The sequence below is a fragment of the Falco punctatus genome, assembly GCF_963210335.1.
Source record: "Falco punctatus genome assembly, chromosome: 3".
Lineage (NCBI taxonomy): Eukaryota > Metazoa > Chordata > Aves > Falconiformes > Falconidae > Falco > Falco punctatus.
In genome coordinates this window covers 109,297,687-109,413,311 of record NC_137582.1, presented here as the reverse complement: position 1 = coordinate 109,413,311, position 115,625 = coordinate 109,297,687, and the positions used below count along the sequence as shown (strand labels likewise).

The following is a 115,625-nucleotide window of genomic DNA, read 5'->3' as shown; positions in this document are numbered from 1 at the left end:
GGGCTAGGTCTTGAATGCTCACTGACAGTGATGGAGGCTCCATGAGGATGCTTGGGTGGGAGTGGAAAGGATCAGATCATGCAGAACAGGGGTGTAGAAGGGATCTGTGTATGCAAAGAAGGGAGCAGAAAGGATCAGAGCATGAGTTGTGGGGAGGAGAAGGGACCTGGACATGTGAGTGGGAATAGAAGAGTTCTGTGCTTGCTCAGGAGGACATGGGTGTCACGTGAAAAGCGGTGTGGGGGGATTCTCTCAGCCCTGGGTGTTTGATCTATCAGCTGAGACCCTTGTGCCCCACCAGTCTGGCAGCGGCCCCGTTCCCGGGCCCCTTCACTGCCCAGTCCCGCTGGATCAGGGGGCGATTCGACTGACTCGTTCAGGGCAATGCACCGACAGCATCAGGGGAGCATCGTGGGGACCCCTGGGCGGCTCTGCCCACTTTGGATGTGTCACCCGCTGCTGGCGCCCACAGAGGGCTCACGCTAACACCTTACAGAATAACGCTCTTTATTATAAAATAGTGACAAGAGTCGTGAGTGCCAGTGAGAGGGACTGTCTGCAAAAACAAGCTTGAAATTATGTACAACCAAACTAGAGACAACCAAAACCTTAATTACTAATGACAGCTAAAATGAGTTAGTTATTTAACGTGCATAAAGTTCTTACCCACCAGGATTCCCGAGGGGGGAGAAGACAGGTTCAGCCCATCGACTGATCCCAGAAGTTACAATGGAGTCTTCCCTAACTTCCCTTCTCATTCATTCACTTGTTATATTTTTCTTGACTCTCAGGACAGAGCTGGAGTGACTCCAGTCGTACATTCCTTCATTGTTATCGGTATAAAATTTTCTGGCTTTCATTTAAAGACATAGTTGGTAAGAACTGGAAAGCGCGTGCTCGGTGAGGGGTGGTCACACTTTGGAGGTGGGTAGCTTTGGGATGGAGGTGTGTGTTAGTATTATAACGATATTATAATGAGCGAGGTTCGTCTAAGGAGAATAATTTGGCCACAGTTGTTGGCCCAGCAGTGGGTACCTGCTCGTGTGTTTTCCAGCCGACAGCTGCTATGCAGCTTATTGGCTGTGTGGTACCACCAAGCTCCCAGTCCTGTGAGGAGCACAGCCTGGCCGTGGGGTCTCCACCCCACTCCCCCCTCCGCTGCTCCTCCAGGCTAGCAGATTGTGCTGCCTAGGGAACCCTGATGGAGTAGATTCCGTACGTGTGAACCGTCCTGGAAGTGGCAACTGTATTTTACCCTAAAAAGGTGGTTATAATCCTATAATTTCTGTTAGGTGCCAGTTTTCTATAATTTCCCGCCTTCAAGTGGTTTTCCCATGCATGGGATGAATAGGAATCGCAGTTTGCAAGACGGGAGCCGAGGAAATCTAAGTGCTTGGAGGAGGAAGGTCCTCCCCCCCCAAAAAAAAAGAGCTGCAACCATGGAGGGCTGCCTCAGGGAAGGGGTGCCAGTCAGAGGGGCCTCAACAGGCTTGAGGGGTGGTCCTGAGTGACCCTCATGGAGTTCAACAAGCAGGTGCAAGGTCCTGCACGTGGGTGAGGGTGATCCCAAGCACAAATCCAGGCTGGGAGCAGATGGAGAGGGACTGGGGGGTGTTGGTGGGTGAGAAGCTCCATGTGTCCCGGCAATGCGCGCCCGCAGCCCAGCCAGCCACCCCTACCCCGGGCTGCACCCCCAGCTGCAGGGCCAGGGAGGGGGTTCTCCCCCTCTGCTCTGCTCTGGTGAGACCCCCCTGCAGCGCTGCCTCCGGCTCCAGGACCCCCAGCGTAAGGAGGACACGGACCTGCTGGAGCGAGTCCAGAGGGGGCCACGGAGCTGCTCCGAGGGCTGGAGCCCCTCTCCCGTGAGGACAGGCTGGGAGCTGGGGCTGGTCAGCCTGGAGAAGAGCTGGTTCCGGGGAGACCCCAGAGACCTGCCAGAGCCTGGAGGGGGTTCTGAGAAAGAGGGGGCACATTTTTTGGCAGGGCCTGTAGTGATAGGGCAGGGGGTGATAGTTTTGGAGTAAGGAAGGGTAGATTTAGCCTAGATGTGAGGAAGAAATGTTTCAGAATGATGATGAAAGGCTGGCACAGGTTGCCAGCAGAGGTGGTGGACGCCCCCAGACCGCACACAAATCTTTGGGAATTTTGGAACAGAAACGATGTGCGGAATTGAACTTTATAATTCAGGATAGGTTATAAAGCAGGTATGTTTAATTCACTGGCAGGCATCAGGGTGGGTAATTCCAAAAACACCTGGTGCCTTGACTTCTTAGTGCACGTGTGATTTAAAGTATACATTCTTACATATTCAAGAGATGCCTGAGAATAGGTTGGGTTAGGATAACTAGTCTACCGAGAAGTCATTAACGTAAGTTTTCTCCCATTTGCGTGCTGTCTCCTGGTGGTGGTCACGGAAGTCGGTGAGGATGAAGGCTTAGGAGTCTCCCTCACTCCGAACTTGTCACCTTTGCTTTTGCGCAGACTCAGTTGTGTCTTGAGTTTCTTCCAGACCATAAAACAGAACAGATCCAGTTTTCAGATCTCAAGGCGCAGACGGTCGATACCGGTGTCTTACCAGCACAGGAGCACCCCAGGCCCACGTTAGCAGTACAACGGGGCCCCAGGACGGGGCCTGATTTGCGAAGTCACGCTGTGAATCTCCTCTTTGTACGTACCATGAGAGTTTTCATTATTCTAAGTTTTCCCTATCCTGTTAATCTAGTGATTTCTAAGCTTTCTATCAGAAACACGCGCTCAGGGGGTCGCTGGTGCACCAGGACCGACCCGTTGGCCGTGCTGAGCCCCCCACGGCGGCCCAGGCCCCCCCAGCTGGGCCTGGACATTCTGGGATGCTCATCGGGATAAGGGATAGCCCCGGACAGCCTAGGGACGCCCCGCCCCGCTCCCCGTGTCGGCCACTTCCGGTTCCGGACCGGCCCCGGGTCCGGGCCGGACAACTTCCTGTTCAGGGGCCGACAACTTCCGGTTCCGGGGTGAGGCGGCCGCAATGGCGGTGCTGGCTTCCAATCCCAACAACCCCGTCGTCTTCTTCGATGTCAGCATCGGCGGGCAGGTGGGCTGGGTGGGGGGGCTGGGCAGGGCCCCTGCCCCCGGGGAGGCGGCGGGGGGGGGGGCGAAGGGGAGCGCCCGGGGTGGGGGCGGCCCTCGCCGTGTTCCCTGGGGGGTGCGGGCATGGGGGGTTCAGGGGGTCGCTGTGGGGCTTGCAGCGCTGCAGGTGGAAGCGCCGGGAGTGGTGCAGCGGGAGTGGGGTGCAGGGGGCGGGGGGGGTTGTGGGGTTATGGGGGGGACTGGGAAGGGCCTGCAGGGAGTGGGGGGGTTGCAGGGAGCAGAGGGGGGGCTGTAGGTTTACGGGGGGCACTGGGAAGGGCCTGCAGGGAGTGGGGGAGGGGGCTGTAGGGTTATGGGGGGGCACTGGGAAGGGCCTGCAGGGAGTGAGGGGGGGCTGTAAGGTTACAGGGTGCATTGGGAAGGGCCTGCAGGGAGCGGTGGGGGGTGTAGGAAGCAGAGGAGGGGTGGTAGGGTTATGGGGGTGCAGTGGGAAGGGCCTGCAGGCAGCAGGGGGGGGCTGTAGGATTACGGTGGGCGCACTGACAAGGGCCTGCAGGGAGCAGTGGGAGGTGCAGGGAGGGGGGGGGGGGGGCTGTAGTGTTATGGGGGGCACTAGGAAGGGCCTGCAGCAGTACAGTGGGGGGTGCAGGGGGTGGTGGTGGGCTGTAGGGTTATAGGGGGTCACTAGGAAGGGCTTGCAGCAGTGCAGCAGGGGGTGCAGGGTGCGTCAGGAGGGGGCTGGTGGGGTGGGGGTGCAGCAGGGGTTGGGTCTGTTGGAGCTTCCCTGCCTGCGGGGGGGAGGGTGGTGTGTGCGAAGCTGACCTGGCCACTGTCTCCCCAGGAGGTTGGGCGTATGAAGATCGAGCTCTTTGCTGACGTTGTCCCCAAAACAGCGGAGAACTTCAGGTAAGGAGCAGCCTGTGCTCCTGCAGCGCCGCCTGGACCCGGCTGCAAAGGCTTTTCTATTCGGGACTGTCTCTGGTGACAGAGGGGCTACCTGTCCCCCCAAACCACGGCAGCTGCTTTGCTCCTTCCTCCGTTCCTGGAGCTGTGTGACCATGCGGTATCCTGACCGCTCAGGGGAGCCCACCTGGTTGGAAGGTGAAGGACCCCAGCCCCTCTCGGAGCTTCTGATACGCTCGCTCCATTTATAAAAGGCAGCACCTCAGTGTCACGGTGGAGGTCTCCTTGGCACCCAGTTCTCTTGCCAGTGCCTGAAGGACGTGCCACTTGGACATCCCACTTCCAGGGGAGAGATGGATGTGCCCTGTTCTCTGTGAAATGTGGTGCTTGCTCCCCATTCACCACCTCTTACCGCCTCGGTGACCTCCTCAGCTGCAGATAGCGCCGAAATCTGTGGTGAAATGGGAGTTGGGAGGAGTTACTGCCGGTTCCAGTCTCGTTGGGGATATCCCAACAGTCAGTACGAGTTTGCTGAACGCAGCCCCCTGTGTCCTCAGGCTTCAGATGTGCCTCACGCTCTGCTCTCTTTTTTTTGTTTTCCAGGCAGTTTTGTACAGGTGAATTCAGGTATGTGGGTTATAGCGTCATTTTAAGTAGCCTGTTCAAAGAAATGGGACTGAGTGAGTAGGAAGAAGGCTCACTTGGAAGTTTCTCTTACTCTGCCAGTAAAAAAGAGTTATGGAAATAAGCTCTGATGAAATTGTGATGGGCTCAGTCAGTCACGGAGGCGGCAGACTTTCCCTTTTAGACATGAATTTGTTTGTGCTTAGGTTGCTTTACAAAGCCCTGTCTGCAAATCCCACCTGTTCACGCTTCAGGTTGCAGTGGCATCTCGTAGACGTGACGGTATGGAAGTTGTAGGAAATCATGTGTCATTTAATGTGCAGAGCCCATTTGAGATTTCCCTTTTCCTCTGTTAGCACTAGCTGAAAGCCAGGCTGCAGTGCTCGGTCGTATAGCCTGACTACTAACATATAGGGCAACCCTTTGGGACTTGGAATTCTGGGAGGGTTTTGTGTTGGCATATCCAGTAAGTTGCCATGATTTTCCTTTCTATTTCCTTCCAGGAAAGATGGTGTCCCTATAGGTTATAAAGGAAGCACTTTCCACAGGTAATTCATGTGCTTTTGCGTTGGCCGTCTGAGCTAGGTGTGGGTTTGAGACCTGCCTCAAGGCATTGTTGGTCTGGGGGGCATTTGTAGGTCATGATCTCATCCTGCTGTGGGTTTGGGGGTGCTGTTAGGTGTGCACGCTGGGGTCACTGGGAGGGATCCCCCATTACTGGTGTGCCAGGTCAGAGGTCGTTTTCTGGCATCTTGTCACCTAATCACTATCCCTGGTCGAAGAGCAATAGGTCCCAAATTACCTAGTAGTTAATATTTATTGTAGATTTTAGACTGTAGCATTCATAGACCCTGATAACTTGTGTGTGCTGTGAGGCACAACTCCTTTTTAGCACATATTGAGCCATTTGTTTACTGAGAACTAAGTATTGTTTTACTTTTTTTAGGGTAATAAAGGATTTCATGATCCAGGGAGGTGACTTTGTAAACGTACGTACTTCTGTATTCCTCTTGTACTTTTCCGTGTGGTATAACGTGCAGCTGTTCCCATGCTGATTTGTGGGATCTGTTGCCTCTCTTCTGGGGTCCCCAGTAGTAGCTGGAGGTTTCCTCATCGCATTGCTGCCATCTTACTGCAAGAGACTAGAACGTACTTGGAAAACAAATCCAGAGTCTTGGGTGAACATACCTTCTTTCCAAAATATTTCCTCTTAAAAAAAAGCATGGCAGTACAGTTAGAGGCTTTTGAAACTTTCAAAGATTTATTTTTTTTTTTAACCCTGTTGTCCTTCCCTGTTCTCCTTTCTCCACAAACAAGAAATCCTGTGAATTTCTATTAGCTTTGTGGAAGGAGAGTCTCTAAGTCTAGAACCAAGTATCTAGTGCAAGAGATAGTTTAAATGAAAACTCACTTTTTGTGAAAAGACTTCATGCCCACAGAGGTGATCGCACTCTGGCTTGGGGATACGCAGAGTGCCGGTGGAAGGCTGGAGGCCCACAGGGTCTCCTCGCTGTCCTAGGACCCAGTAAAATTATTTCACTTCTGGAAATGTTTCAAAATCTCAGGGAGGTGATGAAGCTTTTTTAAATACCGAATTTATAAAAGTTGGTTGCATGAAAGCCACTGAGAGAACTGACCCACACAGCAGGTGGCTCAGCCACACCAGACTTCTAGCTAATTTTTCTAATTTTGTCAATTGTGATGCCACTCAAATGTCCCGGTGGGCTTTATTGCTTCCACTGAAGCTCAACAATCATTACTGATTGCACCAGTATTTGTAATTTATATCTTACGCTTATTAAAAAGCCACTTGAGGAGCAAGAAGGGTCATGCTGACCACTAAGGTAGGGTTTGTGTTCCCGTCTCAGAGACGACAGCTGAAGCAAACCACAGAGAACAGGAGGAAGAGAAGCAAAGGCGAGGCGAGCAGAACAGAAGATGTGGACTTGCATGTGCTGCTGTATTACTGGCATTTATTTTCCTGTTAAATTTAGCCTAATAAAGAATGCATACATTAAGCAGAAAGGCGATAAAGGGAGACAGGTTGCAGCAAGCCAGAACTGCCACAGACAGGGAAAATCCACACAGAACTGGAAATTATGGTCAGAATAGTAAATCTGAAGTGTGCCAGAGGTGCCTGTTTGCATTGCTTCTGCGGCTTTCCCCGAAGGGTTCCTCACTGCAGCGCCTTTAAGGCCACTCTGTCTGTTGAAAGGTCCCTGCTCGGTCCTTTTGGCATCACACAGGAGTGTCTCTGCCGCACTGCACCCGAGGCAGGGTGGCCTTTCATCAGTCCCACAAGTTCACGTGTCCCATGTGAACCGTGTGTCATCCTTCCCCAAAGTTACAAACTTGTGAGCAGTCAGAGCTTGCAACCTGCGGCCGTTACGGGCCATGCGGCTTGAATTTATAATTGTCTTGAGATCGGAGTGCCGGGGCTTGTAGTTAAGTACCAGATGCCTTGACTTGGTAGAAAGTGCAGCAGAGATTGGAAATTCCGTGGTTTAGAAACTGTCCTTGCTGAACAGAGAGATCATTTCCCCGTTTCCCGTAAAGTCACAGAAAATAAGGTGAAATAAGTCAGCATGCCATCAGCTACCAACTTTTTCCACACAATCACTTCTGCTTTCCTTGTCACACCATACCTTTGTGTCCCCTCCCTTTTCTCTGCCAAGTCCAGGTGGGTCCGTACCAAGCCATCTATAGGCTCCATCTCACTCTGGGAGGCTTGGATTAACCCTCAGCATCTCCGTGGGGTTCTGCCAACGTGGGGATGGCAAATGATGTGCGCTGTGGTTAGAAAGCAGTCGCTGTTCCTCTTCAGCAATGAAGTGTTGAATGTGTTTGCTGCCAGGGTATATAAATGGGCAGTTACAGCATCCATTTGGGGCTCTGCTTCGCCCTGTCCTTTTGCCTGGGGATTTTAAATTTAATTTTTAAATTGTTCTGTAGCAGTTGCTCCAGAACAAATGCTGTGGCTTGACTGGGTGCCTCTGTCACGCAGGGAGACGGCACTGGAGTAGCCAGTATATATAGGGGTCCTTTTGCAGATGAAAACTTCAAGCTGAAACACTCTGCTCCAGGGCTGCTTTCTATGGTGAGTAAAAAATACTGACATTGTAAGACTAAAAAAAGCTTTTGGTACTTCCTCTTTGCCCTTTTCCTAAGTGTGTAAATTATTTGCCAGACAACAGAAATCTCCACCCTGGGATACAGGGTCTGATAGACCTGCTTTGTAACAACTACTAGTCAGAAGTCTACTCATGGGTTAATGTGTTGAGTAACACAAAAATCTGGATTCTGCTGCATCCTTTTGGTTTTTACCTGTTGGAGTGCTGGGGCAGGTGGGGTTTTTTATCAGCTTTCGGAACAGCTTGATTCTTCCAGCTTTTGTATAGTGGCGAGTGGTGGTGGTTTCTTCTTCCCTGATACTGTTGTCAAACACTGACCTCGGCAAGGATGAAACAGAGAGATTTGGGAGTTTCAAAGCCGTAGCGGTGTTACCGTGATATCTTTTATAACATATTCCAGTTCAACGTCGTAGGAAAAACTGCAACCCTTGCATGTTGCCTGGTAGGAATGACGCTGACTTTTGCAGGGGAAAGCAAGTGGGGCCAGTGTTTCAGCGTTCCTGTGCACAACTGCTGCTTCCCCAGCTCTTTCAGCTGCCCTGCCCTTAAAACCGCTTGCTTAGGGCGTTCACTGTTTGGATTAGTTATTTATCTGGTTCAAAACACGGCCCAAAAAGAGGTGTCATGACACAGCTAAGCAACCAGTGTGTCGTGGTGTGGGAGAAGGGATCCACGCTGTTATTACCAGCTTTGTTTTAAAGTGGCATGGCTCTGGAGTCATTCTGCTGGGCCAAACCATGGTCCATCCCAGCTGGATGCTTCTGGAACTGGCTAGCAATAAGTAAAAATTCAATGTGACCATGTGCAGTCCTGCAGCTGCAAAACTTGCCCAGTTTGCTTGTCGGCACAGAATCATGCTTTAGTATTGCCTGGTTGTCAGCAGAGCTTTGAAAAATTGAAATGGATTTAAGTGTTGCCGAGATGTTTTCTCAGGAGAGTGTGAATGCTCTGGGTGTTGCGCTCAGGTGTGAATTAAATTCCACATCTGCATCACTCTATTCCCGTGAGCCCTGCGGCCGATACAATCGTTACCTTTCTCATCCTGACATCAGAACAGACACTTTTTTTTCTTTAATTCTGAGGAAACCTTCTGAATAGCAGAAATCAGCTGCTTTTTTTTCCTGCCCTGGTTCCTGGCTTTCCATTTTCCTTTAGGAAATACTGCAGCCAGTAAGTGCGCACCACCAAAAAGTTCAGCCCTTTTTCTGGAGTGTGTTCTAGCACCCAGATTTCAGCACAGCCTTGTGCTGAATGTGCTTTTGTAGAAGTGTAAGAAAAAGTTGGTGATGTGGCTTTTGTGCACACCAGCATGACGAGACGTGGCGTGCTGCGTCCCAGCACAGGGTACTCCCCTCCAGATGTTTATCTTCCTTCCTTCCTTCATGTAGCAATAAATTAAAAATAAGCTAGGGTAGGTCTAGAGCAACAGCTCTTTTCTGACTTCAGTTTTGGGAAGTCTTGAAATTGTACGTTTTTTGTATTTTGCCATTCTTCCCCTGCAGGCAAACAGTGGTCCAAGCACCAACGGCTGTCAGTTCTTCATTACGTGCTCCAAATGCGACTGGTTGGATGGAAAACACGTTGTGTTCGGTGAGTACCTGCCACAGGGGCCGCGGTACCGGCTCACAGACACTAAAATAAACGGCTTGTTCTTCCCCCCACGCCTGTGCTAGCAGAGGTACCTGTGCTGCCAGGCACTGAGAGGGAACGCTATTGAAATGAAACACTTTTATTTTTTCCCTGGTTAGCTTTAATCCAGATCAGTTCCTTGATCGGTGTATTGTGTTCCTACACAAATCCTTGTGCCAGTGCAGAAGACAGATGAGTGCAGGGATGCCTTTCTTCTCCGCTGTTAGAATTTTCAGCAGAATTTTTAGATAGTAACTCTGCGAAACCATGTCTGCTAGCCTTTCAGGCAGTGCCACTTGAGCTGTAGGGTTTCAAAGCCTTTAAGCTGATTCCTGCTTACTGCTTTCTCCAGTTCTTCAGTAACCCTGATGCCATTCGTTGCTGGTTTTGCATCATTACGAGGGTGGTGTTGATAGGTGGGTGTTTGGGCTGTATTTTTGCACAGCTGGCGGCTGTAGGTCTCAAAATCTAGACTTTTACAGGTGCCACCCCTGGGATGGGAAAATGCACTTGATCTGTTCTACACGAGGAAAGTATTTTCAGAGGGATTGTTTTCTTTATTTAGAGATGGGTAACAAACCCTGAAGTGCCCAGTAGCTACATACACTGCCCAAGGCTTTCAGGATGGGCAAAAATGCGTGTACCTGTCATGAGTCGGGAGGAGCAACGGTAAAAACTGGCCGTATTGAAACAGATCAATTTTCTCATTCTAGGTAAAATTGTCGATGGGCTGTTGGTCATGAGAAAAATCGAAGTAAGTGGAATTCTCTTCTTTCTCTCTGAATATCCATGTTGGAAAGTCACGTAGAGGATTAGCAAGGGTTGTTGTGTTCTCTCCCATTGCCTGTTTACAGGAACTGGGGGATACCAGTGTTGATAACTGGTATTATCAGTTCTCATCTTTATAAAGTAGCAGGAAATCTGTTGAGGCAAAGGCTGTCATATAGATTGACTTTCGAATTACTGTGCTCTTGTGGTTGCTGGCTGGTCTTTGAGTGGGGATTGGGTCTTGTGGCTTTATTTGCAACGCTTTGCATTTGTTCAGGAAGCTGAATTAAAAAGCTGTTCCATCAGCAACTCAGACAAGAGCAAAAAGCAGATCCCTTCTGTGCCACTGCCTGGGATTATTCAGTGGATGCTGCATCATCAGTTCTGCTGATCCGTGATCAGCATATGCAGTAAGAAAAATTAAACTGATCTTCTGATGGGCTTCCAGGAGCTGAAGATAAAGACACTCAGGGTGGTAGCTGCCACCAGCTTTGTGCCGGGGTGTCACGGCAGGATCACGAGTAGGTTTAACAAAGAGCGGCGAGTTCTCCAAGGCAGTGGACACAGCTTCACTGCACACGCAGGGGATAATGTGCACGAGGGTTTCTAATCTCAGTCTAGAAAGTGAGGCAAACACAGAGCTGTGAGGTGTGGAGGAAAGGTCACGTGCAAGGAGCTGTAGAGCATGATACAGCCCGTGTTTTGCCAGAAGCACTGATGGAAGGGTTGTGGTGTGCCGGCTTTGTGCATCGCTGCAGGAAGGGGCAAGGTAAAGGAAATAAATAAGAGACTCATGAAAGAGCAGCTGAGTCCAGCAGAACGAGAGGTTCAGGATGAGGGTTGCGTTGTGACTGCCTCGTGCGTAGATTCCCTTTCTGTACAAATACAAGTTGGCTTTGCTTGTTGCAGCTGTAATCAGTAACTTTTAAAGATTTAAGCCAGAGCAGCCTCAAGTGATCTCGTGAGGAGCTCTCCAGTTTTTGCTTTGTTTCTTCCCTCCTGTTCCAAGGATGGGGGGTCGGTCAGTATCCCAAACTGTGCACGGAATCCGGCTGGGTCCATTGCCAAAACGTGTAACGGCGCTTCCATGTTACTCGGAGCTGAGTCTCGATTTCCCTGCTCCTGCTGTACAGGCATCTCTTAGCCAGTCTTCAGGTACTTGTCACTCACTGGTGAGCAGTTTGCTGTGTTTTTATAACGTTTAACGTTATGTTTGTCCTCAGAACGTGCCTACGGGTCCCAATAACAAACCCAAGCTGCCGGTTGTGATCTCTCAGTGTGGGGAAATGTAAAGCAACGGAGCAGAAATGTGGTAAGTCTCATTCATCACAGGCACCCAGTGCAGCTGAACGCCAGGCTGCTCTGCGCCTTGCTTTTCTCTTGACTTATTCCACGTCCATCTGAGCCTGCAGAGAGCTGACTCAGCTCCGTGAGGCACCAGAAGATGCTTCTCTGACAGCGTCAGGGTTTTTTGCCAGCTCAACCGCCTGAACTGGCTTCCCTCTGGGCTACACCAACACCACAGGCAGTGCTGGAGGGGTGAGATTTTGCAGCTGGGATCGAGGGGAAGATGGGGTTGGGCTGCCTCGAAGCCTCGGCTTTAGACACCAGCGGATGAAAGGGAGCTGTGGCAGGAATCCAGCCGGTATTACCCGGGCAGTCGAGTGGGTGCAGGCTTCGTTTTGACCTGCTGGTGGGTGAACCTTCTGATCGCTATAGAAAGTGGAGCAGCCATGTGTGGGGCAGGCAGTGATCAAGGAAAGAAGAGGAGAAAGAGAGGACTTGATCCTCCTCGCTCAGTACAACTCAAAAAAATACCGCTGTCCTCATCTGAAGGGAGATGTTTCCAGCATTTCCTATTATTCAGGCTTCGTTTTGACTAAACCAATAGGCTCAAGACGGAGCTCAGGCTAACGTACGGTATTGTTTCCATTTGTCCGCCCACTTTGCTGTAAAAAACACAAGCATTTAAACAAATCTGTCTCGATTTCAATGTGTCAGGCTGCAGCTTGTAAAAAATCTGCTGTATTAGCCTTTTGGTTGCGGATTTTTCAAATTTCAGCCAGCGGGCAGGCACTGACAAAAGCAGATCCCCACCATTTTTGACCTTCCATTAAATGATGTCTAAAGACATCTGGAATTGCCCATGAAGATGTGTCCCTGCTTCTGTAAAAAAGGTCTTTCAGGTCTGCAGAGCTTCAGACCCTTGGGAGCTCCTCCTGTTTGATGAAGTGCTAACAGGGAATGCAATCATTCTTTCATTTTCCTGGTACTTCTGGTGGTGGTTGTAGGTTTTTGAGGGGACCTCGTTAACGGGCTTTCTTGCAGGTGGGAAGACCCGTGCTGATGGGTCAGGTCCCCTTTAGGGTTGTCCTCAAGCCCAGACTTGTTGGTCATTTCAGTTGGGCATCCACGATCCCTAGGCAACATCCAACTTGAGACTGGGAGGTTTTCATTTCTAGGTACAAGGCTGGTGTCACCACGTGTAGGTCCCAGCCAGGTCTTTGGAAGCGCCTTCCTGTACCCTGCTGCTGCTGTAGACATGGACAGCATTTGTCTTGCCTGGCTTCAGGCAGCTAAAGTGGGTATTTGTCAAGATCCTTTAAAATCAGCCAGGAGAAACGGGCACTGTTGGGTTTTTTTAGGTTCAGAGGTAGCGGGGGATGCCCGGCACAGAGAGCCAGGACCACTCCCAAGTTTTTTAGCTCAGAGTTGGGTTGAAGTGAGTTAGTGCATTCACTTGCAAATCACTGTAGTGGCACCCAGTGTCACTGTGCAGCCTTGTTGTTGTAGGATAATTGGGAATGGCTTGTTGGGAATGAGTTGGTCCAGCATTTCGGACCTGTTTCTTCTTTGTTTCAGTGTTCCTTCGCCTGTGCTGGCTCCATGTAGTTCCAACTCCAACCACTTCCAACTCCAGCCAGTTCCCCCACTGCCCCCGTCCTCTCGATGTTCTCCTGAAATTATTTAATAATTGGCATCACTCTTTTTTTTTTAATGTTTTGCAATGTAAATAAAGAATTTTTGTTAAAATATCTGTACAGTGCACATCAGTTAACGTGCTTGGGAACAGATTCTTCAGGGAAGAAGGGCTGTGGCATCCTCAGCAATGTGCAATATCTCTGGCTGGGTCAGTAGGGAACACGTACCGTGCGTGGGGTTGGGCATTTGCAAAATGGGAACAAAGGGGTGCAAGGAGCACAGCAGAGTTGTGCTACACCAGCTCCTTTACTGGGCAGCTGAGTAAGGCTGCCTGGCAGAGAGGTTCTGGGCATCTGGAGGATCTTCAAGAACCAGCACGGAGAGAGTGCGTGGCACTGTTTTGATCTCATGTATTTTTCTTCCCATGTGACATGTCACTTGGTGGAGTTTGGTTTTGGTGGGGTTTTTTTGGTGTTCTGCTGGTTCTGCATTCCTATTACTGAGGCTGAAGGAATCGGTCCGGCGCAGACATCCATCACCGTGAGTCTGCTGGGCTCTGGGGTGAGTTATGTTGTAAATGAGCGTTGGTAACACCTCCCCTGGCACACAGCGGCACCAGTGTTTCAGGGATTCACCTGGGTGCTGCAGGCGCGTTGGAGCAGGGCTTTGGGCTGGGAAGCAGAGGAGGATTGTGCTGCAGGAGTAGAAACTGGGGCTCCTTATCCTGCACGGATACAAAAAGCGCAGCTGAAGCTGCAGGCTGGTGGAAAAACTTCCCCGCAATTGGGTTGCAAACTGGCCTGCCTGCTGGGGAACAAGGAAGCACCTTTCCTGGTGGCTGGGCTGCAGATTAAAGGTAAAGGAGTTGGGACAAAGTCTGTTGTGTCACGTGTGGGCACTTCATGCCATCCGTATACGGCCCCTTGCTCCTTGGGCAGCGGGAGCGCGTTGTGTGGGGCTGTCTCGGGGTGGTGCAGGTGGTGTGCTTACTAGCACGTTACACGGCGTTGGAGAGCGAGTGCAGATCCTGCAGGTGTGCTTTGGCATGTGCTTTTTTATCTGGTGACTTGTTCAAAGTCCTTGGAGCAGGCTCGGGCTCTCGGGTCTCCATTCCTGGGATTGCACGGCTGCTGAGGACGCTTGTTTCTCTCCAGCCTGAAATGTCTCACCTTCTTACACCTGCAGAACATCAGGCGAGGAAAGAATCACAAACCATGCCATCCCTTTCCAGCCCCAAAAAGACTTTGCAGAGGGCAGGCACTCTCCTGTGGGATGGAGCTTGAAGATTCCCAATAGGAAGGAGAAAACTGGAGCCGGGTGACAGCTGTGAGGTGGAGGTAACCAAAACCAGAAGAATTCGGCTGCTGGTCCTGCTCCAGGAATGGGTCCAGATGGCACTTCCCTGTGGGATTTAGGCAGGAGCTCAGCCCCTCAGTGCTGAGCTTTGCAGTTTGAATTTGGTACCCAAATCCACGGTACTTTTTTCATCAGGAAAAAACAGCTTCTTTCTGGGTCCGGGCTCAGCAGCACTTTCTCAGCCTGATGTATTTATGCCACTGTGATCAGCTGGTCTCACTTCCCACATAGCAAGGGTCACAGAGCTTCCCCAAATTAATTAACAGCGGCAAATCCATTACAGCCTCTTTGAAAGTTGTTCCAGCGGGTAATTATATCCCATTATGTTTCTCTTTGATGCTGAATGTGCAGAGCTTTGGCTTTCCAGCGTCTGTATCTTGCCGTCCCTCATCTGCTGGCTGAAAGTGTTCTCAGACCACATTTGTAGGTCTAATCCCGCCACGATGAAGTTCCCCCACCAGTTATGTAGCAAGTTCTGGAATCTCCTGCTGTAGAGCAGCTGGTGGATCTTCTCCCTCTGAGCTCCAGCATCTCCCTCCAGCTGTGGATGCTGCAACTGGAAATTATGTTTCTGGTTGCCTCTGTGGATCTGGGGAGCGGATTGGCCTCTGGGGACCCCCAGAAGATGTCGTTAACTGTCAGGTGACCCATGTTTTTTTCTGCTGGTGCATGGCTCTGACATCCTCACCAGCTTCATCGCTGAGGTTTGGAGTTTTCTCCCCATTTTTCTCCCTTTAGGGTTTCCCGTGTGGTGGATTCCCTATTTGCCATGATATTTTAAGATGTATTTTTCAGTTGATTTCCCAAGCATCATCCAGCTTTGATATCATTTTAGTTCCTTTATCAAGGTTGTAATCCTGATGCAGATTTCATCATGCAGGCGGGGACTCCGGGTAGGCCAGTGAGAAAAGAGAGCCTGTGGAGTTGTATTCTTTTAAAGTTTTAAAGCTCTTTCCTTTATTAGCTGAGTGGGAGATCTCATGGAAAAGTTACCAAGGCAGCTTGACCTGTGTCCATAAACCCACCATGGTGGTTGGGGGAGGTTGACCTTGACCCCACCTGAGCCTCTCACCTGGCCATGGTGTCATGGGGGAACCAGCATCTATTCTTCACACTGGGATGTGGGAATCGACAGTGATTTGTGTGCGATGCTGGAAAGGCTGATCCCATGGGGATTCCACATCAGTTGCAAAGATGGAGCAATGTGTCAGCTCCCAAAGACCACCTTGGTGGTCGCTGGTGACTTTTTCCCTCCTCTTGTGCGGCAGGAATGACCTAGCCGGGGGCAGGGCTGGGAATCCATGGCCAACAACCGCATTTTTCAGGTGCCCAAGGGAAATAACTTGGTGGACCAGGATGCTGGGTTCACCCTGGCCCTTCCGGGTGGGATCTAGGAGAGGTCTGGGGTCTGTCTGAGCCGCTGTAGGGGGAAGACATAGGGAAGGGTGGCAGAGGGAAGGTGGTGGCTGGAGGGGGCTCCAGCAGGACGAAGAGGGCAGCGGGATGCTTTCTTGGTGGCCTGGGTGGGGAGAAGGCTCGGGGTAGGGTGAGTTTCCCCCCCACTCTGGGAGAGGCACTGGAAAAGGGGGGATTCTTGGGAAAAGGCTGATGAAAGCCAGAACGTTTTTTCTTAGGAGCCCTCTGAGCTGGGGCTGCAGCCTGGCGCTTGCAGGGCTGGGTTAGGGGGTGTCTGGGGGGGGGGTGTGTGACTGCCAGGTCAGAGGAGGTGGGGGAGCGCAGGTGCAGCCCCCCTTCCCCTTGGCGATGCCAGGGATGCTTCCCCTCCGTGTCAGGGGACTTGGCATGGGCTCAGTGCCTCTGCTGGCACCTGGGGGGCTTAGATCAGGACCCCTGCTTCTGGGGGGGGTGGGTTAGATCAGGACCCCTGCTCCTGCGGGTGGGGTTAGACATAGGCTCCTGTTCCGTGGTGGGGGTGGTTAGACCAGGCCCCCGTGCCTGGTGGGTGGTTAGGTCAGGGCCCTGTTCTCGTGGGGGTGGGGTGGGGGGTGTTAGACCAGGACCCCACTGCCCTGTGGGGGGTTAGACCCAGCCCCCTGCTCCTGGGGAGGGGGTTAGACCAGGACCTCTGTTCCCTGGGGGGGAGGGCGCGGGCTAGACCAGGATCCCCTCCTGGGTGGTGGTGATGGTGGGGTAGACCTGGACCCCAGCTCCTGGGGCAGAGGGGTGAGTCCAGCCCCGCCCCGTTCAAGTGCCAGCTGTGGCACTCGGGGCATTTCGCTACCGCCGCGCAACCCCCGCAGCCGTTTCTCGGGCGGTTGGTGCCGGCGCTGGAACTGCATGTAACGGCGTATTTGAAGCAGCTCCGCCATGTCTCCAGATCCGTCATTTCCCACCGGTAATTAACGCTTCCGGGCTCCTTCCCATCGTGATTTTTTTTTTTTTTAACGGAAGCCTGGGCCTCACCCTGGAACGGGGCCGGGTCCCGGTGGTGGTGGGGGGGTGGGGGCTGGCGGTGGCGGCGTCCCCGGGCCGGGAGCGCACGGAGCCGCCGCCGCCACATGGTCGCGCGCGCTTCCCCGGTCGGGCCCGTTGGGGGCGGGAGTGGCGGGAGCAGCCAATCGGAGCGCGGAGGCGGGGACTCCGGGTAGGCCGGTGAGAAAAGAGAGCCTGGCAGCCGCGGCCGGAACAGCCAATGGAAGCGCGCTCCTGAGGAAAGGCGGGTGCGGCTACCAATAGGCTTTCGGCGGGGGGCGGTGACCGGTAGGGGAAGAGCCAACGGGCTGTCTGGGCGCTTGACGGACGGGCCGCGCGGCGAGTAGCGGGCGGCGCGGGCGGGGCGCGCGGGGTGGCTAGCCGGTGCGGGCCGCCATTGTGGCCAGTTCGATCGGTATCGGGAGCGGAGAGCGGAGCTCAGCGAGCCCGGAGCAGGGAGCAGCCCCCCCACGGCCGGCCTCAGTCACCATCACACCGCGGGAGGCGGCGCAAACAGCCAGTCACCACCACCGTCCGCACCGAACAGCCGCCGCCATGAGCAGCGAGGCCGAGACCCAGCCGCCCGCCGCCCCCGTCCCCGCGGCGGCCCCCGCCGCCCCCGCCGACTCTAAGCCTAACGGCGGCACCGGGAACGGGGGCAGCGGCCTGGCCTCGGCGGCGCCTCCCGCCGGCGGGGACAAGAAGGTCATCGGTGAGGGGAGGGGGGGGTTGGGGGTCGGGCGGCCCCGCGTGTCCCCGCGTCCCGCCGCCCGCCATCGCTGAGGGGCGGCGCGCGCCTCCTCCTCCCCCTCCTCCTCCTCCTCCTCTCTCCCACCTCCTCCCGGCGCGCGCGCCCGTGGCGGCCGTTGGGCGCCCTCCTCCTCCTCCTCCTCCTCCTCCTCCTCCTCCTCCCGCGCGCGCCGCCGGGCCCCGCGTGTCGGCGGGTGGGGGCGGGGCGGCTCAAAATGTCCGCCACGCGGGGCCTTTGTGTGCGCCGCCCCGCCACGTGCCGCCCTGACGCCGCCGCCTCCTCTGTGTGTGTGTGTGTGTCACCCCCCCCGCCCCCGCCCCCCTCCCTCAGCAACGAAGGTTTTGGGAACAGTGAAATGGTTCAACGTGAGGAACGGTTACGGCTTCATCAACAGGTGAGGGGGCCCGGGGGGGTGGGGCCTGCGGGGCGCGGTGACACGGGGGGGGGGGGGGCTGTGCTTCTGTCACCCCCTGCCACCCTGCCCGGGGGGCCCCGCTTGGGGGCTTTCCTTAGGGGGTGCTGCCACGCTGCTTGGGGGACATTGCCACCCTGCTGGGGGGGCACTGCCGCCCTACTTGGGGGTCACGCTTGGGGGGCACTGCCACTCTGCTTGGGGACATTGCTGCCCTGCTTGGGGTGCCCTGCCTGGGGGGACATTGCCACCCTGCTTGGGGGGCACTGCAGCCCTACTTGGGGGTCACGCTTGGGGGGCTCCACCACCCTGCCTGGGGGACATTGCCACCCTGCCTGGGAGGCCCTGCTTGGGGGGCACCGCCACCCTGTTTGGGGACACTGCTGCCCTGCTTGGGGACAGCAGGCGAGGCAGGCCCTACCCCTATCCCAGTGTCTCCCACTGGGCTGGCTTTTCCCTGCGCTAATCCCAGCAGGAGCCGTGCTCCCTTAGCGACTCCTGCTGATATTTCTTAATATTAAGATAGATTTTTAATGGGGGGGTTGGGTTTTGGGAGGAGGGGGTCGTTTTCAAGGGTATAAAAGGCTGGTGGCTCTTCACATGCAGGAGATCCTTGTGTAAACCTCTGCATGGAGCTCGCTCACAGCCATGCCAGCAAAAAAATAAGGTTGGAGGGGTTGGTAGTTAAAAATGTGCTCCCATGAGGGAAACCTGAATGTTTAAGGAAATGAGCAAAATCCAGATCTGTCTTAGGCCGCAGGGCTGGGATATGAAGGGGTCTCGAGAAACAAGTGCCTAGAAGGTTCTTTTTGTGACAGTGCTTGGTTTGAAAGAAAAATTTTAACACTTAATGAGTTGTGTAAGTACTTAAAATAGGTGTGTCGGTGTAGCTATCCAGTAGTAGAGGAGTCCTGGAATTGCTCTGCGAATTGAATCTGGAAAAATGGGAAATTGTGGTACCCACCAGCTCTGGAGGGCCTCCCCAGGGGTTATTTTGCAGAGGCCATATTCCAAAGAACTGTTCCCCTTATCCACCTAGTGCTTCAAACCCCAAGTTTTGGCTGAAAACTTGGGAGTCCATCTTTGTTGGAGCTTTTATTGGCCCTTTTGCCTAGGTTCGGTTTAAACTGCCTTTTTAAACTGTCTGTTACCTGATGACTTAGCCTGAAGCATCTGCCAATCTCCTCAATCGGTTCTGCGTCTGCAACTTTAAAAACTTGACTCTGAGTCTGCCCGCTTTGCGTTCCTCAAAAAGTGTTTTAGTGTTACGTGTTCTATATGGTGCTGTAAGCTTTTACGTCTTTGGCTTTTGTAAACGTGTATAAAGTCATAGGCCACAAACTCTACCTCTAGGGAAGGGTTTTTTTCCTGTTTCCCTCAGTAGTGGAAATGCTGAGTGATGTGAGTCAAGCGAGGAAGCAACAGCAGTTAGTTAAGACATCCAAATGGCTTCCCCAGTCATTAATTTGGCAGCTGTTTAATCCCTGAGGTTGCCATTTTTAATGAGAAACCCAGCGTGATCTCGTGTTATCAAGAGATTAGAGCGGCAGCATGGGAACTCAACTGGAGGACATTTCCTCAACTCTGGAATCTCTCTGGTTTGCTGCAAGGGAAACTTCACGGGAGCTCCTGCCCTTGCCTGTCTTTGCTTCGGCTGGGTCTGCTTGCAGCTAACGTGAACTTTGGAAGTAAAATGTTACCTTTGGTGTAGGTGCACGTTGGCTTCGAGTGCTTCCTGCGTTCCTTTTAACCGTCAAAGCGTGCTCCTGTTGTGAAATGCCGGTTTGAATTCTGAGCATCTGTCAATTGTTTCTCACAGTTGTCAAAATAATAAATGGACCTGCAGGCCAGGGGCTTGGTCCTCTTACCATAATTGGAGCTGCACGTTGTATTCAGTGCTCTGCTGGACTCGTGTTTTCTTAATCTGTCTGCTTGTCCAATTTTTTTTTTTTCCCCCCCCCCACTTTCATGGATTAAGAATGTTGGAAGCGGAGTCATTTAGGGCAAAGATAAGCTGAATGGCTTGTTGGGCCTTCAGAATGGGAGTTTCTCTGGTACCATTTCAAGTTTTATTTTGAGAAAGCGATCGCTATTACTATGACACTATCTAGATGTGCTCGCTGGAAAACAGCGTAGGGAATCGTGTGCTGTGTGGCACTGGGCTTTAAAATTGGACAGTCTATTTTTTTTAACTGACTGTTTATACACCTAGAGCTGGGTCTGTGGAACAGTGTCATTTGTTGATCTAAACCTCCAGTGTCTTCTTGAATAGAAACTTTTCAAAAGGACTTCAGATGTCTGGTCTGGTTGCCCAAAACCTAAGCGAGAACGAGAGCATCCGCGCTTGCAGAGCACAGATGATGAGCGCTTCCTACCACCTTTTTTCGGTTGAGAGTGGAGGAAGGTGTTAAGCATTTTTACTGAAAGCCTGTTAGTGGGATCTTCTGAAGGTTTTCAGCTTTTGGAGCATCTGGCAAGAGACCTTGCATGGTGAAGAAGAAAATATTTAGGCTCAGGCTTTGTGAGGGCTGCTGGATGCTGCATCGTGGCACCTCAGAAGTGAGCTGCCTTGTGGTGATCGGTCTGGCTCTGCTTTTTCCAGTAACCTTTGAGGTTTGTAGGCATCAGTTCCATGATTAAGCATGGGGACTTTTTTTTTTTCTAGTGCTGTCTGATGGAGTAACTATAGCTGGGCTTGAGTTTTTGGAAGAGTCTTATCTGTCATCCTCATGTTTTCAAGCCAGTGGTGAGGAACACTTGGCTTTATCTTTTTTAAAAAAAAAAAAAAAAGAAAAAAATTCTTAATTCTGTTACCCGTACCTGTAAGCTCTCCAGTTCTGAGCACATCTTCACGCAAGCTTGCTTTGTAATGTCTTTAACCAGTCATTCTAGGAAATTAAAGCCACTTTGCTATTGAGTCAAACCAATGAAAATCATCCCGTGGTGAGGTTCAGTTGGTGCAACGCGAGCTGGGATTTACCGCCGTAAGTTTGTCATGAGCGGTGGAAACGGCATGTGCAGCGCTCAGACCTGCGCAGAGGCTGTTTCTGCTGTACCTCTTAATTGCAGAAGAGAAACTTCTCTGATTGAAGTTGGTACTGTTGGGGGGTTGTCTGGCCTCAGCGTGTTAATTGCGTATCGTGATAGCGCTGAAGGATGCTCTTGGATCTTCGTAGGTGCGGGCTTGAGCTGCTCTTTTCTTGTGAGGTGAGAAACCCAAGCTTTTCCCTCTCTGTGCTCACAAACGCAGCTTGACTAACCCTGTTTGCCTTCAGTGGTCAGCTGGTGGTGTTAGCTTCTTAAACCAAGGAAATGTTGAGGCGGAGAGGATATAACTCTGGAGAGATCACCCAAGGGTGGTGGTGTCACAGCCTGTTCCAGAGGTTGCGGCGGCCCATGCCCACGCAGAGCACTGCCAGGAGTGACTGTCAGGTTGCTGTCGGGTGTTCTCTCCCCTGCGAACATCTCCATCGGTGGGATGTGACGGGTAGAGGGGTGTGCAGGAGGGAGGAAGAATGCCTTCAGCTGCAACTTGCTGCGCTTCAGCCTGCGCTCTGAGCCTACCTGGCCATCTCCTTACTCCAGGCAGTAAACTAGTAGAGAGACTAGCTGAGAGCAGGTTGAGGAGCAAGGCTGATGCGGAAAGCTAGTTGTCTTGACAGATCTGTGTTTTGTTCCCACCCCAGACAATTGAATTTTTAACTTGACTGTGCATTTCGTGCATGGATTTCAATGTCCTGTTGTCTTGCAGGAATGACACCAAGGAAGATGTGTTTGTCCATCAGGTAAGATTTCCTCGGAACTAAAACGTGTTAACCTCGCTGAAACTTGCTATGCATGACCTGTGTAAGTAGGGCTGAGGTGGTGAGGGAGCCTCACCTTTTCCAAAAACCGTTACTTCAACACAAACAACTGTTTCTCACTATTGGATGGCATGTAGAGCCAGCTTGCGGCTGGGGGTTTTGCACATCCATCGTGAGGACACGAGATCTGTGGGGTTGAGCGGGCTGACACACTATAGTGATGAAAATTGTGCTGTCTGCAAGTGTGCTCTGTTGGCTTGGGGATAACTCTTTGAAGTCCAGTTAAATTGCCTTGTGGATCCATATAGTTGTTAAATAAGCATATGGAAATAAAGTTAAATGAAAAGCTTGCAGCAGGGAGAGAAATTAATTGGGCTGTAATAGGGGTGAAGTGCCAGTGAAGGTGGTTGGTTTTTTCTTTTTTTAGGCAGAACTTTGGTAGATTTTATTGCTCCAGGCTTTCAGCGAAAGCCTGCAAACATTTTACTAGGTATATTTTCCGTTTAACAGATATGTACACTCAGATACAATGTCTGGTGAGCATGTAATCCTCTGGAAACTAGACCAGGGTGAGACTGCACACTGCACTTGCGGCTTATTTCATGGAGCAGGTTGGCTTTAGTTTAGTCTCTTGTCGGACTTACAAGGCTGTGATCAGCAGTGTGATTTTTTTTTTTTTCCTTTCTGTCTTAGGATTTCTTGTGCAGCAGCCCACAAAGAGTTCTTAGCAGGACATGGTTTCCTTCTGGCATTTAGGAGCGTGTGGCTTGTTGGTTTGTTTTGAGTTAGGGGTACACTACTGATGTTGCAAACACAGAGGGAGGGAGGAGTAACCCCTGGGAAGTATCCTGACTCCGGTTTAATTTGTCAGCTCTCGGCTTCTTGCTTGTGCTGTACCTAAATTACCTGCTATTAAAATGTAGAGGCATTTGTTTAGCAAAGGTTATTCTGTAATGGGCAGTGGAGGAAGGCCAAGTGACTCCACCGTGTTCCTGTGTGCTGAGGCAGGAATACATACCCTGAAGGAAAGCTTTCAGGCTTTATTACTTGATTTGCAAGTAGGGTAACCCCTAAGTGACCTTGACCTACAAGTCAGATTTCAGGACTTGTCCTGTAACTACCATCAGTGGTTGTAAAAGCAAGTTTGGCAGTGATTTGTTTCAAGTAATGATTTTCATAGCAAAACGGTTTCAGGGGTCTCATCTGGAAGAAATGGGCATGTTTTAGGAGTTACAGCTGTATACTTTTTCCCCATCCCCATTATCAAGCTTGGGTCTCATGCAGAGCTGTTGTAATAAAGCTTCCTCTCTTTCCCTAAAATCACTGCTCTATAGGCTGAGGCTTGTGGGCATGTTTTCCCATAGATTTTGCTCCGTTTAGGGGAAAAAAAATCCAGTCAGATTCTGTTGCTGGTATTTTTTTGTAAAGTTGTTACACTTGTATTACTGTTCAGTTAAAGCCTTTGATAAGCATAACGTGGCAGAGAGCAGTGCATATTGAGTGTTAACTCATCTGTCAAAAATTTAATCCGCTGCTGAACAGCACAGAAAATTCAGTGTTTTCTAGTAATGTCATTTAACATGCAGATACCGATACAAAGGCTTGTCTGGTGCTGACACCTTGGAAGGGCTAATCCTTGGTGTATAATACGCAGCTAGAGTAGATTTGTGATTGACTGGTAAATGCTGCGGCTGGAGTGATGGTATTGGAAGCCTGAGAGAAAGAAATCTCTTGGTTTCTGGCTGTCGATGTGTTTATGTAGCTTGGGACACGTAGGCTGTTGCGGTGGTGTGGGAAATGGTAGAGGGCTGAAGTCTGTGGATGGGATTGGAAAGGCTTACACGTTGGTGTATGTGCTTCAGAGGGATGAATAAATACTACGGGGGTGTTAAATGCAGAACTCTGGTTAGGAATACTCTGGCCAGCTTGTATTGTGGGGTGCTTCTTGTTTGTTTTCAGACTGCTTTTTCAGCTCGCAGACAGCGTGTTGACAGATGTTTCCAGTCAGTGGTAAAGCTGTTGTACGTTTCAAATAGGCCATAACTATAGTAATACAGGTAGATTTTCTGGCTTCCTGGATTTTCACGGTGGCTTAATTGCTTTTTCAGGAGTACAGGTCTTTCTCCTAAGATATTAAATACTCAAGTTTCTTAATTTAAAAAAAAAAAAAAAGTCTTTAGATGTGCTAAGTAGCGTTCTCATGCTGTGCCTGTAAAAGTAATCCTGCAATGTTATGTTCTCAGACTGCCATAAAGAAGAATAACCCCAGGAAGTACCTCCGCAGCGTAGGAGATGGAGAGACCGTGGAGTTCGATGTGGTTGAGGGAGAAAAGGTAAACACATCTCTCGGGGGTTGGAGTGTGCATGGAAAAATCGGTCTGCAGGCTGTGGTGTGGTACCTGTGGTTTGAGTGGATGCCTGATGCCATCCAAGGAGATGGAATGTTTTTTCATGGCTTTACAAGGTGGATGTCAATCGTTGCTCGGTACTAAATTCTGTTATGCTCTAAGTGGTAACGATGCTGACCGTTTACCTCACGCTGTCCCCGCTCTTTAGGGTGCGGAGGCAGCTAATGTTACAGGTCCCGGTGGAGTTCCAGTGCAAGGCAGTAAATACGCAGCAGACCGTAACCATTACAGACGATATCCACGTCGTAGGGGTCCTCCACGCAACTACCAGCAAAACTACCAGAACAGTGAGAGTGGGGAAAAGAACGAAGGAGCAGAGAACATACCAGAAGGTCAAGCCCAGCAACGCCGTCCCTATCGCAGGCGGCGGTACCCACCTTACTATATGCGTAGGCCCTACGGGCGTCGACCACAATATTCCAACCCTCCCGTGCAGGGAGAGATAGTGGAGGTAACGTAACGGCCGCTTGAAGCGTGACACTCAAACTGGCTCGATTGCTTTGGAGCAGGGTGGTGAGACGCAGGGTTTTGCCACCTTTCCTGGAGACTGGGGGGTGTTCTTGGCAAGATTTGGCAGGAAGATGAACCCTGTAGCAGGTGTGGATAGGCTGAAGGTGGTGATGTCACAGCTTTTAAAAGCCAGAGTGTTGCAATTTGCATTAACTTCTATAGGATTGCATGGAAGAAACAGAAACTCTGCATGGGGCGTACTCTTCCACCCTGGGATGCTTTGTACACCTTCGAGCAAACCCGACAGCCCCCTTAGAGCTGTCCCCCTCACCGCTCGGCCAGCCGTGGCGTTCCCGTGCTTTTTCCTGCATCTAAAATGGTTTGTTGCCCGATGTCTTCCAGGGTGCTGACAACCAGAGTGCAGGAGACCAAGGCAGACCAGTCAGGCAGAACATGTATCGAGGTTATAGACCCCGATTTCGCAGGTATGCGGCAGATCAACATTTTTTGGTTTAACCTTGCCTTCTGGCAACAGAGACAGAACATGGCGATGGTCAGATGCTGCACTGTTAAAGCCTAGCTTGACTTTCAGGGGTCCTCCTCGTCAAAGACAGCCTAGAGAGGATGGGAACGAAGAAGATAAGGAGAACCAAGGGGATGAGACCCAAAGTCAGCAGCCACCTCAACGTCGGTACCGTCGTAACTTCAACTACAGACGCAGACGCCCAGAGAACCCTAAACCACAAGATGGCAAAGAGACGAAGACAGCCGAACCACCAGCTGAGAACACGTCCGCTCCCGAGGCCGAGCAGGGCGGGGCTGAGTAAATACCGGCTTACCATCTCTACCATCATCCGGGTGCGTGTCCAGACCTCCTCGCGTCCATCTGCTGACCCTTCTTTTTATTTTCGATGCTTTCCTTTAATTTCTCTGAAGTGTCCGAGCTTCCATCCCTCGGTCCCCAAGGGGAAGTGAATGGCATTTAGACCTCTAGGCACTAATTTCTGGAAAGTTGACACAAGATTTGCAAGAATGTGTCAGTAGCGGCTTTTTATCTAAAGAAAAAAGTGCTGGAAAAACTAGTGGGAAACAGGCTTTTTTTTAAGGGGCATCCAGGGTGGTGGTGGTTGAAGTTCCGAGGTGCTGGTGTGGCTTGCTGCTTGGGAGGATTGCCTAAATGTTGATGCTAAAACTAGTTCTGTTGCAAGGTGGGCTGGCCCTGATTTGGTGCTGTCTTCCAATGGACAGTGGCTATTTTGAAAGTATTTTCATTTCTAGGACTGTTTGTACTTGTTCTGCTTTTTTTCTGGCGCCTGCCTTTTCTGTCCTTCCCCTCTCTGTATTTCCTCTCGCCAGTGTTCATATCCCATCCCTATTGTCTCGCTGGTCGCTCGTCGCCAGGAGGGCAGGCAAACGGAAAGAGGCGTTGGGTCCTGGTGGGAGCGACGGGGCAGGGTCACATGAAGGGGATGAGCAGGGAATGCAGGGGCTGGACATGGGGAGTAGCTTGGTGCCACTGGCAGCTGCAGACCTCTCCCAGCTCCGAGAGCTCCAGGGCTCGCGGGCTGCTGGATCCAGTGGGATTCCTCAATGGCTCTTCAAGCCTTGCTGCGGTGTTTTCTGTGCACGTGATGGGAACCTTTGTTTTCTCCTGGTGTTCATTGTAATGATTAACACCTGCCGGATGAATTCATAATATCATGGGCTTCAAAAAACACCAGGGTGAAGTTTTGGTTGCTCTTCTGTCTCTTGGTAGTAGGGGAGGATATAAATTGTGGTTTCTGTGGTCTGGGCAGCAGCTTACTGAAGCCATGCTGCCTGTTAGGCACAGTTAGAAATCTGCTCTTCAGCCACCTTCTGAAGGTCTGGAGTTGCCCTCGTGCCTGCCTTCCCGGGGGTTGTCTGGGGTTCTCCAGCCTGGTTTTCCAGGCCTGGTCCCCTGGCGCTGAGCCGGCTGTGTCAGCAGAGCCCAACGTCAGCAGCTCACCCCAGGAGGCCGGGGAGAGGTGGAAGTGGGATCCCTTTGGGTTTAAACTTCATCATCTGTTCTCTTTCTGGAGTCCTTTGTGTGGAAGATGGCTGTTCTGGCCACTGAAAGTGGGCTGATGTTAAAGAGCTGCATTTGGTGAGGTTCTGTGTGTGCAGGAAAGGTGGCTTAGCCAGAGTTTGTGAATTGCAGGTGAGGCTCGCCAGGCAAAATGTCTGCGTAACCCCCTGACACCTGTCTGATCATCCTTTTTTTTTTTTTCTTCCTCTTTTTCAGTTTAGTCATCAAAGAAAAGACTTAAGAAATGAAGAAGAAAAGAAAATGAAATTCCAGCAATAAGAAATGAACAAAAGAATTGGAACTGAAGACCTTAAGTGCTTGCTTTTTGCTGTTGACCAGATTACTAGAACTATCTGCATTATCTATGCAGCATGGGGTTTTTATTATTTTTACCTAAAGAAGTCTCCTTTTGGAAACGATAAACACGTTTTTTAAAAGCCTGTTTTTTCTCAATATACCTTTAAAGGTTTTTAAATTGTTTCATATCTGGTCAAGTTGAGATTTTTAAGAACCTCATTTTTAATTTGTATGAAATATACACCTGATTTTTTCAAGTCAAACTGCAAGCATCTGTTAATAAAGGTCTTAAAGAATTACCTTGTGTGCTTGGTTGTTTTAAACCCACTTTTGTGTGAAAGGGCTTAAGTTTTCATAAAAAAGTTTGGGGGGTGGGAAAAACCTGCTTTATTTCTTAAGTGTGCAGGCAGGTTGGAGTAAAAGGAAAAAAAAATCGAAGTTAAAAAAATAATTAAAAATCAGTTGAGTCCTTACTGCAACTGGGTGGCACGGCTTGGAGGGGAGGTGCTTGGTGCATGTTTCCAAGAGCTGTTTGCTGGGGTAGTCTCAAAACTGAGGTGGTGTGAAATACTTAAAAAGAAGAAAAAAAACCCAAACGCTGAAACTCATTTTGAGCTGTGCAGAGCCCTGCTGCTCTGGGATCTTAGAGCATGGATGTAATGAGTTGCTGGTGTGTGGGAAGAGGGATTGAGGGGAAAACTAGGGGAAAAGGTGAGTTCCCGGCCGGGTTTGGCATCCAGAGCCTCCCACAGCTGCCCCCAAGCTGCCCTGTCGTGACACCAAGCCTTTCCAGGGGGTGACACGCTCCTTGTACCCCACAGTGACTGACCACGGGGTCTGCTGTCACGCTGGGGGTGACAGAGCACAGGAGCACGCTCGGTCTGGGGTCCTGGTGGTGGGAGATGGAGCTTTCTCCTGTTTGCTGCGTGCAAACCAGTTAGAAATCACCAGTAATGCAGATGATGGAGAGCACCCAGTGGTTGAGGTGTGGTTGATGGCAGCTTTTCCGAGCTTTTGCATGCACTAAGGTGCTCAGTGCTTGTATGGTGTGAGGGTTTGCTCTTTTGAATCGCTTTCCTGTGCGCTCAAGTGCCAGCTGGTAGCAGCCCTGGGCTTTAGGCTTTGCTCTCTACCTCGTAGCACGCTGCTGGCTGCCCAGCCTTTGGACCGCGGCTGCCTGCTGGTTACCAGCAAGCTGTCAGTCACGCTCTGTTTCTGTCGTGCACCGTTAGTGATCGCATTTCTTCCTTCCTCAGGTCCCCGTGGCGTTGCTTTAACCTCTGCTAATAACGTGACGGACTCGTTCCGGTGCTGCAGGATGCAGCAGCTGGCTGCTGGCGGTTCTGCCTTAGCAGGTGAAGTGAGGAGCTGTAAGAAAGCAACAGCTTTGCTGCTTTTCAGCTTTAGGTGAGATTGGGAATTCTCTCCCTGCCTTCCCTGGGGGCCTGGGAGGACCCTTGCAGCTCTCCTGGTTTGGGGGCGTAGGTGTTTTGCAGCCTGCCTAGGCTACAGAAGTGGTACTGCATGTCTTTTCTGCACCTTTCCCTCGTGGGGGCTGTTTGGGGCCCTGCAGCAGCATCTGCTTGGGACACGGGGGGGCTTGGTTTGCTGCTTTCTGGGGTGCAGAGCCTGTGTTGGGCAGCTCTCTGCCCAGCTCCCTGCGCTGCACTGCTGTCTGTGTGCGAACTGTTGGAGAAATAAGGGAATAAGGACAAAACCAGCAATTGGAGGTGGAGGGAGGGGGGGGGTGTTGTTGGTGGGTTTGGATTCTGGTTTGTTTTCATCACGGTTTGCAAGCAAAGGATGGTAATTTGCTTGGAAAACAAGGATTCCCTTTTTGCATGGACTCAAAAATCCAACGTTGCAAGTAGAGCACGGTGGGTAGGCTTCAAACTGACTCCCCTCCTTGTGCCTGATGTGCGGCGGTAGCGATCCTCCAGCAGCCACCCCACGGCGGCATTCGTTAATGCTGCGGGCTGCTCGCTTTACCCGCTTTTTAAAAGCAAACCTTTTGCTGCCAAGTTTTTGAGCGCAGGGGTGGTTTCGTGCACGAGGGATCGGGGCCACCAGCCACGTGGAGTCAGTGTTGCTCCGTGCAGAAGTGGCTTTGGAGGACTTGAGTGGAAAGCCTTATCATAAGAGCTCCTTGCTCAACGGCTTCCCCAGGGGATTTGGAGGCGATCTTTTCTTAAAGCAACACTTTTCTGGGGTTTATTTTCATCAAACCTGGCTGAAAGTGGGGTGGGGGGTGGGGGAAAACCTGTTCTCTGGGTGGCTTCTGCAGCATCCTTACTTTTTTGCAGCCCCTGGTGCTGCAGCTGGCATGAACCCTGCAGTCAGAGTCTTGAAGCGATTGCTTTAATGGGGTCTGACTGGAGCGGGGGAGCATCCCACAGCAGGACAGGGCGCGGGAGGTGTTGATGCCCATCACACGCGAGAGTCCATAGCATACATCTTGCTGGTGGCCGTGCGGTCCTGGGGCTGGGGAGCTCTCTGCGGTTGCTGGTGCCTGCTGGGGTCTGCCAGGAGAGAATGGGGGGGTTGTATCATGGCCACCAGTGGGGGGGGGTGCTGCAGTGTGGGGACACGGCAGGAGAGATGAAGCTGCACAGCCAGCTCTGGGGGGGCAGCTTCCACCCAGTGGGACCAGGCGTCAGGAGTGGAGGTGGTGTCTGGTGAGGCATCGCCTGTCCCATGTCCCTGCTGGTGGGACCAGATTCTCACCAGCACATCCCTGTGGCCACCCACTCAGGTTTGGGCTGGTCACAGTGACACAGCTGCAGCACGGCCACCACTTTGGGTAGATGCCAACATACCAGGACCTCAAGGTCCCAGACATGTGGCTAGGACATTTCTGCACCCCCCCTCCATCCCCTCACGAGGCTTCGGGGATCCTCCCGCAGCCCAATCCTGCCTGGCGTGACCCAGCCCCCCCCAGGGGCCATGGAGATCCCTTTGGACCCTGTGAGAAGTGTCTGCACCCTCTGAGCTGGTCCTTCCCCCCACGTATGTCCCTGCAGGGCAGCAATTGGGCTGCGGTGGGCTGTGGGGGGCCAGGGCGGACTGACCTGTGCAGGAGTAGAGGCAGCAGGTCAGCAGGACAGATGCCACCAAGCAGCCCGTCGAGCCGGCCATCCCCAGCCAGCACGACCACCCAAAGTCATAGTGGACCCCCAGGAATATATTGTGCGACACCAGCGTGGCCCTTTCCACGTAGACGTCCACCGCGTACCACACGGAGCCCACGAGACCCAGGATGCCTAGGAGAAACGGGGCTGGTTAAGAAAGAACTCTGCAACCCCCCAGGACCCCTCTGAGAGGGTGCCCGGAGCTCCTGGCACCCTCCCAGCTCCCCACGGGACCCTTGAGCATTCCCAGCCACGCACTGCCAACACCAAGGGTGACACCAGCCCCATAGCGCATCTTCAGCTTGACACGAGGATTTTCCTTGAGGAACTTGACACAATCAAGCCCGAGGAGCAAGGAAGCCAAAGCCAGGCCAGCCAGGAGATCCGCTGCAATCAGCAGGGTCCGCGTCACCACGATCTTCACTGGGCAGGGAAGGAAAGAAAAAAAAAAACCCAGAAGAAGGGGCTGAGGAATGGTCAGAGGAACTGCTCTCCCCGCTCCGGATTGCTGCCTGTGTCCCTGCTAGAGTCACCCAGGTCACCAGTGGCCGTGTCCATAGGAGATACCGACACTGGGACCCACCACCTGCCCTGGGCAAAGTGCTCCCCAGAAACCTTGCAACAGGACTTAACGAGCTCGTTAATAGCTCAGCTCAAGAAACCAGACATTTAAGGTGCACCAGTCGGCACCCAGGGTGTCATCACCTACTCAAGACCTTCTTGCACAGCTTTGGACAGAAGATGCTGCTGTCCAGACCGCCTGGTTTTCCTCCCAGTTGTGTAACTGGTGTTTTGACCAGCAAATGTCTTTTTTTTTTTTCTAAAAAATAGTGGGGAAAAATGTGGAGCTGGCATGAGGCACGTCACCAGCTGTGATGTCACCAGTGCAGCGCGACTTCTCCCTGCAGAGCTTCTCAGCACAGCAGCCCCGCTTGGTCCGTGCGGACTTCTTGTTCCCTTCTCCACCGCCCCAATCTGTGTTGTCCCCTGTCACCACCCGTGGTATGGAGAAGTCTCCACACCATGACACGACCGTCCAGGAGCTGAGGACACAAGTCCCTGGCTGGTGGGGGTGGTCCTCAGCCCTGCGTGCAACATCAATGGGGCTGCAAATCCCACCGTGCGGTGGGGGATAGGAGCGGCGCCTGGGCTCTACATGCCACAACACCTTTGTTGGGAGGTGGCACAGCTTCTCTTCCACTTGGTGACCCCGTGGCAGGTCTGGCTGGACCATGGGTGGCTGTCCAGGCTGTGCTGGTGGGGCAGGACAGCCAGGCAAGCCCCGGCCCTGCGTTGCTACCTGATGAAGGGCAGCCCCTTGCAAGAGGCGCGTCTTCTTGGAAAGGGAAGAGGGAGAACTCTTCACTGTGAACTTCAAAAATGCCTTCAGGCCATGCCAGCTTACCTGGATGGTCAGCCAGAATGGAGTCATACTGGTCACAGGTTCTCACCCCGTCCTGCATGTTGGTGACACACTCCCTCCAAAGCCCTCGGCATTTGTGACTTACCTGGAAGCAGGAGAAAGATGCTCAAGCAAAAAGCACCAAAAAGCCCCCCAGCTCCCCCCAGAGATAGCCCACCACCACTGGACGTGTCCTGGTGACTGCCTACCCATACCTTGCTCTCTGTCTCCTCCTCTTGCTCCAGCATTTCTCTCTCTCTCTAATCCTCTAACCCTCCAACTGATGCAGAAAGCAGCAGGTTTGTCCCACCACACCCCCTTTCCAAGCCTGGGGAGACACGGTGGGACCCCCTGGATGGCGAGGCACCCACCTTGCTCCCGGCTGCTAACCTGGGAGCTGGCTGCCCTGCTCACCTCCAGGCTGTCGTCAGCGTTCACCATCCAGCAGTCGGTGCAGGTGGCGAGGAGCAGGAAAAGGCTTGAGAGAAGAACAAGACCGAACGCCGTCAGCTGCAAAGCTGCGCTCATGGGGTTACCTGCGAGGGCGCCGAGATGTCCATCACCTCTGCTCTGGCTGCTTCCCAGCTGCCTGAGCCACCAAAGTGCCACCTAGGCTGGGGCGTCGCCTGGATCCCTAAGAGGCATCTGGACCTCATCTCGTGGTCCTCAGCACTGCCAAAATGCTCCAATGGAGCTGGAGAGCCAGTTTTGCACGTACACAGGGACACATCGCTTCTGCAGTAGAGCTGTACCCCCACGGGGCGGCTCTCTAGATGTTCCCTCATCCCGAGACACCCCCTGGTATTGCCCACCGGTACTACTTGTCCTTTGGGAATCGAGCTGCTGGAAACTGCTGTCAAACGACTCTTGTTGCGTAAACTTGTGACCTCAGCATGTGGCTCCTGATACCCCGCGGTTTCCTTGATGCCTCCATCCCTGCAGCCATGTGATTCAGCGGGAAGATCACCTGCCTTTACATGCTTTTTTTTTTTTTTTTTTTCCCCCCCCAAGATAAGCAATGAAGTGTTGAAACACCCAGGTTGGAGCAGAAGCAAGTGTCCCATGGAGGTGTCCCTATCTCAAGTGGCCAGCCCAAGGAAAGCATCTCCCACCACGGAGGTGGGTGAGGGCTGCTGGGTGCCCCCAAGTGCTGCCAAGGCTTCCTGAAGACCAGAAGGGATGGGACCATCTGTTTTCCATCCTTGCCAGAGATGGAGGGACATTAGGAGGGGAGCTGTGCCCAAGGTGTGGAGCAGAGGACATCGTCTCTCTGAAGCCTGGACACAAATCCTCCTTTGCTGTATTTTGCAACCCAAGATGCTAAATATTTCAGCGCCTGAAGCTGCAGCCCTTTGGGCAAAGGGGTTCCCGTGAGTTAATGGCTTAATTAATGAGACTGGGTAGCTCTCTGAGCTGCATGGGTTAATTATCATACGGTGATGACTCTTCACCATCGCTGTCTTTGACCTCCAGCCAGGTGCTGCCAACCCTGGTGCGGCACAGGCTTCCCCATGGGGCAGGGGTGGGAGGGAGGGTCGTGGTCCCCATACCTGGGGTGCAACATCTCCCACCACATCCCACCTGGCACGTCACTGGGAGCAGAGGGACCGCTCACCCCATCTCTGTGAGCATGTCCATCAGTTTCACCCAGAGAGTGTATCTCTGTAATTAACAGGCAGCCTCTCAGACCCCAATTTACAATATTTTTTTTTAATTTCCCAGGCTCTCTTCTGAACTATCTCCCCGTAACCTGATTTTTTTTCCACTAGACCCTGGCTGTTTTGGAGCCTTTGAAGAAAATCTGCTCAGCCATCGGAGTTATACCAGCAAAAGAAATAAAGAAAAGAAAAGAAATCGTGTTAGCAATAAAAAGGGGCTGGTGGGGGTAAGTGTTACCTTCACCGCAGGCTCATCCTTGCCGGGGTGGGACGATGGCTGGGGATGTGGGTCTTGAAGACTTTCAAGTACCGATGGGGTTCGATCCTGACCCACCTGATGGAATGAGGGAAATGCAATGCCTGCCCAAGCCTGTGCTGGGTTATTTAACGGTTTTCCGAGGTCCAAGGCACGTCAGATGGACTTTGGGCTCCAAGGCGTGATGGGCATCCCTGTGGTTAGAATGGTAATAGGTTGGGAAGGGAGCCTCCTCCAAAAATACCACGTGGGGAACCTGTGGGAGCCTGCTGGGAACACTCCCCAGGTGGGGGACTTTGTGTCCCAGGCAAATATCCCCCGTTCTTTAATTAGACCTTTTAATTACTGCCTAGGGGTGAGTGGCCTGAGACATGTTGGGTCCCTGGGACCGGTGTGAGAGAGTCAGAGGGGTGGCGGCGGCCAGAGAAAGAAGCTAAAATGCAAAGGGGATAATTAAAACCCCTTGGCCAGGCATGCAGCCAATAATTAAGACCCTTCCCTGCCCCCCCTCCCCGCCCGCCCCATTATATGTGGTGGTTATGGCTCAGATAATGTGTCCAGTCAGCTCCCGAGGAGGTTTTTGTGACCGTGGAAAGCTGTGTCCCAGCTGCCTGGCACTTGGAGCTGTCCTGAAAACTTCAGGTTTGTTCCCTGGTCCCCTACTATTTGGGGAAAAAAAAACCAACCGAACAAAAAACCCCTTTTGCTCTCACTTTTTTGCAAAGCATGTTGCAGCATCCTCTGAGCATCCTTGGGATCAGCTGCGCCCCATGGCTCGCAGGCATGGCTGCACCCTCAGCTCCATCCGTATTTCCATTTCGTGGATTAAATTTAAGAGAAGCCCTTGGGGGTTTTAGGTTTGTTTTGGAGTTGGTTGGTGGATTTTTTTTCCTTCTAGATAATCCTCTGCAGCGTTGAACTGCGGGGATTTTGGCAACGCACCTGGGTCTTGGCAAATCCTTGAGCTTCAGCCCTGCAGAGGCACCCAGGTGCTTGACTTTTTTTGGGGGGGTTATCCTGTTTTCCCGGAATTTTGGCACATGACAGCTCCAACGCTTCAGCGTGGAGCAATGAATTAGTGCTGAAAACATCCAGGAGGGTTTGTACCTTCGTTTTCCAAAATTTACATCTCGGGATTTTGTGGTACTTGGACGTCCATGGCATTTGAAATTCTGGTGTGACCCCAAGCAGTACAGAACTGCAGCTGCGCGCCCTGGTGATGCTTCTAAAACAGGTTTATTTTTATTTTCTGCTCATCTAAACGGTCCCTTTATTATATGTCAGACTAATCTGCCTGGTCAATTCTCAACTGAAACATTTTGGGAGGGGTTGAAAGAATGCAGGCAGAGGGGCAGATCGATCAGTAGTTGAATAATTAAGATTATTTCTCTGGTTAATGAAGGTAAAAATCAGATCTTGTGTCCCACTGTGTTTGTAAAAACAGTGTGTTAAAAAAATAGTGCTAACAGGAGACCCAAAGCTTTGTATTTTAGCACGTGTCGTGCAGAGGAAACCTCTTACAGCTGGAAAGGGAGAAAAAAAAAAAAAATAAATAAAAGATGTTTTCTTTGATGGGGCCATGCCATAGAGCTGGAGAGGGCTCTGTAGATGCCATTGGAGCAAGCCAACATATAAAAATGAATAAAAAAGAATAAAACCAGCATTGAATTAAAACAGGCACAGCTCAGAGGCGTGAGAAAAGCTCCTCTGCGTGTGGACCGGTTGTGGGCCCCCGGCCAAGGGCAGTGCTGCTGCAGAAGCATCTTCGTGCTAAATGTAACGAGGCGTGCCCAGATGGATTTTTAGATTTATTTTTTTTTTTTATGAAAAAAACGTGATTTTTTTCCCCCCCTTCTACTCATTATTTACATGGAATTTCAGTGCTGCGGCAATTTGGTGAGATTGGCTGTGATCTTGGCCTCCGGGGGGTCATTTTCCCTTTTCCCTCTTGTCTACCCATTTAAAAATTAATAATATTCCATGGGGGTTTGGGTGCCAGCAAGAGGTGTGCCCTGCAACCTACATATTGTTCATCTTACTAGTTTTATTCAATACAACATGTGTGTTGGGCCAGGGGGGAGAACTTTTGGCCGGGGTGCGATGGGTGAAGGCAGCTCCCATGTACCGCAGTGAGCCCTGTGTCCTGCTCCCACATTTTATCCCGCTTTGCCCTGAGTAAAACACACGAGGGATTGTCCCAAGGACAGTGGGGGCCTTTATACCCCCAGCCACATTATCACCACTCTGCTATTTTCCCCCTGCCACCACCCGCTTTGATCCAGCCGGAGCGTCCCTCCCCAGGAGCCTTCGGGTGACCCGTGGAGATGTCACGGGAGCCCCCCTGGACCACAAATCCCTGCTTTTTGAGGTGGGATGGGATGTACTTATGGACTAGGTGCTGCAGGTGGGATGAGAATGCCGAGACAAGACGGCAGCCGTGCAAAAAGCTGGATGGAAAGCATCATCCCCTGAGGAGAACCAAGTACAGTATTACGGGGCCAGGGGTCCTGCTCCTCCACAAAGAAAGCAAAAATCAAGTTAAATTAGCAAAGTGCCCAATTAGGCACTTCGGATTTGAATTTGGATTCATGGAAAATGGGAGAAAATAAGGTAGAGCCCAGCTGCAAGGGTCCAGGGGGGGCAATAAGAGGAGGATGCTGGTCGAGGATCCATGCGAGGCACTAAGAGAAGGATGCTGGTGGCACTTCAGCCCTGCAGAGGGACCAGGGCGCAAGATGCCGAGTTTCCCAGGGGTTTCGCCTTAAACTAAGCAATTTTTAAGGCCATGTCCCCTCCTTCTAGAGCCACATGTGGCAAAAGACTTGAGCTATTGGGATAGCACCTGCCCAGGAGGGCAAAAAAACTTTCAGCACGGGGGAGAGCCCCCTGCCTGTAGTGGCTTTGACCCAGCAGAGCTGTCACTCGCAGGGGACTGGGCCAGATTTGGAAGTGTGGAGAACAAAGAGACGATTTGAGCAAGATACCCGTGATTGGAAATATTTTAATACCACTGAGTCACAATTTTTAGTACAAACAATCAGCAAAAGAATGCATTGAAAAATCCCGATCGGTCCCATTCCCACGGCCATGCATCCCCTAGAAAAGTTAATGCAATTTTATAGGAAAAGAATAAAAAAATGTCGTTCTACGCGATGTGGTGCTCTTGCTATAAAACACCTTTTTGGTTATTTGGCTTTAAAAAAAAAAACAAAAAAAACAAACACAAATTTCCTTTTCAATCCTCATTGCAGTAGCTTTCGGTGTGTATTTTTGGAGGGGAACCCCATAAGAGGGGTTCAGCCAACCAAGCACCTGATGGGTGAAGCCAGACTATAAGCACTGCTCTCCCCTGATGGGTGAAGAAGACATTTTTACAGGGGGTCTGCAATTTAAAAGAGAAAAAGGGCTGTTAGTCCCACCTGAGAGAAAGAAATCAACCCCCCCAGGGCAAAAAACAGCATTGCTTCCCCTCCAGCACAGACCAGGACCCAAAGCAGTTGGGTATAAAATAAAAGAGAGGGGGAAAAAAAAGAGAATCAAAGGAAATAAGATCAAATAAACCAGAGAAAAATGAAATAAATTTTAAAAAAATCAGCTACTTTGGCTATATGGATTAAAAAATATTAATAATAATAATAATAATAAAAAATACATAATCAAGCTCTTTGGATAATTTCCACTGTTTTTTCCTGCAGGTTAGCTGGCATAGCACATCAGTATGGATGGATGGATGGATGGAGGTATGGGGTGGTTTGGGGGAATTACTGATGAAATTGGAGCGGTGGTGGTTGCAGAGCGGTTAGTAGTGGTCCAGACGAGGTACAAGGAGGTGGAGGCAATTAGCACTGTCGGTGTTTGAAGACTTCACCGCCCGCTCCAGGGGATCCTGTTGGGGAAAGAGGGATTTGGACACAGCGGGGAGGCATCAAAATTCATGGGTCTGTCCATCTGCTACCTGAAATAGCTGCGCTGGGCACCAAAAATAAAAACAAACTGCTGCTTTGTGTTCAAAGTCCCCTTTTTGCCTGCTTTAATTTGCCCAATGCCATTTATTCTGCTTAACAAGGCCACATACTTGTGCCTGGTGAGAAATAAACCCAGGGCAGATTTTAGCTGGCAGAGCTCAGCTGGAGCACCAGCAACCAGGCTCGGTTGAAAAATTAATAATAATTTAAAAAAAAATGTTGCTTTTTGGGTAGCAGTGAGGCAGGGGAACACTTGCACCCTGGCAGCATCCAAAAGCGGGGTGCAGGGATGCTCCAGCCCCTGATGGAGGTGGACGGCAGCTTCATCCCGGGAAAGGCAAGCACTGGCTGCGCTCCCTGCTTGCTCCCGAGAACGGGATGGAGAGGGGGTGGGCGAAAGCACAAAGCCCTTCTGTGCAGCACACCCCCGCGGGACCGGCGCTGTGCCCCCGGCATCGTCCCGCTCTGCCCAGCATCCACAGTCCTGCCCACCCCAGGGGGCTGGGGGGCAACCTGCCCGGTGCTGGGGGGCCTGGCAATGATGGATATGGGAGCGATGGCCCCCAGCCCCCCTGTTTTAGGGGACAGTGTAGCAAACGGTGCTGAAACCTGGAAGCTGAGGAGGAGAAAGGTCTCAGGGAGCATCCAGGGACCGTGTGGTGTGGTGTGGGAGCGCCGGGGTCTTGCCTGGTTTGGGGAGGGGAGGGGGGCGCTGGGCAGCAGGAGGGGAGCGTTAGGGATCAGACGTACTCCCGAGCCGTCGAAGGCTGCGAATGCCGATAGTACTGCTGGCCTCGCTGCTCCTTGGCGGGGCAGGAGCAGCACAGGAGGGACCCCCCCAGCAGGGAGAGGCTGGCGGCCCCCCAGCCGATGAAGAGCGCCGAGCCGAACTCGTACCTGCGGCGAAAGAGAGAGAGAGAGAGAGAGAGAGAGAGAGAGGAGCGTTGGCGGGGGGGGGGACACCCCAAGGGCCACCGCGATGCTCGAAGCCCTGTCGAGGCAGATGCTGGTTCTCCCTGGCCACCCCCATCTCTCACAGTGGCCGGACCCCGCTGCTCCGTTTCCCGGCACTTTCGTCTTCCCTTGGGGCTGCAGCTCCACGGCAGCGCTCCTGCTCTATCCCAGCGCAAAACCGGCGGTGGGACCCAGTAAAGCTTTAGCGTCGGGGAGATCTGCCCCAGCGCAGCAGCTGGGGGGGTGGCAGAGGTCCCACCACGTGGCACAGCCGCCTACGACCTACCCCCCACCCCCTCCCCCTCCCGAGGGAAGGTCCTCTGGGAAGCGCGGTGGGATGCAGATAAAGAGCATCCCCCGAGCCAGGCGCTTACCTGGCGTTGATGGGCAAGGGGTTCTTGTCGAAGAACTCGCGGGCCACCTGCGTGGCGTAGTAGGACACGGCGATCAAGGTGCACAGACCTGGACCCAGAACCACAGAATCCCAGGGTGGTTTGGTTGGAAGGGACCCCTAAAGCCCACCCAGTCCCCTGCAGCCACCTCTTCGAGGCGTGGAACATCAGAACATCCCCAACCCCCCAGCAAACCTCTCCCCTGCCCCATCAAACAGCTTTTGGAAGGTGTTTGGGGTCTTCTGTGGGGGAGAGGTGCCAAGGCTGGAGCTGCCTTACCGGAGAGGATGAAGAAGATGCCTCCAGCCACAGCGAAGCGGCTCTTGGTGACAGGATCCTCTTCACCAACTTTGGTGCATTTCATGCCCACCACGCTGACGATGATGCCGAAGAAACCCAGGAGGAGAGAAATCACCATGAGAGCCCGGGAGATCTGGATGTGAACTGCAGCGGAGAGGGGCAGAGAAGCCGCTGGTCACCATGTGCCTTCCACCACCATCACCTGATCCCACCTTGGGGATGAACTTGGCCTTAACCCTGTTCTCGCTGCATGGCTCCCATGCCACCCCCTCTCTCCGCTCGGCCAGTGGGGAGACCTCAGCTCAGGGCATTGCTCCCACTGCTTTCCCTGACCTTCCTCGCTGCCACACTCATCCTTGCCATGGGTTCCTGGGGAAGTACCTTGCCCACAGCGGGACCACAGTCTCCCGATGCCACGAGGCTGATGCTCAGCCCCAGGGTTGTGATGTCCCCACGGGACACTGTAGTTCCCCAAATGTGGTGCCCACCCTGGAGCCCAAACCCACAGGGGCCAGGGGTGTCTCAGACATACAGAGGGGCTCAAACCCATGGAGGGGGGGAAGAGGGGCTCAGACCCACAGTTGGGGATGGGGGCCAAGAGGGGCTCAGACCCACGGGGTGCAGGGGGGAAGCTTGGACCCACATTGACTCAGTGGAAGGGTGCAGGGGGCTCAGATCCTTTGCGGGGGGCTCAGGTGCAGTACAGGGGCTCAGACCTGGGGGTGGGGGAAGGGCTAGGAGGGCTCAGACCTGCAGAGGACTCAGACCCCTGGAGGGGTCAGGGGAGCTCAGGCCCAAGGGAGCACTCAGATGTAGAGAGGGCACAGACCTGTTGGGGGGGTGGTGGCATCAAACCCACAGAGGGGCTCAGACCCATATGGGGGGGGGGGACAGACCCATACAGGGGGAGACAGACCCATATGGGGGGGCTCAGAACTATACAGACCATATGGGGGGGGGTCAAACGCATAGAGAGGCTCAGACTCATATGGAGTGTGTGTGTCTAACCCATACAGGGGGGGACAGACCGTTATGGGGGGGGGTCAGACCTACACAGAGGCTCAGACCCATACAGGGGTGGTCAAACCCATAGGGGGACTCGGACCCATATAGGGGAGGGGTCAAACTCGTATAGGAGGTTGCTCAGAGCCATATAGGGGGGACAGACCCTTATGGGAGGGATCAGACCTATATATAGGCTCGGACCCATATATGAGGGTCAAACACATATGGGGGTGTGTGTCAAACCCCTGGGGGGGCACAGACCTTTATGGGGGAGCTCAGACCCACACAGGGAGGGTCAAACCCTTAGAGGGACTCAGACCTATATGGGGGAGGGTGTCAAACCATACAGGGGGTTGCTCTGACCCGTATAGGGGGGATCAGACCTGTATATATGCTCGGACCCATATAGGGGGGTCAAACCCATAGAGGGGCTCAGACCCATATGGGGGGGGGGTGTCAAACCCCTGGGGGAGGACAGACCCTTACGGGGGGGGTCAGATCTACACAGAGGCTCAGACCCATATAGGGGGGTCAAACCCATAGAGGGGTTCAGACCCATATGGGGGGGTGGGGTGTGTCAAACCCCTGGGGGGGGACACAGACCCTTACGGGAGGAGGGGTGGGTCAGACCTACACAGAGGCTCAGACCCATAAAGGGGGTCAGCCCCACAGCGGGGCTCAGCCCTGCAGGGCGCAAGGGAGCCCACCCCCCCCTCGGTACCCACCGCTGAGGGAGAACAGCGAGTCGTGCAGGCGGCACTGGACCTGCCCGGTGCTCTGGGCGGCGCAGGTCATCCACAGCCCCTGGTGCAGCCCCACGGCCGTGATGATGGCGTCCCCGGCGTAGGAGCTCTGCCGCCAGTGCGGCAGCACGGCGGCCGCCAGCGCCGCCGCCCAGCCGCCCAGCGCCGCCAGGTACCCGGCCAGCTGCCGCGCCCCGCCGCCCATCGCCGCCGCCGCGGGGCTGCCCAGCGCCGCGCCGCGCCACGGCCCCACCGCCCCGCCCGCCCCGCCCCCTGCCCCGCCCGCCCCGCCCACCGCCCCGCCCCCGCGGCGGTGGGGGGGGACTGGGGGGAGAGATGGGGTGGGAGGGAGGGGGAGGTTTGGGGTGTGGGGAGGGGTTTGGGGTCCCAAGGAGAGATTTGGGGTGGGGGGGAGGGATTTCGGGGGGAGGAAGGGGGGAGGTTTGGGGTGGGGGGAGAAGTGGGGTGGAAGGGAGGGGGAGGAGAGAGGTTTGGGGTCCCAAGGAGAGATTTGGGGGGGGGGGGGCGGGGAGGGATTTGGGTCTCTGGGGGAGGAATTTGCGTGGGAGGGAGGGGAAGGTTTGGGGTGGGGGGAGAGGTTTGGGTCTGGGGGGAGGGATTTGGGACTGGGGGGGAGAGATTTAGGACTCTAGGGGAGAGGTGGGTGGGAGGAAGGGGGGAGGTTGGGGGGGGAGGGGTTTGGGTCCGGAGAGGGGTGATTCAGGGTCCTGGGGAGAGATTTGGGTGCTGGGGGGACAGATTTCAGACATGGGGGGGCTTTTGGGTTCCAGGGGGGAGATGTGGGTCTTGAGCAAGATGGGGACCCTCCCCCCTCCCAACAGCAGCGGAGAGAGATGGGAAAATGGGGGTCTCCATGGGAGGTGGGGGGGGGCTGGGGGAGGTTCCCCTCCCCCCCTGCTGTGGGACCCCCCCTCAGCCGCAGAGGCCCTGGGGGTGGGTGGCTCCAGCAATTCAGCCGGGAGCAGGGAGGGGGGTCGTGCCCCCCACGCCTGCCCCTCGCCTCCGCCCCGTGGTGGGGGGGCACCAACAACAGCCGCCATTGACGGGGGACATGGGGCGCGGGGGGGACACGGACACACACGTGCCCCCGCCCCGGTGGCAGCCCCGGGCCCTGGCAATCGTTAACCGCCCCGGCCTCATCAGCAGTCTGCTCACGCGCCCGGCCGGGGTCGGACACCGGGATGGTGGAGGTGGTGGACACAGGGATGGTGGGCCACCACCAACGGGACCATCCAACCAGCCTGGAGAACCCATCCCCAAGAGCCCCCAGCCCCCACCGGGATGCCACACGGGCCCTGCCCGACGCCATCCCCCGGTATTATGGGGGTGCGGGGTGCCGGTGGCGTGGGGCAGGATTTACGGAGTCGCATTCCCGGGATGGTTATGGAAATGGCTGGGGCTGGACACGAACAATTCCATGCCCTGTTCCGGGGGTGCCGCCACGCTCAATGTCCTTCTTGTTCAAGGACGGTTGCCTCCCCCTTGAAGCTGTGGGTCCCTTCCCACGCTGCGGGGGCCAGGGGATGCTCCGGGGTGCAGCTGGGGGCGGGGGGGCACGGCCCCTGCCAAAAAGTCCCCTGGCACCCACGGGAGATGCTCGTCCCCCGAAAGCATCCCTGTTGTCCCCACAGAATGCCCTCCTGGGGTTGCAGGGCTGTAGAACCCTCGGGAAAATGCTTGGAATGAGGGCAGGATGTGTCCCAAGGCCAGAGGACATAGAGGGCAGGGGTTGGGGGGGGGGGGGCGCATCCTTCAGCCCCCCACTCAGCAAGTGACACCTTAGAAAAAACCCACCTTTATTCACCCATTTTCTGCAGAAGGCACTTAAATAGCCGCAGGTTCAGCTGAGCGGAAAGGCACGTGTCTGCTACGGTGGCACTGGGTCCTCGCCCTGAAAAGAGCATCCCTCCCCTGTCCCCCATGTCACCTGTCCCCCATGTCACCTCCCCCCCTGCCCCAGAGTCTCTGTGATACCCCCAGGTCAGCTCCGCCTGTGATACCCCCAGGTCAGCTCTGCAGCGGGGTGCAGGGCATCCCCCAAATCCCCTTCCCACGCCGGCGGGGGGCAGAGGGGGGTCCCATCCAGCCTGAGCATCACTGGTCCCGGCAGGGATGTCCCGGTGCCCGTGGGATGTCACAGCTCTGGGATGTCACAGCTCGTCCTTCCCCAGCGCGAGGGCAGCCGGCGGGTCCTGCTGCGGCTCCGTCTCCTGCAGCAAACCCCCCTCTTCTGCGCCGAAAAGCATCTTCACCAGGTCGTCCGCCTGCACGCGCTCCTGTGGGGCAGACCCACGGTGATAAGCGCGGCCCCTGACACCTCCCCCCCCCAGACCCACTGCCCCGCAGGGAGCTCACCCGCTCGCTGTGCCGGGGGTCCAGGGTGAACCAGAGGGCGATGGCGCAGCGCTGGCCCTTGGTGACGGCTTTCACCCCGTGGGGGTTCTCCAAGCCGGAGGAGAAGCCCACGGCACGACCGCACTGTGGCTGGACCTCCGCCTGCGATGGGTGGGAGACCCCCCGTCAGGATGCACAAGAGGGGGGCGAGTGGGTCCCTCCCCAAGCTCATCCCTCACGGTGGGTGGCACAGGGGACCTCCCCAGCAGGCAGGAGGTGGCTTTGGTGCTGCACAGGGATCCTCGAGGAGCTGAGCTACTTACAGTCTCGGTCTTGGCATCCAGCTCGGTGAAGTAGAAGGCTCCTCCTTCGAAGTCCCCGTTGAGGTAGAGGATGGCGCTGAAGGAAGCAGGTGACAAGTGGAGGTGACAACCATCACCATAGCTCCGGCAAGCAGGTGGGTCTGGAGCTCCCCCAACACCATGGCAAGAGCCGGAGGTAGGAGAGCCCAGGCTGGGTTGTCCTCCCAACCCAGGTGCCACCAAGCCACGGTGCCCTCGTGGGGGACACACCACTGATACCTGTAATCCCGGAAGGTGTAGGCTGGAGGTTCCTTCAGGCACACCAGGGCCTCTGCGTTGAGGATGCAGTTGTCCACATGCACCTCGTGGCTGTTGTCACTCCGGCCTTCTTGCTTCTCTAGGGTGGAACGAGACCTGGCACATCAGGACCACTCCATCCTTGCAGGACCAGGGTCTGTCCCCCAGCGTCACGTGCTTGGAGGTGACAAGAAAGTCACCTGTAGCCTACAGCCCTTCCACTCACTGGAGCGTGGACTATGAGAGGCCATTCAGGTGGCACAAGCCTCTGTTGACTTGTCCCATGGCATCTCCATGGCCTTCCACTTCCAGCTTCTCCCAGCACCCGATCCCAACCGCCTCCAAGCGCTGGAACCCTGCGTGGCACGAAGCCACCTGCCCCGCTGGGGGCAACCACTGGAGCTGCTCATCTTCCCAAACCCAGCTTAGGGAGAAGCAGCAGGTTTGGGAGCAGCAAGGAGGTCTCCGAGGCAAGGTCCAAGCCCAGACCACCCCAGCTGTTGGAGGGGACCCAGACAGGACAAGAAGCTGAAGGAGACTTGCTTCTCCTCAGGCTGTGCTCCTCCGAGGCCATGCTCACCATCAATGGCCGTGCGGCATACCAGGTGGCTGTAGGAGAAGTGGAGCGGGACCTCCAGGCGAAAGTAGGACTCCATCATGTGCCGCACCTTCTCCGTCACGTTGTAGTAGAGGTAGGCGCTCTGCAGGGGCACCTTGCCCTCCTGGCCCAGCTGTGGGGACAGATGGGACATGGGCTCAGCCCCAGCTGGCTTGGGCAACCACCACCACCCACCTTGTCTCCACAGCCTGCTCCTCCCCACTCCCCACAGCCACCCTCACCTTGAGAGCCTTGAGGACGGTCACGCCGTAGAAGGTCTCACTGGGGGTGTGAGGAGATGTCTTCCCACGATAGCCATCCCCGGCCGAGGCAGCTGCCTGCAAAACCCCATCGGTGCCACCGGTCTGACTTGTGAGCTGCAATACGGGGCCCCCCAGCACCCCCTGCCCACCCCTGCCCGCCGTCCCCCCACTCACATTGGTGAGTCTCTGCAGCTCCCGGCACTCCTCAGCAGAAAGGACTCCGTCCACCACGACACGCTGGGAGCCGTTCAGAGCTTTGGAGTTCATGGTGACACTGGCTCCTTCGTACACCAAAGGGCCACCTGTGGCACAAACAGGATCAGGAGGAGGTGGGGATGGGTGCCACCAATCCTGGGAGAAGCTGTGGTCCTGGGACCTGCTCCTGCCACCCCCCATGTGGAAGGACCATGAGTTGGCAGCAGGAAGGACCATGAGCTGGCATGGCAGCAGAGGACATGGAGGTTCCCATCCCACCTCCCCTCCCAGCTCTCCACACCTTCTCGGATGAACTTGCTCATATCGGCGGACTCCTTGGCCTTCTCCTCCACCAGCGTCTCGATCTCCTTCATGAGGTTGCCAATCTCCTCGGAGATGCGCGCTGCTGTCTCCCGCTCCACCCTGGGCACGCGGCAGCCATCAGCTCCACCGCCCCACTGTCCCCACATCAGGAACGAGGGGCACCAGGACAAGTTGCTTCCAGGGGCCGGTGACAAAGCCCAAGGCTGGAGAGAGTCATCTCAACGCATCCCTCACCCCAAGCTGCTTGGGATGACCTACCCATGCCCATCACCACCACCCCATCACATAGGGAACAAAGCTCTGCCCTCCAGCAGCCTCTTCCAGCCCCAACACCAACCCCCCTCCCTGGCAGCAGCTCCATGGCCATGGCCTTTCACCCAAAGCCCATGGAGAAAGAGGGGTACGTCCCGTCAGCCCCCGTTGGGTTGGCTTGGCCATCAGCTTGGGAGAGCACTCACTTTTGTTTCTCTCGCAGCCTTTTTGGTATCACCTCTTCGGGTGTCCAAGTGTCCTGCAGCCAGAAGAACAACATCAGGAGCTGGACGAGGATCTGGCTGGGATGCAGACCCCTCACGCCCCATCCATCTGGCCACTGCATGCTGGACCACCAGCCTGGTCCAGCACCACCCACCGGGTCCACGAAGGGGATGCCGAAGACGTCATAGCTGAAGAAGAGCAGCTCCTTCTCCATCAGGCTTCGCTGGTGGTATGCCTGGATCTCCTGCGGCGAGGGGCAGAGGGGTCAGGGTGAGGGCATGGCACGAGGGCTCTGGGAAGACCCCGAGCGAGGGCGGGAGGGCGCAAGTTTACATCATTCCCGCAGTCCTCGCTCCAGACCCACAGCCCTGGTTTCCCGGTCCCTCTGGCAGCCGGGAAGCGAGTGGCTTTCCCCATCCTGCATGAACCTCCCTGTCCCATGTGGACGAGTCCTGGGGAGAGGACGGGGGAGACAGAGGCACATGCGCATCCCTCCTGCAGGAAGCTCTTTAGAAGATGCTCCAGCTGACATGGGGCAGAGACCTCCATCCCTGCCCACCACCTCCCAGGCAGCACGCGAGCGTCCGGATCCAGCTATTTTGAAGCTAAATCCTTTCCTTTTTCAGTAATTTCACCTCCGTTATGGAATGTGTCACAGAGGTGGGCTCAGATCCTCCAAAAAAGCCTGTCCCTCTGCCTCTCACAGCCCTCTCCCACAAGAGCTGGTCCCCTTGGGCAAGCCACCAAGCCTTCACTTGGCCAAAGACATTTTGCCAAGGATGTTTTTCGGTCTCTCGGCTATTTTCTAGCTTCTTGGGTCCTGCATTTCATCCAGTCCTCTCCACTTTGCCACCAAAGGGTGGCTTGCCCAGAGCAGACCCATCCAAAGCAGACCCCAAAACCTCTGCCAAGGTCTCCAAGGAGGGGAGAAGATGTCCCTGCAAGGGCTCACCCCAGCCCCTCGCTTACCTCTCGGGGTCGGATGGGTCCTGCCAGGTTTTCCCCCAGGACGGCGGTGTAATAGGCCAAATTCTGGTTCATCACCTCGTCATTTGGAAAGAAGAGCAAGTATGTTTTGGCACATTCAATGGCTTTTTCATAATTCCCGTCTGCAAAGAGAAACGGGGCCGTTAACGGCGCGTCCAAGAGCACCTGAGATGGAGCAAACAGGGATACGGAGGAGAACCAAGAAAGAAAGTCCTTCTTGTTCTCCAAAGGGTCTCCCAAGGAGGGCAGATGCCCAGAAGCAAACACAACTGCTGCCACAACGGCAAAATTAAGAGTCCAAGACACTCTCCTGCCTCCAGAAATCATCTCGCCAGAAATCGGGGATGCTGCCTGCGTAATTTTCTTGCTTGGAAAACATCCTGAACCTACTTCCAGGCAGCAAGAGCTGACCGTTCCCAATTTTCAGCCACTTAAGCATCCCAACCCATTTTCACGCCAAGAATTCCAGCCTTTCAATCTTCTTGGACTTCATTTTTTTCCCTCCTCCTCCTTTTGGAGAAATTTGTACAGAAACAGCTTATAGTTTTCTAAGGAGGTGAATTAAAAAAAAAAAGATAAAATATTTTTTAAAAAAGGGTGGATTTGCCTGGGTTATAACAAAACTGTTCTGGAGGGGGAGGGTGGCTCTGTGGTTTGGAGCAAGAGGTGGATAGCTGGGAGAAAAACAAAAGGAAAAATTATGTTTCTCCAGGCTGTTATTTCACTTGGAAAGCGAAGCTGCCTGGGAACTGAGCATTTAAAGCGATGTGGAGGGTTGGTGCAGCGAGATCCAGATCTCCGTGAAGTTCAACAAGGTCAAGTGGAAGGTTCAACAAGGTCAAGTGGAAGGTTCTCCACCAGTATCAGTAAAGACTGGGGAAATGGGTGTCCAGAGGAGGCCAGAGTAATGATCTGAGGGCTGGAGCACCTCTCCCCTGAGGACAGGCTGGGGTTGTTGAGTCTGGAGGAGGCTCTAAGGAGACCTTCTGGCAGCCTTTCCGTCTATAAAGAGGGTTTACAAGAAAGATGGAGACAACTTTTTACCAAGGCTTGTAGCGACAGGACAAGGGGCAATGGCTTTCACCTGAAAGAGGGTTGGTTTAGGTTGGCCATGAGGAGGAAAATCTACGCTGAGCGTGGTGGAACACCAGAACAGGACAGTCAGAGAAGCTGTGGATGCCCCATCATTGGAAGCGTTCAAGGTCAGGCTGCATGGGGCTCTGAGCAGCCTGGTTTAGTGCAAGATGTCCTTCCAGCTCAGCTTGGACTAGATGATCTTTGAAGGTCCCTTCCCAACCCCAACCCATCTGGTGAACCTCTGATTTCTGCCTCTGCAGAACGCGACGTCCAGCCCCGATGGCCATCGGAGGACACAGCAACCAGCTGCTTACTGTTGTAGTAGGCGAACTGCAGGTAGTTGAAGTGCGAGGGTAGGAAATCCTCCAAAGGCTTGTCCTGACCAGGCGGTGAGGCCAACTCCGTGACGCAGCCCTGCTTGCAGCTTAGCACCTGCATGTAGTGATCTGTTGGAAAAAAACCCTCAGGTCACCACTCGTGGTCACCCAAGGGCTGGAGGACAGCACCCTCAGGGGGCCTCCACTCCAATCTCCAGCTCACAGCGGGGCTGTTGCCAGTTTTTTGGTGATGGAAGCCCTCAAGGATGGTGGTTGCCCACCTCCGCATATCGGTGATGGGGCTGTGCCGTCTTCTGGAGATGGCATGGCCGTCCTCAGCCTCCCATCCTTGCATCCTGGTGACCCTCTGCTAGCCCCTCTCCTGTTTTTCCATATCCCTCTGGAATTTGGGGGGTTCCTGGGCATCACCCCCAGCGCTAAGCGTGGGCAAACACCTCCTGCCACTTACTGGCCACGCTCCTAGAGAAGCCTAAGATGGGGTTTGCCCTCTTTGGGGACCACCACCCTCCAGGATCATCCCAACTCTTGAGACGGGGACACAGCTTGAGTGACTCCCACCTGTGATGGCCTGGAAAAGGTCCGCGTTGTACTCCAGGTAGTTGTAGCCCTCGTAGTCGTAGGGGCCCTCGCAGAGCGCGCGGCATTCGGCGTCTGCCACAAAATACTCCTCCAGTGCCTTCTCCAGGTGCAGGATGGCGGCAGCCGGCTGCTCCTCCGTGTAAAACCGGACACCCAGCCGAAACTCGCTCTGCGGAGGGATGAGAAACGAGCGGCTGGGGGGGATAGAAGGCTCCGCTCCCCCTGACGGAGCCCCCGGGGATGCCTCACCCCCCCAGGATGGACCTCACAGCACCCAGGTGGCATCTCATGAGCTTTGCCAAGCCAACAGCAGTGGCGGGACCTGGCTGGGTCCAGCAGCTGATGGGTGTTTGGGGGGGCGGGGGGGTGTCTCACCAGGTGGGGTTTGGCCTCCAGGTCGGTGAAGTCCTCCTGGCGGACACCCGCCATGGCTTGGTAGTACTCCAGGTTCTGCCTCATCTCCTGGTGCGCAGGGTTGGCCATGAAGAAAGTGTGAGCCGCTGCCGCCGCCGCTGCCGGCCGGTTCAGCTGGGTGGCACCAGAAGCAGAGGTGAGACCCCACGGGGTGGGCTACCGGGGGGTACCGGGCGGACTCCCGCCCGCCGGAGCATCCCGGTGGCCCCGGGGGGTCCCACAGCCGGGATGGAGGGCGGGGACGGGGGACGGCCCCGGCGAGCTCCGACGTGGCACTGCGGGGGGGGGGCAGGGGAGGGCCGGGCAGGGCCCGGGGCCGCCGTTCGGCGCCCCCCACCCCCCGGCGCAGACAGCCGGCCCCCTCCCGCCTCTCGGGACCCCCCTTCCCTCCCCGGTTCCATCCCACCACCCCCCGCCCGGTTCTGCGATCCCTCCGGGCATCCCGCCCATCCCTCCCCGAGACATCCCGCTGCCCTTCCCGGGGGCTCTGCCGGTCCCGCCGGTCACGGCACACCCCCCCTCGGCCGTTCCTGTTCCCGGTGCCGGTGCCGTACCTTGAAATAGGCGACCTGCAGGTAGTTGTAGGGACTGCGCTTGCTGAACTCGCGCTCCAGCTCGTCGCCCAGGCGGTACCGGGTGGGCGCAGCGGGCCCGCAGCCCCGCAAGCAGGCGGCGCGACGCAGCAGCCCCCGGAAGAAAAGCAGATCCCGGAGCACCGGTTCGAGCTGGGGCCCGGTGCCCTCCGCCGGTCCGGCCGTGCCGTTGGCGCAGAGCAGGCGGCACCGCACCAAGCGGGAGCGCACGGCCGCCCGGGCCCGCAGCGCCCGCTCCATCTGCAGCACCACGGTGGGCCAGTCGCCCCGAGTGTACGCCTCGGCACCGGCGGCGAACAGAGCATCCGGGGACTGGGCCGGCAGCGGGGAGTCGCCCGGTACCGGCCCCGGTACCAGCTCCAGTGGCGTCGCGGCACGCGGCAGAAGCAGCAACGGCGGCAGCAGCAGCAGCAGCGGCAGTGACAGCAGCGCGGGCAGCGCCATGGCCGAGCCCGGGGCCGCGCGCGCCCCCGCCGCCGCGCCCCGAACCGGGCACCGGAGCGCGGCTAGCCCCGCCCCGCCGCCGCGCCCCGCCCGCCGACCAATCAGCGTCCGCACCTCCCCTGGCCCCGCCCCACGGCGGAAGTCGCTCCTCGCCGGGCGGAAGGGGCGGGGTTTAGTGGCCGGGTAATGGCGGCGGAGGGTGGCGCGGAGCCCCATGGCGTGGGCCTGGCCCTGGTGGAGGGCAGTGCGGGCCGCGCCGCCCGCCTCGGGGACCCCGGGGACCTGGTGGCCCTGGCCCGGCAGGTGCAGCAGGTGAGGGCCGGGCCCCGGCGGCGGGACGGCGGAGGCAGCGTACCCGGTGTCCCGGTTCCCTCCCGGCCGCCTGTAGGGCTTCCGTAGCCGCCGGCGGCCCTTGTGCCTCCCAGCACGTCTCGCCCCTCGCCGCTGTCCCCGACGGCCTCCCGCTGTGCTCCGCGGTGCCTTCCACCGTATCCCGCCGTCCCCTCCTAGTGCGCCCCAGTGTTCCCCAGTGCGCCACATGCTGCCGGTACCTCCCATTGCGCCTCGGTGCTTCCTGCCGCGTCTTGCTGCCTGCCAGGGACACCCAGTACGTCCCAGTAAGCTCCCAGTGCATCCCAGTATAGCCTGCTGCCTCGCAGTATGCCCCACTGCCTTTAGTCCACCCCAGTGTCTTCAGCGTGGCCTACAGCCTGCTCTCCCACTCCATCCCAGTACCTCCTGATACGTTTTGTTGCCCCTTTAGCGACTCCCAGTCCATCCCAGTGCCTCCCAGTATGTTCTCCTGTCACCCCCAGTGCCTCCCAGTAAATCCTATTGCCTTCCAATAATACCTCTCAGTCCAGTATGCCCCCCAGAGCTTCTCGGTCCAACTAAATGCTTCCCTGAGTCCTGCCTCCTCCCAGTGCATCCCACTACCTCTTGGTCCACCCCAGTGCCTCCCAGTACACCCTACTGCTCCCACTGCTACCCAGCATGTTCAGGCAGCTCCCAGTGCCTGGTCTGTCCTCCGTGGCTGTTGCCCCACCGTGTGGGGTGTCACAGCTGCCCCACAGCCACACGTGGGGCAGCTCCTGCAGCACCCACAGCCCCATTAAAGGCTCGAGCGAGGCCACCACTGCTGCTGCACTGGCACGCACGTGGCAGGATCCGAGCGGCCGCGGCTCTCCCCTGTCCGGACCAAACCTCGTTCTTCCCCACAGGCAGACGACTTCATCCGAGCGAATGCCTGCAATAAATTGACCGTCATCGCCGAGCAGATCCGGTACTTGCAGGAGCAGGCTCGGAAGGTGAGGGTGCATCTGCTAGGCAGAAGGTTTGTTACCTTGTGCTTGCGAGGGGCTTGCGAGCTCCCCAGGCACTTGGGAGAGCTGTGGCCTGGATGTGAGTCATGGCTGGGAGACAAGCAGAGACGGTTCGGTGAAGAAACAAGGAGGGTTCATTGTCTGGTATCAGCTGGGGAGGGGGGAAGGTTGGTTGTGGTGTTTTCCCCGAGTCCTCTGCACATCAGAGGAACTTCTGTTATGGCAGAGGAGACGGTGGCTAGTCAGAAGCAGTCCAGGTGTCAGAAGGGACAGAGAGATGACTAGTTTGGGGACAGATGACTCCTGTCACTATAGTGTGTGTGTTGTGCTCCCAGGAGGACTCTGCACAGTGGGGTGGACAGGTGGTGGCTCTGGCTATATTTTGAGTCCCTGGGGGAGATGAGCTGTTACCTGATGATGGGTTTGGCTTTCCAGTTTGTCCCAGCTCATTTGCTGGAGCAGGTGGCCCTGGCAACAAGCCCAGCAAGGCTCGGCTGTCCTCTTCAATTCAGACTTCATCCTTGGGGGTGAAATCTTGGAGCCTGAGTGGGAAAGGATCTGCCAGTCACTGTGACTGGCCTGCTGCCATCAAGGCCACTACGTCATGTAGTCATTAACTGGTGGAGCCAGAGCTGTGGCGCAGTCAGCTGGTGGAGCTGGAGAGATGAATTCCCCCTTTGTTTGCTGTCCCTTCCCTTGAGGATGGCAGCAGGGAAGCCCCCAGGGTCCAGCAGCTGCATAGGGAGACAAAGAACGAGTCCAGCACATGGTGGGGTCAGGCACGGAGGTGAACTCTGGGGCTGTGGTGAAGAGGTCCTTGATGCTTGGAGCTATCTCCACCTCCGTAGAGGACTGCAGGAGCTCTGAGGTTCAGCTGACAGGGGAAACTTGGAGAAAACTTTCTCTCTTTGGAAAGTATCTCCTTCCTGGGGCAAGTAAAGATGTGCCGCTTGAAGTCAGATGTGCACGGGGGAGGATGAAGCCTTGCAAGTGGTGTGTCAAGCGATGTATCTTGGGCTCTGGCTGAGAGGCAGTAGCATGTTGTCATTTTATTTCAAGTGGGAAAATTTTAAATTTGGCGTTTTTTAGGTCTTGGATGAAGCTAACAGAGACGCTGACCTGCACCACGTGGCCTGCAACCTTGTGAAGAAGCCAGGAAACATTTACTACATGTACAGGCGGGAGAGTGGTCAGCGATACTTCTCCATCCTGTCTCCGAAGGTGGGTGGTTTACAGCCCCTGGGGAAGCATGGAGGGGAAACCCCCCATTTTTCTGGTGCTTGGGTACTTCTGAGCTCAGACTAAAGCACCGAGGGGGTGTTTGTTGGCCCCTGCTCAGTTGGTGTTTGGTCTGAGTTACTCTGCTGGTGTAAGAACCGTATCATGAAGTTCTCTTAGCGGATGGTGGGCAAGAAGACCTTTGGTGCCTGGTCCTGAATTCTGCCTTTTGGTTCCTGCAGTGCTTTCTCTGGAAATAAAGAACTGCAAACGTGCCCAGGGCCTTCCCTGCCTGGCAGTACTGTCTCCTCTGGTGCTTCAGCCCTGGGAGTGAGTTTGTCTGCAGCTTGGTAGGGGTGGTCTCGGAGAGATGATCCTCCTTCCAGGCCACCCATTTTCTTACACGCAGGGTGAAGGCTTCAGAGCAAAGCACAGAAGAAGAAGAGAAGCTCTGTGCAGGTCAGGGAGATCTTGTATGCCCAAGCCTCCCTGCGTCAGCAGCACTTGTAGCTCTACCGAGTCCTAGACTCAGGGTAGTTTAGCCTATTTTTAAGTTAGAAAACTGGATGGTCACATCGCTGGGACTGCTTCAGAGGTGGTAGGGCTATCCAACACAGGCAGAAGTTGGGCTGAGGGACAGCGCAGCCCAGCTCCAAGGGAAACTGAGCAGTGATGTGAATATCTCCTTTCTCCTTCAGGAATGGGGGACCAGTCCCCATGAATTTCTTGGTGCCTATAAGCTCCAGCACGACATGTCCTGGACTCCATTTGAGGACATTGAGAGACGAGATGCTGAAATAAACATCCTGGACAAGCTGCTGAGCCGGCAGGCAGCCCTGCCCCCGTGTACAGAGCCCAACTTCCAGGGCTTGACCAAGTGACACAAGTGACCATACAGGACCTCCTGAGTAGAGTCCCTGCGTGCTGCCAAAGGCAGGGCAAGGAAGGAGACCAAGAAACAAAAATGCTGATGCCGCCAGTACTTGCTCTGTGCTTTAAGAGACTAATTCTGCATTCAGTCTTACTGGATTTTCTGGTAATTGAGTAATTTATTTCTTCGACTTATGCCAAGCTGTAGCGAGAGAGGGATAATAGGTGGAGTCAATTCCAAGAGGGCTTGGGGCAAAAAGCAAAATTGCTCGGGGCAGGTGTGATAATGCTATAAAATATGTCCTACCTGTTCGGCTCTGGTGTACCTCCCTGTGACTACCTGCAGCAGGTAATGATTTCAAGGCTGGATTTTGCCTCTCGATAAAATGCACCTATTTAGGAAGCTCTTTGGCCTGGGAAGAGCGGTCAAAATCCTGTGCAGAAGAGTCTGTTGTGACTGGAGTCTGTTGGTCTGCATCGCAGCTTGTCCAGACCCCTGAGTCTGGGACATGAGGTGACCTGGAGCTTGCTTCTCTGGGAAGAGTGTCCTCAAAAGTGCTGTGCAGGCTTCAGGTGCTCTTCAAAATGTGGGTGTTTCACAGTCCTCGTGTGTCGCCCTTAGTTTTAAGCGGATTAGCCAGGGTGAGACAGGAACGTGCAGGAACACTGAATGCCTCTGTGCCAGAGCTGTGGAGGAAGTAAACCGATCTTGATTTCACATGTACCTCCAAGACAAGCCCTGTGTCCTCTCTGCATGGCAAGCATCCCTTTGGCTTTACCAGGGAGACTTGGTGGCGCGTGGAGCCGGTAGGACATCTCCAGCCTCTCTTTTTCTACCAAGAACTGGGGAGAAGCAAAGATCAGAGCTGTGGAGGTGTCCTCCCTCAGCTCAGCTGCACAGGGCTCCTCCAGGAGCTCGCCTGCTCCCCTGAAAAGTGCCAAGGTGGGAATGTACTGATGGAGAAGGAGACATCCAGGTTGGATCCTGGCATATAACAGACCCTCCTATGACTTGTTCACCTCCCTGAGATGGCAAGATAGTGACCTTACGTGCTGCTCAAGGCACTGCATGTGCGCACTGGCTGCAGCCTCCTCCTCCACTGGTGACATTGTAAGGGTTGGGGACCGTTTGTGGAAGGAGAATTGTGACCCTGGGGTCTGGGCACACCAAGGGTGGAGGTGGTGCTTCTTGGTGAAGCCCAACCGAAGTGCAGTTGCAGTTGGGCTTCACCGAGAAGCTCTACCTCCACCAGCCTTTGTGGTCGGGCTCTCCTGACTTCCGAGGTGGTGGTGGAAGAGTGGTGTTCTCTGTTCCCCACGGCATGGCCTTGGGTGCAGCAGTTGCTCACCTTCCTGGGGGCTGGCTTGTTCCAGGCAATCACTCAGCTCCAAGTGACCTTCCCAGGCATTGCCCATCTCCCCTTACCCACTGCTGAGGAAGACACTGCTGCCTTCGGCTCTGCTGGGTGATGCCTGACACAATTCTGGGCATCAATCTTGGATCGGTTCATGCATACGGTCTCAAAATAATCTCTTAACTCCCCCAAACTTCCTTCTTCCCTTTCTAGCATTGATTTGTTCGTCTTATGCCAAGTCCCCAGAGGGTTGTGCTCCTCCTGGCCCTCACCTGCAGCTGGGAGGGGTTTGGGTGCCCCACCAGAGTCCTACAGAGGAGGCTGCTCAGCACCACGTTCTCCCAGGTCACCCTCGTCTCGTGCCTCTCCATCTCAATGTCAGAACCTGCTGCTTTGGGCTGGGTGCTGCAGTGACTGCCAAGGTGGGGGAGGGCCTCTTTGCATCCCCAAGAGACCCTTGGGGACCAGCACCATCACTGGGTCTTGCCATTGCTGTGGTTTATTCCCACTTTGGCAGGGTGCAGCCTCTCCTCCTGCCTCTGGTCTCCCTCTTTTTCTCATCCCCACAGCCCTGGCACACCCTGGGATTTGCCTTGATTGATGCTCGAGGCTGCTGGCAGCGCCTGTTCCCCATGGGAAGAGCTGTTCCCTGCTAGGATCACAGAGGGATGGGCGGTTTGGGACAGCTCCCTGTCAGCCCAGGATGTTTTTGTCCTAGATTTTCTTCTCCCAGCTCTGCCAGGTGCGGTAGCTCAGCCCCATCCCAGTGTGGCCAAGCCTCCGGCAGAACCCTGCTCCTCGGAGTCAATGCGGGACATTTCAGTCACCTTTTCCCAGTGCGCCCTCCCTCACTTGGAGCACAAGGGCAGATTAAAAGCAATGTATGATTGTTATTATTAGCCCAGAGTATAATTAATTCCTTATCGAGTCGCAAGTGTCTAATTTGATGGGGTTTTTCCCTGCTTGTTTCAATGCCCTAGGTCTTATTTTACTGCATGTTATTAAATCTGAAGTTGGAAGGGAGAAAGTTAATTACTGCATGGGCTTTGCCACGGTGCTAATTACAGCAACATCACAGACCTTCATGTGTTGATTTATGCTCCTCTGGGAAGAGGGGATTCCTGCCCCAGTTTTATCTCTGTTTCCTATCATTAAAATGCTTACAATGAAATGCACGAAGGGATCGGGGTGAAGTTCGTAGAGCTCTAGCTTGGGATTTCACACGCTGGCCTTTGGTGGGATTTGGCGTGTGCTTTCCTACACCTCCAGCAAGCCCCCCTGACCCTCCGTACCCCGCAACTCGCCGGTGTCCTGCAGTTCCTCTGGGCACTAGCCAGCCTTTTCTTGGATTCTTCCCAGAAGAGCAAAACCTCTGGCTGTAGCTTTGTATTAAATTACACAGGAGGTATCAAGAGGCAGGACATGGAGACGGTGGGCTCATGCTTGGTGCTCCCTGCTCTGCGGGAAGCAGGGATATGGCTCCCAAATGGTCCTGCTGCAGTGCAGGGAGGTGATGCTGGAAAGGGGGAACTGTTCCCCCCCAAAACAGCTCGCCCAGTGTCGCCATCTCAGCTGGTTTTTGTTCTGATTAAACCCAAAGCGCCGAGGCAGCATCAGAAATAACGGAGGGTGCTGCTGCAGAGCTGAGCAACCCATCCTCTGGAAAGCGGGCAGGTATGGGGCTGGTGGCAGGAAGATGAGCCGGAGCCTCCTGCAGCGCTCGCAGCGAGGATGGGTGTCCATGAGCCCAGGAGATGGTGCATGGTGGAGGACTCCTCGTTCATGATCTCATCTGCTCGGCTCAGCCTCTACTGAGCCGGTGCCTCAATGGGTTTTTGGCTCAACGGGGCAGGGGTTTAATCCAAAAAGCAGTGGGAAGAGTCAGTGGGACGTGGTGCCGGAGGGCACATGCTGTCTGCAGGTGAGATATGGGCCATGTCTCGCTCCTGCATGTTTTTCAAGCCCTTCATTTAGGTGAGCGTGTGCCCTCTGCTTAGAGGAGCAACTGGTAAGGGGTGACGAAGACAGAACTGGGGGCTGCAGGCCATGAGGTTCAGGCTCATGCTGCTGTCGCAGCTGCAGTCCGCAATGCATTTCCTGGGTAAAAAAAGGTTAAGAATCAGCAGTCTGCTGCAAGACTTCATTCACGATTTTGTCTTGAAAATGCATTTTGAAAATATTCCTCTCCTTTTGCTCTTTCATGAGCACTCAGGGCAGCAGTGAACATGGTCTGAAGGCAGCGCCTGGCTGCGAAATCCCCAGGGATGGACCATTTTTGCAGGAGAAGACGTGGATGTGCTTCTGACACCATTAGCCTTGGGCAGGGTGGGTTTTGCTCCGTTTTTGGATGTGCAGATAAACCAGGGCTCGTTTCAAAGAGCCAGCGGAGAAGGATGCTCCGAACGCCTGAGCCACGTGCCAGTGCTCCCCAGAGCCGACGCTCGCTGGCCTTTGGGGTGGGGGGCTTTCCTGGCTTCGAAAAATGGAATTACTCGGCAGTGGTGTGCTTCAGGCCAGCTCCCACGGTCCCCAAGGGGGGCCTGCATGGCGGTGCAGCTGCGGGGTCCCATGGCCCCCAGGGTGCTTGCAGGGTGGGGGTCCCTCAGCCCCCCAGGTGCATGCAGGGTGGTGCAGTTGTGGGGTCCTGCAGCTCCCAGCGTGCATGTAGGGCGGTGCAGGGTGGGGGTCCTGCAGCCCCCAGGATGAATGCAGGGTGGGGGTCCCCCAGCCCCCCGGGTGCATACAAGGCGGTGCAGGGTCCCCCAGCATGCATGCAGGGTGATGCAGATGTGGGGAGGGGGGGTGTCCTGCAGCCTCCAGGGGTGCACACAGGGCGGTGCAGGGTGAGGGTCCCCCAGCCCCCCAGGTGTATACAGGGTGATATAGTTGTGGGGCCCTCCAGCCCCCAGCGTGCATGCAGGGCGGTGCAGATGCAGGGTGGGGGGTTCCGCAGCCTCTGGGGTGCTTGCAGGGTGGTCCAGGTGCGGAGTGTGTGTGGGGGTCCTATGTCTCCCGCAGTGCATGCACGGTGGTGCAGTTGGGGGGTCCCGTGGCCCATGGGGAGTATGCAGAGAGGTGCAGGGTGGGGGTCCCAAAGTCCCCGGGGAGCACGCAGGGTGGGGGTCTCCCAGCCCCCCGGGTGCATGCAAGGAAGTGCAGGGTGGGGGTCCCACAGCCCCCGGGGGTGCACGCAGGGTGGTGCGGCTGGGGGATCCCACGGCCTCAGGGGGTGCACGGAGGGCTGTGCACGCCTGGCATGGCCCCCTCCCCCGTAGCCGGGACCCCCACACCCAGGGTGCGGGCAAGCCGCAGCCGCGCTCCCCACGCCCCGCCCCGCCGGGGCGGGGAGGGGCGGGGCGTGTCGTGCCAACCCAGCAGCGACCCCTACCGGCCACACCCGTCGCTACCCCCCGCCCGACGTCCGTTGCGTGATGACGTCAGCGGCGGCGTGCCCCTGTGCCTGAGCCGAGGAGACCCCGCAGCGAGCTGCCAACGCCCGGCGGAGACTCTGAGGTGAGCGGCCGCGCCGGGGCGGGCACGGGAGCGCCGCGACCCCCCGTTACGACCCCCCCCACCCCCCTTCTTCCCCGTCGTCCTTCCCGGGGACGGGAGAGGGAGCCGCTCTCCTGGGCCCGCCGTGTGTGTGGGGCCTCCTCGGGCAGCCGCCGGTGTGTGTGTGTGGGGCCCTTCCCGGTGCTCGGAGGGAGGGGGGTGTGTGTGTGTGGGCTCTGCGGAGCTCCTCCGGTGCGTGCTGGGCGGGGGGGCTCGGCCTTTGTGGGGTCGGGTCTACCGGGGGGCGGCTGTGGCGGGCCGCCGCCTCCTCCCCTCCCCCGCTTCCTGGCGCGGCGGGCGGGGGCCGGACCCCCGGCGCTCGGGAGGCCGCTGCGGCGCTGGGTGCATCGGCCGTCACGGGGGGCTTCCCGCTCCCCACCGGGGTTGTGCTGCTCGTGGGGCTGGGGGGGGTGGGGGGAGCGTCCCAAAGGCTGCTTGGGCCCATGGGGCTGCAGCTTGGGCTGTCGTGCCGCTTTCAGGCGAGCAACGCCGGCTCCCGTGGTAGGGGGTGAGCCTTGGGGGGGTGCAGGCGCTGTGGAAGGCTTAGCTCAAGCTGGATGCACCGCAAAAACTCAGTTCCCGCACAAAAAGGAGTTGGGAGACGCTTCTTGGCTTTTGCCTCCCTAGGTGCGAGGTGTTTGTCTTGCTCCAAGACCCGCCTGGTAGCTGTTGTTGCACGGTGCCAGCGATGTCGCTGGTTTTGGCCCGGGTCGGAGCCAGTGTGGCTGGTGTTGACATATGTTTCTCCTGTGAAAAATGTCATCAGGGTGTATACACTGCGGCAGCACATCACCTAGTTGTGTTTTAAAGGTTTGTTTTAGTGATCTGGACTTCAGCCGTGTGTTGTTTCCTATATGCGGGTAGGACTTGCAGCTGGGGGCAGCGGCAGACGCTCAGCGAGCCAGGTAGCTAGCTGCAAACATACCAATCAGCACCGGGAAACCTGTGCTTAATGAAGAATTGTAAAATGCTCAAATTCCTCTTGCCCTGTCTGTGTGGGTACTGCAGCCGGTGGAGCCACAGCAGCTTTGTTACTCTCCTTTGAGAAAGACACGGGGGAGACCAGGCCGTAAGGAGGAGGCCATGTTAACTGACAAGCGGGTAGTCAGAAATAGTTTGGTGTGGCCATCTGTGATCGTCTTTGTCTCCTGTTCATCTCTGCTCCTTCTCTCCTAGGAAAGGATGTGCTAGCTGTCTTGATTCAAAGTGTTAAACCGCAGTGCCTCAAATATTTTTTTTTTTTTTTTTTTTTGGGAAGGGTATTTGAAACCTGGTTCAAGCCCCTCGTTGCTAATTGGAATAACTCAGAAAGCATTTAAAGCTTCTCTCTCTCTTTTTTTTTTTCTTTCCCCCCAATTAGCGAAAAGGTCTCATGCAAAAGCAACTTTAGATAGAAAGCCTTTGTATTCGGCTAGCTATATGTGGAAAATCTGTTCTGCTTTGTAAACTGTTCCTTCTTGTTAGTGTGGGATTATGGGGAAGGCAATATAGGCAAAGTATATTTGAAACAGGTCTTACGGATGCACATAAAACTTGAATCAGTGTATCGCTAACTGTAGAAATGATTGTGTTTAAACTGTTGATTTGTATGCTTCAGTAACAATGAGGAAAAGGATTTTTAAGTCTTGGCAAGGAATAAAAACTACTGCAATGCAAGATAAAACATGTTTGCAGTTTGGTAATGTGTTCTAGGCAGAAATTTTAATCGTTAGATTTGCATGCTTTGAACTTGGTTATTCATGACCTGGAACTGATGCTCTTAATTCATTATTATGCTGTGCTTTGGGGCTGTTTGTTTGCCTGAACCTCATGGCCAGTTTTGGGAATGATGTTTTCACTGTTTAATGGAAATGCTCTGAAAATCCTAGAATATCTGAAATGGAAACTGGGGATCTTCTACAAAAAGAACAATAGTGAAGAGAAATGGAGCCCATCTGAAACTCCTAGGGATTTCCCTGATGAGTGTGCAACTGTGCTTTTCTTACTTTTCCTGTAAAGCATGTGAAGGGCCAATGTGAAGTGCAGCATGAAGTTGACCGCCAATCCTGATGTAAAAGTTCCTTCTGGTTAAAATGCAGCTGTGGTGCTACCATAAATTTCCAAGTCTTACAAGCATATAGACAGCTGGACATCTTAATTAAAATTTTTTTCAACAGCTATCTGTTACCCTACAAGCTTCTAAGTTAGTACAGCGTGTTGGTATAGCTGGGTTTTGTACAATAAATGAACATGCATCATTGCAGCTGAGGTGTGTGTACTCTGTTTTACGCTAATGTGAGCGCTCACAGCTTTTAAAAGTCATCTGTGGGCTTGTGTATTTTAGCTAGCTCTTTCCTCTCCCTGCCTTTTGTGGTCAGCCAAGCCTTCGTGCTGTCATTAGGCTCGATCATAAGAATTTCAATGATCTGAGCTTCTAGAGTAAATAGCCTGTAAGGAGGAATTGCAGGGGGATGTAGTTATCTTTGCTCTTGAGGAAAGAACAGCACCTTTTCTTTTGTAGAAGATGAAGGTGCTGTCAAATTAAATGGAAGTGAAACTGGTTTCTGGTACTCCAGGTAGCAAGAAGCTCTCTTTAACCACTTAATGTATTGTAGACTTCTGCCTTGCGTCCTCTCACCCCATTGCACTAATAGCAGGTGAAAAAAGCCCTATTTTTAGTATTTAATATATGACAAATAACTTAGTGACTAGATAAGCTTTTAGGCTGAGTTTTTAGAGAAACATGAAGTGTCTCTACACTTTTGCAGCTTATTGTCATTTAATTAAGTGGCTTCCTTCATGCTCTGTTTAAAATAGCTTACACCAGACTTGCACCATCAGAAAGGATTGTTTTCCCCTAGAAATGGCAGGTAAAAGCCTTTCGCCAGAGTATCGCCCAGGGCTAAAGCCTGGCACAAAGTTAGCCCTCCCCGAGATTGTCCGGCCTCCCCTGTGTGCGGTCAGCTGCCTCGTGCAGTCCCTGCTGCGTCGTTACGATGGTGTGCAGGTAGGAGATGGCAGAAATGGTGTTGGGACAAGGTATCCCGGCTTTTGGTGTGGAACCTTTAGGCTGTTCTTGGATGGAAGAACTGGATTTGTTTTGCACACCAGCCCTATGTGTGCAGTAAATTTAAAGTGGCGAGTGCAAGAAGCCAAGTTTCAACGTTGTTGTCGTGTAATTAATCTTTGTAATCTTCCCATTGAGTTTCAGATAGCGGGTTCAGTTTTAAAGAGGTTTAAAAAAACTTCAAAATACTGTATTTGGCCTGTTTTCAGTAAAGGAGCTGTTCGTTTCTTGAGATGTATTGACTTTTTGTCTAAAATAATGACATTCTATAAAAAGAAAACAAGGAGTTAGTTTTGCAAAAGCTTTTAAAAACCGTTGTTCTATGTTAAGCTGTTGCACTGCTAATTCACTGCATTACTTTGAAATGTTACGGTGTAATTCCTAGCAGGAGAGTTGGTCTGTGCGCTGTTCTCTGGTCTCATTAAAAATCCAAACCCTTTATTAAAAAAGTAACGCAGGGGCTTTCTTTGAGCCTTTCTGTCTGGAGGCGGTGTGCAGGTACTAGCTGGTCTGTACTAAGACTTCTGTGCCTGTGGTCGGATTGTGTGGGATCAGTGTGTGTTTTCTACGTGTAGACCAAACTATGGCAAGGTGAAGGTTTTTACTCGGCTCATACGGTGCTGGAGCAAACCTTACACTGTGTGGTGGAGTGGGACTCATCAAGGCCCAGAGGCAGATGGCCGGGTACGCCTGGAGAGGATTGCTGTCACTTGTGGTGCCAGCCTCGCAGCAATAGCCAAGGCTGCCAGAATTGTCTTGGTTTGCAACAAGCTGTTTTGAATTGCTCAGCTCTTCTCAAGTTGAAAGATCCTGTGCTATGTTTTTGGCCAATGATGAATGTTCTGTTTTGGGGGAAAAAAATGACAAAAATGCTGCTGCAGCTTTGGATGTAAGGAAAGAAGGCATTTGCCACTTCGTAAACGGTGTAGCTGTTTGCGTTGGGCCAGCTGTGGTTGGTAAACAGCTGAATGCAAAAGTGCTTGTTGTGGGAGGGCTGTGCTGGGCTTGAATTTGACAGCAGGCATGTTCTGGTTACGGTTCACCTTGGTGTGTTTGAGCAGATAGCTCAAGTTTAGTGATTTTTATTTTTTTTTTTTAGTGCTTGTGAAGTGTTGCTGAGCTAAAGGCTTGGCTCCTTATGAGAATGGATCCTCATTTTCTACATCCTGAAGTGGGGGCTTTTACTTCTTGAGTATTCTGTGTTTACCTGCTGCTGAGAAACTGAGAAACCAGTTGCCCAACATGCTCTCGGTCCTGCAGCCTTGGCTGGAGTCATGGCGCTGCGGGTGGCTTGCCTTCTGCTGTGTGGTGGAGGGTGGTTTCGGCTGCTGTGGTTCCTTTGGTTAGGTGAGTGCAGGGCGACCTCTCCCTCTTCAGTCCTGGAGTCAGCGAGCTTCTTAGCTACTTCTTTACTTTCAACAGAAGCGCCAAGGTAGCTCAATCTCTGGGGAAAGTTGCTTTTGCAGTGTTTTTTAACAAAGCTTGCTTTCTTCACTCCTCAGGTAGTATATGTTACTTGGCCTGAGCTATCCTCCACCTGAGCACCTTGTACGCCAGGCACCCATCAGGCCGTGTGCACAGAGCACCCGCAACTGTCCTGGTCCCTGGGCTTAACCGAAATGGGGGTAATCTCTTGCAACCGCTGTGCATGCAGGGTGCTTCCCATTATGCAAAAATGTGCCTCAAAATAGAGGAACTTCTGTTTTACCACCGCTAAATGTAGCGTGCTGTGGGTATGAGGAGAGAAATGTTGGGGCTAGTGAGCACTGTGATTTGGTAGTATGTGCAAACAGGAGTATAGGTATAGCTTGTGTTTTTAAATATTAACACTCTGGAAGTAATTATTTTTTTTTAATGTGGTATTAAAATACTGAACAGGATTTTGTTACATGGCTGAGTACAACAGCTTCCTGTAGAGTATGCAAGTGAAGAGTAATAATGTAAGATTAAAATGCCTTTGACAGAAAAGGACTTAATGGAAGCCCACATACTTCCCAGTGTTTAGTCTGGAGCAGGTTTTCCCAGTGCTGATGGCTAGTTTTGACAGTGTAACCTTAATCAGAGCGATAACAGAGAAGTTGACACACTTGCTTCTTTCTGTCAAGTTCCTGATAAAGTTAAGGCAGGTTTTTTGAGCCGTGAAGTGGGATAGATCAGCAGTGCCAGTGCTAAAGCAGGCGGGTAACTGGTGTGGCAGCAAAGAGCCCACCGAGTCACGCACTCTATCTGATCGGGCTGCACGGGCAGCTTTCTTGTTTTGAATTGAGGACTAAAAACAAAATGACATGGCTTTCACCTTTTTTTGAAGTTGTAGAACTTGAAACGTGTTACTGTACTGCTGGTAGCTTGGGTTCAGGGTTTTAAAATTCATCCACCCAGCTACCTTCGCTTCCTATCTTGTGTACATCTCTGCTTTACTGGTTTGTTATAAGGAGCCTGTATGGAGATGTACAAAGTAGCTGTCAATTCTTGCCTAATCAGAAAAAGAAAATTGAATTAAGTGTAGAAAATACAGTCTGATCTCAGACAGTTGTGTTTTGAGAAGAAACCTCTTAAATCTCTTACTACTTCCTTGGTAATTCATAGTAACTTGTCCAGAAATGGATGCTTCAAAACCAGAGAAGTTGGGATAAGCCCTGTCGAGTGGCAGACGTAGGGATGTGCCAAGATCCCAGGCACATACTTCATCTCTAACAGGGATTCCCATAAAGGTAGCAAATTTGTGGGTTTCAAGAACATCAGCCTGAGAGCTAAATCAATTTTGTTGTGGTGCTGGTCCAGCTACCTTGGTGATGATGATCCCGTCTGTGTCTCTTCATACGGCTCGCTTTCTGGGCCTGCCTGAACATTTCCCACCCAACAGCAGGTTGAGTGTGGGTGTGAGCAGGCACGCAAGGCAGAGCCCACCAGCGTGCTCTGCTGTGATGAGTCTCTCCAGCTGCACATTGAGGCTTGCTGGCTGCAGGTCTAGATCTTTACCCAAATTTTTGTTTGTCTTAACACCAGCTTGTAGCGCAACAGAGCTTTTTTTGGCTGTACGTCTCCTAATTAGACACCTGCCATATAAACCAAACAGCAGCACTGGTTTTTGGAGATAGTTCTCCCTGGTGGAGTACAAATTCTGAGATAAGATTTAAAGGATTGTCTGACTACTTAGTGGCAGTTTAAAAAAACCAACCAGCCAGCCAACCAGTGCTTAAAAAGAAGGGTATCTTTTCCAAGATCCTGAACTGATGTGGTACAAGATTGTTTCTTGAGTCTGGCCCTTCTGCTTTTTGCAGGTTTTGCCTTGGACTTCATGATTTGCCTTATTCTAAGGGAGTGCAGCTCCTGTGGTGCTTTGTAGTTTGACAGCCTTTTTTAAGCTCTGTTTAAGAAACTAAATACTCAGGTCTTAAGCTCAACTTGACGCCCTTGGGAGCAAACACATTTGTGTATAGAGCTTATGTGCCTGCAGCAGCCTGAGGTATGGGCAAGACAAGCAGGTGATCTCGGGCACCAGGTGGTTTAGAGCATACCACATTCTCTTAAATGTCATTTACCACGTTACTAGCATAGAAGTGGCAGATGTGTTGAAGTCCTGGGGTGAGATCTTCTTGATGAAGATGATTCCTAGCAAGCTGAAAGGTGAGCTTTGGGCTGGAAGATTTCGGTCTCGTCTGTAAAATGACTGCTGTGTACCTGCAGAGGACAATGCTGGCCATGGTAATACTGCTCTTGAAACCAGTTCTGCCTTCTGTGCCTGTTAGTCTTTCTGGATTTCTGCTCTCAGAGAGTGACTTTTGTTGGTGTTTTGCATCATAGGTTTGCGACAGTAGCGGTGTACCAAGAGGTCCAAGGTCTTTTTAACTCTACAACTGAACTTGTGCCATCTCTTCATTAGTGGTTTGCGATCTTTGCAGAGAATTGGCGTGTTGTATGCAGTGATCTTTGTGATGAAGTGTTTGCTGCACCAGGTTTGTCATATAGGCGCGTGCAGTTAGTACCTTCTCCATATAATGCTGGTAGGTATCTCTGGTGGGGAAGACCTGATGCCTTGGATTGTAGTAGCTGATTATCTCTCTTTGGTGCTTCTGATTTGGGAGCCTTGTCACTTTGAAAAGCATAAATATTAGTTTGTAGTGGAGGTGGCAAAGGGTAAGGACCTTGAAATGGTGGGGCAAGGGTACCTTGAAATTGGTGTGACTAGGAACAAATTGTGAAATTCAAACAAATACTTTATTTAGAAATGTGTGGTTTTTTATAAGATGCGAAAGTTGTGTGGAAAGGTAGAAGTGGTTAATGGAGATCACGAGTAAAATCCTGTGAATATTGCTGCTTTCCTTGTGGTCTCTGGAGTGCTTTGACCCCACAGGCTTTGGATATAGAACCTGTTCACTATAAAATTGCATTGCTTGTGGGAGGGAGGTCTTATTCTTAGTTTTTTAGAAATGGCTGTGTTTCTTTCCTTGCAATGTGTGAAGCAGGCTCTCAAACAGGATCTGGAAGCCGTGACGGACTGGTTAGGCTTCCATTTGTGAGTTAATGGTGTGTGCTAAAGGGCATCCTGAAATGGTTCTTGGTCATCAGCGGCGGTTGCTTGCAGCAGGCTGAGTTTAGCCGGTACCTGTGATGAAATGGCAGCAGTTTCAGTCCCGCCTGAAAGAGGAAGTCATGGTGCTGCTGAGGCTCCACAGGAAGCTAGTGCAGGATGTGTAGACAGATTTGACAGCTCGGTTTCCTTTGGCTGGGGGAATGTACACATTTTAACCTGAAAACAGACTGCAGTAGCTTAAAAATAAAAGGCATCTTAACAAGCTTGAAAGCTGGTGGTTTCTACTTCATACTGCATGTCTAGTTACGAGTGAGGGCAAGATCATGCAGATTCTTAATCTACCCCTTGGTGTAGTAGGGGTACACTGATTGTGTACAAAGACCCACAAAATTTCACTTAATTCTTTAGTTGGTAGTTCATACAGCCACTAGAACATATTGCAGCTACTCTGAATTACAGTTTTTAAAACTAAAGAGCTCCCACAATAACAGCACATTTCATGTGCTTGCCATTAAGGCGGGAAAATTAGGCTTGCACAAGAGGGGCAGTGGCCTGCGGTGTCAGGGTGCATTTGGGACAGCATTTCTTGCAACTTGTGCTTGGTAAATGGGAACCTGCTACAGGTACCGTGGATTTCTTCAGCCTTTAGCGGCCTGTCAGTGTCTTCTGGTGCATGCACAGGCCTGTGTGAAGAAAGTGTGTAATTCCAAATTTTCCTTTGCACTAGGAAGGGTTGCCTGTCTGCACAACACCCCACTGGAGACTCTGGTTAACTGTTCGTTGCACTGCTTGCATGTCTTCACCACTTTTTGGGATTAATCCTAAATGCAGATCAGCTGCCTTTCATAAAAGCGTAACCAAGCTTTGAACCAAAATTCTGTAAAAGGGGCCTATTCAGCCTGGGATAGGGTTATGATGAATTTAACAGAGTTTACAAGGCTTTGTAATCTGCAGTTTCTAGGGTGCTAGATCCTGGCTCTCCAGGATACTGTTGAGTTCTGTGAAATCCTGCTGGTGTGGTCACATGCTGAACAGGTTAAATCCAACCTGAAGTATGGTCTGGTAATGTGTACTTTACTGCAGCACTGAAGTTTTTGATTACAATACAGAGAAGCTTGAGAAATTAATTCAGTTGTTCTGGATTTTGTTTTTTTTTAATAATCTTTAGAACTTGTTGAACAGAATGAAGTCACACTGACTTGCGTTACATTTCCACTCTTTATCAGCTCTCCTCTCTGGGCTTGGCCAGATTGCTCATGATTACATGGCTCAGAATCCACTCACTGCACTCAAACTGGGATGACTTGTGTGCTTTCCAGTCTGTTTCAATTCCCTCAGATATTTAAAACTACTTTTCTTGTCCTGCTGGGTGTTGTTTATGTAGACTTCCTTTTATTAGGTTACTTTGGAGGTGGAACAAACCCAGACCCCTTGTAACTTCTTTGTTTCTACCTCCATTGGCATTGTACTCTGGGGATGAGTTATTTTCTAGTCATATCTCTTATTGGATTAAATTACTTTTAAACTCTATGCGTCTTTAAAGCTATTCCTATGGAAGAGTAAGTCCCAGGATATTACGTTTAAGCTCCCTAAAAAATGGGCTTGTTTTCAGCTGTGTTGTGTGTACTCCTTAGAAGTAGAAAACATGAAGTAGCTCATCCAGCTAATCTAGAAAGTCTACTAATCCAAGTAAAATAACGTATTCAACAGCTCTGCTTTCCCACTGGTAAGATTCTGGAGGCCCATGCTTAAGACTCCAAATCTGTTTATAACTTAGCCCATCTTATTTCAGTATTTAAAGATATATATGTGTTAAAAAAAACAGGTGAGGAGATCTTTGTACCTAAATATGTGCTTGAGTGCATTTTTGGTCCTTTAGGGATGTGATCCTGGAGTGTCTGGTGGGGTAGGGGGGCAATTAAACAACTGTAAGAGAAGTGATTAGTTGCTTGGTAGTTAGAGAAGTTCTGGTGGGCCAGTTCAGTGTTTTTCATGGTAAATATTGTTAATTTCTTCTTTTAGAAAATAATAATAATAAACAAGAACAACAAACCACCCCCACTCCGGCTTTTCCAGGTCCCTTGCTGTGCAGTTCAGGTTCTGCTTTACGCCTCCAGAGTGATGCCTCAGGTTATTTGCACTCTTGTTTTGTTCCTGCTGCCAGAAAGCTTAAAGGGTTGGGGCATCTGGCAGGAAAAGGTGGTGTGTGGCTTCAGTTCAGAGCCTTTGCCTCACACTAATACCCCACTGTAGGGTGGTACCTGTTTGAATCGGTGATGTGGACCATACTTGCTCTTTACTTTACGAATGAATTTGAGGATAAGCAGTCTTCTGCAGGAAATACTCCTAATTTGCCTTGCTGGTGTTCTCTGCTGTGTGAGAGTAATTGTGTAGGTAAAGTCGATGGTTCACTGGAAAAGTCAGAGTTGACTGTTGCAGGGATAGTGCAATCGGCGTGCAAGGCACGCGTGCGCACCTTGTGCTTTGGCTGTGCTGGAGTCTTTGACCTGAGCCCTTAGCAGAGCACAGCAGCTTGTCTCCCGGGGGGGGGGGGGGGGGGGGGGGGGGCGGCAGGCTTGGCTGTGTCTGAGGACAGGAGAGAAGCAGAGGGATGCAGCACCCTCGGGTGATCTGTGCTTTCTGATACTGTGGTTTCATTTTGTTGCTTGCTTTATGCTGTCTGGAATAGTAAGTTGTCAAAGAGTAACATTAAACACAATGAAACACATTTCCCCGCCCCCCCCCCCCCCCCCCCCCCCTTTTTTTTTTCAGAGGCATCTGTGAGCTTTTCTTGTACAAAGTGCATATACAGAATTTTAAGATTTATAGTTGCTCATGGATTGGTGCACTGCAATGTGCATAGGAAGTGCTTTCCTCTGGTGTGCTTTCTGGGTAGGCTGTCTGAAGCAGATGTGTAACCTGCAAATTATGGGTAAACAAGGAAATACAAATAATTAGGCAAGAGGGTAGAAGAGGAGGTAGAGCAGGAAGGGAGGGGAAGAATACACGATGAAGGAGGAGGCATCTGCCGGGGGGAGGGCAGGGTGGAAAGTGGGGCCGGGTTTCTCCCAAGGGGTGGTTGCACAGTGCTGTTAGCCTGGAGGTGGATGTGCTGATCCTTCTGTGATAGCACTTGGAGTGAGCAAGGACAGCTGGAGCAGGGGCTCCCTGGGGCTGGGGGGCACTGTAATGAGTGCCAATTGAAATTGAAAAAGCATATGAGCAGTGGCTGGGAAACCCAGTGCGAAGAGTTGTTCTGCACTTGATTTATTAACTCCGAAAGGAATTAGCAAAGGCTGCTACCTGTGCTGTGCAGTGACACAGCTGAATGGCTGGCTGTGTTTGGGCAAATCCCAAACCAAAAGGCCGATGATGGAGCCATATTGCATGGATAAGGCTGGCAAGCTTGCGGAGCATGCTGGTAATTCAGGCTGGTTTTAGTTGGAGCATGCTTGAGCTGGTTAGCTAGGCCTGATACCTGTTTTGATGTGTGTTCCTTTTAAAACGTACTCAACAAGTGACTCATCCTTTTTCACCTTTGTTTAGAGCATGAAGCCTTTCTTAATTTGGGACTGAGGACTGAGCTGCTCTGTTCCATTGCCTGCTTTCTGGTGACTTTTAAATTCTAAAATGTGACCTTTTTCTCTGTGATCAGTGCCACCAGTGTGGCGAGGCAGAACTGTGTGAGCACCCTCGCAGTTGAGGCAATATTGACTAATATTAAATACAAACGTTTGAGCTGTAGAAAATGTCTTTTGAAATGGAAACAATTGCTTTGTCATTCTGAGTAAATGTGTGTGCGCTTCCGGGCCAGATTTCAGACTTTTTTGTAGTATTAATAAAGGGCCTGTTGATACGGCTTTGCTGTGCATATTGCTGGGTTGTCTTGTGTGAAACTGAGGTCTGATGCATAAATCAACAAATTCTATTATTTTGATATTGAAATACAGTATCAAGTAGAGGAGTGGTGATGTCTGATGCCTGTGCAAATCCTTAATCATCTGTATGTGTTGAAGATGTATAGATAGCAATGTGAGTGTGTGATGTACCAGGTACTGGCTGATGTCCTGCTCTGAGAAAGAGTCTGCTGCTATTTCCTAAAATTGACTGTTTGTGGATATCTCTGTGGCTTGTGGGAACGGTGTGTGTGTGTGTGATTAGTATTCCCTTCAAGTCCTGTTTTTAGGAACTTTTGAGGATGTTCATTGTGAGGGTAGCTGGCTTTGTCTAAATCTGTGAGCATCCCTGCAGCACCTGAAGAAAAAGCTAGTGGCGTGAGGTTTGTTTTGAGGCACATTGCCTTTCCTTGGAAATGTGAATTGCAATATCAAATCATGTTGCTAGCTGTGACCAGAGTGCTCAAAAACTTGGAATTGCACTGGACTTCTTCCAGATCACTCAAAGTGAAATCCCCAGGAAGTGCTGGAATACATAGTTCAGTAGGGATTGACTCAAATTTTTTAATGCAGTTACCCAGAACTGAGAGCCATTGCAACATCCTTGCTAGGCTAAAGGATTGCCACCTTTCTGAGGGTAAATTTGCTGCAGGGGGTGTCTCTTCTTTCCTCCCCCCACACCCAGGCAGGGGGTAACTCGGTTCGCAAGTCTTCCTTGCTGTAAATAGAAGTACTTCCAATAATATGGAAACATTGAAAGTCAGTGGGAGCTTTGCCACTAGGCTGTTGGGGTCAGGATTTCACACCTGCATGTGAATGAATGGCCAGAGGCCTGCTGCTTTTCTAATTAAAGTAATACATTAATGAAAGGCAGCTGTGCCTGGAACTGGAGGTAGCTAGCTCATGTTTGGAGGGGCTCTTGGTGGCAAATACTGATTTAGTTCATGTGCTAAAGTGTGTGTTGGGGTGGTGTTGAAGTAGCTGGGTGCATCGTGATTTTGTAATGGCTGGAGAGCAATCCGGTTCCTTGGGAGCCGCGTGCCCTGCTGAGCTGCTCAGTGCTGTTAGCTGCTTCAGAGTGGGGATAGGGGTATGTGTTAGGTAGCAACTTCAACCAAAAGATTGTGGAACTGTATTTAGGCCTTAAAGGTGAGGGGAGGAGTAATCATGTTTACTTCTGTCTGTACGTGCTTATTTTTATCCCATAAACTAGTTTCAAAGCTTATACTGCTGTTTCCTGCTGAGGTTTCTTGGCTGAAGGGCTCTCCAGAGGGAAGATCTCTTGGGAGGCATGTGTGTTACTTAGCAGCTATCAAGACCCAAGCTTAGGCTTTCAGTGCATCTAAGACTGGATGCTTCCATGCATTAAAAACAGTCTGGAAAAGCCTAAAGACCTTTTTTGCTCACCTTTAGATAACTAGTCAAAAATGGCACTGTGTGTTAGAGAGATTGAATTTACCTAGTCCTTCTTCCCAGTGCAGAAAAGCGACGGTGCTGTAGTCTTGGGTGGTGTTTGGCAATTGTGTGCAGTGAGAGGGGTCTAGCTGTATGGAGGAGGTATTTGCATTTATGCAAATGCACAGCTTCCTGTTGTGTGTGTGTGAGATGGAGGGATGGATCTACCAACTCACTTAGAAATGTCCTGGTTTTAGATCCCAAATGTGCTGTTAGTGGTTTGGGCTCCCGTCAGAGCTCATCAGTGAAATGTGCTGTTATCTAGTGAGTATGAGAAACATCTAAATATGTGTGTTTTTTTTCCTAGGTTCTCATTGGAGTTGATATTCTAGTTGACTTCAGCAATGCAGACCATCAAGTGTGTAGTCGTGGGTGATGGTGCTGTCGGTAAAACCTGTCTCTTAATTTCTTACACAACAAATAAATTCCCATCGGAATATGTACCAACGGTAAGTGTGAGAATGGCTCCAGTTCTTTGGGCATGATGGCGTCGGGTAGCATGAGTTTCCTTTATAACTAACCTTTATAGCGTGCATGCCCTAATACTTGTCCCTACAGTCTGCCTTCCTCTTGGAGACCAATACGTGATGGAAAAGTAACGATTGGTCTGATACACTGCTGCTACCTATCTTTCATGTTATGGGGTAGGGCTGGGATGCCTTTCCTGTGTCTGGTCAGTTCTTGCTGCTTAATTGCTCTGTGGACTCTGAGCTTCTGTTTGTTGATGGCCACTGGCTGGATTCAGTGAACAAAATTATTTGCAGTTAGGACTGCTAAGTGGAGAGCAAGCAGCAGGAACACCTGCTCTTCAGCTTGCTCTCTCGGTTCTTGCTACATCTTCATTTTTAGGGAAAGTAGTATTTTATGTTGTTAAAATAGTCAGTGACTACAGTTAATGCTTTCGGATGCAGATTTGTGCTTTGCAGTTCTGAAAGATCCTGAGGTCGTGCAGTGAACTGTGGAGCATGGCTAATTCGCTCCAGCTAAGCATGAGAAATATGTTTGGATTTAGACCACGCAGTCTCATTCATTTGAACTTCCAAACATTTGCCAACTTTGTGTGTAGTCCCTCACTATGAATAACATTTCTGAGTTTTACAGGCTCAGTTTTTTGAGATACTGAATCCCTTGGCTTACCTAAAGATCAGATTGGGAGCAGTTTGCTGACTGCCTGTGAGGCATGTGCATTATCTTTCTAATAGAACAGTCCTTCTTGGTGTTGCATATACAAGATCAGCACACTGACACTGAGGTGGTTCAGTTTTTTAGTGTGGTTGCTGCAAGAGACTTTGACATCTGGATGCTCTTTTTACTAGTTTTCTGTTAGGGACCCAAAAAATCTGTCTTCTACTGATAGGAAAATTGAAGAGTTTACCGAGTTACTTCAAACAAATTCAGATCTGGAAATGCCTTGCAAAGAGGTTGAACACCTGCTGGTGAAAGAGTCAGTAATATTTTCTGCTATTATAAAGCAACTTAAAAGAACAGATAGCTCCTCTGAGATGCCAGGTAGCTCTGCCTTACAGCTCTTTTGGAATAGTTACTTCATAAAAATTCATAAAAATGTTTTCTCTTTGTGGAAGAGAAGTTGCAGTGAATGTCACTGCCTCTTTTTGAGGTGTTGGCTTTGTACGCTATCCAAAGTTGGTTTTGCAACCTGCCAAATGGAAAGTTTTAAGAATAGGACAGGCTTCCACAGAATGAAAATGTTTGTGTTTAGTTGTAGTGCAGGAAGTAAAGATGAAAGGGCTCCCAAACCCGAGGGTATTCAGGCTGGATGCAGTGGTCACTGCTAGGAACCTGAGGGTTGTGCTGCAGGCTTGGAGACCCAAGTTCAGCTTCCCTCACGGAGGTTCTCTCTTAGGGATGGGTAGAGAGAAAGTTACGTTTGAAACTGCCTTTTGCCATTCTCAAGTTGAGGCGTATCAAGTAGCCAGCTGTGATGCTTCTAGGACAACCACATCCTGTGCTGAACCTGTGGGAGACTGCTTGCCCTATTTAAGCTATTCTTTATGGTCAAGACAAAATGAAAGTGGTCGGTGAGTTCAGGCAGCGAGTGTTTCTATACTTACCCCTAGCGAAATGACCCTTAATTATGTTGAAAAATGTTATAATCTTAAAATGTGTATTTTTGAAAGCTTGCGAGTTTGTCTGCTGTCCTGCAGATGGTAGTACTGTCTGTAAATCTCTGCTAATGAGCAGTGTGAAAACCAAAGCAAGTTACTTGCCAGTAAAGTGTGACCAAGGTGTGTTAAGGCTTATTTATAGCGCCTTTTAAAACTGTCCCGTGTTTCTGGAATAGTATTTACCTCTGTACTTCACGGCTTGAGGAACTCACTGTTCTGGGGATATCACAGCCTATTCCCAATTCTGTGTATGGCCTAGAGGTGTATTTCAGACTCTGGAAACTGGTAAGTAACCTCTGATATTCCAGCTAATACTTGTAATAAATAGGCGAAGAAATGTAACAGGTAGCATTGTTCCCAAAATGAAAGCAAGCTGTCCAAGAGCCAACAAGCCTTAATGTCCTCAGAATGTTTGTGGCTGAATAAGGACCCTGGAGAAAAGTAGGTAGGACTCAAAACTGCTTAACGAAAACGTTGAAGCAGGAAGAGAACCCAGAGATAAAGTTCTGTTGTTGAGATCCTGGTAAACACTGGTGGTAGCTCAAGGCCAGTGTGCCCACAGACACGGGGAATCCAGCCGCAGCAGCTGCTGCAAGGCCTCCCTTGAGAGGAAGGTTACATTTTCCTTTCTTCAGGGTGTCCAGCAGTACAGGGCACAAAAGTTAGTAAATGTTGGGGTGCTGAGACAAATCACTAACGGGCTGGCCTCAAACCGAGCTGCTCTGTGTGTGCGAGCGCTGGAGTAGCTGGTGTAACCTGCCCGTGCTGTCGCCCTGCGTGGCTGTGCTTGTGCAGCTCTGTGGCCAAAATGTTGCTGGAGAGTGCGCCAGTTCAGACTGACAGATGAGTCTTTCACTTGGCTCTGTGTTTTGCAACCCTTTCACTTTTTTGAGGCTATTTCCCAGTGGGAGATGGGTTTCATACTGGTTCCGCACATGGTTTGTCACCTGCATGGTTTTGATGTCATTGCCATTCACAAAAATGGCAGCGAGGGGTATGGCTGTGGAAAGGCACTGGTAATGTTTGGGTAGTGGCAGATCAGGTGTGAGTCCTGTAACAAACTCATCCACTTGCTGTGGTGGGATGTCTGGCACTGGCAGGAATTAAAACTCCTTATTGGGCTAATTTTTGCTCTGGTTTTTAGCCTGTTTGGCGTCACTGAGGGTGAAATCGTCTGTGGATTATGCTGTGAGATTAGTTGCCAGATTGTTCTGAAGGCTAGCCTTGCAATCCTGGCCTCCTTAGGGCTGAATCCCAGACCTTTTCAATAGTGGCTGTAGCTTTTAAAAAAAAATATTCCCATTTTGCAAATTGAGAGCTTAAAAAAAAAATAAAAATGAGGGGGAATGCATGCTGATCCCCCTAAAGGGCAACTACAAGTAGTATTATTGACTCCCTGTCCACTGGGTGAAAATGAGGGGATATCTTTGGGGGATGAAGCTGCCAACCATCTGATACCTGAAAGAGCGAATGTGTTCTGACCTTCAGCGCAGAGCATACTAGTTTCTTGTTCTGTACCTGGCAATAGATGAGTTCTCATCCTGAACCTGTCCTTTGGAGTCTTGAAGTAGTAGTTGTGATGTGAAATGCCTTCCGCACTCCTCCAGCCTGAAGGTCTTATTTGTAGCTGGATGCTTTGAGGTGTTCAGTAAGGCAAAATCAGTGCAATGTGTAAAGGATTGGGCTGCAGATGACGGAGGTAAGTGGTGAAATCTCTTGCAGTGCTTTAAAAATCTTGAATGCTAATCGAAAATTGTACGAGGTGGACTTCTGCTTCTAGCTGGTGGTCTTGGGGGTATGCAGCATGCTGTGGCCATAGCTGCTTGCTTGGTCACTGGGAGCTGCGAGAAGTTGAAAAAACTCAGTGTGGTGTCAGGTATTGCTTTAACCAGGACAGTCAGGTGGAATGGAAAGGAGACATCTGACCTCTTGGAAGTTCAGCTTTGAAGTGCTGTCTTGCTGGTCCTACCTCCGTTTTTAGTGGGATTTTTTTCAAGGACCTAAGCTCTTACTAAAGCCCTCTAAATACATGCATGTGACTCCTCATTTTTCCATGCTCCTCCCTCCTAGCCTCCATGAAAAGCTTTTGAGGTGACTGCTAGCCTTTTCGATGTTGCAGTTTCCTGCAGGTGTGGGGCTGCTCAGACTTCATGTCTGTGTTGAAGCAGAGCTTCCTTATCCTTATTCAGAGACCTTGACACTCTCTGGGTAACCTTGCAGCACTGTATGCAGGGACAGGGTTTGGTGTTTTTTTCCAGTGGGAAGGATTTTTTGCTGAGGTTACTTTCTGAAACGCTGTCTTATCGTGGTTCTGAAGATAGAATTGTTTTTGAAATGAAGGATACTGACCTCAGACGGTATACTCCTTAATGCTGAGTATGTGGGTGTTGAAGGAGAAAGCTTTGTGTAGGTCCTTGTGCTCAGTTGTGTTGTAAACAAGTTACTGGGTGAAACATTTTTGGTAGTCGGTCTGCCCTTGAGGACAGGATTGTTGTGCCACATGCTGTACAGCGAGACAATCTGTCTTGGTCTTCTGGAGTGCAAGTCTCAGTTTAGATTGAGAGTGAATTTGACACAGACTGATTTTGGCCAACTATATGGTTTCCTCCAGAGATGGAGGATAAATTCCTGTTGAAAAGATGGACTCTGTATTGAATTCCATCGATGTTCAGAAAGATGAACATCAGAGGACTTGGGTCCTGTTAGAAGAAGCCTCGTACCTCTGTGCCCTGAAGGGCAGGGCTGAAATGTATCAGTTCTGTCTTTGTGGGGATGTGTTCACTGTGTACAGACCCAGGCATGGTGGTTGAGATTTCTGTGGCGATGTGGCAGACCTCTTTGCAATTACAGGCAAGAGCTGTTGTAGGTGTTTTGCTTTTACCCCGTTGAATGCAGCAGTGTGCCTAGGGTGCCTTTGCTTTAGATATCTCATGGAAATGTCTCTTGCACCCCTATACAGAGTTGAATTGCCCTTTTAACAGCCTTAATGATAATAGTGTTGTAAGCCTGATGGCTTCTGTTATCCTGTGCAGGTGGCTCTTGTACAAGGTGGGGGTGGTCTGGCAAGGTGAGTAGGGTGATGGTTTAAAAAATAGCTTATTCACATCCTCTTAAATATTTCTCTTTTCTTATCAGGTTTTCGATAACTATGCTGTAACAGTGATGATTGGAGGAGAGCCTTACACCCTAGGCCTCTTTGATACTGCAGGTGAGAAATCAAGTGCTTGTATCATTGTAACTGCCCAAGATTTAGCTGAGGTGGTGTTGAACATGAAGACATACGGTTTGTTTTGTTTTCCAGAAAGATTTTTTTTTGTTCCTGACCTTTGGGGGTGTGTTTGCTAAATTCAGTTTACTTATTAAAAAAAAAACCCCACAAAACAAAAAAAAAATCAACCCGGCCAAACAACAGAAAACCAAACCAAAACAAGAAACCCCTCTACTTCTTTTAGACCTATTTTGTGACACCAGATGACAACTTACAAACTTGCACCTCTCATCTACAGGATACCTGAAAGATAAAGGGGTTTTATGTTTTTAAACAAAACTTACAGGAAGAAGTTGTGTTGAATAAAATATGTGGATTCTGTGTAGCTTTTATTTAGTAAATAGCCTATTTTTTTGACCAAATGTCAAGACAGAATGACTAACATTACAAAATCCTGGATGTGCATGTGTGTCCGTGTTCTTAACACGGATGAAATCGGGATGTCTGGAGTTCTGTAAGCCCTCGCATTGTGTGCCTTTTTAAAATGAAATATAAATCTGCAGGCTTCTTTGTTTATGGTTGTTAGACTGTATCTCAGTTTCTGGCTGGAGAGCTGCACAGTGATTAAACAGCTACACACATTGCTTTGCACGTGTGAAGATTTAGCAAGAAAGGGTAGACTGGTTCAACTGCTAGTTACCAGTCCTCAACCTGTAATAATATCAAAGTGGTATGGCAGCATGTGGTATTGTGAAGTCTTCTTCAGGAGAGTCCTTCCAGAGAGCTTAGTTGATAAGCTGTTACCTAAAATTGTCTTGATAGAACTTAATCTGACTGTTGCCAGCTGTATTCGTACAGATGCATCATTAGTGTCTTTATTTGATGAATGAAATGGTCTTAGGCTTCCAATTAAACACTGGAGCTTCAATTAGCTCTTCACATTCTTCTCCCAAATGTGATTCGTGTGTTTAGATGTTGCAAACTCCCTAGTTCATGGATAAAGGAGGTAAGTAGAGAAGAGATGCTCCTTCCTGGACAATGTGTAGGCTGCTGTAGGGATCAGTACTCAGATGGATCTCTGTTATAAGCATTCTGCTACCTGTGTGGGTAAAAGCTGTGTTGGGTCCTTTTCTGCCTGGTTTTCTGCGGAGGTCCTCTAGGTTCAGGGCTCTGGAAGCTGCTGCATGTATAGACGGGCAGATCTGTGTACTGTCTAGCAACATGAGTGCAGTAACCATCTAGTAATTCTGAAAACTTAAAGTGGCTTTAGCATATGTGGGTGATGCTACGTACTTGTGAATGTAAAGGCTTTCCTTTTGGAGCTGGGCTTCTGAAGTGGCCTTTGTGCTTTAAGGGTCACCTGCTTTTTGCTAAATAGTGGCCAGCACAAATTACAGATCTTAACAATGGATAAACCCTGTATTACTAACTGTCCAATTTAGAAAGAAAATCAAAGTCCTTGTTTTGAACTTGGGCTATGAAGACAAAGCTTTCTCAAGTAGTCTGTTAACTGCAATGAATTATTTTCATCAGTGCTTAGCTCCTCTGTGTCCAGCTAAGCATGATAGCTGTAACAAGCTGTTAGACCTCCATCTTCAAACTGTAGCTCTTTCTCCATTGAGATGTCCCCAGGGTTCGGTTGGCTCCTTCAGAATCTCAGAGGTTTTTGTCCTGCGTTGTAAGCAAGAGAGTGTCAGTTGAAATCCGAGGCATTTTGAGCAAGCGGTCCCGATTTGGTTGCCAGCCGGTGCAGTAGTTTCTCTAGTGCCAGGTGTAGTTTCTAAAAACAGCATACTGCTGAATTGAGCAGGAGGAAGTTTAAGGATGAGCTCAAGCAGAGTCAGGCTGGTGGGTCAGTGCTGATGGTGCCCTGCGAGGACTGCCCGCTGTCTGTCGGACCCAGAGGGGAGAGCCTGGCTTCCCCTGAGGCACAGCCCGCGCCAGGAATTTGGTGCATTTTTGGGGGAGTGCCGCTGGATGAGCTGAACGCAGTCTCACCTGTAACAGCAGCATTCTCCTCTTACTGCTTGGAGGCACTTCACTAAGCATTTGCAAGCATGTCAGAACATTCTAGTAAACAAAATTGCTTTTTTTTTCCTCCAAACTGCAGGGTTTTTGCAGGATAATGAAATTTGGTGGCATAATAATTCTAATGAATGGACTAGGTGCGGAAGACCTCATCTATAACTAGATCCATGTTCTGAAACTTAATTATAATAGAGAAAAGCGTTATGCAGTCTTGAGTGTGTTTGATCTAAAAATTTATTAGATCATGTTCCTATCAGACTTCCCAACTCTCCTGTGACTTTAGGCAGCTTACTGTGACATAGCAACTGAATAAATTCTGGATTTGAAAACTAGGATCTTAGAATGTTTGGGTTCAGGGCATGTGTATTTGCTTAAGAGTTAGGATTAATCACAATAATACTGTTGTGCCAGAATATGCACCCTACCACCTGTAAAGGGCGGTACTTCTTGTCTGGGTCTAATACTGTGTTCATTTTCTCCTCTCTAGGTCAGGAAGACTATGATAGATTACGACCCCTCAGCTATCCACAGACAGATGTATTTCTGGTCTGTTTTTCAGTGGTGTCTCCTTCTTCATTTGAAAATGTGAAAGAAAAGGTTGGTTGAACTCTGCCTAAAAATGGGGCTGCTGCAGTGGTTCTGGAAATACATCAGGCGTTATCTTACGTGGTTAGTAACAAATAATTGTGTCTTCTCTGTCTTTAGTGGGTACCTGAAATTACTCACCACTGTCCAAAGACTCCTTTCCTGCTTGTTGGGACCCAGATTGATCTAAGAGATGATCCCTCAACAATTGAGAAACTTGCCAAGAATAAGCAGAAGCCCATAACTCCAGAGACGGCTGAAAAACTGGCCCGGGACCTGAAGGCTGTCAAATATGTGGAATGCTCTGCACTTACGCAGGTGAGGATTGGTCTTTGACTATTTTTGTTTGCTTGTATTCCATAATTTTTTTTCAGTATTGGGGAAAACCAACTCAATATGGATGTGAGAGGGTATATAAGCTCTGTTTCTGCTGTTGATGGTGTAGCTTTCTCTTCTGTCCTGTTGATCTAAGGAACAAGGAGCTGGCAGTGGTATGAAGAAAACCAGCCTGTGAAGATTAGGCATAGTGTAGAGGGGTGATGGAGGAGGATGTGCTTGCCATGTTTGCTTTTGTGTTGGAGGAAGATAACTATTGAAAACTTAAAGGTGTCTTATGGACAGTAGGTGGGTTAGGACACAATGCAGGTCACTATAGAAGAGAGCAGGCAAAGAAAAATAAAAACCCTATTGGAGAAGTCAGTTTTGGTACTTCGTAAGACTAGAAGCCTTCATAGTTGAGAGCTTCTTTCTCATCCTGTGCAGCTGGTGATGAGCTAAGTTTCCTGTGTCCACCTTAAGATGCAAGTGTTGAAAGAAAATAACAATTAAGTAGTTCTTAAGATGTAAACGTGGTGACGTTGTGTGGACTAACTCGTGAATGTGAGTCTAAAGCAGGCTAAAATAGCTGATTTGAGGCCAGGAAACCTGGTTATCCTTTAAGTTAGGAATACTAGGGTGGAGTGGATGGGAGCTGTTGGCTGGCTAGCTGGCATGTTGCCTTGACTTTGGATGCCCTGGGAATCTTGTGTGCCTACTCTTGCAGAATTGGCTACAACTCTTTAACGATTTCCTTAATGTTACTGTATAAAGAATTTGTCTCTACCTGATGTGCAGGGAACTAGGGGTGCACAGTATCAAGTCCCTCACTCTTCTTCTCAGTTTTGTTGTGCGTTCATCTCTAGAGTTTCTTGAGTACAAATCTTTATTGCCAAACATCATGGAGCCTGAAGTTCTCCTTGTCTTGCACCTTTTGCCCAGATTGCATGTTGACTCTTCCATCTGGGATCCTGAGACTTTTTTTTGGTAACAAAGCTTTGAGTGTTTGCTGAGAAGGAAGAGGCTTTTGATGGAATGGTGCAGGACAGTGGTGCTGGAGGTATTGTGCTGAGGCACGCTGCATTTCATCCTGGGAATCCCTGATCAAAAGGTGGCCTTGGCTGTGCTTCCTTACTGCCCACGTGCAAACTGAGGGTTAATCGTGCTTGTGCTGTTTTTCTTTTAGATCCGTTCAGTCCCAAAATACCATTTTATAGATGGTGTCTGGCTCATCCTGAGTGCTGCTGCTAACTAGGCTGTAGAACCTGATAATTAGATAAATACATACCAGGACTTTTGTCCTGTATTGCTCACTGAGACCCTTTCCTCTGTCTTTAAACTTGCCTTGTTTAGTCTGCTCAAATTGCATGGGAGCACCTAGAATTACCAGAGTAAGAGCTGACATGATTAAAAGTTTCAGTGTTTATCCTTTTTTTTTTTTTTTTTTTTCTCTCTTCCCCACTTCCAGATAGACTAAACTGTATCTGTTGCAGAGAACATCTTTACGCACTTGGAAGCTCAGCCTGAATTTCTTCCAGCGCACTAGTGCTTGTAAACCCATTGATGGTTTTAGGAATCAAGAGTAACCTGGGAGGAGGTTTCAGAAGCCTTCTCACCTGGAAGACTAGTCGGTTTGCATCTGCTTTGTTCATCTTCATTGGTTGTTGACTCCCCTCACAAAACACCTTTTTCCTCAGTCTGTCAGTAACAGCTGCCAAACAGAAGTGTAGATTATCTACAAAGGCTTGTTTGAAGTTCCCGGCACTGATCTAGCTGGCAGCTCGTTAAACACAAGTCGGCTGGCTTCCCTAGCCAGGAGGGTTGTTTTCTTACCTGCCAGGCAGTGTTGTAGTAGCTGGTTTCAACTAAAGCTAGACTACCTGCCTAGTTCAATCTCTCTTTACCTTGGCTCCTGTCTGCACAGTTCACCTCGGCAGTCTAGGCTGTTTTTTTCCTTCTCAACTAATTTACAAATGACTTTGACACCACAGTAGCAAGTGATCATAAAATCCTGGAGCCAGAGTATTTTTTTTTTTTTCCTGGGAGGAAGAATTTGCTTGTCTGTGTGGAAGAATCGATGTTCTGCAAGTACAAGGTGAGTCCTTAAGAGGCTGAATTTCTGAGTCTTTTCTGTAAAGACAGAGTATCTTCTCCCTGAGTTTGGATGACTGCAGTACTGAGGGGTCAGTTCTCTCTCCTTTCCTCAGGTTGTGGAATCCCTTTTTGTGATGAAGGCACTTTGAATGTCTGTCTTCAACTTTTCTCTAAAAAATAGTACCCAATACCACTGTAAAAAGTAGGTAACGCTGCTATTAGGAGAGGGTGACTGACAAATAGATTACAACTAAAATGATAGTTGCTTCTGTTACACTTAAGAGTTAAATGGTCTGAGCAGACTTTCTGAAGCTCAATGCTGGTACCTAACACAAGGGAGAACTTTGAAATTCGTTCCTTCCCCCCCCCCCCCCCCCCCCCCCCGATGCTGGGTTGACAGATTTTTATAAAGGGTCTTAAACTGTCCATGAATGGAGGGGGTGAAGGGAGCCTGAGCTCTGCCTGTTCCCCAGTGCAGCACAGAGCCATTACTTGAGCCAGAGTATTGAGGTCTGTGTGCCAGTGGCATCCAGCACAGTTCCCTTCCTCTGGCTACTCTTGTATCATCCAGGCTCTTAACCCCAGGCTCATTTTTCACAACAATTTTGTCCCTGTGCTGTTTGTTTTTCTCCTCTTCCCTTATCCCATGTTTTCGTTAGGTCCTTCAAAACAAACCCCAGATTCTGTTCTCTTGAACAAATTTTCTCCTGTGCAACAGGAAACCAAAAGAGAAGTCCCTGAGTAGGAGAATTAAGGAAGCAGATTTTCTTGACTCTTGTCCTGCCTGGGTTCTTAATCTATCTAACAGTACATAATTGAGTTTATACTGCAACTTCATTCTTGCAAAGAAAGAAGAATTTTAATTAGTACTTCACATAGGCATTATTTATCTGAGGTCTCTAGCTCTTTTGTCAGCTGGGTTAAAAAAAAAAAGTTGCTGGGGAAGATGTACAGGATGATTGTACATGGTAATTTTCTTAACTTCTGTTCTTTCAAGTATAATCTTGCTTGTAACGTGATGGACTTAAATGCTTCCAGATGGAATTGCCTTAGAGATCGCCTGTGTATGTGCTTCAGTAAAATAAGATTAAAGACCTTTTTTAAGGGTTATACCCAGTCGAACCTGTGAGGGAGAAACCAGTTACATTTGAATGATTAAAAAAAAAAAAAGAAAATTAAAATCTTAATTTTGCAAAGACTGCAATTATTTACAGGAAGTAATTCAAGTTTTTCTGTTTGTTTTTAGCTGGGATAAAGCATTTCTTCTGAATTTATGAAGGTTGTACTCATGACAGTAGATTTAGGCGAGTCCAGTTAGCATAAACTGAGCCAGGTTTCACTCCTGGTGTTCTGTGTAACTTGGCAGAGTTCTGTGGGAGTGGTAACACACTGCAGTGTTCCTGTTGTGCTTACAGCAAACCCAACGCATGCTTCGTGCTCCGGTGTGATCCCTGCAGACTCCTTTGCAGCTCTGTGACTGCTTGTCTGGTGTTGGAGCTCCGTTATTCCAATCCTAACACCGTTGCTGTTTTTCCCGTGATTTGAGTGGTTATACTTGCTTTGGTAACTAAACTGAATAACTGAAATGCATCGTTTCCATGCTGGCTCGCAATGTCGAAATAGCAGCGCTGGTAAGGTATCGCATTGCTTCTTAAAAGACCGATAGCCAATGTCTGAGGGTGATGATGGCTTACCAGAGAGGTACTGCTTCAATCCCAGATCCTGTTCTCCCAGCCATCTGGAGATCTTCAGTTATTCAGGGGCTGAATTCACAAAGTAGAGGAGTTGTCTGGAGTCCTTGCTCTGGACTAGCTGCTGCTGGGGTAGTTGGCAGCAGTAAGTCGGTGCATCTGAGGTGCTTGCTTATCCACAGTGGGTGACTACAAAAGGTTTACCTGACCTTTTGGATCCCCGTGGTGGGGCAAGCTGCTCTCCCCTGTGTTTATTCCCTTGTAAACTCCCAAAATGTACATTCAGCAGTGAAGTGGAAAGCACCATCTCTTGTGTAGCCCCTCCCACTCCTGTGTTCTTGCCAGTTGCCGATGTGTTTGTGCCTCTGCCCTTCTGGGTGTTCATTTTGTCCAACTTGGTCTGTCACGTGTCCTGTCTGTCTCTGACATTGACTTCTGGGTCATCTACATGAGATTTCCTCCTGGGATCTACTTTGTTTTTTGCAAAGTAAATCTGTTTACTGCCTCTGTGAATTCAGCCTGGTCTATCCTGAATGCTCTTTGTATCTGCTTGTTTTTCTCTAATCCTCTAACCTGGCTGCTGTTTTTTCTCCTCCCCTCTGTCTTGTAGAGAGGTCTGAAGAATGTGTTTGATGAGGCTATCCTAGCTGCCCTCGAGCCTCCGGAAACTCAGCCCAAAAGGAAGTGCTGTATATTCTAAACTTTCTCCTTCCCCTCTTGCTGCTGCTTCCTCTGTCCCACTACTGTAGAAACCTGGTTAAAAAAAAAAAAAGAATAAAACCACCTTGATTGAAAGCTGTTGTGTCTGCTTACCATCTTAGAGCAACCTCTGTGTTAACTCTTGGACTGAAAACAATATATTTAAGCTCTTTAGTAAAACGTGACCATGGAACATGAACTGGACTCGCTTAACTCTCTGCTGCTTGGGTTGCCAGATGTGGGTAGCTTTATAATTCAGGCTGTTTGGGGGAAAGGATCTGGTTACAACATCATTATTTAAAGAAAGATCAAAAGAATGAGACATGTTGTTTGATCTTCCTGAATCCAGCTGGAAGAAACGATGCGTGTGTTTTTCAATTTCTACTTGTGACTCTTGTTAACTGTATTTGCATGACAAAAGTACATGAAACGGTGATCTGCAAGTTACGCTGTAATGTGAAGGGTTTTCTGGTTCTCCTTTTGTGCAGTGAGATGTTTTTCTGTTGCTATTGCTTTGGCTGTCTGTGCTATAGTGGAGTATTTGTCAGTCCTTGGGGGGAAGGAAATATCAATGTACTTGCTACTGCTTTATGAACTGTTAAAATTCTTGCTTTCCCTAACATGGTAGACCTCTTCGTTTCAATAATAGATCCTTAAGCCTGTTACTGTAAGATGTAAAGCTGCTTCTTACTATCATGCTTCTGATTTTTATTGTTTGAAGGAGAAAACATCAATTGTAGCTTGTCTTTAAATTTTGAAATTAAAAATTGCAGTTGTTTGTATAAATGACTGATGAAGCTTTATTCCGATTTGCATTTCCTGGCTTCAGTTTAACACTTAACGCAGCGTACAGTACCTGCTTCGTCCTCCTCTCATCTTGACTTCTCTGATGCCATGCACAGCTTCTGGGCTCTACCTGGCTGCTTCTAACCATCGGGTGTTTGGGGCCGGAGGTGTGACCAGCGTGTGTACCGGACTGATTTATCTCGTTGCATGCTTGCCTTGTCTCTTCTCTCCCCTGACACCTGGGTGCCTGCGCTGCTGTACCTGAAGTGCTCCAAATTGAGCTCTTCCATTTGTATGCGGCACTTTCTGCTTTGTCATTAGCATGTGAAACATGTTAGTAGCCAACTAATGGAAAAAAAAAAAATTGCCTTAGGGAAATGACTTTGGTACCTGTGTTTTGCTTCTCGTGAAGTATATTGGTCTGGTCTCGAAGGATTCGCGTTCCTGTTCAGAAAATCAGCCGCTGTGCTAAGGAACTGCGAACCACAGCAACGCAGAGGAGACTCTGGGAGTTGTAGATGGCAAACCTCGATTCGGCATTGGAGGGGTTTGTCTGCCACTTGGCTTTCTGTGGTTTTGTTTGTGTGAAAACTCAAAAATGAGACTGCCCCTTTCTCTCTTTGCCCCTTTTCAGAAAGGCCTAAAGAATGTATTTGACGAAGCGATATTGGCTGCCCTGGAGCCTCCGGAGCCGAAGAAGACTCGCAGGTGTGTGCTGCTATGAACATCCCTCCATGGCCCCTTCTGCAAAGCTGGTGTTTGATGTCATACTAAAAGCAATGTTTAAATCAAACTAAAGATACAAATTTTAAAATTTGTTTTCGCAATAATGACAAATGCCCTGCACTCCCATCTCCCCCACACGATCCCTGTGTGAGATGAGAATGTTAGTGTTTATTCCCCAGTGCCCCCTCAATTCAGTTAAACTAGTTAATTTTGAGTAATTATGTATTATCAGAAAACACTGATCAGTACTAGTTTTTTATTTTGTTTACTGTTTCTAATTTTTGTTTAAAATCCAGGCATGCTTGTGATGACTTTTTCCGTAACAGACTAATTCTAGGCTGTTTTACTGAAGCCTTGTCCCCTGTGCAAGTCTGGCAAGACTTGGTTCTGGTTTCAAGAACTTCTGGGGCTTATCTGCAGCCAGCCAGCAGCCTGGGTGTGAGCAGACTTTAGTACTAAAGAGAAATACAGGAAAGTAAAATGTCCCAAGCTGGTGCTCCTCTAAGGAGGAGTGTAGAAAATGTATCTGCATCTCCTCTGAAGTTGCCTTGTATCTCTTCCCCTGGCTTTCCACTGTGCAGGTCATGAATTTCTACCCCATCCTCTAAGTTATGAAGCCTTAGGAATAGGAGAATCTTTTTCTCTGGATGCACCATCAGACTTGAAACTAGCTTGCCAGTCTCTTTCTTAATCTTTCACGTTCTAAGCTTTTGTCACGTGGTGAAGAAGTAACGGCATCTTTTCAAGCATGCCCAACTGATGCAGTTGGCTTTTAACAAATCCATCTCTTGCCAGTCCTTAATTATTAGAGAAACTTTACTGTGACCAGTGTATGCACTGCTCTTTGGACACTCTGAAGGCAGGTGGTGTATGTTAAAAGACGAGTTCTGGAGCTGGCCCTGGTGGTGCATCTCTTGCTGGATGGTTTGTCATCCTTCAGGGAGGGGTGGAAAGCTAGACCTGTGTCAGTAGGAGGGGACTGCAGGGAAGGGTTTCTAGTGCTTAGCGTGGCACCATATAGGGACCAGTTGAGGGAATCCCCTTTTTCTGCATTGTGCTTCTAAGTAACCTTGAACCTGTAAGATTGGCTCCAGCCCGCTGAAGATTGTGTGCGGGGTCTTTATGTAGACTGACTGCAACGTTGGAGGGATTTTACCAAAAATATATTTCGGCTTGCAAATTCAAAGTTTTTTAAGACTTAAGGAATCTTCTCCATCTTCCAAAATTCCGATTTCTTGTAGACTCATTAGTGTTGAACCAATGCTTTTTCATGTCTAAGTTCTTTGTATATGCATTCTTTTCAGATGTATTAAACATAAAGTATCTTCACAAGCCTGCCTGAGGGTAGTTATTTCCCTTGCCTATCTCTTGAGTGTGGAGGACTTGTAAATACGGATTTTATCCCCTTGCGAGCCCTACTCTCCTCCTTGCAAGTTAGTTTGGGTCTCTCCTTAATGCTTAATCCTGTCAGCTCATGTCTTCCCTCATCTCTGCTGCTGGCTTCAGTTCTGTCGAGATTGCTCTAATCTTTGCTGCAACGTCCTCGCTGTCATACCCAGCGCTGAGGAGAGGATACGGTGGTTCTCAGTGGAATGAATGCTCCTTGTTGTGTGTGTTCCCAAATACGAAAAGTTGGCTTTTGGGGGTTATTGGGCTCTTGCACGTCTTTTGTCAAGAAGCTAGTCTTTGGGGAAGTTTCCTGTTCTTCCCTCTTCATGGGCAGATAGCAAAAAAAACCCTAAAGGGACAAATGACACCATACCCATCTCCCTCCCAGAATTGCACATAAGGTTAATTACACCTTTTCATTAATTCCCTAAATAAAAGGTGAAGTCTCACACTGTTGATGCATAACTTGTATTAATGATCAAAACACATTCTAAAGGGCCTTATTAAAGGTCACTTTTATTTTAAGAAGCTGCCTTGTGAGTGCTGTAATCCAGAAGCTTAGTGTAAAATACGTGTGTTTTCACTTTCCCTAGCAATTAGTGGTGCTGTTCAACTTTGCAATTCAGTTTTTAATTGCTGTCTCTGGTGGGAGGCTTGGCTGTGGGTTTGTGGCTCCCAGTTCAAAGGACGGCTGGTACTTGTAATGCTTAGTGACAGTTCAGCGTTGGTGGCTGCTCCGTGTGCTCGCAGCAGACTGAAATGGGCTTCTGCACCTTCTAATAGCTAAACCAAATTTGTCTGTCTAAAGCCAGCAGCAGGACTGGTGACCAAGGGTTTGCCTGCATGAAATCAAGCAGGAAATTGCCTCTGAAGTAGAGAACGCTTTAGGATTTCTGCTTTTAAGTAGCAGGGTTACCCTGTCAAGCTTTTTCTGTCTTGGATAGATCCTTACATAAGGGTTGCCTATAGCTGTCTGGTCCCTCTGCATAGATTTTTATGGCAGTGATCTATGCCAGTCCTTTCATGCCGGTCCATTTGGCAAAGCAATAAAGTCTGTTCTGTTAAATTGGTGCCACGAGGTTAAACTTGGCTCTGGAGGGAATCCTGGAGGCACTGGATGATGGAAAAACATCCACTTCAAGGAGTGGTGCTGCTTCCTTCCTCTCGGTGTTGAATTAGCTTTGCAAAAATCTGTCTGATAGCTCCATAAATCTGCTAGGACATGGCTGTCCCAGTCCCAAGAGAGGACAAGGTGGTGGAATCTGTTAAAGAAGCTCAAACCCCTTAGCTCACCAGCTTTTTCACTCCATGCTTTCTTTTCTTTCACCCCACTAGAGCTCAGTAGTGAGGTCTGTGTTAAGCTGGGTATGTGAGATGTGCTCTGTGTTGCCAGGTTGTAGGAGCTCCTTGATGACTGTCTCGCCGCGTGAAGGCGTGCAAAACTGGCACAAAAGCAGGCAAAACCTCCGCTTTCTTCCAAAGCAAAGGTCTTGGAGGCAGGTGGGAATGCTTGCCACTTCCCTTGATACTAGTTTGGCAAGCTAACACATGGTGTGAGCCGGGCTGTCTGATGTGACTGCTTTTACTGTAGAGGACTTGCCTATCTGAGGATGCACCCACAGCTCAAAGCTGTTTTCTCTCTCATCTTTGAGGATCCTTGAGGTTCCCGTGGCAGCTCGCTAGCATAAACTACTTGTGAGGTCTGGGCTGGCTGCTTAACCAGCTGCTACACATGTTAATGGTGTCCCTTGTAAAGGGCTAAAAATCTCTGATGGGAAGGCATGATATTAAAATTGCTTCAAGGATGGAAGGCATGGAAGCTGAAGAGCAGCTTCTTGTTTTAATGGCTGGGACACACAGTGATTCCTTAATGAAATGTTTTGGTTTTTCCTGCATAAGGAATAGGTTAGCGAGTTCGGGGTTTCAGCTGGCTCTCGTGTGAACCTCCAGTTCCTGGTACTAAATCAGTTTTACTGAAAAGCAGGTAGCGAGTGGAGCTCGTGCTTCTGTAGGCTGCTCTGTATCTTTATCAGCTGCTTGATGTCCCTGAAGCAGCGATCATCCCCCTTTCCCTGCCTCGGCTCTGCGCGTTCCCGTCCTTCATATTAACTCTATTAAGCTGTATAGGAAGATGTTTACATTCAGCATGGAGAAGTAAAATCTTGCAGGACGCTTTCCTGCTGAGCTAGTGGACTCTACTGCCTGTTTTTCATGGTCAAGCTGATGCTGAAATGACTGCAAGAGAGGAGGTAGGGGAGCAGATCTGGCTCAGAGGATTAGGGAGGAGGTGGAAGCATACGCACAGGCTGGCCAGTTCAGCTGTATCAGGTAAACACATGTATGCTGTGGTGACAAATAGCTTCAATCAGTTTGTTTTCCCACTGTGCTGTTGTCAACAGAGTTGTAAGGTGGAAATTGAGGACTGTCAGCTAAATGGGCAAGTACTTAACGTGGAGAAAAGTCCTGCCTCTCTTGTAAGGGACATACTTGCATCAGAAATCCAAAACAAGAGGTTGGACTCCAGGGTTGATTACTGGTGGGAAGAGTGCTCCAGGGCAGCGGTTGCTTCCCTGAGCAGGTGATAACTTTAAGCACACCCTTATGCCCAGTTCCTCCCTTGCTGATTTGGTTAATATGTGGAAATTCCCCACTGTGTGTCAGCTGGTGTAACTTACCCTGCTGTTTCTGTAGCTTCTGGTGCAGGCATGGTCTCTGCACGGCTGCTGTAACTCCAACCGGTGATAGGATTTTGGTAAACCAGAAGCTGTCCCTAAGCTCCCCTGTGCTGTGCCATCAGGAACATGCTGAAAATGTGAGCTTTTACTTGCTCTCCTCTTGCCTGTTTCTCGGTGGGGCAATGGGAAGCGATGTTATGTCTTGAAAGAAATGGTGCTGCTGTGAACGGACGCAGCTAGAGTCATCTTTTTTTAAGTGTTTGCGAGATAGGCTGAGCTCTGCAGCTTTCCCAGGAGGGAGTTCATTTGCTCAGCCATATTCTTTCCTCCTTTCCTCCCTCTCCTCCCTCTCCTTCCTAGTAATGTGCTAGTTCTTGCCATCAGCACTGTGCATTATACTTACCTAGGCGTGGCCCTTATTAAAACATGGGTAGGGTATCGTGTAAGGAAAGATGAGCACGTTTGATAAGACCTCTGAGAGAGGAGCTTTTGGGAGCAACTGCATCTTTACCAGCACCACTGAGTCACCCAGGCTCCTTAGCTGTTTGTTTCACGGTGTTGCCCAAACTGTGGTATGCCACCGGGCAAATGCTGCCCGGCACCTAAAAGGCTTTCCAAGCAGCGCGGTGTCTCATCTGACCTGGGGATGGTCCTCTGCCTTGTTCACTGTCTCTGCTTGGGTCATGTCTGTCTGCTCTTCCTTTCTTAAAGGACTCCCAGAAAGGAGATCTGACAAGATGCAGCTCCGTGATGGTTAGGTCAGATCGATGTGCAAATCTCCCAAGCTGTCCATACTTTACGTGCTTGATTTCACATCCCAGGGTGCTTTTGGAGTGTGCTAGTTGGGTTTGTACTAGGTAAGATTTACGTGGATGTTGTCCTCCAGCAGCAAATGGAGTTTGGGTCTTTGGGACCTGGCTGGAGTTTGTTCGAAGGGCCCCCTGAGAAGCGCGCGGTGGTGTTGTGGGGTACGGTTTCACTTGGCAGGTCTGCTCCTACCATCTCTGCTGTTTGCTGCTAAAAACAGACTGATGATTTTGGCATCTTCCCAAGCGGCAGCAGTGTCCTCTCTTACTTGGCCACCATCTAGGTCTCATTTTGCAGCTGGCAGCAGCTGCCTCCTTTTAAAAACAGACTTTTGAGTGGGATTTGCAAGAGCTTTTGTCAGCACTGCCCCTGACCCAGCTTTCCTCTTGCCTTAACTTCTATTAGACCAGCCTCTCTGTCGCTGTGTAACTGTTTTATGTGGGGTGCTTTTGGGGTCCTGTGCTGGGGAGATGCGTTGCTTTGCTCTCCGGCTGCCCATTCTTTGCTTCCTCTGAGAAACGCTCCTCCTTGCTGTTCTTCCTCTTCACCCCCTGGTCTCCTGTCTCAGGATTGCAAGTCACCATTTGGGTGCCTGGAGACCTTCCTGCTAGTGAGTAGTAAAACAAGTAGGGAAGGTCAAGCATGAAAGAGGGAAGTACTGCTTCAAAACCTGTAAAGAATAATCCTAAAGGGATTGAACTAAGAATTAAATTAGTTCTTGCTGGTGAAAGAAGCAGACCCCTGCTCCTAGCCATGCATTTCTGGTGTGTGTGTGTGGGTTTTTTTTGTTTTTTTTTTCTTTTTTTTTTTTTTCTTACCTTAGTCCCGTCCTTTTCATATGCTGAATCAGTTCCTGAAACCCAGCCTGGGAAAAAAGAAACTATGAGCAGGGTGTCAGTGGCTGGGAGCTCTCCTGTGAACTCCTGCCCTAAATGACTTGCTCAGCATTGCGTAAGAAACTGGTAGCAGGGCACAGGCTTGAGCTCAACAACAAGGTTATCTTAACTAGAGATCCTGCTGCCCAGTCATAAACACACTGGCAAGTCCAGGACCTCCTCCCTCCCTGGTAAGCTGCTGCCAGCTAATCAACTCCCCATTATAGCAAGGTGAGATAAAAATATAATTTATCATGGGTTTAGACCAGGATAAAAAGCCTGGATAAACAAGACATTTATTTTGGTTCAGACAGAGGAGCCTGGATTGTAGGGGGAGCAGAATGAAACTCCTGATGTTACAGCAGGGCTCTTGTCTGATGTTGAGCACTTTCTTGGGTATGGATTCTGGAGGTTTTTTTAGCCCTTGCCTGATGTTGCTGCCCTCTGCCTGCTTCCCAGCTTTGTCAGAGGTTGAGAGTAACAAAGGCAGGGTGTTTGTCTGCTCACCGCCCAATCTAGTGGTCCCTTGAAATTAGTAGAGTCTTTTCCTTACTCCCAGGAGATTTTGGGCCTGAGTTTCAAGGTGAGCCTGCTGCTATATAGACAAATAAATAGACAAATAGACACAGACCCGCTGTGATGCGTGCTGGCAGGCCACTGGGAATACTTTACAGCAGGGAAGAGGGCTTCCCTGAGACATCAACAGCCGCCTCGTCACACCTGAAGCTCATGCAAAGGGCAGAGAGGGTGGGGTGGGGTGTCACTTTGAAGTTACTGTTGGGGCAGGTTTCGGTGCTCAGAAATGGAATATTTAATGCCGCCAAGCCTGGAAATGGTTATGTTTCAAGCTGCCCTCTGGTGGTTTTGGACAGAAGGATGAGATGAAAAATCAGCCTCCGTTACGTCAGCCGCTGGTAAGAGCTTCTGCAGCAAATTGGACCGAGCGCTCCCCGCACCACACCCAGGGAGCATCCGGAGCTCGGAGCAGGAGCCGGCAGGGTGGGACATGGTGGGCTCCACTCCAGCAGCCCTCTGGGCCTCCTGGATGGCCTCCAGCCGTGCCTGGGTCATGGGTGCTGCTAATAAAGCCTGATGAGGGACTAAATGAATCAGCTGTAAGGGTCACACGGGTTAGTAGGTGCATGGGAGGTGACTGGAGGTTTCGGGGTGCGGTGGTAGAGTTCTGGAGCAGGAAAATGCGAGCCAGGGGCTGTACAGCAGCTGCCTTACGGGCTTTCTGGTAAGGGGTGGGCTTGAGCTCTGGGGCACAGCTTTACTATCACCTTACCATCAGTATTAGTGCGCTAAACTATGTAAACAAAAAATTGAACTAGATGTTTACCAAGTTCCTGACTTTTAGACTTCATGCGTGTGTGAAGATATTTCTGTTAGTTCTGAATTTCTGGCTTTTCCTTTGTTTTGAAGAAATTGGGACCCTGCTGAGGGTTATGTAGTGCAGCCTGGGGTTAGCGCCTACACATACAGGGAGTGTGTGTTCATCTGCTCACTCCTTCACCTCCACTTGCTGCACCTCTCAAGCTAGAGCAGTGCCCGTGTGAAAGATGTCGTCGTAAGCATGCAAGCAAAAAGCCTAAACCCCACAGTACGAGCTGTGTACTGGTCCCATCTGCACAGTCACTGGAGGCACTGGTTGGAGCTGGATGAACGCTGGGCAGGTTTGTGTGGCTTATTCCTGCCGAACTGACCCCAGATACATCTGCCTGTTGTCTGATGGGCTGATATTTCCCTAAGCTGTGTAAAAACGTCAGCGTGGTACCTGCAGATATCCCACGCCTCAGGAAATGTTGCTGCTGAAAAGTCCGGCTCCTCTTTCCTGAATAAAAGTGTTTTCTGCACAATTCTGGGACACTGCCGACCTGCCAACGCTCAGTGTGTGGGAGGACACCAGCATCTCTTTTTCAGCGGTAATGATGCTCGCCAAAGTGTAGCTGTGACTGCACGGGGAGGGGAGAGGATGCCTCACATCCACACAGAGGGGGAATGGTTACTTTTATCCGACATGCAGCCCTGGAAAGAGGGACAGGTGGGCAGCAGAGTGCTGCATACGTCTTCCTCAAGTTTAGCATGGGCTCTAGAGTCTAAAGGGTGCTATCCCTCACGTGGATGTGACCTCCCTGTGCTCCTGATAGCATGGTTACAGCTAAAGGAGGCTTACCCAGGAGAAACTCACAGCTCTTGACCCTTCCTGAATGTTTTGAGAGCAGCAGATGGGTGGGGAGGTTCCCTTGCCAAGAGCTGTGGTGGCAGTGAAGCAGGTTGGTATCTTGCCCCCTTCTTCATGATGCTGTACTGGTTTGAAGGCTTTTCTCTTCCTGTCAGGATGAAGCCTTCAAAAAGTCCTGTGCTCCCGCTCAGTGGCTTGCCCTGCTTTGGTTTCTCTGTTTCCCAAATCCTCTCCCTCCCGCCTTTTGCAATTTGGTACCCAAGGGGAACTTGAGATGCCAGCACAGTACAGCCTGCCTCCTAGAGCTCTCAGCAGGGCGGCCCCCTGCTTCTCGATGCGTTGGTTGCTGCCTTTCACCTGCCCGTCCCAGTTCTGGGCTGGGTACCTTCCTTACACCCGAGGCTCGCCGCAGGGCAAGAAGCAATCCCTATGAAATGCAGCCATGGGCACAGAGTGGCACGGACGTCGGACGGCGACTGGAAGCCTGCAGCGAGCACCTTCGCGTGCGGGTTGGGAACCGATGTCTTCCGAGCGAGGTAAGCGGCTGCTTTGGCCCTCGAGGAGCGTGTCAGCCTTCTCGTCCGTGGCCCGACGGCACAGTGGGATCCTTCATGCCCTGTCTGAGCTGAATATGCGCTGTGGAGGTGCAGGGCTCTGCAGGGTGTGGAGGGGATGCTTGGATCTGCGTAGGAGCTAACGGCACGTGAAGGGTTTGCCCCGTAAACGTGCTCCGGCTTCTTCCTTTCGCCTGGGCCGTGTCTGACTCGGGCACTGCTTTTAGAAACTCTGGAGGCATCGTCCTGGCAGCCAAGCGGCTGTTGCTTGTTTCCTGCGGGAAGGCACAAGGGGCTGGTCTGCTGGTGTGCTGACGGGGGGGTCTGGCCGTGTCCGACCTGCCGGTGCGCTGACGGGGGGATCTGGCCGTCTCTGAGCAATGCAGCTCCGGAGGAGAAGCCGCTCCGCTTCCTGAAACGCAGAAGTGGGAAGAAGCGGAGGGGCTGGCGGGCAGGAGGCAGTGATATTGTTGCATGGTTGCTGCTCTCTGTTTTCATCCTAAGTTCAGTTTTCAGGGGTGTTGGCTGGCCCATCCTGGAGCGCGACATCCCTGGCTTCCTCCCGAGTGGTGGCAACGCTGGGGTGTGCAGGTGGCTGCTGTGGCCACCATAAGGGGATACTTGGCAACCAAGGTGGTGGTTACGGCAGATCCCTGGAGGTATTTGGCCCTGCTTAGGAGCTGGAGCCTCCTGTGCCAGCGAAGGGTGAGCTAAGGAGCACTGATCTAGCTGTGACCCTGGGTCAGATCCTGGTGGAGGATGGGATCTGCTCTGCTCTCCTGGTCTGTGGGACCGGAGCTGGACACTCAGTGGCTCCTGTAGGGTTAAACGGGAGATATCGTGGTTGTAACTGCTGTGGCATTGCGCCCTGCTGTCCTGCGCTGTCAGGATACCTGTGGGTCGCTCTGAAGCTTGTCCTGTACCATCGCCTGCCTTCAGTCTATCCGGAGTGTACAGCAGCAATTGCAGCTTTCCAGCACCCACAGATCTGGCTCTGAAGCCCAAGAAAAAACATCTTCCATATCGCCGCATTTCTCTGCTCACGTTCTGCATTCGCAGTGGGGCTCTGGGGGTAAGCCAGCAGGTACCACTTGCTGTTGGCATGGTTTTTACAGGACTGGGGTGTGCTTGCAGTGATTTTTGGATTGGGGGGTGGGGGGTGGGGGGCAAAGAAATGAGCCCGCCAGCCTTTCTGAGGTTGGCCAGCTGCCTGTCTGTGTCAGTACACCTGATGCTGTGGGAGACCAGCAGCCATGGAGGCTGGTGTGGGTCTCCCCTCTGCCTGGTGCGGACTGGCATCTCCTGGGAGCTCTGCCCACTGGTGCAGGGTGAGATGAGTCCAGCCCCGTTACTGCTTGGGGATTGAAAAGTGTTTTATTCCGTGTACAGGCAGGGGTTTAGCCTCTGCTGCCTGTCTCGGGCTCGCATGGATGCAATGGGAAGCACCAGCTCTGCATAAGTCATTGCTGTACAGCAGAGCTGGCATTGCTTAGCGCGGGGTTTGTCCTCCGATGGGATAGGCAGCAGGCTTTTTTTTTTTTATTTCCTTTGAATTAATGAAAAGAAAAAGGGAAGGGGAAAAAAAATAAAAAGTCTCATGGCAAACCAGGACCGACTGTCCCAAGAGGTGCTTATGAACCTGGCACTGACTGATACTGAAAGCCCTGTTAAAATAAACCTTGAAATGTTTTGCGCAATGTATTTTTCTTCCCTTCTTTGACAAATACTGATCACCCTGATTCGGTATGTGCTCGAATAACAAAGATGGTAATTTGTCACCTACGGGCAGAGGGGGAACACGCAGGGACGGAGTCGACTGTGAGAAATAACCTGGAATTTCTCACTGCTGCTGAGCACATGGGTTGCTATTGCCCGTGCAGCTAACCTCGCCGCGACGTGCTGTCCCCTTCCCTGCTTCCTGGCAGCTTTCCCTGGGATGAAATCTACCATCTGGGACAGAGGTTTTCAGTTTTCCTGCCCGCTCAGGTCCCTGTGCGTGCAGGGTGGCGGCGGCACCGCTGCCAGAGCTGTGGGTGAAACTGGAAGGGAGCTGGGCACCAGGGTCTGCCCCAGTGCTTGGCCTCTGCTGCAGGTGGACCCCGTGGGGACAAACCAGAGGGGTGGTACAGCTGGGTTGGGTACGGGGTTGTGGGGTGGGCAAGGTGCCCCCTTTTCTGCAGATGCTTGTCGTCTGCTCCTTGCGGGCTAGTTGGCAAATCCTTGGTGACCTGAGAGGAGCGGTTTAGGAGCAGCCTGGTGTTTCCAAAGGGGATTAACTGGAGCAGTGACACCCTGCGCTGCACTGAACTGTCCCTGCAGGCTGGAGGAGGGGAGGGAAAGCTCCCGCTGAATTTCCCTTGCTTTCCCTTCTCCCACCGGCAGTCTTCTCCCACCTCTTGCCCCCCCCACATGCCTTCCCAGTATCCTCTGGCTTCGTTCTGCTTCTCTGTTGTACCTCTAACCCCTTCCACCTGTCTCGTATTCTCCACAATTGTTCCTTTTCCATCTCTCCCTCCCTCTGCAGCATCCTTCTCTCTTTTCCTTCCACCTTCTGTCCTTTTGGGCTGCCTCTCCTTAGGTCCCCCCTTTCCCAAAGGCAGGGAGCGTGGTGAGATGCCGGCAAAGAACGCCGTGAGATGGGGCCAGGCAGCAGATCCCACGTGCTCAAGCCTTCTTGCAGCCATCTCGGCATGCCGTAGGGTCTGCCAGCAGTTGTGCAGCCGATTCCCGTGGGATGATGTATGGTTGGAGCCTTCTGGAGGGTGAAAACTGGGATGATGTATGGTTGGAGCCTTCTGGAGGGTGAAAACGTGCTGCTGGAGCTGGGCAGGTGTGGGGGGAGCTGGTCACTTGCTCCAGGTTGCAGCAAGACTTTTAAACCCCGTGGAGGTGAAGCAGCACCGGCTCTTCAGAGCTTTCCCAGGGGCTGAGAGTTGTGGTGTTTGGGGTACTTTTGGTGGTTTGGTTGTTTTGTTTGGTTTTTTTTTTCCCAAATCTGACACACTTTTCCAAGAGGCAAAGCAAAAGCGATTAGTGTTATGTTTGTTCAACCTTAACTACAGCTGAACAAACTTTGTTTTTCCTCCTTAGGAATTATTATTCGAGTGAAAATTAAAACAGTTTACTTGTTAGTGCTATGACATAGTATCATGTGTTTTTCTTTCTTCTTATGCCCCTTTTTTCTTTATGATCCTAAAGACACTCCAGTGGGCTATGGGGCAGCAGGCCTGTGTGGGTCCTTACAGCCCAAATGATTTTTAATTGAGCTAGCAGCCAAGTTGGCTGGGAGCATGGTGGAAATGTTAAGCCCTTTTCCCTTGAAACCGCTGATTGTAAAAATGAAAATATTATTCCTAAAAATAGTAGTTAACCTCCTCTATGAACAGGCAAAGCAGATGTCATGCAGGCGGCATCCTTGCATCCGTGAGATGCGGCCACCTGAGCTGCCCTGGGGTGGGTTTTCATGCTCATACCCTGCAGGTGCAGACCCCTGGCCCCTGATGGATGTTGTCTTGTCCCGAGATGTGTGACCTCCAGAGCTGGGGTCTCACGAGCAGGATACTTTGCAAGGACCTGCTCCGCCACCCTGCCTTGACTCCGTTGCAAAGCATCGGTGGGCAGAACTGCGACCATCTCGGCCAAACTGCGGTGATTTTCTTTCCAGTCCTGCAACCTGGTGAAACTTTGCACCTCTGTGCAGGCTTTCCCAAGCCCACTAGATGGCAAACATGTAAAAGCTTTGCTCCTCCGCTCCTGGCCAGAGTCAGGCCCTATTTGCAGTGCCAAGGAGTGGGTTGGAGATTTTTATTTTGTTTTTAATTTTTTTTTTTTTATTATTTTCCTGAAGGCCGTCTGCACCAGCAGCCACCGGCTGTAGGTCTAGTGCAATCATTTACATTTCCAGCTCCTTTGTATAACATCAATACTGGAAGAGTGTACAAACTGCTGAGCTGTTTACAACTGCGCCGGGGCTTCGCCATCAACAGAGCGTGGCTGAATGAGCAGCGTCCAGCTGGGCTCCGACTGCTGCCGGGAGCAGCCCAGGCGCTGTTGCTTTTGGCTTCCTCCGGCTGAACTGGTTTAGAGAGGATCAGGAGGAAGAGGAGAGAGGCAAGGGGGTTTCGTGCGGGAGTTTGTTCCCTGGATGGGCTGTGCTGAGCAGCCTGGGTTTCCCTGCATCCCCCTGGCTGCTGAGCAAGTTCACCCAAAGCGCCTGTTTGCTCTCAGGCTGTGTCCCTGCGTGGTGGTTTCTGCACGGGCACAGGTGAGTGGGCTCTCAGGGACCCTGATCCGGGTTTGCAGCAGCCAGTGCCCACCTGTGATGCTGCCCAGGCACCCCATCCCTCTTTGCAGATGTCCCTGCAGGGTTGCTCCCTGTCCCCCAGTGTCCAGCCCCAGTGAGCCTGGCGTGGTTTGGCCTCTTTGGGGAGTGGGACAAACCTGTCCCACGGAGGACGTTGCCACCAGACTGATGCCTCTCCCCAGCTTTGGCTTCTGGATGCTTTCACGTTTTGGAAGATGCTGCTCAGTTTTGCAGGCTGGGGCTTTTCTTTTGAGGGTTCAGCGAAACAGTGGCAGCATCTTCTGTCTCCTGAGAGCGAGGAAGCTTGAATCTGCTGGGCTGATGTGTCCCATGTGAAATGGAAGAGCTGCTGCCAGCTTCAGATGTTGCCCAGAGAACCTGGGGACACCAGTGCCTCTGCAGGAGAGCAGGAGACTCTTTGAGATGCCCCAGAGCAGGAGACTTTGTGATGCCCGAGTAATTCAGGAGCTTCATGGACGCAGGTACTGGGGTGCCCAAAGAGCTGCCTCTGCAAATCCCTCCAGACTTTAATTTGGGTTATGAGGGGCTGATATCTCTCTGAAAACCTGTCCATGGTGTCTGGCCGGAGCTCAGCTGCCGTGCCTAGAAAGTCATATCGCTTTTGAAGATGGGACTGTGTTGCTCCAGGGGGTCTTGGGAATGTGAGCTTTGACCTCATGCCCTGACCGAGCCTGTCCTGTTCCCCAGCCCTGTCTGGGACATGATGGGGGATGATTCTCCCTGGGGCTGGCTGAGGGGGGTGTTCAGATGTGCTTCTCACCCTGGGAGGAGCAGGAAAGCCTCTGGGCTGCCGTGATGTGTCGGCAGTGCTAATGGGGCATGCGTGGCATGCCCGCAGTGCGTGCCTTGCCCTTCAGTGATGAACTTGGCTGTGAACGCAGGAAAGCCTCAGCGTGGTGCTGGAGGCATCTGCTTTTTGGTCCTTCCTCCGATCCCTGCAGCGTGGTGCAGGCTTTGCCTCTGAGTGAGGAGCCTGGAGTTCGATTCCTGCTTTGATCTCACTCCGCTCCCTTCTAGTCCCTTCTGGCTTGGCTCTAGCCTGGCTCCAGCATGGGTTAATCTGTCAGGCTGTTTTTAACAAACCTACGAAGAAGACAATGAACGATCTTGGATCTACAGCAATTTGGGGTCGAAAACAATAGTCCTGGTCTAACAGACCTGATTTCATTCTCTGGGGAGATTGCAGGTTTGGTTGCTGAAGATAACTGAGTTTACGTGGCAGGCTCCGGCTCTGCAAAAGGTGCAACTGACTATCGTGGTGTTTAAAAATTAGCACAGCGCGTGGCAAGGTGAGTGTGGTGGTCACTCAACCTGCTGCTCATGTCCCGTGTGGGGACAGCCTGCAAAAGGGAGCAGGGGATCGGGTGCTGGCCCTCCCTGCCGTGTGGCTGGGGTGCTGGGGGGTTAGCTTAGGCTTTGCCCACCCTCCCTCAAGTGCAGAGCCTTGGGGCACTGCTCAGAGGCTGTGGTGGGATGGGAAGGGGGATGGAGCACTGTCCATCTCTGCCACGGGGAGCTCCAAGTCTCTGAAATGGCTTTGAGTCCCCCAGTGGTGCCATTGCTGTGGCCGGAGGTGATGCCCAGCACCCCTTCCCAGCTCTCCAGCTGCGGAGGGACTTGCGCAGTGCTTGCAGAGGCGTGCTGCCGGGGTGGGGGTGCTCAGGGCAGCTGTTGCTTGTTGGAGGTGCAGGTGAGCCTGGCTCCCTTGTCACCTTGCCTGGCAGGAGCCTCAGCCCAAGCCCAGGACACCCAAGACTTGCTCTGGGCTTGCGCTGCGAGCGAAACTGGGTTTCCAGTCCCTTCCTTGCCTGTCCCCTGCCTTTGAGGAGGGAGATCTCATCGCGTGCAGATAACGAAGCCGGAGAGCTGCAGCTGTATTATTCCCCATCTGTGCCGGATGCGTTTTTATTACTGTCCTGGGTGGAGTTAGCAGATGTCAGGCTGGAGGGAGCGTGGTGCACCCCGCGGGTCCCGCCGCAGCCGGGGTGGTAGGGGAGGCTCCGTGTGCTGCGTGTGCGTCGCCAGACCCCCTTCTCTCTCCGTGGTTTACCCCCAAGAAACCTGGGACAGGGGGACAAGGCTTCTTCCTGGGTACCCAGGCAATCCTGCAGCTTTCCAGGGGTGATGCCCGTATCCGAAGAACAACACTGGGACCTGGAGTCTTGGAGAATGAGGATGATTAAGGGGGGAACATGAAAACAAACCGCATTGGCAGGGCTTCTGCTGGCTCTGATGACCCACGGGAAGGTCTCAGGGCAGGGGTGCTAGTTTCGGAAGGTCTGCGTCACTCTATTTTCATTCCTGAGAGCAGCTCAGAGAACCAGGGCTCTGGTATGCAGCTGGGTCTGTCAGTCTTTTGACACTGTCCCATCCAAAAAATGCCCCTGAACCTGCTGGCGTAGCTTGCCAGCTCTGGCTCCTTGCCTGCTTCCCTCCTGAAGGCTGGGGGAAGGCACAGCCACGGGCAGAACGAGTGCTTACATCTGTTTGATGTCATTGCAGCAACAAGAAGGATCATTTCGGTCACTCTGGGTGCTGTCGGAGCTTGAAGGAGCGGAGACCCACACCACAGCCAACAGCAGAGGCTGGGACCTGGCTGTGTGGTGGCTGGAGAGCTGGATCAGCATCTTACAAGGGCTGGCTGGGAGGGTCTCCTCTGTTTTGGGCGACTTGGGGACCATGATAAAATGGAAGCATTGGTTTTTCCAAGCTTGCCTGAGCCCAAGCAGTGTTTGCAGCACATCCCTGGTTTCAAGGGACATGGGTGATGCAGCTGGGGTGATGCTGGAGTAGAAGTCTGCTTGGTGGCGTGGCTGGTGGCAGAGAGGGCTGGGTCAGACCCAGCCGGCCTGGAGCTTTATGGAGCAGCCTGTTCATTCCTGGCTTTTGGAGGTTCCACCTTAGCTCTGGCTCTTCCCTTGTCCCTGAAGATCTTGCATGAGTAGGGTGGAGATCTCATGGGTAGGTGTCCCAGGAGTTCTCCTGCCTGCAGGACATTCCTGCAATGAGCTGGCACTGCTGTGGCATCTGTATAGTTCATCCGAGGGCATGTTTCGCATTTTGTGGCTTCTTTCACCCTCCTGCCCACCCTGCTGAGGGTAGGACCCTGGGCACATGGCAGCAGCCACATCTCAGCCACTGGGTGCACCAGAGCAGTGGAACACACTGAGGAGACACCGAGCAGTAGGCCAAGCCGCTGCCTGGGGTAAGTGCCCAAGGACAACCTGGTCCTGCCAGGTACGGCTGGTTGGCTCTCCCACCACAGCCAACACATGCATCCACCCACCCCATCCGTCCGCCAGCCTCTGCCCTGGCCCCCCATCTGTTCCTCTCCTGTGGCCTTGCAGATGCCTTCAGGGGCTGGAAGCTGCTGGGCTCACACAGGCATGGTGGAAAGGAGCCCAAGGGCTGGGCAGAGGTGGAAAACAGGATGCTTTGTGCCGCGGAGCCTTCCCTGCCCACTGGCAGCCCCCCAAACCCTGCTTCTGCCACTTCCCCCCCCCCTAAATCCTGGCAGCCCCCAATCCTTGGCTCCTTGGGGTGCTTGCGGCATCGTTTGCTGAACGCCCCTCTCCCTCCCTGCCGTGGGCTCCAGCACGGGGATGCCTGGCCAAGATCACAGGACAGCTTAAGGGTTTAAACAGATAGGAGGCTTAATAGCTTGACCCCGGGACCTCTCCATCGCCTGCTTGGGGCAGCGGCTGGGATTTTGCAGCACGTGTGGGAACGTGTCCCGAGCCAGGCATTGCTCCGCTGGGGTGGATCTGCGGCCGTGCGTTGCAGCAGGGGCAGGACAGACCTCCCCTCGCAGCAGAGGGCTGAGCATCTGTGTGCCAACGGCTCCTGTGTGCACCGCCACTCTGGGAGACGCCGGTCCCTCTGCCTGGGTGGGCTGTGTGAGCCTGATGTCTGCGGGGGGACGTGGTTACCCCTCTGCTGGGTCATCGGGCCGGCTGGGGGAGTACAGGCAGGGTGGGCAGCCAAGCCCCTGCCTGTCCCAAGTGCACCTGAAGGGACCCTGGGGAGGCAGGGGACTGTCCCTGGCCATGCGTGGGACGTGGGTTTGGGGGTGGTGCTTGGTGGCACAGCTCTCCTCTCCCTCTCCTCGGTGACCCAGCATGAGCCCAGCTGTGTCCTGATGCGTGAGATCAGTACGGCCCCAACTACAGGAGCAGTGAGAAGTGAGGAAGAGCTGGCACACCGGGGTCACAGCCTCGCCGGTGCCACCGGGGATCCCCGGTACGTGCTGATCCCAGGTGAGACACCGTGCTTGGTGCGGCCGTAACCCTGTCGGCTGCTCTCCCGCACCGCGTCTCCTTTGTGTGCCGGCTCCGATGGGTGCTCAGCTGCTGCCCTGGAGCCGTCCTGGTGTGCTTGCCAAGGTGGGCAGCCCTGAGCTGCTTGGGGCTGTGGGGGTGGCATCCTGGCCTGGCCATAGCAGCGTGGTGCCCTGTGCCAAAGGGCTCTGGGCAGGCTGGCATGCCAAGGCGGGGGGATTTGCTGCTCTCTCCCCTCCTGTCTTCAGCCCTCAGTGGGTTTGTCTCCTGGAGAGCAGCCTGGGTTCCTTGGTTGTCACAAGACCTGTCCTGCATTCTTTTCTTGGAGAGAGAGGACCTGAGTTTAACTCTGCAACCCCCTGGCACCCAAAATCACGATGCACCTCAGGAGAGTCTGGCAACCTGCAGAAAGAAAGTGCTGCAGCATTGTGAGGCTCAAACAGAAGCAGGAGGCTTTGGATGAGTCCCAGACCCCTGCCAGGGGCTGTCGCCAAGCCCAGGAACATCCCTGGCTCCAGAAGGGGTTGAGCAATCCCTGCGCTGACCCACCAGCCTGCGTCCCAGCAGTGCCGGAGCCCAGCAGCAGGGACCAGTGCCGGGGCAAGGGGGCCCAGCAGCGTTTCCCCACCCTTCCCCAGGTTGTTATTTCAGCTGCCGGAGCCTCTGCGGGGCTGACAAACACCCCGCAGGTGCTGTTTGCAAGTACCTTCTCCCCTCCACCCCAAACCCCCCCTGCTCCCCAGCTCGGGGCTCCCTCGCTGCCTGCCCCCAGACCTCACGCTCCCCCCCGGCAGCCCCCCGGGACAAGCGCTGCATACACGGATCCTTGTTGCTTGCCTCTGCCCTGACCCGAGCTGGGAACAGAGGCTGCTTTTCTGCCAGCTTCGGAGCCGGCAGCGGCGTGCATGGCCCCGGCCACCAAGCTTCAGCCCTCCAGGGCTGCCTCTTAACCTGGAGAAGCAGCGGGTTATTTGTGTTGCTCTTGGCAGGGATGCCCTGGCCCTCCGAAACAGAGGTGAATGCACGCGGAGGTGTGGGGCGCGGGCCAGCCTGCGCTGTTTGTGTTGGACCGTGGCGGGGAATTAGTTGAACTCGGCTGCTAATTGCTTCTGAAGTGCGGGGCTCTGTCAAACGGACGTGTGACGGGGACAGCGAGCACAGCCGGGGAGGAGAGCTGGCCCCATGCTCAGGGCTCTCAAGACCTTAGTATCTCGCCTCTCCTGGCTGCATCAACCCCGCTTAATCTGCGGGGAGCGGAGGTTTCTCTGCCGTGAGCCAGTTGCTCGGGAGCACCGGGACTGAGGGGTGATGCTCTGCTCTTGGTGGGGAAAGAGCCACCCCCTTCCCTGCCCCACATCATCTCTCCTGGGCTGGAGAGAGGGAACTGGCAGGGAAGAGGCTTTCCCTGCCCCACATCCAGGTGCTGACCCTGCTGGCTCTCCCTGCCCTCTCTCAGCCCAGGTTTGCTCTCATGCTTGTTTGTGAGTCCCCTGTAAGTGCTGTGGCTGGGAAGAATGAGGGGTGGGAAAGGAAGATTTTGCCCCACGGAAGGGCTTCCCCCTCACACGAGCATAGGCCGACCCCCTCCATCACTGTCCCTTCCCTGTCCCTGGCCCTGCTTTGGGGCTGAGGTGGTGATGCAAAGGGGTTCAGTTCCCTCACCTTGGTATGAGTGCAGCTGAGGACAGGAGGAGAGGCCTTAAAACACCATCCTGAGAGCTCTGCAGGGCTTTTCTGGGACCTCCAGACATGCCAGCACCTGGGTGCATGCCCTAGGGTGCTGAGCGTTTCCCTTGGCAGGCTGGACACAGCATCATTCAGCGTCACCCCACTTTGAGCAGGCCAAATTCACCGTCATCCCCTGTAGCTTCAGCTGTGTCCATCTGTGGTGGGAGGGGATGTCCTTTCCCAAACCTGGGTGAGATCTAGGGCAGGAGGAGGTGCTGCTAGATGCTGTTCTGGCCTTGGGAAGAGGCCACAAACCCTACCACCGTCCTTCATGCAGCCATGGCCGTGCCATTGACCCACGGCCCCCCAGAGCGATGTGCAGGGAGAGGGTTCATGGCCAGGTCAAGGACAGAAAGCCCCAGGCAGGCAGAGGTCCCTGGGGTGGACACGTCACCTGGGCCTTATCCCTCTGAGACTTAGCAGTGACTGTTGTGTTGAGCCTCTACGGGCTAAGCCAGGCTGCCTGGGCAGTGCCTGCATCCCTGCTGGATGCTGAGCACCACCTGCACTGCTGCCTGCATCCCTGCTGGATGCTGAGCACCGCCTGCACCGCTGCCTGCATCCCTGCTGGATGCTGAGCATCCCTGCTGGATGCTGAGCACCGTCTGCACCACTGCCTGCGTCCCTGCTGGATGCTGAGCATCCCTGCTGGATGCTGAGCACCGCCTGCACCGCTGCCTGCATCCCTGCTGGATGCTGAGCATCCCTGCTGGATGCTGAGCACCACCTGCACCGCTGCCTGCATCCCTGCCGGATGCTGAGCGCCGCCTGCACCGCTGCCTGCATCCCTGCCGGATGCTGAGCGCCGCCTGCACCGCTGCCTGCATCCCTGCCGGATGCTGAGCGCTGCCTGCACCGCTGCCTGCATCCCTGCCGGATGCTGAGCACTGCCTGCATCCCTGCCGGATGCTGAGCGCTGCCTGCACTGCTGCCTCCATCCTGCAGTCCTGCCCGTGCCCTCTCCCACCCCTTGCTGCCTCCCCTCCCTCCCCCTGCTTGCATTTAGTAATTGTCGTTTAAAAGCCCAAACGCCCATTGTCCAAACCGGATTAAGCACCATCTGTGCAAACTTTGAGGCCATTTTGGGTGACGGGGAGGAAAGGGATGACTCAGAGAGACATTGCGACAGCGATGGGCTGTGACCCTGGGCTGAACGGGTGGATCTCTGTGGAGCAGCCCTGCTAACCCAGGCGCCTCCCAGCAGACTGTTGAGGCTTGTGGCAAGAGAGTCAGCAGCAGTTTTTGGGGGGCTGTGGGGTCCCCCCTGATCTGTGAGGCGTTTCCAACCAGCTGTCCCTCGTGGCAGAGATTTCGTCCCACTCCTGAGTTCTGGTTTGGAGCGGTGCTGGTGGGAAGGGGATGCAATGTGTGGGCTCAGTGGTGGAGCACTGAGGCCAGGAGGTCAGTCTGCAGCTTGACTGACCCTTGCCACATGGCCATTTTCCCTTGAAACGGTGTCCAAAGGATGGTGAAGGCACCAGGAGATGCCTTCTCATGGGTGCAAGAAAGTTGTGCTCCAAGTAGCTTCTCCCCGTGCCCCTGAGCATGACCTGTTCCTCCCATAGCCCACCTGGACTGGGATGACATCCCACCTGAGGACACTGAGGTGGTACACGGCAGGCAGAGGACCAGGCTGGTGGCCACGGTGGCCCAGCGCTGTGGAGCACATGGCCGAGGTAGGATTCTCAGCAGGACTCAGCGTGGATCCAGTTGTTGTAGGGTCATGAGGGCGATGCTCTGTGCTGGTCCCCTCTCGGCACATCTGAATGGCTGCTGTCCGCTCTGACCGGGCGGGGACTCCGTGCCGGTGGCTGGTTTCCCTGCCAAACTCCAGCTTTGGCAAACCCAACCAAAAACCGTGTTGGTCCAGCATCCCAAACGAGGAAATCCGGTGAAAGACAACAGGCTTTAAGGTGGTTAAGGTTGGGAAGACAGAGGTATCGGTTGTTTTGAAGGATGGTGATTTAATAGATCCCATGATTACGGGATCTGGGTCCTGAGGAGAGCAGGCACAGCTAAGCCCAAGGAGCTGAACAGGGATCCCTGGGTGATGGATGTGAGAATGGTGAGTGAAATGCTCCTGACTTGTTTATAAAAGGGATTTCTACCTTGCCATTTTTTCCCTTTGCCCCCTATTTCTGTTGTTCCCCAACTCTGTCATGGCTTGTTTCTGGCTTGCCAGGGTGCTGCTGATGTGCCAGAGGTGCTGCTGGAGTAGCTCTGAGCTCAGATCCAACAGCAAGGATGAGACAGGGCTGGACTTTGAGTGATATGGAAGGAGGACCAGGAAGATGCTTCTCATGTGGGAGTGTTTTGTTCAGCTCCTGCTCGTGGTGCTGTCTGTGCTCACTGGGATGGAGATGCGTGTGAGATGTGTCAGCTCCCTGCTTTTCTGGGGACGTGCCTGTACCTATAGCTGGTGTCCTGTGCACAGCTCAGCATCTCCAGATCCTAAGAGGTGATGGCTGGGGTGGGAGATAAGTAGCCCTCAACAAGGATCTGTGATTAAGAGAGCTTTACACCACAAGTCCAGCCTGGACCAGATACAATAACCTCAGAAGTTGGTGAAATTATTAGGGAGAGCTTAAGTAAAAAGATCTGAAGACAGTGCTAAGGCAGGTGAGATTTTGCTTGGCTTAACGCACAAAATGGAGAAGAAAAGGAAAGGAAAGAATTTCCGCCGCAAAAGTCTCAGCTGGTTCAATTTCTAGTGACAGTCAAAGAGTTAAAGTGATCTGTTGGGAGTTATGAGTGTTTATCTAAAGGAAAAGTGGCAGGTGAAAGGGATAAAATAACACAGTTTGTAAAGCAATGCAATATGTTCGAATTATCCAAGGATCAGAGCTGGAATTTGGAAGGTAATATTGGATAGAAGGAAATGGAAGATGGAGACAGAAATAGGACTGGGAAAAAACAGCTTGAGGTGGCTTCCCCATTGGTTGTCACAAAAGAAAAAAAAAAAAAAAGAGGCTTGGCATTATTAGGACCATTGTGAATTTGTTTATTAGAGGGGATTTTTATTGTACTTTCAGAATTAAGCTCAGGGCCTCTGCTATGTCAGGGTGCAGAGCGGACCCTCCCGAGCCGGGTTTGGCCAAAACCCACGTGCAGAGTCTGTTACCGCGCCTGAGAGCATCCCTGGCAACGGTGCGGTGCTCGGGTCACCTGTGAAACACCCGCTGCCACCCTGGACCGAGTCCTGGGATCCTTCCCTTCCTCCTCTGGCTGCGGGTGCTCAGCCCCACGGCAGAATTGGGATCCCCCCAAACCTCTGAGGGGCTGAGCACTTTCTCTGGCAGCAACAAAACTGCTGCTCTCCACCTTCCCAGCCGAGCATCCACTTCTGCTCTTGCCTCTGTAGCACCGGGGGGTCTTCTTCATGGGGAAGCGTAAGGGCGGGTGGGTCTCGGCGCCGTGGGAAGATGCAGGGAATGCAGCTGGGAAGGTGCTGTGCTAGGACAGCTTGGACACCTCCCAAGGGCTGCTCTTCAAACGGTGGCAGAGCCACGCAGGAAGATTTGTCCCACTGCCCTCACTTCTAACTGGTTTTTGTGACCTCGGCTGCATCTGCTCTCCACACACCACCCTCCCTAGTCCTGAGCTCAGCTTCTCCCGGGCTCTTTGCCCGGTTCTGGGAGGTTTCCAGCTCATGCTGCCTAAGAAACTCAGGGCTCGCGGAAGTCGCAGCACCTCCACTGCTGCCTCTGCCCTGAGCCTTGCACCTGGGCAGGCTTCCCAGCTCCAAAATCTCCATTTGCTTCCCCAGCCACATCTTTGTCCTGACCTCTGCTCCTCTAGATGGCACGTTGTGGCCTCCAGCATCTTCACCTGCTGAAGCCTTTAGGTTGGCGGCTCTCTCATGCCCATGGTGCTGGAAGATGCGCTCCCGCTGCGTGCCTGCCCTCTGATCAGGGCTTCTGCCTTTGACACCACGGAGACCAGGATGGTGTTCAGACCTCTGGTTTGCAGGCACAGCAGTATACACCAGCCTTCTCTAACCAAGAGAAGGTAACAGGGAAAAGCCCAAGAGCAGAGGTAACTGCTGCACTGACTCTCCAGGCATCTCCCGAATCTCCAGGCAACCCCGAGCAGGGACTCCGAGGTGTGCCATCATCCCAGCGTGCTTGTCAGCCTGGCTTTCCCCAGCTGTGGCACATTGAAAATTGAGGTGGCAAAGTGACTGTATCGAGAAAAAAAAAAAAAAAAAAGGACACAAAGGACTGATTTCTTTTGCATCTAATTCAGCTCTGAGGCCCTCGCAGATGTTCCGGGTTTCTGGGTGGAAATGAAACGGCTGCAGATCTTCCAGCTGGCCACAGAAAGCAGAGCACTTGCACCAGGCCAAGTCCCAGATGAGCTATCAGCAGGGCTTCCACTGCTGCTGTTTCACTTGGGCTGTTCTGCCTTTCCCCCTGTTCATCTCAAAGTTCGTTTCCCTTCATAACATCCTGGGGGTCCTGTCTGTCCCACTCCCCCCGTCGCGGTCCCAGTCCTCTCGAGACCGTGCATCTTCCTGCTGTGCTGTGGGTTGTGTGGGTTTTTTTTCCTTCTCTTGCCCCGTTGGTTGCTCGGTCATCCCACGTTCCATCCAGACCTACTCTCTTTCTTCCCTCGGCTTTGATGAAGCAGCAAAGATGTGGTACCACCACACCAGCTCACGCGTACGTGAGAGGCAGCCCCGGAGCTGCAAGATGGCCTCTTCTGTGCTTGTTCCCCACTTTATTACCGTGGATCTAGTGAGGTCTACTGATGACTGGGAACAAGGCTGCTTTTTGCTCCAAAACAAAGCAAACCAGCTGGAAGGACGCGTGGCTCGTTGCTAATGAAGAAAATGATAAAGTGCTCGAGTTGACCTCCGGAGGGAGGACTTTGCTCTAGAATGGAAGGCTGCACCATGAAGCCTTCTGAGATGCATTGCCTATAGCCTCCCCCCCCCTCCAGCCTGCAGAGCGGTGTTAGCATGCAAAATAAGATCGAGATCTTGCTGCAGGTAGGCTCCAGAATGTCTTCACGGTGTCCTTGGAAGTGGCCACAAGCTGACCGTCACCCTGTGGTTGGCCTTGGATAGCTTGTCTGTGCAAGGTCTGTTACCACTGGTAATTCGGTGAGGCAATGTGAATACCGATGTTCCTTTTCTTGCAGAATTCCAGATTTTTTCACTCTTTCAACTGAGAGCTGCATCTAAACCACAGTGCCTTGACTCCTGGCACTGCTCTGAACATATTCTGTGTCTCTGTGGGTCTTTCTTGGACATCTTGTTTTATAGCCAAGTTTCAACTTTGAAGGCATCTATTTTAATTTTCTGCCACATTTAATTTTCTGCACAACTTCCATCCTGGACAGTAGCTCAGCAAGCAACTTTCTGCAGTGCAGCAGGGTGCCTGAACTGTCTTTTTCAGAAGCAGCCTGAAAACTCCCTTTTTAAATTTCTAATTCTTGGGTTCAAGACTTTCCCTCCTTTGGAAAAGTTGAGGTTCTGAGGCTGTGAATTGCATGCTTTGTCAGGTGCTGAGTCTCTTGGGTTTCTTTGTTGGAAACTATAGATAAGAGGGAAGATGCAGGAGCACTTTTGGTGTCCTACATCCTTTCCTGGCCATGGCAATTTTCCTGACAGTTCCTTGACGTGTGGTGGGAGCAGATTGTGCATCTCTTGTTTCTGGACCAGCAAAGCCATGCTTGTACAGCGCTTTTTTTTTTTTTTTTTTTTTTTTTTTTTTCAAGTTGTACATGCATTGAGCTGAAATCATCTTGCAGGTCAAAGGATGGGAACTCGTTATGGTGTGGGGGAGAAGTGACGGTTCTGCTGAGCTCCTGCTTGGTGAGAGTGGCCCTGTTCTGGCAAAGGGGGGCACCCAGGGGTGATAAGGCAGGTGAGAGAGGTGACCAGCCCATCAGGGTTCCTGTTGCTGGTCTGTACACCAGTAGCCACTTGTGAAGGGAGGGTATCTCACTGGTGGTTGCCTGCTTGGCAGCCCTGCTCGATCGCGTTCGTTTGGAAAGGGCTGGAGGCAGTGGTGAGACCTTCTCATGGACTGAATTCAGCTGCCCCTCAGCTGAGGGAGGCTGGGACATCTGGAGACAGGCTCTTGTGTTTTCCAACCCCTTTTATTATGCCTTGCTCTCACTTTGGCATGCATGTGGAGGAGCTCATGTGGATATTCCTGGGCTGTCTTGCGTGGTTGCAATTATGGGAGCAAAGCAACAACAGTCCCAGGTTGGAGCTGGGAGGGACAAGTGGGCTCAACAGCCACTGAAGGGGTTTGGGTGGTTATTTTTTGCGCTGCTGAGCAATCGATTCTAATTAAGGCTTGCAGTTTGTGCTTTCTCTTGTGGCTGGTGGGAGGTCTGGAAGGAGAAGACCCCTGAGGTATGATGGTTTAGCTGCTTTGGACCAAGTATCTGGTGTCACAGCGCTTCCCAGGGCAGGTTGGGGATCCACAGGGGTACGGGGGCTCTCCCAGCTGGCATGCCTTGCTCATGTGCTCCAGGAAATATTAATAATCAGATTTGGGATGGGGGGAGGAATGGGTCAGGGGACCAGCCTAGAGGAGCTTGTGGCTCCTGAGGTCAGAGCACTGGCACAAGGATGGGGCTTGTCAGTGGGCGCATCTCTGGGAGCCCCGAGGAGGGGCTCTGCGGCTATGGAAGTATCCCGGGCATGTCTGCGAGGGATGAGGAGGCGAGTGCCTGGTGCTGCTTGAGGGCCAGATGTTAGCACGGTCCAGCCTAACTGCTGGGATGAAGGGCCTGATCCTCAGCCTGCGTCCTGCCCCCTCCTCCCCCTCCCCTGCACTGGGTGTTAAAAGCCAGCCTAAGGCAGGTTGCACAATTTATTTTCCTGTACTTAAAGCAGGATTTTGGCAGCCAGGGTCGAGAGGCCTCTCTGAGGAACGCTGGCTGGCCGCCCTCCTGCTGTCACGGGATCATGCTGCTGTCAAAGGCTCCGTTCCACCAGGCGTCCTTCAGCGTGGCCTTCTGCCGCTGCGCCAGGGATGGCGGAGGAAGCGCCTGGGTGGCCAAGACACTGCTGACATCTCCAGCAAGTGTTGGTAGGAGCAACAGTCACCCCAGTGTGGGTGCTCTTGTGCCAGACCGAGGTGAGACCTGTCATTTCCAGTCATCACCGTGACGTGGCAGCTATAAGGACTCACCCTCTTCTGCTGCCTGACCATGCAGAGACCCATCCCCTCCTTTGAGCATCTTCTCCCCGTGGTCCCAGGCTCTTGTTTCCTGCTGTCTCCATCACTTGGCTGCCCTACCACCAGCTGGTGAACTCACAGATAACGGGAGAGCAGGAGATAGAGGAAAACTATTGTGGTTGTCGCTGCAGGAATATGCAGAAGGATTTGCTACGATGTTCGCTGATGGTGTAAGGGAGGGAAAGGCTGTGGGTGCTAATTTGTGCTCTGCGTGAGCGCTATTAGCATTGCCCATGGTGATTTAATTGCCTTGCGAGAAGAGCGGCGGGTGAGGCTGAGCATGCCCGGGGAGGGAGCATGAGATAGTTGTGAGTGATGGAAGTGTTCGTGGCCCATAAAGGGCATGAGGGTGATGTGGTCAAAACAGCTGGAGAGAAACAGCAGCTCTGCCCGTGCGCCAGGCTGTGTCGTGCTCAGGCTGGAGAGCTGGCAAACGTGAAGCCCAGAGCGTGGAGTAGCTGAGGTTGAAGGTATGTGACACGTGGGATGGGTTTTGCAGGAGAAAAGGTGAAGAAAAAAGAAGGAGCGGAAGATGGTGGCGAAGTTGGGAGTTTGGGGAATGGGAAAAAATCATGGAGTTACCCATCCGCTGGAGCAGGGTGGGGAGGACTTGGAGGGGATGTCCTGTTTTTGCCACGATGATCTCGAGTTGGCAGTGGGACATCCAGGAAGGTTTACAAGTGGGAGAGGCTGGGTGGAGACGTCAGCCTGTGAGTGCCTGGAGGAGACATGAGCTCACCAGGGAGAGGGTGTCAGGGTGGTCGAGGATGAGGAACAAGTGCTGAGCCTGTGGGGCTGGGATGGGGGCGAGCATGTGGAGGGATGCAGTGGTGGGGAGAGACCTGATGTCCTCGAATGCGTGCAGGATGCAGGGGACAGGCTGAGCAGGTGGGGGGCACTGGAGGAGGTGAACATCTTGCTCCGTCCACAGTCGCGGAGGAGCTGGCATCTCCCTGCACCTTGTTTCAGCACAAGGGTGAAGCGTGTTTTGTTTCACCGCCAGGCTGGGAGGAGGCGTGGGGGAGTGGGGAGGGGAAGGGATGGAGCTGGGAGGTTGTGGGGTGGGATCCAGCTGGGGAAGAGAGAAGCTGTTTGAAAGAAGGGGTTTTGGGAGGCTCAGGGCTCATTTTCTCCCGTCCTACCATCCTATTTCTGTGACAACGGTTAAACTTAAAAAAACCAGCCCTCAACCTCTGCCACCATGGAGGCCGAAGTCAGAAGCCATTGGTTTTACCGTGAATCCTCTGGGAAGGTGAGCTTGGAGAGCACAAAAATGGAGAGCTGCAACTAAAGAAAGGAGACCCAGCAGCAGCCTGTGCTGATGCCAGCAGCTCGGGACCATAAGGAACAGAGTGAAAAAGATGCAGCTGGGTGCCCTGGGCTTGTGGAGGGACAAGGGACAAGTGAAATGCACTGGCTGGAGGCAGCTTGGAGTGTGCCAGGCGTCTGGCACTGCATCCCCTCCAAATCCGGTACCCAGCAGCACAGGGATGGAGGCCAGAGGCAGCAGGTCCCTGACTGCATCTCTCGCCCCCTCCCAGCCCCAACACTCCGAAGACCACTGGTAAGATGCTTCCAGCAGCACATGTAGTGGCTGCGGGCAAGGGAGGAGAGCAGTGTTTTAAGCAGATAAATATCAGCGCCCTCTCGGCAGGAGGAAGTCACAGACTTAGTGAAATCTAAGATAAGTGGCCTCTTAAGCCAGCGGTGTGTCAAGTGGTTAAGGCAGAAGATTAGGGAGCAAGCTCTCCTTCCACTGCAGGAAAGCAGGGATGCAGCCTGTGGTCCAGCATCTCTGGAGAACAGACAGGAGCAGGGATGAGGACAGCTCTCGTGTCCCCTTTGCGCCAGGAGGCATGACGTGAGCATCTTTCCTCCCAGCTGAGGGCTCTGAGGAAGGGACTAACAATTTGGTGTTTGCAGCACACGCTGGTTTTACACAGCCTGGTGGAGCCCAACTGCTACAAGAAGAAAACCCCATGGCTCATTCAGCACAAACTCATTATTTAATAGATAAAGTAAATATGGGAAAAAAAAAAAAAAAAGGCATTTCCCACTCCCCCTGTGGTGCTGAAATTTACAGTTGTGAGAAGAGCCAGAGCGCTGCAGAGCCGGGGTATCTCCGGGTGACATTTACAGGGCTCAGCTTTCATCGCAGCTTGAAAAAATCCCATCGGCAGAGATTATCTCCACACTGATCTGGATTGTCTTGTTCAGCTTTGGCCCTCATCCTAGATGGACAGTGAGCAGAAAACTTGGCCAGTGGCCTGAGGTCCGTGACCTCCTCTGCGTGAGCTGGGAAGAGGAGGAACAGTCTCCAAGGTACTTGAGAACTTGCAGCCTTGGGGGGCTAAAGAGATGGAGGTGGGGTGGGTGGGTGAAGCTTAGATCCCCCCCTGAAGACTTAATGCTCCAAACCACTGAGAGAGGCAGTCCTTGCTCTGGTGAGGAGATCTTTGGTTTACATTGAAGTGGATCAACCCAGGGTTGCTCCACCTGACGGTCTCCCCAGGGTGGCAGCCCCTCTGCCAGGCACCCAGCACCCTTTGCTGAAGGTTTTTTGGAGCTGGGGCTGAGCAGGCAGCAGGAAGGCTGACCCTGGGGGGATGACTCGATGCAAACTTCCCTGGCCCTGCGCTGCTTCAAGTCAGTTGTCAGCAGCCTTCCAGCCGGACGGTGTCTGGAGACCTTCCAGCGACCACAGGCTCTCCCCCAGCCCATCATCACTGCCACGGCACAGACGGGATCTCACGTACGTCTGCGCCTTCCCCCCCAACCTTTCCCCTCTCAAGATGAAGCAAGAGACAAACCCAAGACTGCAGGTTTGCAAGGACCCCCTCCTCCAGCCCAGCGGGTGATGGGCACAGGTCCGGGCTTTTTTGGACCACACAGGAGCTCTCCGCTTGCGCGGGAGGGCTTGGCCATGCCACCCCAGGGTGGCTCCTTGCCACCCCGCCTGCGGATGCTCCTGCTGGCTCCGAGTGCCACTGGGAGGTTTTCCTCTGCTCCCCTTTTGCCTCTCGATTCACAGACAAGTGGGTGAGGGAGAAAGGAACGGGTTTGCTTTCCACCTCCCCTCGCAGTGCCCCTCTGCTTATTAGTTCTCCAAATATTTCGTCCCACAGCCCAGCAGCAAGGATCCCAGGCGGAGGGGAAGGCGGAGGGGGTAGGACAGCGCGTTATCCTCGTGGCATCGCTCCAGGCCAGCCTGCAGGGAGCCAGACAGGGCAGCTGGGGCCCTGCTGCGCTAAATCCCAGTGGTCGGGGCACACATGGCAGCATCCCTCCGGCTCGGCCCTCCTCTCACGCTTCTTGAGGGCCAGACAGTGGCAGAGCACGAGCGTGGCCCTTCTCCCCAGCAGCATCTTTCCCCCAGCCCCAACAACGACTCCACTTTATGCTTTTGGTTTTCTCAGCAGCCAACGGGACAGGGACCATCCTCAGAGCTCTCAGGCATGTGGAGGAAGAAGGGGAGACCTGGTTGTGGGATGCTTTTGAGCAAGGTGGGGGCAATGATGGGACAGAGGAAAAGAAATCCCCCGGGATTTTGTCCCATCAGCTCCCAGCTCCGTTAAGTTATGGGATTGTAGGTACCATGGCCTCTCTGGACCCTCTTCACAGTCTCCAGCTGAACAAAATGCTGGAGAAGTGATGGGGGGAGGGCAGCTTTCAAGGGGAAAGGGAGCACGGTCAGAACATTGTGTCCCGCGACAGCCCTGGGCAGCAGCTGAGGAGCTTCTGGAAATCAGTGGCCACTGGAGCTGCTCCAAAATCCATCCAGTGCCCAGGGAGGTCATTGAGCATCCCACAACAAGGGGACCCAGGAGCATCCCACAGCCCCCTCACGTACCGATTGCTCTGGCTGGGCTCTCCCCACATGGAGCGTAACTCCTGGGGATGGTGCCACCCCGTCACCATCTGCCCATCCTCTGCAAGGCACCTGGCTGCGCAGGCTGGCCGCGCTCCATCCCCTCCGGAGGCTCGGCCAAGGCAAGCAGCGTGCCGGGATGCTCAGTGCATGCCTTAAACAAATAAAAATAACTGTGATAGAAGATAC

General features: G+C 52.2%; 7 protein-coding genes and 1 long non-coding RNA gene across 10 annotated transcripts; 4 read left to right on the top strand and 4 right to left on the bottom strand.

Annotated features, from left to right (window-relative positions):
* Positions 1-2,189: 2,189 nt before the first annotated feature.
* LOC308060063 lies at positions 2,190-2,826 on the bottom strand. Its single transcript, XR_013926581.1, has 2 exons — positions 2,676-2,826; positions 2,190-2,502 (listed from the first exon to the last, which is right to left on the bottom strand). It is a non-coding gene; the product is annotated as an uncharacterized lncRNA (long non-coding RNA).
* A 110-nt stretch (positions 2,827-2,936) lies between these two features.
* Positions 2,937-13,159, top strand: PPIH (peptidylprolyl isomerase H). Its single transcript, XM_080378326.1, has 10 exons — positions 2,937-3,073; positions 3,911-3,975; positions 4,576-4,599; positions 5,100-5,144; positions 5,543-5,585; positions 7,601-7,693; positions 9,230-9,317; positions 10,070-10,110; positions 11,348-11,436; positions 12,987-13,159. The coding sequence occupies exons 1-9, from the start codon at positions 3,008-3,010 to the stop codon at positions 11,414-11,416; spliced, it is 534 nt and encodes a 177-aa protein (XP_080234452.1). The 5' UTR covers positions 2,937-3,007; the 3' UTR covers positions 11,417-11,436; positions 12,987-13,159.
* A 4,074-nt stretch (positions 13,160-17,233) lies between these two features.
* Positions 17,234-27,302, top strand: YBX1 (Y-box binding protein 1). Of its 2 annotated transcripts, none has more exons than XM_080378318.1 (8): positions 17,234-17,547; positions 17,917-17,980; positions 21,750-21,783; positions 24,045-24,134; positions 24,358-24,660; positions 25,062-25,144; positions 25,252-25,517; positions 26,923-27,302. In XM_080378318.1, the coding sequence occupies exons 1-7, from the start codon at positions 17,391-17,393 to the stop codon at positions 25,484-25,486; spliced, it is 966 nt and encodes a 321-aa protein (XP_080234444.1). In that variant the 5' UTR covers positions 17,234-17,390; the 3' UTR covers positions 25,487-25,517; positions 26,923-27,302. The 2 variants fall into 2 exon arrangements, with proteins under 2 accessions (XP_080234444.1, XP_080234443.1); XM_080378317.1 differs by having other exon boundaries at positions 25,240-25,517.
* Positions 27,083-36,335, bottom strand: LOC308060062 (claudin-16-like). Its single transcript, XM_080378327.1, has 5 exons — positions 31,948-36,335; positions 31,537-31,639; positions 30,390-30,554; positions 30,072-30,263; positions 27,083-29,522 (listed from the first exon to the last, which is right to left on the bottom strand). Exons 1-5 carry the CDS (start codon positions 32,059-32,061, stop codon positions 29,431-29,433), a joined length of 666 nt encoding a protein of 221 aa, XP_080234453.1. The 5' UTR covers positions 32,062-36,335; the 3' UTR covers positions 27,083-29,430.
* A 95-nt stretch (positions 36,336-36,430) lies between these two features.
* On the bottom strand, positions 36,431-41,063 carry CLDN19 (claudin 19). 2 transcript variants are annotated; one of them, XM_080378325.1, is made up of 5 exons: positions 40,789-41,063; positions 39,038-39,202; positions 38,741-38,828; positions 38,163-38,309; positions 36,431-37,333 (listed from the first exon to the last, which is right to left on the bottom strand). In XM_080378325.1, exons 1-5 carry the CDS (start codon positions 41,009-41,011, stop codon positions 37,312-37,314), a joined length of 645 nt encoding a protein of 214 aa, XP_080234451.1. In that variant the 5' UTR covers positions 41,012-41,063; the 3' UTR covers positions 36,431-37,311. The 2 variants fall into 2 exon arrangements, with proteins under 2 accessions (XP_080234451.1, XP_080234450.1); XM_080378324.1 differs by having other exon boundaries at positions 36,431-36,829.
* A 1,543-nt stretch (positions 41,064-42,606) lies between these two features.
* P3H1 (prolyl 3-hydroxylase 1) lies at positions 42,607-50,666 on the bottom strand. Its single transcript, XM_080378864.1, has 15 exons — positions 49,567-50,666; positions 48,974-49,126; positions 48,578-48,767; positions 47,996-48,127; positions 46,587-46,726; positions 45,772-45,861; positions 45,599-45,651; positions 45,118-45,239; positions 44,796-44,923; positions 44,601-44,696; positions 44,341-44,491; positions 43,743-43,860; positions 43,485-43,560; positions 43,183-43,323; positions 42,607-43,103 (listed from the first exon to the last, which is right to left on the bottom strand). The coding sequence occupies exons 1-15, from the start codon at positions 50,605-50,607 to the stop codon at positions 42,978-42,980; spliced, it is 2,757 nt and encodes a 918-aa protein (XP_080234990.1). The 5' UTR covers positions 50,608-50,666; the 3' UTR covers positions 42,607-42,977.
* Positions 50,667-51,042: 376 nt separating this feature from the next.
* LOC308061131 (uncharacterized protein C1orf50 homolog) lies at positions 51,043-53,470 on the top strand (the record flags this gene model as incomplete). The annotated part of the gene is made up of 4 exons (XM_080380681.1): positions 51,043-51,060; positions 51,270-51,356; positions 52,461-52,592; positions 53,288-53,470. The coding sequence occupies 4 exons, from the start codon at positions 51,043-51,045 to the stop codon at positions 53,468-53,470; spliced, it is 420 nt and encodes a 139-aa protein (XP_080236807.1).
* A 4,734-nt stretch (positions 53,471-58,204) lies between these two features.
* CDC42 (cell division cycle 42) lies at positions 58,205-86,887 on the top strand. The gene is made up of 6 exons (XM_080378865.1): positions 58,205-58,327; positions 71,605-71,746; positions 76,559-76,631; positions 79,147-79,256; positions 79,365-79,562; positions 85,464-86,887. The coding sequence occupies exons 2-6, from the start codon at positions 71,642-71,644 to the stop codon at positions 85,551-85,553; spliced, it is 576 nt and encodes a 191-aa protein (XP_080234991.1). The 5' UTR covers positions 58,205-58,327; positions 71,605-71,641; the 3' UTR covers positions 85,554-86,887.
* Positions 86,888-115,625: the final 28,738 nt, after the last annotated feature.

Excerpts from the sequence above, each read along its gene's own strand:
- CDC42 (XM_080378865.1), top strand. The coding sequence starts at position 71,642 with ATGCAGACCATCAAGTGTGTAGTCGTGGGTGATGGTGCTGTCGGTAAA. Across the intron at positions 71,747-76,558 it reads CATCGGAATATGTACCAACG|GTTTTCGATAACTATGCTGT; the intron begins GTAAGTGTGAGA and ends TTTTCTTATCAG. Across the intron at positions 76,632-79,146 it reads AGGCCTCTTTGATACTGCAG|GTCAGGAAGACTATGATAGA; the intron begins GTGAGAAATCAA and ends TCTCCTCTCTAG.
- YBX1 (XM_080378317.1), top strand. The coding sequence starts at position 17,391 with ATGAGCAGCGAGGCCGAGACCCAGCCGCCCGCCGCCCCCGTCCCCGCG. Across the intron at positions 24,135-24,357 it reads ATGTGGTTGAGGGAGAAAAG|GGTGCGGAGGCAGCTAATGT; the intron begins GTAAACACATCT and ends CCCGCTCTTTAG. Across the intron at positions 25,145-25,239 it reads TATAGACCCCGATTTCGCAG|CTTGACTTTCAGGGGTCCTC; the intron begins GTATGCGGCAGA and ends GTTAAAGCCTAG.
- P3H1 (XM_080378864.1), bottom strand. The coding sequence starts at position 50,607 with ATGGGAGGTACCGGCAGCATGTGGCGCACTGGGGAACACTGGGGCGCA. Across the intron at positions 44,697-44,795 it reads AGCTGCAGAGACTCACCAAT|GCAGCTGCCTCGGCCGGGGA; the intron begins GTGAGTGGGGGG and ends GGGGTTTTGCAG. Across the intron at positions 43,324-43,484 it reads TGGATGCCAAGACCGAGACT|GCGGAGGTCCAGCCACAGTG; the intron begins GTAAGTAGCTCA and ends CACCCATCGCAG.
- LOC308060062 (XM_080378327.1), bottom strand. The coding sequence starts at position 32,061 with ATGAGCGCAGCTTTGCAGCTGACGGCGTTCGGTCTTGTTCTTCTCTCA. Across the intron at positions 30,264-30,389 it reads TGTCACCCTTGGTGTTGGCA|GCATCCTGGGTCTCGTGGGC; the intron begins GTGCGTGGCTGG and ends CGTTTCTCCTAG. Across the intron at positions 29,523-30,071 it reads CTGCCTCTACTCCTGCACAG|ACCCCAGCAGGCACCAGCAA; the intron begins GTCAGTCCGCCC and ends CTCTCCTGGCAG.
- CLDN19 (XM_080378324.1), bottom strand. The coding sequence starts at position 41,011 with ATGGGCGGCGGGGCGCGGCAGCTGGCCGGGTACCTGGCGGCGCTGGGC. Across the intron at positions 39,203-40,788 it reads CTCGCTGTTCTCCCTCAGCG|TTCACATCCAGATCTCCCGG; the intron begins GTGGGTACCGAG and ends TCTCCGCTGCAG. Across the intron at positions 38,310-38,740 it reads CCCTTGCCCATCAACGCCAG|GTACGAGTTCGGCTCGGCGC; the intron begins GTAAGCGCCTGG and ends CTTTCGCCGCAG.
- PPIH (XM_080378326.1), top strand. The coding sequence starts at position 3,008 with ATGGCGGTGCTGGCTTCCAATCCCAACAACCCCGTCGTCTTCTTCGAT. Across the intron at positions 4,600-5,099 it reads TTTTGTACAGGTGAATTCAG|GAAAGATGGTGTCCCTATAG; the intron begins GTATGTGGGTTA and ends ATTTCCTTCCAG. Across the intron at positions 5,145-5,542 it reads AAAGGAAGCACTTTCCACAG|GGTAATAAAGGATTTCATGA; the intron begins GTAATTCATGTG and ends TACTTTTTTTAG.